The 144,179-nt window shown below is 41.6% G+C and overlaps 6 protein-coding genes, 1 long non-coding RNA gene, 3 other non-coding genes, 1 pseudogene and 1 gene segment (V, D, J or C); 6 read left to right on the forward strand and 6 right to left on the reverse strand.

Annotated features, from left to right (window-relative positions):
* Window positions 1-20,541: 20,541 nt before the first annotated feature.
* LOC142949420 (ribosomal protein S6 kinase beta-2-like) lies at window positions 20,542-31,407 on the reverse strand. Its single transcript, XM_076091052.1, has 16 exons — window positions 31,179-31,407; window positions 30,419-30,473; window positions 30,156-30,193; window positions 29,946-30,060; window positions 28,690-28,758; window positions 28,386-28,533; window positions 28,085-28,142; window positions 27,385-27,485; window positions 26,789-26,879; window positions 26,328-26,418; window positions 25,694-25,801; window positions 23,760-23,822; window positions 22,656-22,733; window positions 22,318-22,425; window positions 22,051-22,163; window positions 20,542-21,927 (listed from the first exon to the last, which is right to left on the reverse strand). The coding sequence occupies exons 2-16, from the start codon at window positions 30,470-30,472 to the stop codon at window positions 21,750-21,752; spliced, it is 1,413 nt and encodes a 470-aa protein (XP_075947167.1). The 5' UTR covers window position 30,473; window positions 31,179-31,407; the 3' UTR covers window positions 20,542-21,749.
* On the forward strand, window positions 31,145-38,891 carry LOC142949421 (Ig kappa chain V-V region T1-like). The segment is given in 5 exon segments: window positions 31,145-31,440; window positions 32,199-32,581; window positions 35,839-36,033; window positions 36,426-36,578; window positions 37,183-38,891. Coding segments are annotated over 4 exon segments (546 nt in total).
* Window positions 37,775-37,847, reverse strand: trnak-uuu (transfer RNA lysine (anticodon UUU)). The gene has a single exon. It is a non-coding gene; the product is annotated as a tRNA-Lys (tRNA).
* A 1,317-nt stretch (window positions 38,892-40,208) lies between the features above and the next one.
* trnat-ugu (transfer RNA threonine (anticodon UGU)) lies at window positions 40,209-40,281 on the reverse strand. The gene has a single exon. It is a non-coding gene; the product is annotated as a tRNA-Thr (tRNA).
* A 1,102-nt stretch (window positions 40,282-41,383) lies between these two features.
* On the forward strand, window positions 41,384-71,674 carry LOC142949419 (E3 ubiquitin-protein ligase DTX4-like). 2 transcript variants are annotated; one of them, XM_076091051.1, is made up of 12 exons: window positions 41,384-41,597; window positions 42,245-42,471; window positions 54,933-55,147; window positions 56,065-56,927; window positions 65,767-65,828; window positions 65,952-66,113; window positions 66,269-66,330; window positions 66,424-66,590; window positions 66,672-66,825; window positions 67,729-67,818; window positions 67,906-68,004; window positions 68,111-71,674. In XM_076091051.1, the coding sequence occupies exons 2-12, from the start codon at window positions 42,261-42,263 to the stop codon at window positions 68,240-68,242; spliced, it is 2,217 nt and encodes a 738-aa protein (XP_075947166.1). In that variant the 5' UTR covers window positions 41,384-41,597; window positions 42,245-42,260; the 3' UTR covers window positions 68,243-71,674. The 2 variants fall into 2 exon arrangements, with proteins under 2 accessions (XP_075947166.1, XP_075947165.1); XM_076091050.1 differs by having other exon boundaries at window positions 41,385-41,961.
* Window positions 71,675-71,805: 131 nt separating this feature from the next.
* On the forward strand, window positions 71,806-71,892 carry trnay-gua (transfer RNA tyrosine (anticodon GUA)). Its single transcript is given in 2 exon segments — window positions 71,806-71,842; window positions 71,857-71,892. It is a non-coding gene; the product is annotated as a tRNA-Tyr (tRNA).
* Window positions 71,893-74,634: 2,742 nt separating this feature from the next.
* Window positions 74,635-76,963, forward strand: LOC142949366 (rheacalcin-1-like). Its single transcript, XM_076090965.1, has 7 exons — window positions 74,635-74,698; window positions 75,377-75,433; window positions 75,803-75,835; window positions 76,008-76,099; window positions 76,184-76,309; window positions 76,660-76,752; window positions 76,892-76,963. Exons 1-7 carry the CDS (start codon window positions 74,635-74,637, stop codon window positions 76,961-76,963), a joined length of 537 nt encoding a protein of 178 aa, XP_075947080.1.
* A 5,398-nt stretch (window positions 76,964-82,361) lies between these two features.
* On the reverse strand, window positions 82,362-84,358 carry LOC142949422 (ladderlectin-like; annotated as a pseudogene).
* On the forward strand, window positions 83,084-85,284 carry LOC142949424 (uncharacterized). Its single transcript, XR_012954031.1, has 2 exons — window positions 83,084-83,363; window positions 84,233-85,284. It is a non-coding gene; the product is annotated as an uncharacterized LOC142949424 (long non-coding RNA).
* A 1,652-nt stretch (window positions 85,285-86,936) lies between these two features.
* Window positions 86,937-90,111, forward strand: LOC142950075 (ladderlectin-like). Its single transcript, XM_076091977.1, has 7 exons — window positions 86,937-86,985; window positions 87,160-87,189; window positions 87,280-87,324; window positions 88,888-88,979; window positions 89,175-89,300; window positions 89,440-89,539; window positions 89,818-90,111. The coding sequence occupies exons 1-7, from the start codon at window positions 86,937-86,939 to the stop codon at window positions 89,886-89,888; spliced, it is 513 nt and encodes a 170-aa protein (XP_075948092.1). The 3' UTR covers window positions 89,889-90,111.
* Window positions 90,112-95,595: 5,484 nt separating this feature from the next.
* On the reverse strand, window positions 95,596-122,681 carry slc43a1b (solute carrier family 43 member 1b). Of its 5 annotated transcripts, none has more exons than XM_076091057.1 (17): window positions 122,128-122,681; window positions 120,799-121,166; window positions 119,033-119,148; window positions 118,227-118,385; window positions 114,752-114,935; window positions 114,577-114,632; window positions 114,015-114,091; window positions 105,740-105,832; window positions 104,875-105,008; window positions 103,592-103,737; window positions 100,530-100,676; window positions 100,152-100,187; window positions 99,466-99,598; window positions 99,060-99,189; window positions 98,840-98,913; window positions 98,193-98,316; window positions 95,596-98,076 (listed from the first exon to the last, which is right to left on the reverse strand). In XM_076091057.1, the coding sequence occupies exons 4-17, from the start codon at window positions 118,378-118,380 to the stop codon at window positions 97,849-97,851; spliced, it is 1,716 nt and encodes a 571-aa protein (XP_075947172.1). In that variant the 5' UTR covers window positions 118,381-118,385; window positions 119,033-119,148; window positions 120,799-121,166; window positions 122,128-122,681; the 3' UTR covers window positions 95,596-97,848. The 5 variants fall into 5 exon arrangements, with proteins under 5 accessions (XP_075947172.1, XP_075947170.1, XP_075947173.1 ...); XM_076091055.1 differs by having other exon boundaries at window positions 120,622-121,166; XM_076091058.1 differs by lacking the exon at window positions 119,033-119,148.
* A 1,310-nt stretch (window positions 122,682-123,991) lies between these two features.
* Window positions 123,992-144,179, reverse strand: part of LOC142949426 (sarcoplasmic/endoplasmic reticulum calcium ATPase 2) — a 26,593-nt gene continuing 6,405 nt past the window's right edge. The window contains exons 7-24 of the mRNA XM_076091059.1: window positions 139,321-139,487; window positions 136,771-136,926; window positions 136,542-136,683; window positions 136,074-136,240; window positions 134,755-134,843; window positions 134,484-134,586; window positions 134,221-134,352; window positions 133,772-133,897; window positions 132,541-132,762; window positions 132,218-132,329; window positions 131,408-131,640; window positions 131,096-131,316; window positions 130,788-130,990; window positions 130,566-130,651; window positions 129,239-129,372; window positions 128,927-129,044; window positions 128,703-128,837; window positions 123,992-128,018 (exon numbers count right to left, since the gene is read on the reverse strand). Coding sequence (XP_075947174.1) covers window positions 127,836-128,018; window positions 128,703-128,837; window positions 128,927-129,044; window positions 129,239-129,372; window positions 130,566-130,651; window positions 130,788-130,990; window positions 131,096-131,316; window positions 131,408-131,640; window positions 132,218-132,329; window positions 132,541-132,762; window positions 133,772-133,897; window positions 134,221-134,352; window positions 134,484-134,586; window positions 134,755-134,843; window positions 136,074-136,240; window positions 136,542-136,683; window positions 136,771-136,926; window positions 139,321-139,487 — 2,729 coding nt within the window. The 3' untranslated portion in view covers window positions 123,992-127,835. The remainder of the gene's footprint in view (window positions 128,019-128,702; window positions 128,838-128,926; window positions 129,045-129,238; window positions 129,373-130,565; window positions 130,652-130,787; window positions 130,991-131,095; window positions 131,317-131,407; window positions 131,641-132,217; window positions 132,330-132,540; window positions 132,763-133,771; window positions 133,898-134,220; window positions 134,353-134,483; window positions 134,587-134,754; window positions 134,844-136,073; window positions 136,241-136,541; window positions 136,684-136,770; window positions 136,927-139,320; window positions 139,488-144,179) is intronic.

Raw genomic sequence — 144,179 nt, forward strand, 5'->3', positions numbered from 1 at the left:
GACAAAACTCAGGCGATTCCTGACAAGACCCAGCTGGAGACAATTTCCACATGGTCACAAAACTTCAGGGGAAAAGAAACTAAAAGTAGATGGTTTAACACAAAACACAGCCTCAAAAGATAATGAAGGCCAGCAGTGTTTAGAGTCTGCTGGGATGTTTACGCTTCAAGAAAGTCATTGTTGAAGCATAAGACATTTCATGATTTTCTCACGATTGTTTTATTTAACAGTTGAACAAAATGTCTTTAAAGATACAGAATTGGACAAAATTTTTGTACAGTACTGCAACACATTCTCACTCCCAACTCATCAAATACTGCCGATAGGTTCCAATCTAGCATCAGTTTTGGACGTATCAGGGACGGCGTGTCAGTTTCCACTCAGTCTGTTTGTTTTGGTCTACTTAAGCAACAAAACTACTTGGTTAGGTCCACGATTAAGATCATGGTTAGGGTTGAAATAAATATGCTTGTAGGATAAAATGAGAATGTTTGCCACATAACTGCTATTAGTAAAGTATGTAAGTTACATAACAAAAGGTGAAAAAAGTCAACGTTGACTTTGTTTCGTCTCCTGGGTGAAAGTCCTGTGTTTGTTTGACCCATTCACACACTTTCTCTCTCTTTATACTACATACACAGTGTCTCTTTAAATATTGAAATCAGGACCCAAAACCCAAAGGCAATTCACGTTTTCAGTTTGTTTGGGGCCCCCTGGTGGCTGAGGGGCCCTACGCAACCACTTAGTTTGCGCACTCCTCGGGCTGCTCATTTGTTTGTTCTGCCATTGATATTTTTCCCTTTTCATCTTTTGTTTCATGTGTTGCACTCATTTAGCACTTCAAAGGGAATGCATATCACGTTTGGAAAGTGGCTGCTCAGTTACTTCTTACACATAAATTAATCATGCAACGTGGAGCTGATGTCAAAGCACGCTGTAGGGGGGAACAGAGTAAATCCAGCGGTGAAGGTAATCTGTTCACCGCGTTAATCCTCCTTGTGGCTCACACCAGGCCTGCAAACAAGGATTTTGCAACCAAACTGTCCAGCAGGTTCTGGTTAAACCGCAGCGATGAGGCCCAGTTTGATTGGTCAGTTAAAGTAACTGATATATCTGATAGTTCTACAGGAATCCAGGGTGCGTAGGAATTCAAAGGTATAGATGGTGCCACAGGTGTTACCCCGGGGCATGTGCGCACCATCCAGCGGCGGTGACCTCTGAGGGGTCCGTGGAGAGGGTAGGCAGCCGGCTGGGAGAGCTCTTTGATAGAGTCCAAATACTCCTCGATGGTGTGTGAGGAACAATCCGGGTCTCCGTCCTCCGTGTCGCTCTCCTGCATCTCGTTGATGGTAGGAAGTCGGTCCACTAAAGTCAGGAGGCATCTGGGCTTCATCCTGTAAAACAACGCAGGTCCTTTACACTTCCTCAATGAGACTATAGCAGTAATGGCAGCCAGTTGGGTTTAATCAATCACTACCATTTTAATGCTTCAGATGGGCCAGACTGCACCCACCACATTGTGAAAGTGAACCTTAACGTTGTGAATTGAAACAAAACAACTTTAGGTTTATACTAAAAAACTATTTGCTGTCTCCTGGTTGAAAGTCTGTTGGTGTTTGACCCAGACCACCACCCCATGTGGACCTTTGTCTCTTTATATACTACGTCACATGACTTCCTCCTTTGCTCCGGTCATAGTTATTACAAGCACAAGAGATCGGCATCTTCTTCTTCTTGTATTCGTATTGGGTGATCAACTTCTTCTTCTCGTGTTCGTATGGGTGATCAACAATGTGAATAGATGATACCTGCCTTCTGGACCTGCTAGTTACTCAGTGTAGCAGGTCTAAAAGGACACTAGTCAAAACGGAGGACACAATAATCGGTAATGTAAAGTTCCATTTTACATAGATCAGTCCAGAAGCCTTTCTGAATAGAATATTAATACAGTCCTGCAATAAAAAGCATTGCCATGTTATTTCACCTAGATGAGGATCTCTATGTGTTTTTAGAGTCATCTTCATACTGTAAGGAACAACATTTTGGTGCAGAAACAGAATCCTGGTGGAGAATTATTGGATATAAAAATATCAGAATTAGCCTAACAGGGTGTACTTTTAAACTTTTTCAACGTAAACCCTTAGGTTGCTAAAACTCCCAAATCAGCCATAAAAAAAGTGTCCTCATAGCTCATTAGGAATACTGAATAAGAATTTCCATCCAAACAAAGACTCACCTGGAGACGTCTCTGTGATTCTTTCTGAAGAGTTTGTCTTGTGACAGCAATTCCTTCTCTCTCTCTTTCTGCCAGTGCTCCCTTTGCTCTCCTCTCTGTGTTCACCCAGGATGCCAGCAGTCTGTGGGTGTCGAATGTGCTTTTGCTAAGGCTCTCCGCATGTACAGAACATGTTGCGGCGACATGGAGGTGTGATTCTGTAAGCGCTGTCGGAGGATAAGCCAGGCCAGGGGAGCTTTTATAAAGCATTAGCCAGACAAGGCTAACAGCCAATTATAGCCGTGAGAGCACAGAGAGTCAGGCTGTCATGGTGGACGTGGGCCACGATGTACTGTACAGTTTAACAGGAGGGAATCAGCGTGGTCAGGAGGTGACGAGGTGATCGCTGAGTGATCGATGGAGAAATGTCATTATATCTCACATCCAGACAGGCTGGAACTCTATTCATTATATAGTTATACTTATTGCTTAGTTGAAGTTTGGTTCAATACTTCAAAGTATTAATTTCCTCTTAAGACAAATGTCTGCCTCTTCTGTAGAGACCTCAGCACAGCATGTTCTGTGTGTTTTTAAGATTTAATATCATAAAAAAGGGGATTATTCTCATGTCTATTGCAAAGTGTATTTTTTGAGTTTTCTTTTTTTAAATGCTTCAACTGCAAATTTGCATCACTGCCCATATGAATAGTTTTGATGCGAAATATTCTAAGTCTTTCGCATTTTCATGTTGTTTATTCGTGACTCCTCCCATATGTCAAGGCTTTAAGGACTAACATTATGCTGTGTGAAACTTAATGTGCATTATTTGAGGAAGTATTTTTGTAATTCAGGTCTCTCAAAATTAGAATTTTAAAAATAATTCCAAATACACACTTTGTCCTTTAGACACACCCTGTGCCAAAATATAGTATACAATTTAACAAGGACTCTACATGGCTGATTAAGCCCACAGGTTTCCAGTCACTGAACTTAGAAAGCAGGTTAACAGGTTACATTAAAGCTGGGGTAGGCAGTTTTCTGGAAAAAACTAAAAAAAGCCAGAATTTGAAAATACAACTGTCCTCCCACAGCTCTCTGTCCTAAGCCCCTCCCACTAAACGAGCACAAATACATGCATGCAGAAAAGTGCTAGCTTCGTAGATATTGTCAGACTCTGTTTTGGACAACATCTATTCATTTATTTGTTGGGTTGCTTTGCAGTGTAGGCAGTTGTTGCCAATGCTGGAATAGCGATTTTTCCTTCAGGATATACCACCGTTGAATTATCACCAATAGAAACACTCTCTCTCTGAAATGACCTGTGATTGGCCAAAGTCTCCCGTCACAAACGACATTTTCCAAAGCATGAAAAGAGACCCAAGAGGAGGAGCAGCAGTCTAGTTTTCTCTCAGACCACTTGAATTGTTGAATTGAATGTCAAAAGTTATTATATAATCAATGACGCTAAATATGCCTACCTTTTGATAATTTGATTCAAATTAACTATTATTTCTTGTTATTTATTTCACCTGAATAAGGAGTATTTTTATGATGTCTAAAGAGGTGTTTTTTTTAAGTCTTGATATGATATGACCAAAATATATTTCATGCCTTACAGACGGGACAAATTAAAGAAAAAACCTGAATAAGCGGTTGGAGAAACAACAAATGACGATGCGTCCACTTTCATGAGAGGTCTGATTAGTATGAAAATAATAGGAATCATACTGTGGCCTTCACAGTCACTATATCTCAATACCATTATTGAAACACTAAATGAGAGGATATCTTTTAAAATATTTTCATTTCAACACTTTATGTTGGTTTTGACATTAATTTGTCACCCATCTGTATTTCATCACCAGCCCTCTGAGAATGCTTTGTTACACTGAACTCATCTATTTAGATAAGTGATCTGCTAAAATATTAAGACCACTGTGCAGCCTGCCAACAGTCAGTCTCACACTCTTCACAGAAACTGAGAACAGCAGCTGTTGCAGTTCATTCATTTTAGTCCCTGTCCAGTAACGGAAGCCATCTGGTGACGCTAGTGAAAGTCACTCTTGTTTTTGAAACGTTCATATATTTCACAGTCCACAAGAAAGCACAAGAGCACCATGCATCAACTGCACACAGGTTCATACGATCACACACACACAGGGTCAAACGATCACACACACACACACACACTGCGAGCACAGGCTTCATTCACACACACATCCAGCTCACTGATCACACCTGTAACCACTCACTGAAAGAACGTGCGTCACAGTACACATGGAACACAAGCAAAACAACTACCACCAAGACAAGGTTGTGATTCAAAACAAAACTAGCAGACCTGTAACACTGTAAATGACTAAACCTCCAAAAAAACGTGTGTATGAAGAAATGTTTATTTTTATTATCTAGACAATTAACCAATGCTAAAGACTAAAGCACAAACAGCATATTTGATTCTGTCACTATCAGCAGACGAAGTAGCATTATTATTTGACGTATTTTATTTACTTTAATACTATACCGAGTTCTGGGATGAGAGTAGAGCTGTTTTCTTCCCTTAAGCAGTAAAATACAGTAAAATAAAATAAAATAAAATAAAACTTAATATCACAGCATATCACATTACAGGCTTTTGTTGATTGTAAAGACAACACACTCCAAAGAAAATAACTTGATTTACATCAATAAGAATTATGAATTATTTTTGTAAGGAGCATTTTACGTCCTCTCCACATTCAGCACACTCAGCTACATTTGATCGGCAGTGTCTTCTTCATCATAATTATAACATTATTTGATGAACCTAAACAGACTGTCCAGAAGATGAACGGTGCTTAAAAACAACAGTACTAAATTGAAGTACCTCTCCATATACCTCCCAAGTGTTTGTCCAAACATCCTTCACAACTCCTCCCTAGTTTCAACATCTCATCCGTGTCTCACTTTGCTGTTACAGTTCCAGGAAAAGACGCAACTCAGGAATTTCATTGGAATTGTTAGTAAACACTGGATGGGAATACGAGTTCAAAAACTGCACTGTAACGTTAAGTGTGTCCATTTGTTTACCATTAACTAGACACCACCCTCATTATGCAGGATTGGCCATTTCAGAATAATATGTAATAAACATCTTACAAAAAGTTCGGAAATTCGTGCTTGGTAGATTATTTCTCTGTTGTAACTATGCTTCTTGGCAATAAATGTTATACCGTTGGAAAGCCTGTTTATTTACCTTTCAAACGGTGCCCCATTTGTAAGGAACATGCATTTGTGGGATGAGCAGCACAGCTGAGTATGTGGGTTGCACCCATGAAAAATTTGCCAAATCTTCTCTGTCAATGCCAAACAGTGTATTCTGCCATCGACTCTTGTTTGGTGTTGTTTGGTGGATTGGATGATTGAAGTATATCAGTTACAAGGAAGAAACAAGACATATTGGCAATTTTACAATTTATTCATTTAACAAACAGGAGCCTCAGTAGCGTGTGAAAGAACCATACACAACCACAACAGCCTGGCACCTCCTCATGCTGGTCACCAGCCTGGTCACTGCTGTGGGATGGCATTCCACTCCTCAAGCAGGATATTTTCGCAAGTCAGCCAACGTGGTTGTGTTGGTCACTCTGGCACGAACAGCTGGTCCCACAAGTGTTCACTTGGGTTGAGGTCAGGACTGTTGGCAGGCCATTCCATCCTCTCTACTCCCAAATTCTGGAGGTATTCTCTGACAAACCCCACTCTGTGGGGGCGAGCGTCTTCATCTTAGAGGGTGGAGTTCGGTCCCAGACTCTGGAGAAATGGGATTGCCACTGGTTGCAGAATCTCATCTCGATATCTCTCTGCATTGAGATTGCCTCCAATGAAGACAAGCCTCGTTTTTCCAGTGATGGAGATGCCGCCCCACACCATCACACTGCCTCCACCAAAAGGTGTTACTCTATCGGTGCAGCAATCAGCATAGCGTTCTCCCCGTCTTCTCCACACTTTGACCCTATACGATCCAACTTCCTTAGGCAGAATCTGGACTCATCGCTGAACATAACGTTCCCCCACATGTTCAGGTTCCAGTGCACGTGTTGCCGACACCGGCAGAGAAGATTTGGCAAATTTTTCATGGGCGCAACCCACATACTCAGCTGTGCTGCTCATCCCAGAAATACATGATCCTTACAAATGGGGCACCGTTTGAAGGTAACTAAACAGGCTTTCCAACGGTATAAAATGCATTGCCAAGAAGCATAGTTACAACAGAAATAATCTACCAAACACTAATTTCCGAACTTTTTGTTAGATGTTTATGTGACTGGATTGTAATTATTGATGCATTAATGTGTTCATCACTTTCATGTTGCAACTGGGAAAACATTGACATTTCTATATATACTGCTGTTAATTTAAGTTATAATATAATAAATCATAATGTTTAAATTGATGTGTATTTTGTATTAATAATCTTAATTTGTAACTAGTAACTAAAGTTATCAACTAAAGGAGCAGAAGTATAAAGTCGCAAATGTAAATGCAAAAGTACAAGTACCTTAAGTACAGTACTTGATCAAATGTACTTACTTAGTTACATTCCACCACAGGAAATGAGCACACCTGAAGGTTCATCATACTACTACATTATTCCACTTTCTCTCCTACATAATTCCCACTTCATTCAAATGTAGTGTAGAAATGTCAGTCATTCATGCAATAAGGACAATGTGTTGAATAAGGCAATTAGTCCTCATTAAAATGTACTCTTTGTTATCAGGACACAAATAAATGGCAGAAATTTGCAATGACCCTTGATGTCTGCAGCAACACTGAGAGCTGATCTCGGGGACATACCGAACATTATAAAGGCGTACACTGAGCCTGCATGCTAATGCACTATTTGAGGCACATCACTTGAGATTAGGGTCAGAGCTGCAAATAGATGCTGCTGTGATTAAGAATAGACTGCAGGGCAATATGGAGGACTGAGATGATCTAATTGCACCATGTCACCTGATCTAATGGTAAGCCACCTTAACCCTTGTGTTGTCTTAACTTTCTGTATACACCACTTGTCCTAAGGGTCAAAAATGACCCGCCTTCACTAAACCCCTAAAATAAAACAGCTTGATTGCGTTTTAAACCCCAAATCTATTTTGCATAAAGAAACAACCTGTCATTCATCACAAACTTTGTGAATATCTAAGTTTTTCCTCTTCACAGTGCAGAAAGACTGTTTAATCTGGAATCCACTTCTCCCAGACATCCCTTATGGCCGCAAATGTGTCTGTCACATGCCTTGCAGGTCTTGACTCACGATTATCAAATCGTATAGTTTTTGAGAAAGTCTCAGCAGAGGATGTACTTCCTGAGGCAGCTGAAGAAACTCAACCTGCCAAAGACAATGATGGTGCACTTCTACACTGCCATCATTGAATCCATCCTCACCTCCTCCATCATGGTCTGGTACGCTGCAGCCACAGCCAAGGACAAGGGCAGGCTGCAGCGTATCATTCGCTCTGCTGAGAGGGTGATTGGCTGCCGTCCCTCCAGGACTTGTTCACTTCCAGAACCCTGAAGCGGGCAAGAAAGATTGTAGCCGACCCCTCTCACCCTGGACACAAGCTGTTCGAGCCCCTTCCATCTGGCAGGAGGCTGCGGTCCATCAGGACCAAGACCTCACGACACATGAACAGTTTCTTCCCATCTTCAGTCGGGCTCATCAACAAAGCCCGGGAGCCCCACTGACTGTCATCCCCGGGACAATTTCTTACCGGTCACTCCCCTGCACATCCCTTCTCGCTTTCTTTATTTAAACATACTTGACATGTTACATTACACTTCATCATACTTGTTTATAGTACTGTTATCTGTTTGTTGTGCACTTTATTTAATATTCTTTTATATTCTATTGTAAATTGTAATATGTTGATTGTTGTTGATTGTCTAATGTTATTGTTTAATGTTATGCACCACCCGCCATGACAAATTCCTTGTATGTGCAACATACATTGGCAATAAACGGTTTCTGATTCTGAATTAAATGATTACATTATTAAATGAAGGTAAGAATGCATGCATTCTGTAATAACTAACCAGAATGGATGTCTTCATTCATAAATATCGTTATGACATTAGCAATCTTTATTTGATTCCATCATGAATCATACTGACTCCAAATCCATTTAAAAAGTTACCATTAATTTAGTAAATGGTAGTATCTTCTATTGCAGTAGATCGACAAAGAGTCTGTCCACTACCTCTGGCAGTAGTGAATTCCTTCAACATGTCTTACGTACTTTGGTCCCACTCTGTGTATTGGTTTGTATAAACAAGCAGCATTGTCTTTTATACAAATCTTTGGCTGACAGGAAGCCAGTGTAGTGCCTTAAGAATCGGGATGATGTGGTCTAATCCTTTGGTCCCTGTAAGAGCTCCATCAGCTGCATTTTTAATAAGCTTGTGGATCTGACAATAAACTATTCATACCTGCTCAACATTTGCTACCCTCACTAGAAACTAGATTAGCTTTTTATTATAAAGTAATATAAGAATAAATAAACAACTATGTTGCCACAATCATATAAATGCAAGCAAAATAGCTGTCATTAAAATACCTGTTGCGATTTTAGTTAATTGGCTTCTTTGGCTCAGTGGGTGTGCTTTGTGCTACTGGGTTAGCCTTTGTGCTAACGTTACTGGGTGAGCCGTTGTGCTACTGGTTTAGCTAGCTTCCACTCATTTGTTGAGTCAGTGGGTTTATGCTCATAAACATATTATTTCTGGACTTCATTGCTGGTCCATTTGTCTGTGTCTAATAGGTTTTTAGAAATAGCATTTGTTGGCGGTGCATTGGCTCATAAGTTCGACCAATCACGGTACACCTGAGTCACTCGCAAGGGCTAAAAAAAAGTCCCTCAAATCATCATTCAGAAAAGTACAATTGTTGTTTGTTCTTGGGGTTCTTAGAGTCATGAAAAAGTTCCTTCGGTCTGAAAGTGCTTTTATAATACAAGTTCGGCTCAAATGGCACACAAGGAAATCAATCATTTGGTAGATTTTAGACTCTTAAGGAAGAGAGCAGCGGGAACATAATGAGTATATAACATTTTGAGCCAGGCAAGATACAGAATAGATAAAGCTATATCCCAGTATCACAAAGATGCAGTAAATGACATCTTGAACTAGCCCCACAAATTGTGGAAGATGTTAAAAGAGATGAGTTATTCTGCTAAGACCAAAGCAAACTCCTGTAACTATAGTATAAATATCGATGGTGTCCTTTGCCATGACAAAAGGTGACTAATCACTTCAAAAGTTTCTTTACTACTGTGGCATCTTCTTTGGTCTCAAAGTTACCATTACTAATAACAATAACTTTATCAAATGTGGATTAAAGGGATTTGCAGTATGGCATTAAAGACCATGCACATTAGAAATAAAATACAAAGAATAAATAAGTTCATGAAAATGGAATAAAAGATGCAATAAAAAAGCAGAGAAATAAATGCAGTAAAAGTAGTAGTAGAGAACGATGAAACTGCATTGACTTTGTGTCAACAGAGCTTGCATATCTAAAGTAGCTGGACAGGGTGTTACAGAGTCTTGGTTTCCCCACTTGTTTTGTGGGCTACCTTACACACAGTTAAAATACCAGCATCAGAGGGCCAAAGGGCTCGCGTTGGCTGATAAGGAGTTAAAAAGTCTCAAATGTAATGAGGTGCATTATGATTTAGAGCTTTGTATGCGAGTAAAATAACCTTAAAATAATTCTAAAAATAATTGAGGAGCCAGTGTAGGGTTGCTAAAACAGGAGTAATAAGTTCTCTTTTTCTAGTCTTTGTTAAAAGTCTCGAGGCAGAGTTCTTAACTAGCTGTAGTTTTTCTATCTGCTCTTTTGGTAGGCGAGTGAAGTGGGCATTACCACAGTCAATGATAATAATCAATTTCTATGCATTTCTCTTTGTTAAGAGCAGCCTTATTTTGGCAACATTTCTCAGGTGGAAGAACGCTGCCTTGGTTGCTACACTAATGTAGGCTTAATAGCTTGAATCAGAATCAAAAATGACACCAAGACTTTTAACCTCTGATAGATTCTGGGCACTTTGGCTTTTATTTCATTGAGAGATTTTATCAGGACACTAAAGAGGTTTGATTTGTGACTGACTGCAGAGGACAAGTTGCCACCTTATAGTCTTAAACAGCAACTGGCCTGGACAGCCTTTCTGCAAGATTCATCAGGGATATTGGTCACTGCTCAAAGCTTAACACACATTTCAATCTGTCCATCCTAAATGGTAAGATTTGAAAATGTCCAGAGTAGCAGAGTCCACTTCATAAAAAGGACAGTAAAACTGAAGTGTGTCAATCCCTGGATCTATTTCCAAGATATTTGAGGGATTGGCTTTAGTCCAACATGATAGTTACCATCTGAACCACAGACGATTTTATAAACCCCAGTCTGGGTTCAGAAAGACCATTCCACTGATACCAGTCTCAATCACCTTGTTGATCAGGTGAGGATGGAAAGTGAAACACAGGGATGGTTTTGTTAGATCTTGAAAATGAATGATGAAGCTATGATGCTTAGGATTGACTGAAGTTTTAGTTGGCCGGTTAAATCATATCTAGATTGATGTTACCGATGCGATGAGTATATGCATAATGATGTACAGTCTTAACACCGAGGTCCACACTGGAAATAAGTGTATCATTACGCTTTTAATGTGCTAACCTCTGGGTTAACTAAGCATCCTTAATGTTTTCATGGCTGTTGTTTTTAATACCAAGATAAAAATCAATCAATCAAACATTAATAGGAAGCATAATGTCATCTGATGTTACTGACAGAAACAGATGTATGGACTATATTCATCTACAAGCTGCAAACACAACAGCTGAGACAAACTACAAATACATGCAGACTAGCATGCTGACATTTTAAAAAGTTAAGCGTTAACGAACATCACCAATTGCTGTAAAGGTAACGCCAACATTACTTTCATTCAAATGTTTTTCATGTTGCTATCGGTAGGATTGGGTAAATTCCAGGATTCATCGTGATCATTTCAGGGAACAAGTAAATTAATCTTGTTTCTGAATGATCAGCTGCTCTGCAATGGAGAGGCACAGGTAGCTGTGGTAATGCTAACCCTAATGCTAGGTGAACAGGAACAACACAGAGTGAGAGGTTCCATGAAAACAGATAACTGGAAATAATAACATGAGAGTCTGTCAGTTGAATTATTGCAGGGCATAGTGAGATACAAATAAGAACCAGTCGTTAATGTGGAGAAAAATCCCTACGTGATATAATGAAAGGGTAACCAGTCGGAAACTCTGCGATGACAAATTCATCTTTAATTTGTTTGAAAAACATTTGCACAACACATTTGGGTAAAATGTGTACTTGATGTATTCAAATATTACGTTACTCTGTCTGTCCTGTGGGATTTGCAGATTTTAAGTGCATCCTTCAGACAACAGCATTCTTCACACAAACTGAGGGCCAGGTTTCATCACAGTTGTAATTGCTCCAGCCATCGAGCGAGCGAGCGCGAGAGATACGAAAATGTAACATGTCCGCATGTCCTAAATAGCAAAAATGGCTATAGCCATACTGCATCGACTGAAGAAAAAGAAAGATATAATTCATAGCTCTACTTCATGGTGGATTACAAAATAAGTCATTATTTTCCCTCAACACCATAAACCAACCATTACATTTACAACACTTAAAAGCTAAAGTTTGATTTAGAAAATGACCTGGAGCACATGTTTTGGTTGGATGAAACTGAAAAGTGTGTTCCTTATCAGCGTAGTATGTTGTAAGGCATGGAAAGGTGCTGACTGGGGACAGTGCAGTAAAAAAATCCCTGATAAAACCAGGAACCATCAAGCCACATCTACTGGTTCTGGAGTGAAAGTGAAACAGTATTGGTGACACCATCATTAGTATCTAAAGCCAGTGTGTGTGTTTTTCTAAAACGCTTATCTGTTTTCTTGCTGAGAGTGGATAGATACCACTGTCTGTGGTATCTATCTGTGGTATCTATCTGTGTGTGTGTGTGTGTGTGTGTGTGTGTGTGTGTGTGTCCGTCCAGCTGGGACCATGCTGCAGAGCTCACAGTGCATCCTGTCTGAATAGCTCAATTAGTTAACATGTGTACCAAAACATCCTGTCGGTGCTGAAGTATATTTGATTCTGTTAATACATTACACAAGAAATTGACCTATAGGGCAACATGCGTAACCAGTCAAAAATATTCTGTCAGTTGACAGATTAATGGTCGACATCCCTGATAATAAGTATGACACACAAGTGAGTCTGTAGTGCGTTCCAATAGTAGTATGTAGGCCGTGGATTTTGTGTACACGACAAATGGCTGGATGTAAACCACATTAGCAAGAATAATGAGACGTGAGCTTGCTGGACATACTCAACTGGATTAATTGGGAATGATGGCGAGTGACTTTAAAGTGTAACTTCCCCCTGAGGTCTGAGCTTAAGTCCCCCCCAATGCATCATTTAGAAAAATGCCAAAAAGTGGGCAAGGAGATGAAACCATGCACACTTCCAGATTATGAAAGCTTTGACGAAGCGTCGACAAAGATGACAGCTAGAGTAGCTTGGAAACAGACGTAGCGATGTGGCTCTGAATTTGATGTATTTACAGTTTATCAGACCACAAATGAAACAAGAATTACACCCTGCGGTCCCTCCACCTCACTATTCACCGCTGTTAGACGGCTTTGCCAATAGGAGAGTGGGCACACGCTTTGGAGATGGACCATCGCAGAGAAACAACTCAAATTCAGTTAGTTCAAACCCTAGAGCCTCTGTCTCTGTAGCGTCCGTTTGCTCTCCTCCCTGCTGTAGTCTCCTAGTGGCAGGGAACCAGTCATTCACAACCGATCACCTCTCATTCCCCTCACCTGGTCCTCCACACCCATCTCACCTGCAGCCCATTCCCTCATTAGCCCTCACTATTTAGGTCCCCTCACTTGCACTTGTTCCCTGCCAGATTGTCTTGCATGTTATTGCCAAGCTCTCCACCGCATCTTTATATTGTTCCTGATCTGCCTGTTTTCAACCTTGGAGTTTTGCCTGCCCCTTATTGGATTTGTTCCCCTGTTTGACTGACCTCCCGGTTTTGACCCTGCCTGAACTCAAGTAAAAGAACTAAACTTGTATTTTGTGCCCAGGCTGTGGCCCCACCTTGAGCCACACACAAACAAAATAAATAATAATAATAAATAATACAAATTGTCATATTTGTGTTTTTGAACGACGGAATGTACCCAGTTATATGTGTAAAATATGATATCTGCGCAAAATATCTGCTTTTCCTGCTCGTCCTCTCCGCCTGTCTGCTTGTCCTCTCTGCCTGTGTGCACGTCTCAGAAAGCGCAGCTTGGTGCCAAACGAATTTGGCCCAAAAGAGGCAGGTCTATGAAGCAGTTTAGCCAAATGCTGATTAAAGACTTAAATGAGTGGCATACAATTTAGTCAATCAGCATTCTCAAATAGATTCAGTTCGGGGCCAAAGTCGTTTGGCCCAAAGCTGCGCGTTCTCGTCAGGAGAAGTCTCGACAGGCGAGCGCGAGCGCCAGCGCCAGCATTAGCTACTCCTCCAAGACCCGTTTGAGAGGAGAACTTTGGCGGAGAAACTTCAGGCCAAAGAGCTGATCCCAGATCAGCCTGACCTCACAATTAGACAGCAGACTAGCAGGAAAGGGAAGCAGTACATGCGAAGAAAATGTTCCACCAGCTGCCACTGTTCTCTTTCATACAATATGTAAACATTCCACAACCCGTCTCTGCTTATTCTAATACATACTTGGTTGTGGAAACCATCATCTCCTCTTTTAGTGGATTTGTTGGTCAACTCCCAAACCACCAACATAAAAGTTCATTTGTGTTGCATTTTTTTCCTAAACACTGATCAGTTCAGTGGTTTAGTGAAGGTTTATGTATGTGTGTTCCAATAACCATACCTCCATTATATTAATATGCCAGAAAAATATCTAGTATGTCCTAATACATATATATCAAATACAGTTTGCCACAAATACCAGGATGTACTGCGTCCTCAAACAACTGGTGATGTCTGAGATAACACTCAGAGAGAAAACACTCACTGGACAGATGGTCCTGTGGTTCTAAAGTCATAATGTGAACAAGACTCATGAGACATTCTGTTTCTGTATTGGCCGGGGATAGAGTTAGAATTTATTTTGGACGTTAACACCACAGAAGAAGAAAAACAAAGGAAGGATGAGGGAGGGATCCCTCTTTCAGGACGCAGTGTGCAGGCATCAGATGTTGTGTGTACACACTCCTGGCTCTCCTGTCATTCCACATGTTTGGATCTCCATCCTCCAGGACATCCAGCCTCCTCTGGTCCGTCTCTCCATCCTCCAGGACATCCTGCCCCCTCTGGTTCGTCTCTCCATCCTCCAGGACATCCTGCCCCCTCTGGTCCATCTCTCCATCCTCCAGGACATCCAGCCCCCTCTGGTCCAGCTCTCCATCCTCCAGGACATCCAGCCTCCTCTGGTCCATCTCTCCATCCTCCAGGACATCCAGCCCCCTCTGGTCCGTCTCTCCATCCTCCAGGACATCCAGCCTCCTCTGGTCCGTCTCTCCATCCTCCAGGACATCCAGCCTCCTCTGGTCCGTCTCTCCATCCTCCAGGACATCCAGCCCCCTCTGGTCCGTCTCTCCATCCTCCAGGACATCCAGCCCCCTCTGGTCCGTCTCTCCATCCTCCAGGACATCCAGCCTCCTCTGGTCCATCTCTTCATCCTCCAGGACATCCAGCCCCCTCTGGTCCGTCTCTCCATCCTCCAGGACATCCAGCCCCCTCTGGTCCAGCTCTCCATCCTCTAGGACATCCAGCCCCCTCTGGTCCGTCTCTCCATCCTCCAGGACATCCAGCCCCCTCTGGTCCGTCTCTCCATCCTCCAGGACATCCAGCCCCCCTGGTCCGTCTCCAGGACATCCTGCCCTCTCTGGTCCGTCTCTCCATCCTCCAGGACATCCAGCCCCCTCTGGTCCAGCTCTCCATCCTCCAGGACATCCAGCCCCCTCTGGTCCAGCTCTCCATCCTCCAGGACATCCAGCCCCCTCTGGTCCGTCTCTCCATCCTCCAGGACATCCAGCCCCCTCTGGTCCAGCTCTCCATCCTCCAGGACATCCAGCCCCCTCTGGTCCGTCTCTCCACGGTTCTTAGTGAAGAGAAGGTTGTGTGGCTCAGGCTCTCACTGTTTTGCGACACCTGGAAGCTGCTTGACACCCTCGATCCATCTTTTTGATTTATTTTCACATTCTGTGTACCGTTTTCTCATATTGATTGTCTTTATTGTAATTTTTTTGTCCCTCCTCGGTTCTTCCTGAGAGTTCTTCCATTTTTTTTCACACAAAGGGGTTTTGTTTTTGTTATCTGCTGCGAGGCACGAAAAGAACACAGGGTGTCATATGCAGATGACAAAGCCCCCTAGGATAAGATTTGTGACATTGGGCTATATAAATGATCTCCCCGATCTTCTTTTCTCATGTGTTCTGTCATCCCCCTGTTTGTTGTTGTGTGCCGTCAGCAGCTATTTGCATCTGCTCAGAAGTCAAGAAGGAGACAGATGCATTTGTCACATAGAACACAGTATGTTCATGTAAACTGTATGTACTGTATGCATACTGTTTATTTACAGAGTAGCACAATACAAATAAATGTATGACAAACTTTCTAAATATGTCTGTATTGGAAACAATATGATATTTCTGATGTAATTCAAAAATCTGACAATGTATGACTATTAATATACAATAAATATCGTGCAAGTGATAATTTAATAACTTTTTGATTTTCATTTGACTCAAAGGCATTACTGTTAAGTATTGATAATCATAATATTACATGTTGATATAAATAAAATGGTGAAAGCTTTAGATTACGGCCGGCAACGTGCAGCATTATTCTTCCCAATTTAATTCAAACTAAACCATAAATAATTGAAATCTTAATGATAACGTAAAACGTAATGATACATACTTGTATAGCTCCAAGGGAACAAGATGTGACGTTAATGAATAAGGGGGAAACAATGTGGGAACTTAATGAATTATTATCATTATTATCATTTTTTATAACACTGCTGTAGTTTATTTCAAAATGATCAAATAGAATTGACCAACACTGGAGAGCCACAGATGATAACAAAATAAGGAACTATATAGAAAATGACTTCAAGGTACATTTGTGTTTTTGCAACAAACATAGATAGAGGGAGAAGAGTACTGTCAGGTACATACTGTTGGCCTCAATAGATCATTGAAACATTTGAGTCATTGCACAATATAAAAAATGATGATATGACACGGTCATCTTGTCATATCACAGTTACTGATAGGTCTGTCATTCAAATTTGTAGGCAGCCAAAAGAACACGTTCCCCATTACTCAAATTCTGAGAGAGTTCAGTGACAAAATTGATAACCTGCAAGTTCAACATCAATCGTTCTGTTGTCCTCGATGGAGCAGTTCGGGGGTTCAGACGGCTCTCCTATGACCCAAATAAAAAGATGTCCATAAAAGTTTCCGATGACTTTTATTTATCAAAAATAGCGTCTTTCACAAATTTTAATCAAACATCAAATACCAACATAACATGAAACAAATACTATAAAAATATATCTCAAAACCAAGTGTGTAATTTATCCTTTAACTGAAAATAAATTACTGTAACGTAATCCAAAATACCCATAGTCAAGAAAACAGAATTTAACAACAAAATCACAAATAAAAACAGCAAATTATGAGAAAATGTATCTGACCATAATTGATTGAATTTGAGTTTCTCTACTGTCTGCATGTTTTATTTATTATATTGTGTATTTACATCAGCTTCCGGCCAGTTCAGAGCTTCACCGTTTTCGTAGTAACAGCGGCCCTGGAACCCTGTCCAGCCTTCAGGACACAACATGTCTTGTGGTGTGAATGTCAAAGAGAAAAAAAAATGATACATGTCCTACAATTTACAGCGATGTAGGATAATGTAAGGCTCTGTCTTCTTCTGAATGCATCTTCTTAGACGTTGTAACTTCACTGTGAACCTCCCTGAAATGTTTTTCTGTCATGCAAAGAAGTTAATTGACTCACGGACGTTGGAGTTTCTCACACAGATGGAGGAATAGCCACCAGCGTTGCACGGAGAATTGCTCCATGCCTCTGTGAAAAGAGATTAGTAACAGGCCATGAGAATAATGGAACCGACTGTGCAGATAATAAATGCCTCAACTCACACAAGTGTCTGCAAGCTCTGATGATTCATTCTGAAAATGAAGTCCATCTGTGTGATGATCTCAATCATTCTCAATATTGGGCCATTCCCTCAGAAATCAATCACTTTCTGACTTTTCTCCCCTTTCAGTTTCAACAATTTTCTTCCTACATTTTATAGGTATAATATTCAGGACTTATATAAAATGCCGTCTGCCTTGATATTCTCTTTTCTTCTTATTTTTGGGAGGTTTTTGTGCATCAAAGACGAGTATCAAGGAGCCTTTGGGCCTCACGTGGGGGTGTAACCCCCAGGCAATAACACTGTGCATGATGTGCAGTGTGTCTCTTTGCCATGGCACACTCACTAACAGTCGACATGACGCCTGCCCTTCGGCTACATTCACGGTCTAACTCTCTCTCACAGGTTAACATGTAGGGAAATCTTTGTTCATATTTAAAGGGGTGAGGTCAGAGTCAGACAGTGATTGATTTCCGACCTATTGTATTCCGCTTTCTACTGGCTACAGGCCTTCAGGCAGCTTACTGCTGTGGTCTGTAAAACCTACTTAAACGCTGTATTATTAAGAGCTCGGGACCTTCATTTGTGTGTTTTCTTACCATCAGAATTGAGCAACAGGCAGCGGTTGCTGCTGTCCGGGGATTCGCTGCTCCAGGTGTTGTTGTAGAACCAGGAACCATCAAGCCATAACCACTGGTCCTGGAGGGAAAGCACAAGATTATCATAAATGGTTTGTTGCACAGTGGAGACTAATTTAAAATAACAATCAACAAACATGATGAAATAAAGATCTACTAGCAAGATGTTAAAACGAGAACAGTTGAAGAAATGACATCAAAGCAACTACACAGAGAGAAAACACTCTGATGTTCACCTTCACTTCCTCATGTTGAGCTTCTCTTTGTTTCCTTTGTTAGCAAATACCCATCATTTCAGATTCAGGGGAGGAGGGGGGGGGGGGGGGGGGTAATATTCAAAGAAAACACTCAGATATCCTCCGAGATTAAAGATGTAAATTTACGAGAAAACCCCCACAAATTTTTGAGTTTAGAAAGTCATACTTTTGTGACAAAAAACTCTGAGATTCAAAGTCATAAACAAAAAAAAAAAAAAAAAGGAAAGAAAGCAAAGAAAACACGTTGCTTCACTTTGTAAGGTTGGATTAATCTCATCACACCACAGAGGCCACCATTAAACACTGCGTGAGCCACAATGTGCAGAATATATCAAAGAATTATTATATATATATGTATTATATATTACATTAGCATGTATTTACATTCCTAAAAGAACATGAAAGATATGTATCTTTCAGGACCTTCACCTCACTCTGAGGCCATCCTTACCATGATAAGACTATTTTAGGAGCATGAAATGAATGACTTTAATCTCTTAAATTTGAATTTTTTCTCTAAATATTACCCCCCTCCCCCAGCTCCATCATTTCTTACCGTTGTACCAACAGGACTTTGCACCGTCTTCAAAGAAATAATGATAGAAAAGCAAAGCTCTTGGCAAATGATTAAAACAGTATTGTCGACCATGTCCAAAGCTACAATGAGGTCTGACTGAGGAACATTTATTAAAAATGTCTTTTGAGCAGAATGTGATTCAGGGTGTGCAGCGTGGCCCTGATAGAAAGCTCCACAGCTTTCATGGTGTTTCATCACCATGGTAGCTTCAGTGCTCCAAATGGGATTCAGGCTATCTCAATAAGTCATGCAGCAGTTAGCAAATCTCTCTGCAGGAACAATCTTAATGCTTGAAGGAGTTACAACACTTTTAAATACATGTGTTTATCCTTGTTGATGCATATTTATACAGTAAGGTGTTCCAAACTCTCAGGTCATCTAGAAACAAGTAGCCAAGTGTGAAGTTGGAAAACACACATCTCAAGTTATTTTATTAGCAGTTTAAATTTCAGAATGTGCTTCTTCCAAAGTCGCTTTTATTCCATGCCATTTCCTGTCTGAATGACACTGATGTGACATAACAGTCTCCAGCCAACACTAGCGGCTCAGTGAGGAGCAGTCTACTGAGCTAAATGCTAACATGCTGATGTTTAGCAGGTAGGCTATAGTGTTTATCATGCTCGTCATCCTCGTCCAGCATGTTATCATGCTACCATTCAGATAGTCCACTGCATAGGTGGAAAGTATGACCTGCTGCTGGCGCTTCAGGAGAAGTCAGAGGATCACGAAAATCCTAAAAGCTTATCTTCTGGGTACCATGCACATCTGTACGTTCATGATGTTTCATATCAATCCATCCACAAGTTGTCCCTTGAATCAGCCAAAAGTTGATTGTTACATATTTGGTCTGCATATGTTCAGACGATTCTTTATGCCACTATTTATTCTTCATGTATGTATTATTGAACCCTTTGGGTCTCTATAGTTTACACCTGGTAAAATAGATTGTTTAATCTCCAGTGAAGACCATAACCAGACAGAGGGCAATGATTGAAAGCCATACATCTCATAGATTGTTAAACTAATATTTTCATAATAATCATACTTAATGTCATATGTAAAATTATATTTGCATACAATCCCTGCTCAAGTTAATTCTCTCTGTTGCCTTGAAGAGCTGCCGGTGTGTAAGACTCATGCACGCTTACAGGTCCAGTCAGTGGTAGGATTTAGGGAGACTTTCAGTCAGAAATGATCTGTTGATTAGTGTATTATCACCTGAATGTAAGAATAGCTGTGTTTTCGTCCTTCATACCTACAGTCTCCCTTTCATCATCGTTCTTGTACACGTGATGAAAGGGATGAAATCCTACAAACTGGTCCTGTAACAAGATATACTGACAAGGGACAGGATTTTGTTTCTATTTACCTCAATCTACGAGTCATTTGTTCCAAGAAAAATCTAAATAAAAAAGCTGAAAGATTTTTGGCATCGAATGAACCTCATAACTTTCCATGATCCATCCAAGTGCTGAATTAGGTTTTGACTGTAAGCAGCCTGCAGTGACATAACCCAGCATCGGCCTTTACGGGTACGTCAGGCAATGACAATCAAACACTAGAAAGTATCTAGGAATTCATTCTTTTTTTAATAATAGTATTTGACGTATTACATTTGCAAAAATATGTTTGTTCAGTAACCCAAAATACTTTTTATCCAACATTATAATTTGTTTTCTGACCGCACATCTTTTACCAGCCTGCTTTGACTTTACATTGTAATAATTATATCGAGGTACTATGTGTTCATATGAGCACATATTTTGATTACTATACAGGAGCACAACCTGCCCAAATGAAATACAGTGCATTGTATTATCGTGCGATTGGTCCGGTGGTACACTGACACGATGTGTCTGAAGCTTTGGCAGTAGTCATTAAGATTCTGTTAAGACAGCTCAGACAAATGAGAAACACTGATTAACGTCTCCATATTTACTGAAGCTCATATATGACATTTGTGAATACATCACTTTCCATGTGCGATGGAGCATTTCATTCAGTAGATTTCGTTATGATATAGTCCCACTACTACCCGTGAACAAGTCGTACGACTTTAAGCTCGTGCGGTCAGGCTTTACTTGATAAACTCAAGTGATCCTTCATCAGTTCTCCAATTCATAGCTAACCTCTTCGCACAGACTTTGGTGATCTTATTAAAAGCTGATGAACTCATTAAAAGCAAAAAGCTTTAAATCAGTTTATCGAGCTAGCATGTACATACAAAATGAAACACTGTTACGATCAACCCATCATTTACCGGATTTAGACTCCTCACGGTAGATTGAGTGGAGAAGAAGAATCATTGGTAGTTCCCCTCTTTCCAGTGCTTCTTGTATAAAAGGTCGCTATTGATATTAAGTCATTGTTTCCCATACATCAGTGCCACAGTGCAACTCTTTAAGTGCAGACATATGGAAGCTGAAAATTTAAGCTCCAGGCAATAAAGTTACCATCTGAGACCAATGAAAGAAAAGCATGAGAATTCCATGTTGATCCAGTGGATGTGTGTAGAGGGATCTACCTGTTGGTAGGTATATGGCAAACAGCCCCAACACCACTGGATTCATTTTCCATGCTGAATGTGAGAGAAAAGAAAATGGAGAGCTCTCCACTCTTCTTTTAGGCTTTTCAGCGACCTCCAAGTTAAACCGCCTCAACAAAAGCATGACACCAGCAAAAACACTTGAGCTCGGCCCCTCAACACTTATTATATACTGTGAAAAACGTCAATCTGGCTGAGGTCTTGCAGCGCAGGCTGGCTCTTTGAAGATGTCCTCATCTCCGATGTCCCTTCTGCTTCTTGTTTCTTGCAGGCGTCCTGATCGGCTGACTGGCACCTCCATTTTCCAGGGACGCAGAAACCGGAGCCGCCGGTGGAGAGGTGGGACAGAAAAGGTATGGCTCTCCATCGATGCTGGACTTGAAAGGTCCCGCTGAGGAAAAGCTCAGAGGACTGAAAGAAATAGACACAAAAAAACAAGAGTTATAAGATGGTTTGTAAAAGGATTCATCATTGTATGCATCTTCTTTATGAGGACAAATGGAAAGGAGAAGTATCTCCATGCGTGTGCGGTACCTGATGGGTGTGCGGGGGCTGCTGTTGTGTCGGCGTACAGCTCGTGTGCGGGGCTCGAATGAGAAGCCTTCTTTTAGACTCTCTAGGACCGATGGAGCCACGTAGGTGAAACCCTGATAGAAAGTCACAGATGGATAATGTTACCATGTTACTGGCTTCCTCATTTAAAGAGAGGAATGCAGTGCATTGACCAATTATTAATAAAGTATTCGCTTCCAGTAAAGTGTGGTTTCTACTGGAGCCTAAATATAAAGAAGAGAATCTCACAGCAAAGGCGAGCTCTGCACTGTGGCTCAGTGTGCTATCGTCTGGACTGTCCACTGGTGTCTGTCTGGTGAACCGGGTGTCAAACTGGCTTACATCCTCGTCCGACTGCTACGGAGACAGATGGGAAAACGGAGGCAGCCAAAGAGTTAGAGAGGGATTGATTGGAAAAGAGGAGATGAAGATGTGAAGGTGTGGAAGAATGGAACGTGATCATGAAAGAGAAGGTGGTAGTTGAGAAGAAAAAACAGCAACGGAAGAGCCGAGAATAACTCTCATAATATTAACTTAAAAAGCCATTCAATAACATACTGGGCACAACATGACAGCTGATGACCTACCAGTTGTGGCTTGTACGGCGGCTCCACTGTCTTGTCCAGCAGCTCATCCCAGTCGATGTGCCTGAAGAACGGGTGTTTCTGCAGTGGAACAAAAGGGCAGATTTAGAGATTCTCTGTGGACCCCAACTTCTAGCTGACATGTACACCTGAATCCCTAAACACAAGGGAACTGTGAGTCCACGTCTCTTTTGTGTAAAAGTGCTGCTTATGCTTCGAATTGTGAAGCATCTAAATCATGTCATCGTCCTCTCTCTGCTGTCTATTGTAAATCTTTGCAGAACAACAGTTTGAGTTGCTGCATCGATCTATTAGTTTCTTTGTTATTGTGATTCATTGAAGTCACACAATAACACAAATGAACTGGAGAAACGTCTTCAGTTCCCCGTTAGAAAGGGCCGTCTGACCCTGCAAGCTAACCCTGTGAGAATATTCCAAATATAGTGTACACTTTAACTGATATGGATTCTTTTAGTATTGCTTTGTTCCCCACTGGTTCTCCTGTCTGTTTCTACAAACTCCATTTATTGTAGTAAACCACTGACTGTGGAGAAGAACCTCATACAACCACACTTCAAAAAGCACAACCATCCCTTTAACATCTGGGCGGTGCATCGATGACAAGCATGTTAGTGGCTGGCCTGCCTCTTTGGTTTGCTTGTGTAGCTCCTACTGTGTATGGTGAATGGACTGTACTTGTATTTCTATTTTCTAGTCTTCTGACCACTCAAAGCGCTGTAACACTATATGTCATCATTCATCCATTCACACCCATTCAGCCACTGACGAGAGTGGCTACCATGCAAGGTACCACCTGCCCATCAGGACCATCTAACATTCACACACACCGTAGGCACAGCTACGGGAGCAGTTTGGGGTTAAGTGTCTTGCCCTTAGACACATGGACATGGACTAGTGGAGCCGGGGATCGAACCGCCGATCCTCTGATTGAAGGACGACCACTGAGCCACACTGGTGGAGGGTGTTTTGAATCAACACATCTTCAATACATCTTTGGTGCCTTCACACGTGGATGTGGTGTATTTTAGCTTGTCCAGTTAACAGCAGGTATCAGGCTAACGGGGCACTGTGTGAGGGAAAAGATACCTGGATATCAGCACAGTCTGCTTTACTGGAGCCAAGTCTTTGGGCTGGATTCTTCTTTAACAGCTGAAAGAAAAAGGAAAAACAGAGTCGGGCATGTCACTATAAAGATTGATGATTGTGTGAAATGATCAATAACTTGTTTGAATTTAAAGAATATGCATTTCATGATATCGTTTCTAATGAGCAATCATACCAAGAACATAACAAAATGAAAGTAGAGAGGGATAGATGGATAAGTAATCTGCCCACACTGACTGTATTGTATTCAATGGTAACTTTAACTGGTTTTAATTAAACCAATATTTGCTTTAATATTAAAATGAAATAAGCGTAAAGGCTCCACATGCAGCCTGAACATGCTGTGCTGCTTGGACCAACTGATCCACATCTTTAGAAAGCCTGGCTTATTCAGTTTTCAGCTTCAATCCTGGCATTAAAGGTGGGACGTTTACCCCCATGTTAGTGCATGCATTGCTTTGAAGAGGGCCTGCAGGGTAAGGGGGGGGGGGCGGGGGTTGGGACTACATATAAAACAAAAGGCTGGCATATCATCGTTCTCCAAACAAACCAGAATAATGTTCCCAATCCAACAACACCATCGATGATTGTTTTTTCATTTATTGATCTAAAATGTATTTTGGTCACCAGCATGCAGCCGCTCTGCACTGAATATCAAAGAGGTACTTTCAGTACTTCAGCTCGCATTATGTACCGCAACTGACAGAATATTCAGAATTCTCATCTTTCATATTGCTTTGGCTTTGTGATAGATTATCAAAACATGGCACATTTGAGCTCCATAAAAAGGAGAAACTCATTAATGGTGGTTACGAAAAAGAGAAAGAAATTCAAACTAGCATATCAAACACTACTAGAGAGCCTGACAGACCATGATGAATGATACATAAATACCAATAGATGAAATGCTCCCATTCACTCCTGCAGCTTAGTGCTTTAAGCATCTCGTACTTTTGCATGGTGAGGAAACGTGTGCATCGAGCCACTTCATAGAGTAACGGCTCATCTGAGAATAAAAATGAATCAAGCGCATTTCCATCAGCAAAAAAAGAACACATTGCTATGTCCTCTGAATATTGCCTTTATGTAGGTCGATTGCCTGATCGCTATTATTTGAGCTGACAAATGTCCTTGAAGAAAGCGAACGCGGGAGACAGGAGAAGCTGTCCGGAAGGAGATGTCAGACAAATCTTTGGTGATTACGTTTGGATGCCTCAACCACGGGTCAGGTGATCTGAACTCCTGGTGTGTTTGACAGCTCTAGAGAAAGTTACGCTGGAGGATCGCTGTCATCCACATTTGCTCATCAGATAATTCACATAAAAGTGTTTGGATAGATCGATCCACGGCTCCGATAGTCCATGCTGATGTGTCACTCAAATGGCTATGAGTGGGTATGTATGTTAGATATTCCTGATGGGCAGGGGACACCTTGCAAGGTAGCCTCTGTCATCATTGAGTGAATGGGTGAATGTAGTGTTGAAGAGCTTTGAGTGGTCAAAGACTAGAAAAGAACTATACAAGTACAGTCCATTCACCATTTACAGTGCAACCCTGAAGTGAGCATCAGCTTTGCATGGAGGCAAAACTAAGCCCCCCCCCCCCCCCCCCCCCCTGTGCTTCCTGACCTCCGTCTGGAAGCTGAAGCAGGCCCTGGCTTTGTGTTTCGCTGTTGCATAATCACTTTTGAAAATAGAATCAAGCCTCCTTCGAACCACGGTTTTGTTACATTAGGACATACTTTATATTAGCGGTGCTGTGCGGCACAAAATGAACGGAAACAGACAAATCACTCATAATCTAAATAAATTCACAAAGATTGAGACAGTCCTACCTATGGGTGATGAAACAATGTACAAAATGTTTCTCAGAAAATGATCCAACTCTACGTTTGCTCTCAGTTCAGTGTGTTTCACCTTCTTGATGAGGTCCCTGGCATCGATGGTCAGGTATGGTGGCAGATTGATTTTACACTTCAAGATCTTATCAATGGTCTTCTTCCTGTTTTCAGCTGTGAATGGAGGCTGGTGGAGAATCACAGGAGGGAGTCAGTACTTACTCAAAGAGGTTTCTGTAGTTGGGAGAGAAATCCATCACAGCAGCAATAAACAGCATCGCATTGTTGGGTGGTACTAAATATTTCACTGTAATATTAGGCTAGGGAAACAGCTAAATGTACCCACCGACAGTGTACCACAACAATAAACAGAGTGGACTCTTATGTGGACACAGCTGAGTTACGATCTGGCAAAACCGATCACAAAAGTCACACTGAAAAGACAAGTGAAACCGGGGTGATGTGGACCACCACTGAGGATGCCTCCGTTTCAAGGTTCTGGGAGAGGAGATCTCGAGCATGTTCTAATTACACAAATATCAGTTCAAAAGAATAAAACTGAGACTATTAAAGCCCGTCATCAACTCCAGACACATCCATCTATTCATTACCTGTGACCGCTGTCCTAATCAGGGTCGCGGGGGGCTGTGGGAGGACGCCTACACTGATCTCTAGACACAGTTTCCTCGTAATGAATTACGACTCCAACTTACTGATCCGGTCATCATGTCGTACATCAGGGCCCCGAGGCTCCACCAGTCTACTGCTCTGTTGTGACCCGACCTGGTCAGGATCTCTGGAGCCCTGGTAGAGAAAAAGACACACACACACACACGCACACACACACACACACACACACAGGAAGTGAGGAAGTTATCGGAGTAAAAGAAATGTGGGAGTATGTGTGTGGGCAGAGCAAAATGGCAGAACACTTAATATTTCTATTGATGCAAACATACTGATTGAAACTCTTAATTATGAAACTTGAAGCTTACAAACTTTGCATTTGAAGTTTGTAAATGATGTTGCAATGTAGTTTCCTAAAACACCAGAGATACTCCTGGATCAATATGAGCATCACACATGGGTTAAACATCTAGGCAGTAAGAGAGTGGCACTGTGTGTGTGGTCTGTAGAGATGCGTTTATGTGGGAGTGAGGCAAGTGTTACCCACATGTACTCTATGGTGCCACAGAAGGTGTGTGTGACACTTCCATCATGAATGGATTCCTTACAGAGGCCAAAGTCGGTTAACTTGATGTGTCCTTCAAAAAGAGAAGAAAACATATAGAAGTAAAACTATCCATGTTAATGTGTAAGGAGGAAATTTCACTGTCACAAAATGATGATCAACAACGACGCAGAGGGGGAACAGGAAACAACCACACGGATTAGGGCACTTAAAGAAGCAGCGTGTAGGATTTAGTGGCATCTAACAGCAGAGGTGCTAATAGATGTCCCTGAAACCTACACACTGGTCCTTTAAGGTCTATATATAGTGCTATATAATGAGGGTTTGAGGTCACAGCTGAAACACACAAGCTTCAATCCATTATCATTCAGAGATAAAATCAGCAACATGATCACCATTTATTTATTGGATGTCAGATTGTGCCCAAAAACAATCAAAGACTACACATGAATTCTGACAGCCAAAAATGTCAACGCCCCCTTCCTACTGAGATATATGCACGACCATTCTGCATCTAAAGACAACCTGGAAGTGAATTGATTTGTATTGATCACATTTATTAACATACGGTGCGTTACCTTGGTGATTAAGCATGATGTTTTCAGGTTTGAGGTCTCGGTAAATAATCCCGTTAGAGTGGAGGTGACCGAGGGCCAATGTGATCTCTCCTAGATAGAAACTTCAAACAGAGAGAAATGATTTGAGTCCATGTGGTAACAGAGGGAGGATGATCGGACACCCGTAAAAACCAGCCAGTTGTCAGCTGATCGCCCATGACCATAAACTGGCCAATCATATTTGCCTGTATTTTTTGGGAGTCAAATTTGATGATGATGGTTTTAAGTCGCGCAGACAGCAGCACCGACAGTAACGTCAGAGCCGGTAACGTCACAGGCAAACCCTCGTCTCCGTTGCTTGAGTCAGAGCACACGAGGGGCTTGGGCCGATAGAGCTGGTTGGACCCTCCACAGACAGGACAGGCTGCAGGACAGGCGGCAGCCTCAAAGCGCCACCGTTTTGAAGGAGAGAACTTTGTGCACCGACCACACATGGCGTTAAAACAACACTCGTGGAGTTGGCATGAAACTGTTTTGTTCGAAAAATGATGTGTACAATTATGGTTGTGTATGCAGTCAATTACAGTTTAAAAAAAAAAAAATCTGAATCAGCAGGTCAGAAAAAAACGGAAATCGGCCAAGAAAATACAATTGGTGCATCTCTAATTGTATGCTGTAATTTGCAGATTGTGCTGGTTTACTCAGGAGTATGTATCCTTACCAAGCAGTGTCCTCCATGAAGATGCCTTCCTTCTCTAGCTGCATGAACAGCTCCCCTCCTGGTGATAAACAACAGTACAGATGGATCAGTGTCATTAGAGAACCTTCCTCCCATCCAATCCTTCATTCATCCCTCTTGTTCTTCCTCCACCTCTCCCATGTCTAACACTTCAAACCACCGCATGGCCATAAAATGAAGAGATCTCCTGAGGTATATATGTATTCACTAACTTTGGTCCACGGCATCTGTCTCTCCCCCCAATGTTTTTACCCTCCACATCCATCAGTTCAGCCTGTCTTACCACTCAGACACTCCAGTATGAGGTAGAGTTTTCCCCCAGTCTGGAAGGCGTAGAGCAGATCCACGATGAATGGGTGTCTCACCGTCTCCAGGATCTCCCGCTCTGCTCGTGTATGGGCCGTGTCTTTAGCATTACATACTATCTTCGCCTAAAGACAAACGAACAAGACAAGTGAGCATAGTACGGTGTCAAAAGAGGCAAGGTGGAGAGATAGAAAGGAGGACAAACAAGGGAAGGGAAGAGAGCAACAATTTCCTCAACCAATAGTTGTCTTAAGAAGGAACTGTGGGCTGGGACAAAATACCTTTTTCAGAACTTTCATGGCAAATATGTTTCCCATCTGAGCACCTTGAACCTTCCTCACCTGGAAAACCTGAAAAACAAGATATTTTTTCTTAATGTGAATATCAATCAATCAATTTTATTGTCTCACGTAGTGTGTGGAGAGAATTCTGGTGATCCATTCTCCTAGTCTGGTCTAAATAGTTTTCTGTACTATGTTTATGACTTAAGAACAGGTGAAGAAAGACGTTCTGCCAGGATCTCTCCCCATGTTCGAAATAGGACTTAAAGCATTCATGTGTTCTTCCTACAAAGTATTCATTTCTACATATACATATATAGTGTGTGTTAGCAAGTGTATAGTCTTATTTAGAACATGGGGTAGTGATGCTCTTCCGAAGGGCCGTATGAAATTCATTTCATTCCAGATTCTGTTTTTTTTCTCCACAAAATTCTGTGTCTTCTGTTTTAATTAACTGAATTCTGTTTTACAATTCAAGCATATTTTCTCATCAGAAAAAGTGTCTAATCAACAAATAAAGTAAAATAAAGTGCTTCAAATAGCTATTAGTGTCAAATTGCTGGTTTTTGGATGTCTAACAGCCGAGCCCTCCCCCAAGTTTCCCCTCAAGGGACGCTCCAATACCACTCTTTCCAGACCAAGTACAAGTACTTACATTTGAGTACTTGCCAATACCATTAAAGTTCTTAAAATACCTTAGAAAACATGTTTTATTTTCATTAGATGTTCCTCACTTTGTGAACGTTTTTAAATGATTTAATTTATTATTATTTAATTAAATATATAAAAGCTGTTGCTGACATTTTAACATTTAACTGTGTTTTCCTGATACAAACAGATGCTTGTGTCTCAAAACATCAGCATAGTTGTTTTCTGATCATTCGGCTTAGGTGTTGTGAAAAAACACTTATAATGGAAGAGAAAACACGGATTTTCATCAATTGCATACACATTTTGGCAAATTCTACGATATTCTGCCTTTTACAGCCCATTCCATTTTTATCATCAGATTCCGGGATCGCGTCCGTGTTTTCTACATCGTGAAAGTCATAGGGCCCTACACTTCAGCCAAAATCAATGTTACAACAAACAAGGATCAAGAAAAATGATCCTGACAAAAAAAAAGACACACACACACACACACACACACACACACACACACACACACACACACACACACACACACACACACACACACACACACACACACACACACACACACACACACACACACACACACACACACACACACACACCTTGCCATAGGCTCCTTTTCCCAGCACAGTAAGAAGCTCAAAGCAGTCCGGTCCCACCCTCTCACTGTCTCTGTTGACACTTTCACTGGTCAACTCCACCTCCTCTGTCTGCACACTGGGAGCAAAGGGACACAGGAAAATAGCAGTATTGGTATGAATACCTGCATACCAGAGCATTTTTCGCTTAATTTAACGGTAAACTAAACTTACTTCTCTGGTTCTATCACAGTGAAGTCACAGACATCATCCTACAGATGGGGAACAGCAAGTCAGTGAGGTTAAACAAAGTTATAAGTCAGTCCATTTCTTCCTTCTTAATTGTTGTAAACTGTCGCCAAATGTCCTTTAAAAACACAAGATGTATTCCACATTATATAATTCCTGTGTTTGGGGAAACAAACAACCTGTGATGAGGCAAAGGAATGGTTTTCTCAGGGAACTGATCAGCAGTAGTCTTATACAGGGATACAGACCTCTGTGTCACTGATGTCCTCAGTCTCCAAGTCTATGTCGAACATTCCTGCCATCCTGAAACAGAGATAGTTCAATCAATATCTGCTATACAATTCTAACTATGAAAAACTCCATTTCAGATATCTACGATCCAGTTGTTCCTAGTCATCATTTAAACTTCAGATATCCTCAAAAAAAAAACATAATGTAATTACAGATTGCTTGCCATATGGGCTCGTCAGCACTTTCATCCCAATGAGGAAAGCAGCATCTCTGTCCATGAAACGCGCACGTGACGTCTCCTGGGCTAAATAACAGACCCGTGACTCGTTGTACACGTACAGTTACGACAAAAGCTAGCTTTTACACTACAGGTCATAGGTCAGTAAGCGTGTAGCTTAGTATCATTTCTTATACTTGGCCCACCCAAAACCTGACGTTAGCCTAGCCACCACCACTTTAAGTGAGTGGTATTATTAGAAGCTGAAATAAGTTAAAGACGCCTCAGAATGCTTTACGAGGCAGCTTAACCTCTCACGTTAGCATGCTAATCAGGTGGCAAACAAAACAACATGTGAGTGAAACTTCCATCACAGCAAATGTTTCATTGGACTAAACTTACACACAATTAGACTGAGCATTTGTTAGGTCGCCTCTTTTTTATGCAAAATCAGCCACTGGTTAAAACTGTCTGACAACAGTAAAGATAAGCTAACATCACGTTGACAGCTGATTTGACAGCTAGCACGCTTACGAACATGCTAACACTAAGCTAGCCACCTGAGAACTCTCCTTCTTCATCCGGTGGTTCCTTATCTCAGTCCGCAGTTCGATAATTTAAACGCCAATTCCTTTCTATACAGAAACAGCTGTGACCGCCATTGCTCCTGTTATCCTTTCGACAACTAACCAGCAACAACACACAGAGCTGTTCGGGTTCCCTTCATTCTCCTCAGTGCAACGTGAACGGGATGTTGTTGCTGACTGAACCTTCACCCTGCTGCGTCATCAGCGGTACTGAAAGAACAGACTGGAACAGCTGGTGATAATCACAATAATGATGGCGATACCACGTCTGCTACATATAATATTACATTCATAATTAAAATACAATCAAACTACAATAATGATAATAATAATAATCACATTAATAATACAAATAATAAAACAGCAAAATATAATATTAAGATTAAACATATTTGTTGTCAAAATGTATTATTTAGTAGTACAAGTAATATAATGTATATTTTCCATATATGAAATTCTAACTGAAGTAGTGATCAAGAACCTAACATAAATTACTTTTTGGCACCAGCTTATACAATTTTTAAGGATTTGTTTAACCAAATTACAAAAATACACAGACTTTCTCTTTAAACTCTACCTCCACGTATTGGGGTAGAGGCAGACATCTGAGACACAATCAAACTGGGTGAATACTGTAACACTGCGGCTATAGATTTAAATGTCTGTAACTGCACTCACAGACACCTTAGCTTTCTCTATACGTTTACAATTTGAAGTTCACTTTGTCTTCAGTTAGTTTCCTTTGACTTTGTGCACAGAACACTCACATTGCACATGCATAAGGAAACAGATACATTATGACACATAGCTTTGGTTTCATACATCATACGTATAGTTTATTCAGTATTGTGGACAGTACATTAGTTTATATTTGTAATGTACACATTTAGTTAACTTCTGTACAGTCACACCTGAGTTTGTCCTGAGTTGCCAATTAAGAAGTTGGTCTTAATTTGTTCTAATTTCTTGTTCTGTTGACTTATCATTGCTCAGGGTTCTACTGCTCGTTGGGGAAAGACCATCTTGTCAGGCCTGAGCCTAAAGCAGAGCTGTTTCATACAGGAAGTGGTCAATCGGACTGTACCAAGTACCCTCCACATCCTGGGGGAATGGGATTTCTATTTAAAATATGTGTTTTATTTCTTTAGAGTATAGTTTATATAACACTATTATAGTTATAATTATATTATATATATATAGTTTTATTTATTTCTGGATCTAAGGTTCTGCAATTGATCAGAGCCTCCTTTCCAGCTGGCAAAAGCTTTCCCCTGGGAGGCTGAGCAGTTTGATACCCTGATAATTGGACCACATTCTCCAGTTCCCCTTTTTAAGAAATGGAAACCAACACCCACCTGCAAACTCTATGAAAAAAGGTGAAGTGATAGAAGACTCAAGTTGGGTACAGGGGTTATGTTTGTGTTTTAATACGCAAAGGAAGGCTTTTGGAGCCTTTTGAGAGTAGAATAAAACAAGAAAACAACATCTTGTTTTGATAAACATATCAGTTTTATGGCATTTCGATTCTTTTAATCACTAAATGATCCAACAACAGGCAAGATTTACCACAGGATAAGCTGGCACTTAAGTAAAAGTACAAAAGTATTAGAATCTAAATAAAGTTAAAGGACCAAAAGTAAATGTTGTCATCATGCAGAATGGCCAATTTCAGAATAATATATATTATATTATTATCTCTGCCAGGAGAATCGTGCGATCATTCACGTGTGTGCCTCTGAAAGTGAGTGAGTGAATGAGTCAGTGACTCAGTGAGGGAGTGAATGTGCACCTCCGGGTCTGTCCACAGCTAATCTCACATTCTGCAGCAGCAAACTGCATAATATTTTGGATGGCCAGTTATGGCTGCATGTTCATGGTTGCAGTTACTCTGTGGGTGCTTTTCAATATGCTAACATGTCTTTCAAGTCCTTTCCTCGGAGGAGAGGAAGAGACATGAGTCGAGGCAACAGGTGTGGATTTTATGGTCTCTTTGATATTTACGAAAAATTCAATTCACAATGTGGCATAAAGTGACATTTTTATTTAACACACAGACTATATATCTATACATATATTATATATATAACGTTATTATTTATATAATAATTTGACGTCAGCAGCTGTTTGCACTTGTAAGCATGTCGGGATTATAGCAGTTGAATTGTAACCTATTTAATATAAAAACATAAGTAATATCAGGTGAAATGTCATTAAGGAATGTGGATGTGTGATGAGGCGCTGCACAAACAGTGAGGGGCAGAAAGCTTGATCTCAATAACTACAACCTATGAATACAAATCTCAGCCACTCCACAAGCCTCCTCTCTCCTCACTCCTGTTCTCCAAAGGGTGCATGTAAGGGATCAGAAGATCCTCCATGATGCAGAGGGGGAACAATTTCAGGGGTCAAGAGAGTCTAGAGGACGAATGCAGGATTAATTAGCATATTGAAAATCATCCACACTTTCTCAAAACACCTTTAAATGACTGTTTTATACTGCCACTGACTCCTCACTCACTACTCGTAGAGGCCACTATTGATAACACAGCTGAGTGGAAAATAGTTTTCCCGACTGTTATGGTTTTGAACGGTGTTTGGCTAACAGCTAACGGAGTTACACACAGCTGACTGCAAGCCAAACTAAACGCTTCAAGTCCGTGAGATGGAGCTGAGATGCGTGCCTGCACAGAGTGGGTGCAGCCGTGACGTGCAAGGGGAAAAAAAACAACTCTATACTTGCAGTCTACATGGGAGGTTAACCAATTGTGGGTTGTATTCATTCAATCAAAGATTACAGCAGTGGTCACTGCAGACAAAGATCTACACTCTACTGAGTGCAGCTTTCTAGTTGGATTATTATGTTAGTTTATTTAAACATTTATATTAATAAAAAGTAATATTTACATATTACTTTAAAAACTGCTGCGTAGCTTGTGAACTTTTCCCTGGGGAGCAGTACATCCTTTCTGATATAATAATATCATAATTTATATACAGATTATATTTTATATTATATATTGAAACTGAAAATAAATAAAAGTGAAACAACATATAAGCAATTACATAGACAACACTAAAGATTATTTAAAAAATAAAACTATAAAACATCTTAAGCAAGAGATTGGCCAAAATATAGCATTTAACCGAACAGTTAGTTTAAAGATCTTCAGCTCCTCCTGGTCCGAATGCTTGAAGCTTGAAAAAAATGCTCTCACAACCAAACCGAAAGAGGATATATATAAAGAGAGTGGGCCTTCAGTGGAAACAGTGGTTTTGCAGCTAAAACGGAAGTCTGTGGTCTGTTAGACCATAATGTCACAGACATCAAGTTCAGGAGAAAATAGTGATGCATAAAGATACAAAGAGATGAAGTCCCATTGGATAACAACCATTCTTGTTGGTGAGTAATAAATGCACCCTAGAGTACCATCATTTTGGAAAGAAAGACAGAAAGTTACCTTTATTCATAGGGAAGGAGAATTCACTTTTCACTAGATGAAGGTCGAGTCAGACTCAGCGACTGATGAATACAATGACTGTCACACCTTGCTGTGTTTGTACTGTGGAGGTAGCAGAAGGATGGGGCTGTTTCATTTGCTTCTTGGATCATTTCAAATGTTAAATGGCAGCAAAGTGAGGATACATTAATAATAGTAATTGTAAAATAAAAGGCTAGGCGGCGAGTAACGTTAGCCGTTTACATTAGTGAAGGCATTACCTGCATACGTATCTCTGAACTGCTTTATGGGTTGTGGACTCGGTTGGAATGTGCTACTTTTTACATTCGTGATCTTGTTATGCTCGTTGACGTAGTTGGGCCAGTCCGCCGAATCGGTGCCATTTACAATAGCTAAACTTAAAAATCTTGATACAATACTGTAGATATTATAATAACACTGATAAATACATATAAAGGTTAATCTCAGGATCCAGGATCTCTAAAAGTATATCTGCTCCTTTTTTTTTTTGTGCAGATCCGATCCGCTATACGATCCGTGAGATATTATATTAAGGGTGAAACAAAACATGTGATTGTTTGACGCTTTACAGCTTCGCTGGAGCACTGACACCAGTTGAGACCACCTCAACTTTGACTTGGGGGCGTTAGTTTGAACCTTCATGTCACCAGCTTCTATTGAAAATGACTTGTAGTCTGTTGCCGTGTCGCTGGTTGTGTGAACACACGATAGATAGTTCTGTAACATCTTCCACTTAAACTGAGAGACATGACAAACAATAGGTAACAGGAGTTAATTTGTGACAATGACTGCATAACAGTGGAATTGCATGTTGTGCAAGGGATCCAAAACAGAATAAATGATAGATAGAGAAAAGAATGGGAACTAGGATTGATCCCAGAGGAACACCAGAAGAGAGGGGGCTATGAAGAAGGAAGTTCCATCAACTGCCAAAAAATAAAAAATCTGTCAAAATATCTGGCTAAGCATGGCCGTGGAAACAGGAGAGATGACCCCAGCGGCAGCCCTACTTTTGAATGTTGCCAAAAATGTGTTCGCTTTGAAATTTTGTTTTCATGTCAGTTGACAATGTTTTCATCAAAAGTTTGTTTAAGACTAAACTTTCACTAAACATTCATTGGTAAAGTTGGTAAAGTCCATTTGCTCCACTCTAGGGTCGATCACCATGGCTGGTTTTTGGATGCCGTTTGTGCCAGCTGCTGAGGTCCAACATGTCCAGTACGGTTCAACGGTCACTCTTGGCTGTAACCTCTCCTACATTTACGACACAACGTGGCTTAAGCACCATCCTGATCTCACCCCCACTGTGGTCCTCTGCGCCAGTCTCAGAGAGGGCAGACCAGTACAAGGTAGTACATGATCTAAATGCTGATTAGAACAAATATAGAACCATGAAAAACTGAGCTCTAAACACAACTGAATTGAGGCTGTAGAGCGCATGAAACTCAGAAGTTATAGGCACAGTACATAACACTGTTTAAGTGGCAAATGTGGTATGAAACAGAACAGAAAACTTTGAGTATTTGAGTGATAGCCTTGGATAAATAGTAGTTTATCAACTGACTCCTCATGAGATGCAGAGGTCGAGGTTGAGTATACCTGCTGCTGTCCTCAGCAGACACACAGGCATACTGTATTGTGGATGGTTGAGTTTGGAAGGAGGGACAACTTTGCAAGTTCTAATTATAGAAAATGGAGTATTATTTAAAAGACTTTCAACAGACTACAATTTTTTTCTCAGGGTGTCAGCTCAGCCCTCGATTCTCTGTGGGGTTGATGAACCGATCTCTGGCATTGAGCATCACTAGTGTTGAGGAAACAGACCTGGGGCTGTACTACTGTGTGGCCAATGTGAACTCACGTTTAACAGTTGGGAGAGGAACCATGCTTCAAGGTAAGAGAATGTGTTTTGCATTGTGGTAGCTAACTAGACAGGCCTAGATGCACAATTGCTTGTAGGAATTACAATGGCCTTCCCTCCATGCTGCAGATTTCCCTGCATGTTTCTGCACTCTTTATTACTAATCCAATGTCTTTCTACAAGGCTGGGAGTGATAGTAAACAGACTCAGGTTTTTGCCTCCACATTCTATGTGGGAACTTCAGGTTGAAATTTATTGGTCAAGTTCCCGAATTGCTGCACAGTCTAAAATAACAAATTGGCCTTTTTGGGATGGGATTGGCTCAACTCAACACAAGGGGGCCAAGGGACGTCCCCTTATTATATGAAATACAGAAATGTAATAATGCTAATGCAAATAGGAATGTGTGGTGTCAGAGCTCACCCTTCAATCTCGACCAAGTCTCAAAGACTTATCATAACATGCAGCATAATATGCAGAGTAAATACAGAGCCGCTGCTTTCAGGGAAAGTGTGATTATGTGAGAACACATGACGCTGTGATTTCATTTCGTACAGTTTTGACAATCGGCTCTCAAAAACATCTAGTAATTGTGATTTTAGCCTCAGCTTAATTTTCTCTCTCTGCATTTCTTCAGTTTCATCTCCAGGTTCCTCTTGGTTTCTCTTTCCCCACTGGTACTGTGTGGTTGTGGGTTTTGGGGTGCTGATTATGGTGCTGGCTGTTTGCATCACCCACTGCAAAGCAAAGTGGAACAACAACACCAGCAACAAGACCACCACTGCTAACAGCACCCAAAAGGACAACAACACGAACAGCAGCTAACATAGTAGACTTTTTTCACCAGTGACATTTGAACATGTTCGAGCAGGAAATGCTCAGCTGTCACTAACAACATTTATGAAGGCCCTGAAACAGCCACACATGATGGAATGCAGCTTTGCTTAATGATCTCAATCACACCTGTGCTTTCCAAGCTATGATGGCCAATAATAATCTGATCCGAAGGGGTGGGGAGAGTCTCTCTCTTCAACTATAGGAAATGCATTTCCAGGGGATTATTCCTTACTTAATGAGAACACAACAGCCAACAGCAATATCACCTAAATGTACAAGACATGACCTCTACTGTAATCAGGTGGTGAATCTCTCCAAGACTAGTTTTCAAAGTTTTATTGTCATTATGCATCGCTGTGGGGACGCAGTCTCTGGGATAAAAAGACTTCTTGCGCCCGAACAGGGACTTGAACCCTGGACCCTCAGATTAAAAGTCTGATGCTCTACCGACTGAGCTATCCGGGCCCAAACTTGTCATGAAATATGATAATTTCTTAATCCCGTGCTTCCTGTCAGTAATAGTTGTATATGGATTATGCACTGCAGTGACTGTGCATCTGGTCAGTCCATGTGCACATTTGCATTGATGTCAGGACCCGGTCCAAACTGACAAACCTCTGAGGAGGGTAATGTGTCAAAATAGATTTGTAGCTTTTACATTTAGGTTACTTCAGTACATAGCCAGAACAGAAATTCACACCCGATATAGAGGCTATATGAGTAAAATCATGCTATTGTGCCTGGATATTGTAAACTGAAAATCCAATGGACCATCATTTTGTTAAACACATTATATCTTCAGAAAAGGGACTTTATTTAAACGTTGTGTCCATCTGGGTGTACTGTTGCTCCTCACATAATGAGTGAAATACTACTTCAACTGCTGAACTGCTTCCATAATGTATTAGGACAAAGAACTAATCTTAATCAACTCCAATTCATGATCATCCACAAGGTTCAAAAGGTTACATGTTAGTATTTTTGAAAAACATGAATGTACAGAATCTATTGTCATTCTTAAAATAAAGGCAATTATTTTGAATATTTAGCAAAGAATATGTCTATACTGTATATGTCAAATAATGTAAGAGTTTTCTTTTATAAAGCTCTCTGGCATTCTGATGGTTTAATTAAAACATATTTTAAGTAAACATGAATTTATTATGAAAGGACACCTGGATGAGCTTGCAGAAGATTGAGAAAATGTAATAACTAAATGATGTCAGTAATCACAAAATTCTGCTTTTTGTCAAATTTGTTATTAAGGATGAGACTTGATCTTTTTTTTTAAATGTATACATATTGTTAATGTTGACTCAGATGTTTCAAATTTGGAGATTTGGTCAACTTTAAGCTTGATCAATGTATGAAGGCACACAATATGTATAGTGAGTCAGTAAGGTGAGATGAGTTTTGTATGACTACAGAACAAGATTAGAACAAATGCAAACACAGTTAAAAGAGACAATTTGTGAAGGGTTTACAAATAAAGTGAATTTGTTTCTCTGAGTCATTTAAAAAATATATGTAAGAAATACAAAGACGAACTAAGACGAGGGTCATTAATAAACCTTAGGGTCAGCCCTAACAGAGGTCTTATAGTTCATAAATCGGTCTCAGTGTCAAGATTGACCCCAAGTCCTATCTTGAGTCGGTCCAAGCACTAAATTGAGAGTTCAACCATTAAGTGACCTATAGGTTCCTGACAGCAGTCTCTGGACGAAGTTTATTAGTTCAGATTGTGTCATTGTTGTTATTATCACATTTCAGTTTTATCATCTTTAAGTGGACGTTCGCTACACTGCAATGGCCCGTTTATTGTTGTCAGAGCTCCAATGTAACGTAATCCATATACGTACTCAAGTACTGTACTTAAGTACAATTTTGAGACACTTGAACTTTAGTTGAGTAGAAGTAGAGGAATATTTGATGTATATAAATTGAAAAAATAATGAATCATTACATACAGACAGGTCCAGTTTTCGCGCAATGTATTTACTATCAGCTGTGGGAAAGTGGCTGAAATATGACTTTATAACCGTTATGAATTAAGTTCAATATTTTGTTTATTCATTTAATTTAGCTCTCCTTACATTGATCTCTGGAGCCAACACGTTTGAAAACCTGCAACATTTGAAGGCGAGCGCTTTCTGTTTCCGGTTCTAGACTTCCTTTACTCAATTTGTTATTAATAATAATAGATAATTGAACAAGCTGACGTTTTGGCACCTGTTCATTCATTGTGACAATAACAGGCAAAGCGTTAACCGCGTTTAGGCAGCATCGGCTGTCAAACAACGAACTCACACGTCAGAATACATTTGCATTAACACAAGTAGGCCAGTGGAGTTATGAAATACCAAGGTTACAAGTTTACAAGGTTTTTTATTTGTCAGGATTGCACAACGAAATGCAGATTGTAGTCCCATTTTGCTACATAAGAAAAATATTAAAACTATATTATATATGGAGGGTGGAGGAGGAGTTATGGAGTCTCACAGCCAGAGGAAAGAAGTATGGCGGTATAGGGCAGCTGACGGCAACAGGGTGAACAGGCTGTGAATGGGGTGAAAACTGACGTTTTTCAATATACAACGTGAGCAAAATGATAAATTATACTTCACACCTATGATGTTGAATGAATCATTTTCATGGAGTCATGTTATTTATGTTGCTTTATTTTCTACTACTCGTTTTGGCTAACTGATGCTCTGTACAATGTTCTTTAAAGATTTGATGTTTGGAAGTTGTTCAAATTTATGTTTTAAAACAGAAACCACAACGTACCACAGTAACTACGCAGTCAAAGAAAATAAAAAAGTTATTAGGCCCCAGCGAGATTTGAACTCGCGACCCCTGGTTTACAAGACCAGTGCTCTAACCCCTGAGCTATGGAGCCCGCGTCAAACACGTATGACGTCATACTCATTTAAATAGCTGTCTCGGTGAGTATAAAAGTAGGAAAATACGTAGAGTTTATTGAGCGGACAATAGTTACGGTAATAAAGTTAAATGCACACTTGTTATGTGACGACATTATATTCTCCTTATATTTAAGTTTCATGTTTTTTGACTGACCCGCTTCAGAAACATATTTGGAATATCCCATTTATCCACCAGGTGGCAGCATGTCACCACAAAGACAAGAGCCTGCAGACAACTCCTCAGACCTGACGATACTCTGCCAACTGCCTGTCAGGGAATTCCAAAGTGGCCAAAGAAAAAGTAAAACAAAAGTACCATGATCAGAGCATGACTTTAGTCATATTCACAATTGTACAGTGATGGTAGTTATCGATTACAGTGCAGAGACACATAGACAAACGACGAACAAAACTCTGTCAAATAGGTCAAACCAAGGCATCTTAATTAGACGTCGGTGTTTTGCATGAACGTTTTTGGCGACCGTCTTTCTATTGGTTGTCGGCCACCAATCACCATGAGGGTTACAATGTGTGGTGAGGGGCAGGAGCCGGCTGTTGTCCCCCCACTAGCCTTTGTAGCTTCATACCAAGTTTTCCCACAGTGAGGCGAAGATGGAAGCCAAAGGATAAACATGGCACCGTTCATTATTTCGACGCATCATGGACGCACCGTCTCCCTTCCACCAACCCACTAGAGGGAATCCAGTTCCTCGCTGATTGGACTTTATAAACATAATAAAATAAATATAGTATAGTATATTGGCTTTGTGGAGGGCGAGAAGGAAAGAGCCATGGTGGAGCCGAGAGGACTAAAGGGTCAATTTAATTCATGAAGAGGTCTGTGACGATCCGGGGTTTTTGTTCCAAGTGTCCTGGACTAGGAGAGTGGACCCAGAAGTTCATATCAACAGGTGAGTGTTTGATTCAGGTCCTATACCATTTCTGCGCAGTGGTGGAAGAGGCTGTGCATGATTGAACAGATGTATGAACGCGCGCGTGCGTGTACATATTTACATAAATATATATAAGCTGCAGAAGCCTCCAGAATAACTGCAACTACTAAAACTTGATTCCTAATAATAACACGTATAAACATGGCCTTGTAGTAGAAGCGTCCAGTGCACAGTGACCCGGTTGAACCTGTTCTGATATGACCCGGGTTCCTACTGAGGTTGCGCCGTTGGTTGCCACTACTTTCTCAACATTCAGTATGCTACGCCCCGAACTACCGGAGAAAAACACACGCGAGCTGGTGCTATCTACACCCTGCCGAGGCTACTTCTGTCGGGCTGTAAGTGTGGACCTATCTAGCTCCCGCTCCACACTAAATGACGAGCGATAGTTTTGAATCGTTTTTCCTCCACACCGAGGAGGTTTCTCCCACACAACATTAAAAGGCCGCCGCTGGAAATAACCGACTCGTCGGAGAAGCTATCGGTGCGTCTGGAGCGAGGACTAGCACATTTAAACGACAACACACAGGCCGCTTCACAGTCGGTGTACTGTGCTGCTGGCATAGCCTCCTATTACAGTGTTATAACAACAACAGCGGCGCGAGGACCGTGATTTCTTCTCCGCTTTGCCACGCGAGGAGCTCGGGTCTACGCAGAAGAATGTTTCGCCTTCTCCTGGCGTTAGCTCAGCTGCGGCTCCATGTAAGAAACAAACAAAAATGCCTTTGTTTTAGCTTACGGGAGCAGCCGGTCTGTATTAATTTATCACGAGGGATAAGGACTACCAGAAAGAGCTTGGTTAAAACTGATATCGCTATAAAGAAATGTGTTGTGTGCATATGCCGCCTTGTGTGCTGCGTGGTTGGCCTCTGCTTCGAGCGGACAGGCTTCGTTTTGGCAAACACATCTCCGAGGTGCTCAGCAATACTTCGAGCTAACAAATTAAACCATTTTCCTGCTATTTCCTCCTTAATTTCCTCTCCAGGGCCAGCAGTAACAACATGCTCCTGGCCTCCGCCGTGGTGGTGTGGGAATGGCTGAACGAACACGGACGCTGGCGGCCCTACAGCCCCGCTGTCTCCCACCAGATAGAGGCGGCCATCCGAAGCAGCGACCCCCGCGGAGGGAGCGTGGTCCTCGGCCAGGTGGACAGCCGGCTCTCGCAGTACATCATCGATCTTCAGTCCATGCACCAGTTCAGACAGGACACAGGTAAGACTGGGAGGGTGCTGGGAGCGATGTGGGGGGCGGGGGGAAGGATGCACACGGTGCAAGTGTGCACGTTTGGGCTTTGTATTGAGTGTTCAGAGCCATGACACTACGGGGTGCTAGGCTTTACATGCTATTGTGGCACCTTCGTCTACACTGTGCTTCTTTGGCATCTGTGTGCTGGTTGCTACCCATCATGGCCATGGCTTTTGAATTGAACAACCTGCATGCCTCAGGTCATCGTTGACCCCAAAACACACCACTGCGTAAATACTGTGTGGCTCCTTACATCATAAAGGCGTAATCAGTTCTGTGTGGACCCCTCATTTAAGAAATGCAGAATAGTCTGAGATTCAGTCAATGCCATCCTGCTGTGGAGAATTCTCATTTCTAAAGACATCAACTTTGTTTCCAAATAATAGCACTCTGCATTTCTGAGTGTAGGTCTAAGATATTAGGACAGCCTGCAAAGTAGCACATGTGAGTATTTTCAGTGTAGCTACATAGAAGTTATTGTTTCCAGCTCATAGACAGTATACAGAGCTAAATCTGGGGGCGATGAGAACAAAACCGTTCTGGATCCAATGGCATGAGACGGTGGTGAGATGCTTTGCACATATACGTGTCAAGTTTGAGTTATAGGAGGAGAAAAAAACAGCATCTGTCTGCTTTACAATTTGTCATAATTGCATTTATTGGCATGTTGTCCTGCTGTGCCAACAGTCAGCACTTATGGAAACAATGCCATGTTATAACCAGAAATCATTGCTGTGCTGTTTGATTGTTAGAGATGTGGGGGGCTCCTTTTATGCTCACTCTTGGAATAAATATTCGAGCCTTTAAGTAACATTTGAGTAAAAAGTCACCACAATAGACTCATGCAGATGTGTTATGGAGAAGAGGAATTGTGGGTGTTTCTCCTCTGCATGGTGGTTGGATAGTTTTCTCTGGGCAGGAGAACAATGCCTGTTTGATACTCTGCGTCCAGGTCAATGGGATTATAATTTAACGTGCTCTGTAATTCGTACCTTATGCGTTATGTGTCTGTGATTACGAGCCTATTGCATGCAGGGCCATGCTGATATGGTAGTATGAGAAAACAGTAGCACAATATCAGCCACAATGATAACCACAATCCTTTTGATTAACATTAACACCATCATTATGTATCACAGGTGTTCTTTAGTTTCAGGGCCAACATGTTTGGATTGCAGAGCGCTGCTTTCACTTCCATGTTGTGCTACATCCCTGCTGATGTGCAAACCTTTGTATCAACACTGGACACAGAGCATCTCTAAGAAGCAAAAAAGCTATTTTTTACCCACATCCAACAATATTATTACAGAATTTTTTGGATTCGAATAAATCTCTGATGCAGTTGAAATGCTCAAACATGCAGTTATTTAAACCCTTCTATCGATTTGCTCTGTGAACTCTTGTATTGATTCAGCTCCTTTTCAAAGTTAATAAGAGTGGGACTTCTGTCAGGCAGAAACAAAGAGAAAGTGTGTGTGTGTGTGTGTGTGTGTGTGTGCGTGTGTGTGTGTGTATTTGGTGGCTGTGTTGGGTTAAAATTCAACAATATGATGGTGTGGAGCAGCTGCAAATGACCATCGCACCACTGAGTTAGCTGCATTCTTTAGCTATTATCCACTAGCACTACACACACACACACACGCAGCAGCTGCACACTCCTGACACGAAGAAACAGAGAGAGACCTTGATTCCGTGGAAAGAATGGAATATTTCAAGGTCCAATGAGCAGAGAGTTCACTTGAGTTGTTCTCCCTCTGTACCCCCCCTCCTCTCTCCCCCTCACCCGTCTCCCTGGGGTCTGTCACCCTGTCCCCCTTCCTCTCCTTCTCTCTTGTGCAAGTGTTTAGTTTCGTCAATAGGCAAAAGTCCCAAGGGCCTTTGAGTTTTGGCGAGATAGACAGATAGGAGTGTGAGTGTGTGCAGTGGGGGATGGACACAGAGTGGGAGTGGTGGTTGCAGAAGGAGTGAGATAATTGGGGGAGTCTGTATTCTCTCTCTCTCTCTCCCCCTCACTCCGTCTTTCGCTCCTCCACCATTGTTGGATTTTGTGGAACAGATGTGAGTTATCCATCGCGGCTGTGAGACACACAGGAGGTGAAAGACTGAGGGGGGGGGGGGGGGGGGGTTCGCTTGTAGTTACAAGTTCAGTGAAGAGGGAGATGGAGGGAAGGAAGACAGATGGAGAAGAGAAAAGAGAGCAGTCAACGGTGGTCTCTGATAACCATGTGACTCCAGTTGTAGGTTGGCCAAATACTGAGGTTTGCTAAACTCGGACACTCCCATATCAAATCTTTTATTTTGTAGAGCTCTTTCTGATTCAAGAGGCACCGTGAACACAACGTTCAAGACCAAACAAGCAGTACATCTCACTGATCACATCAGTTTCAGTTCTGAAATGTCCCTATATAACATTTATGCACATGATCAAAATGTTTTCATTTGTTGGTCAGGGTGTTTTGTAGTGTCAAGTAAGTTGTTCACTCACACCTGCTGCTGTTCACTGTGTCACATACTTGTCATTTCATGTCTAAGCTCATCTCTTCAGGCTGCTCACAGGGCTTAGAGCTGTCAGACCTTTAAGATCCTTATCTTCTGCATTATCCAATGTCAACCAGCACTAAGTCATTCTATAGTATGACCAACACAACGCTGGATACGGTCAACATGTGTCGTATGATGCATTCTTTATTATGAATAACACATCTTAATGTAAACCTTCAATTACAGTAGAATATAATAACTTGTAACTTCTAGCCTTGTAAACATGTAATATAATAATCATATAAATTAACAACAAAAAATAAATTCAGAGAAAAGACAGCAGAAGGAATAAGGAATCACACAAGCTAATGTGTGCACTGACTATGGCTCTACCACTCTCAACATCCAGATCACTCAGCCTCGTGGTAAACATGAGGTAAACATGTAGTTTTCTACATGTGGTAAACATGAAGTAAACATGAAGTAAACATGTAGTTTACTACATGAGGTAAACATGTAGTAAACATGTTGTTAACATTCCTGCTTGAGCTGCTCACTTCAGGACAAACCTTCACTTGACCCAGCAGCTGCGACGAGGTGGGAACTTTAGTTTAGTCCTGAGGAGCTGATGTGTTTATTCATAGACACCCTGAAACCTACACTGTACCATTACATGACAACTTACTGATATTTACTCTCCACTCTCTCTCTCTGTCTCTCTCTCTCTCTCTCTCTCTCTCTCTCTGTCTCTCTCTCTGCCTCTCTTTCTCTCTGTCTCTCTCTCTGTCTGTGTCTCTCTCCCTCTCTGTCTCTCTCTCTGTCTGTGTCTCTCTCCCTCTCTGTCTCTCTCTCTCTCTCTCTGTCTCTCTCGCTCTCTGTCTCTCTCTCTGCCTCTCTCTCTCTCTGTCTCTCTCTCTGCCTCTCTCTGTCTGTGTCTCTCTCCCTCTCTGTCTCTCTCCCTCTCTCTCTCTCTCTCTGTCTCTCTCGCTCTCTGCCTCTCTCCCCCTCTGTCTCTCTCTCTGTCTGTGTCTCTCTCCCTCTCCCTCTCTCTCGTATATGTTACGTTATACATGACATGTTCTTCAATCAGAGGATCGGCGGTTCGATCCCCGGCTCCGCTAGTCCATGTCGATGTGTCCTTGGGCAAGACACTTAACCAGTGTGTGAATGTTGTATGAATGTTAGTTAGAGTCCTGATGGGCACCTTGCATGGTAGCCCTGTCATCAGTGTATGAATGAATGATGACATGTAGTGTTAAAGGGCTTTGAGTGGTCAGAAGACTAGAAAAGATAAATACAAGTACAGTCCATTCACCATACACAACAAACATGTGGATTGCACTGAACCGGCCATTTTCCCACAGTAGTACTGCCAACATCAAAGCTTGTAGTGGCTCTCATTCCATCTATTTTTCATGTGGAGTGTGTGGGGAGGCTGGGGGGGGGGGGGGCAATATGGCAGAAAAAAACATCACCATTTTTTTCAGGCAGAATCTACAATCTTATTGATATTCTTGAAACACTTCTTAAAACACTTTAAAGTTTCTTTAAATATTCATCAGTTACTTTTTTGAAATCCACATAAGCCGCTCACCAGTATCATACTGGTACGTGTAACACTACTCCGAACCGCATCCAATACTGCTGCGACAACGCGACACTAACAGGTTCACCATCAGAGAGAGCAAGCAGCCACTTTCCCTGTAAGTCATTCATTACCTGAGCGGAGCACACTCAGGGTTTACACTGGTGAAGCCCAGCCTAACGGTAGCGAGTGTCTGTTTGAGATGAGGAGTATGAAGTTATCAGTAACGCAGCACTGTGTGTGTGTGTGTGTACACTTTATTAGTCGGTCAATAAATGCTACAACTCCTCAAGCCCCCGAGGAGACACAAGCTAAGTCCCCCTCTCTGATTTGATGGCACTTTTAAAAACTGACTTGTCATCGGTTTCTTTGAGGGGCGTTGTTCAAACTTTTTCACTGCTCCTGCAGCCTGTTGCTCCTCTCGTTCCAGCTGGTCCTGCTGAAGGAGACACATTCCCAGACCCCCATAATGCCCAGGGGTGTTAGGGTCATGGGGGAGGAAGGGGGAGACAAGGGTTGGATGGGGGACTCCCCAGAGACGCAAGGGGGGGTGGGGTATTGTGGTGACAAGAGAGGGGGAAGGAGGGAGTGGAACCAAGCATGAACACTGACAACATTTACATGCACACAACAGCCCAGGTGAGTGGGAGGAGTCAGCTCACAACAGGTTTAGACCAACCACACCACCTGAGCTTCTATGACACTGTACAAGGTGCTCAATGCTCCACTGTGTCTGTCTGCAGGTAACTTACAGCAGCCGTGGGACTGATGCTGACAGTGACGTTGCCAGCTGCACCTTTCACATTGCAGATCATATTCATTAATGCAGCATTCAATCAGAATTTTGCCAGTTTTACACTCTTGAATTTAGGCAAAATCTCTCACAACCTCTTTTACCTCCACCACCCTCCTCTCTGCTTGTCTCTCTCCCACTCGATGGAGCTGAAAATTGACTCTGAACCCAGAAATCAGGGGATTGGACTCTTTCAAGGTGAGACAAAGTAGAGACAAAGACGCAGAGAAGGGAGGAGGCGGCCCGACAGAGTCAGAGGAGAGAGGGGTGAGAAAAAGTGTCAGAGAAAGGTAAACAGCAGGGAGGGGGATGGAAAAAGAAAAGATGAAGTGAGGAGCTGCAGTCAGGAGGAAGATTAAAGTGACCTGACAGAGAAAGTGAAAGGATCGTTCTAAGAACCACTAACCTATGTTTCCATACAGTTGTCAAGGCAGATACATGAAAACTAAAATAGGAATTATTATTATCTTTCACATCATTAATGGAACTCGCACTATTTCGTGATAGGAAGAACTAGCTTAGCTTCAAGCTAGCGGACTGGACTCTGCATGCTCAGACACATAAATCACAGGAAGGAAGAGGGAAGGAAACCAGAGCAGGGAAGAGGAAGAGGTGGAGGAAACTCTGCGTGTCGGGTTACTCTGACGGTGGACTCGGGGGGGACATCACTCACTGGCTGCTCTGCAACACACAGTGAGTGGACTTATATGAGAGCATGTGAAGACATCACATGTTCATGTCACTGCTGTGTTGTTGTATCATCCATCCCACAGTGGTTATGGACAACAAGACATCGCCTCAGAAGCCCTTTAAACACATCTTTATATATGGGAAACACTTACCAGGCACACACACACACACACAGAGGATTGCCTGTGGCTGATGACTCTCATGTGATGGGGTTTAGAGGGGCTCACAGGGAGGCGAAGAGATGAGATGGAACAAAAGAAAGACAGAAGTAGTGCCAGAGAATGTATGTGTCTAGATAGATTGATAGGTAGATATAGATATAGATAGATGGACGGACGGCAACTGACAGACAGATAACCTCTGCTGATTTGATTTTGGATCATTATTTAATATAAAATGTAAATCCCCCAACTTTATTAAAGTGCAATGATAAATAAATTTAAGTGGATTTACAAATTCCTGAATAGCTGTTCTATCCAAGCTTATCTCTATGTTACTGTCACTATTTACAACGGATGTAGCTCTGATCTGTCTGTCCAACCAACAGAGCATCATACGTATATGTGTATGAAGTATGAGCGGGGAATCAATCAGATGGAACACAGAAGGAGAAAAGAAGAGATGAATCAAAAGTGTGAAACAAGGAAGGACAGAGGGAGGAAATGATGATAGAAACTAAACAAAAGGAAGTGAAGTCTGAAAGAAGATAATTAAAAAGAAATGCATGCTGGGAGATCTCGGTGACTCCAGGTCCACTTGCTCTTCTCTTGTCTCACATCTCTCCCTCCTCACCCCGTCTTCTCTTTACCTTTGACACAACTGTCCCACGGCTCCTCTGACTTCCTGTTTCAGCCTTCGGTGTCAGTATCACGTCTCACCTTTCTGTTGTTGCTGTTTTCTGTCCTTTTCATTGTATTGTTATATTTGTGACCTTGACAACTTACATTACGTGAGTTTAGTCATTTCCTTAACCGTCCCTCAGCCCTTCGTCGTTCTGCTGCTCCGGGGTACTCACTTGTAAATGACATGATAACATGATATCAGATCAGATTTAGGCTGTATAACGATGTTGCATGTTTCATCGACACATGCAAGACTGTGAAGCAGCTGCTGTGAGGAGATGCAGGTAAACAGTGAGCTGAGGTCTACACACATGCAGCGCTTCAAAAATGACATAGTTGTGTCCAAAACACCTGTGTGAATGGCAGCCATGTCTAGAATTGGACAGACAGAGAGGAAGAGGAAGTGCTGGCTCACCATGGGAGCTGGATTTTCTCACAGAGTCACTGCTGTTGACGGTTTCATGAGGGAGAGGAGCACAAACACCCTCGTGCATAAAGCATGACCCGACCCTAACATGTGCTCGCTTGCTGGTCAGTCTGCAGTGGTGTGTGTGTGTGTGTGTGTGTGTGTGTGTGTGTGTGTGTGTGTGTGTGTGTGTGTGTGTGTGTGTGTATGTGCAGGGATGGGTCTTGCTAAAGAGAACAATGAGGACCAGATGGCCGGTCTCTTTCTCCACCTGCCTCAGGCCTCTTTGTCCTCTCTCCCCCTCTCATACATTTCACTCACTTCAATGTGTCTCACTGGTGCTCTTTAATTATTCACACATATATCCCATGTTTACTTTTGCTTTTAGCTCTTCGCCACACACAACAACAGATTAGTTCACCTTCCACAGTTCATTCAGCTCCATCGTTCATGTTCTTGGATTTTGTGAAATGACCTCCGGCTACTTTCTATGTTCTGTTCAGTAGGTGAAGGGTAGACCTTGGGTTCAGTAGATAAAACCCTGCGGCGCTCACATGCCATCAAACAGCCCGAGCAGGGCATGAATCTAGTGGCCACACCCAGACGTGACATGTGGAAGCAGCAGCAGGCCTTGAGTAGATGCAGCTCTGACAGACGAAACATTGAGAAGGGGTGTGGTGCTGTACTGCTGTGTACAACACACGGACAAACACGTGCACAGTATTTGTGCAGCCCCTCAGCTGTAGCTGTTATAGCCACTAACACATACTTTTACTATCTGCAGTCTTATTTACTTTGTGGGGCACACCTCGGGATGTCGGGACCAACCGGTTCTGCAGTAACCGCGGTTATATGAGTCACGCTTTCATAACCTCTTTTATCCAACAGAAAAGGTGCCTTATATCGGCAACGTGTGAGGATTTAGGATATAGAAAATGACCAGGAATTCATGTGAATAATTACACAGTTTAACCATCACAGTGTGAAAAAAAGTCAGCTGATATCCAGTAAAGATCTGCGATCTGGAGATCGGCCTTAAAGCTTTCTAGTGCTGGTCTTAGGCTGGCAGCTATCAGCTGCTGTTATAAAGTACATTGAGTTACATTATGATGCGTTCACGCTCCATTCAGTGAGTATTGGACAAAAGCAAATGATAACGTCATCATGATGTGTTCAAATGTAATATTGTACAACGTAGTTTTGGTGAGAAACTTGAATAAATCCAGTTGTTAGAAGATGTTTTCACAGAAACATAGAATAGATATTAGAGAGTTATGAGCTGTTTAACTTCCTGACACGAGCTCTGAGCAGCTTATAAAACTAACAATGACTACATTTATTAACAAAAAAAACTCTTGTTTTCTAATCATTTGAATTGTTTGTTTCTATGTAAATCACCACTATAGATGACTAATAACAAAGTACAGAGTATAGTTGATGATGATAATACATATTTAGGTCATTGACTTTTGGCCTATTATAAATATTCTGGTTAAAACCTCTTGCACACGACGCCCCCAAATGTGGGGGCTCTCGGGTTTAGGGGGGGTAGCAAATATCGTCCAAAAAAGGCCCATATTGATAGCGAATATTGTACATGTGTACATTTTATATACCGGATTAAACAGCAACGTATGGGCAACACTATCATATAAGTCACTTTTTACACACTCCAAACACAACTATACACTACTAATATAAGCAACTAGAAAATGTGGCATAAAACCACGAATTCCTGGCCAAAAATCTGCGTTATATTTACTGCGCTTCGATATTTGAACACCATGCTAACTGCTACACTGCTAATCAATACATCGCCTAGCATTAGCATTCGACGCAGAACGCATAAATGCCTTCGGTTTTTCTCTCCGTGAAACCACTACAAAGCTGTGAGCCAACAACGGCAACACAACAGTTCCCTTCACCGGAAAAAATCGTTGGTATTTGCTTACCTTTATGAAGAAATCACAAAAATAACGGCGAAAATTATCCGGTTCAAAGCTAGAATCATTGTTGGCAACTGCATCCTGTCTGTTTCTCATCTGTTTCCTGTAGAAGGGGGGTCAATCTAACTTGCTGGACCCATGGGTGTGTGGTCAGACTTTTGGCTAATGGAATTTTACGCTTGGGGATGCGCGGCACTCTTTGCATCTTTACTCGCTGAAAGTTCTGTCAATCAACACCCGGCTTCGACGCCCGCCTTCCTGAGACTCTGACGCGTCGAAGGCGGGCTCATTGACTGAAATCGACCGATGATAGGCTGAGCTAGAGCCCCATACACACACAGCAACTGGAATTCAGACGAGAAAATCCCATGGATGACAGCCAGAAACAGGCTCTGAGAGGACCCTGGCTCTCAAAATGATGCCAAACGGCTGTATTTGGATGTATTGAATAATATCAGTGATAAAAAAGTGAAATATATAGTTATATAGTATATAAAAGTACAATGTAAGAGCTGTAACAGCTGGTTCCAAAATGACGACCTCGCGTGACCTCTCTGTACTAAAAGGCATGGCAAGGCAAGGCAAGTTTATTTGTATAGCACATTTCAACAACAAGGTAATTCAAAGTGCTTCACATAAAACCATTAAAAGCATCAAAACATAAGGCAAAAGAAAAGGAGATCATTAAAACATTTTTAAAAAACAGTGTAAGAAATAAAATACAGTAGTAAAATGCAGAAATGCAGGAAATTGATTAATATATTAATTGAATGTAGTTCAATTAAAGGCAGCAGCAAACAGAAAAGCCTCTTATTCTTCACTTTATCCCAGCCAAACGTTATTCTAGGACTACTGATTGGTTGTGCTATGATTTGGGAGAGTTTTTAGGCTCTCAGCTGCGTTATTTCATTATTTCAAAAACATAATATCAATAAAAGTGCTTTTTTTTCAGGTGAACCTGAATATTTTCAATTTGAGCTGTGTAATATCTTCATGTACTATATTAACCAGCAACATATACACAATATTTACCCATCTGAACAATCTCACAAGTGTTATCTGATTATAGCATCAGAAATGATTAAAATAGACCTTGTAGTTACAGAATTGAAGTCTCTTTAGTATGGGTATGCCATTTTCGAGCAGAGGCCTAAAAATAGGGCTAGAGTTTAATTAATAATCGGGAAAACCGTGATATTTCCCCCGACAATAATTGTGAAAATTTCATATTGTGACATCCCTAGGCACACCCAAGCACACCGATACTCACATAAACACGTGATTGCACACACACACTCACACTCACACTCACACACACCAGTCTCCTGTGCCCACTAGCTTAAAGGGGATTAAAGTCTTCTGGTTGTGAAGTTGTATTCTGGTTCTCTTAATGGCTGCCAATGTTTCAAACTCAGTTCAAAGGTCCGGCCTTCTTTTGGAGAAATAACTGAGCCAATCAGTGCTCTAAATAAATAATAATGAATAGTTCTACATGCTCGTATGTCATATGTGCTGTACATGATTACTTAGGTAATGCACTGATCCAACTTTCCACTCCAAGGCCAACTGTGATACCTGAGCTGGTGTTATCTTCAGATGTATACCAGGACCTCACTGCATGGACTTCACTGAGCCGCTGTGTCGTTCATGTGGATCGGCCATGTCATGGCCAATACCCAATAACCGGCTTAATCAGAGCAGACACAGCACTACAAATCAGGGCCTCCATATGTGGGTTATGAATCACATATATGAAACGGATAGCTCCCGACAGGCCGTGTTACGTTGTGATGGGCTGTGTTCGGAGATGAGCAGCTAGCGTCTTCATCGTTTACATTGTTTGTTTGTTGCCATTGTTCAGCTACTGAGAAAGTGTCCAGCGTCAGCAGGATGACTGTGAGAACTGCGTGTACGAGGCTTGCCTTCGTTTGTGTTGCTGAGCTTTACACTGGTGACCACTTTGGTCCATAGTCTCTCTGGTGTTGAGCCCCAGCAGATGGGTTGTGAATGGTGGTTACTGTATTTCTATACAAGTGTGAGCCTGACAATGAGCATGATATGTCCCTTTAATTAGTAGGCCTGTTTCTTGTAGAATTACTGACTAAACAACCAACTAACTATGGGAGCAGCACAAACTGGACCAGCTAGTAGCCCCCTGTCTGGCTGTGAATGGACGTTGGCTCTGCAGGTTGAGATTTGACGTGGTAATCATCAGAGAGCGAGAGAGGAGGACGGGGGTCTCACTCTTTCACAAACACTCACTTTGTCTTTGTCTCACCCCTTCATATCATGTTTGTCTCCTGTGTAACATGTCCTCTGTCCTCTAAATAGATACATTGGTATCTTCTTGTGAGGGAACTATACACATAAACTATACAGTTATTCACCATCTGTCTCTCTGTCTCTCTCTCCCTCTGTCTTTCTGTCTCTCTGTCCCTCTGTCTTTCTCTCTCTCTGTCTCTCGGTCCCTCTGTCTCTCTGTCCCTCTGTCTCTCTGCCTCTCTGTCTTTCTGTCTCTGTCTCTCTGTCCCTCTGTCTCCGTGTCTTTCTGTCTTTCTGTCCTCACCAAACAAATGCAGCCTCCCTCCATTCAGCCCCATCCTTTTGATGTCTTTGTGCTGATGCCACTCTGCCAATATAACCTCTTTGTATTAGTTTCTCACACACACACACACACATATATGTCTTCGTCTCCTTGTCCTGGCATGGACTGAATAGCCTGTTACCCCTGGAGACTGAGGTAGTTTCTGATTGGTTGGTTTAGGGACCTTCCTCCCACTTCTCTCTTGGATGGTTTCTAAGACTATTTTTCAAGTTACTGAACAGTCCAACCAAACTAATCTCCTATTTAGAAACATATAGCTGTATAAGGCAACACAACAGCACACCCTTCAACGTTTCTTTAAATATGTATCAGTTACTTTTCCTAACATTTACCACTTAGAATTCCACATGACCCACAAGACGGAGAGAACGCAGACAGAAGGTTTTCTTCTGTCCGTTACTTTCGTTTTTACATTAGAACCTGACATTACCTACAACACTTTTAAAATGAAGACTCCAGAGACGGCTTTGTTTCCTGTAATTCATCCCCCGAGCTACAGGAGCCACAGAGCGTCTCGCTCATCATAACATTGACCCGTCTGATCAGAGATCCAGAGATAATCCAGAGATCACATGATCATAGTTACTGTGTTTCTAAATCTCTACCTCAATCTAACTCAAAGCTTTCTGAAAGGGGGACACTGTGAGTAGTTGAAGAAGATCAAGGGCTTTGTGATTTTAGCTGCTGTGTGTGCAGGTTATTTATCTGTGTGTGCAGAGCTCCTGGTGTACTCAGGATGGAGCTCCTAACCGCTGTCCTAAGCCTCGTTTACATGATATTATTATTAATAAGTGTATCCTTTTGTCCTCGCTCTCTGTCTCTTGGTCTTACTGGCATTCCTAAATGATAGATTTCCTTTTTTTTTTGTTTGATATTATGAAATTGTAATTGTTATGTTTGTCATGTTTCATTTGTGAAGATCTTACCAATCTGTTTGTATTGTACTTTTATTCCACTCCCACCTACCTTGCTCTGCTTTTAAAACCTCGTGTCTGATATCTGGTGGAGAGGCTCTTGGTGGACTATTGAAGAAGCTCATTGGGACAAAGTAATAACTATCACACATTTTGCTTATTTCAGGTACCATCCGTCCGGTGCGGAGGAGTTTCTATGATCCAGTCTCGGCCCCAGGTCACGGCTGGCAGTGGGAGTGGGAAAACGATGGGGGTACGTGGACGGCCTACGACATGGAGGTGGCCATTGCCATCGAGAACGCCCACAGCCGGCAGCAGCCCTGCCTCGACCTGACACCCCTCGGCTTCTGCTACCTCATTGATTTTCACAACATGACACAGGTGGGTTTGAATTCTTTACATGGACATCAATAACAAAATCAACTTGACACTCCTTCCGTACCTTTTCTTCTTTAAATAAATGAGTGATATTTAGTTTCAAGTGGCAGCTCCTCCGTACTGTGATGAGCTCATGATAAGGGCTAAAGGGTGACTTTGCTAGTAATCAACCTGGACCCTGTTTTCTCATGACTGGAACAACGTTTTTATAATTTTCTCCAGTATTTAGCGAATTTGCTGCAGCTGGCAGCTGCTAAATGAGCTGCGAGGGCATTGCACAGCGCCAATGTGACGTTAGGTCTACTAAAAGTGCATCCTGCTGCTGACAGGCTCAAATATTTATTATAGAAGTCTGACAAGATTCTGGAGAGGACCCGACAGAGAAATACAACCTCTTCTTCTCTTTACCTCTCGCTTGATCCCGTCTGTGAAGATGGGACAGCATCAGGTCTCTGTGGTCGGAGGGTCACAGCAGCCTCAGGAACACCACCAGTCTCTCTGTCTCTCTGTCTCTGTCTCTGTCTCTCTGTCTGTCTGTCTCTCTCTCTCTCTGTCTCTCTCTCTCTGTGTGTGTGTGTGTGTGTGTGTATGTGTCTCTCTAACAAACTCTGCCCGGCCCACACTCACGTTTCCAGCGTTGTCTTCCACTAACACGTCACATCGCAAGATTTCAGAAAGAGACGTCTCCTTGAGCGAGACTCTTTTCATAATGTTGTCAGACACTTCAGAATCAGGATTACATTGCACCCCTCTGGATCAGTACTGGACCCATTCAGAAATTGCCTGTAATTGTAATAGTTAGACAAAAATAGTTAGACACAAAAACAAAACTAAATAGGGTCCAGGTGGAAAAGTACCCCTGTACCCTTTAACTAGTAGTCAGAAATGTTGTAAAAGGACAGTTTCGTTGTGTCCTGCAGGTGAACAGACAGAGCCAGAGGTGTCGGAGGCTCCAGAGACGTGCTGACATGTCCTACCCTCTAGTGTCCGGCCCCCTCCCAATACCCAAAGGAGGAGGCCTAACAGGAGCCCTGCTTGGTGTTGGGGTGTCAGGGGCCAGCATGGGGATTGGAAGCTCTGTCTCCCCCAATGGACCAACTACTGGACTGGGCCAGCCTTGTTCCTGCCAGCAGTGCATGCTGGTCTTCAGTGTGAAGAACAATACAGGAGGAGCAGGGATACAGACTCTAGGTAGACGCTCACTAACCATGCAGCGGCCCAATAACTCAGCGCTGGTCTCCTCTAAACCTCTGAGTCCGTCTAAATCCGCCACTCTGGGGCGAGGACAGCAGCAGAACTCAAACTCAAACTCAAACTACTATCAGACGCTGCCGCACGGGCTCGCCATCTCCAGAAACACCGCCTCTCCGAGAAGGAACGCCCAGCTCTTCGCTCAGTCGCTGGCCGCCCTCACCGCGGGCACCTCCTCTCTGGGTATCTCCTTGTCTTCCAATAGGCCGCCTCCACCCTCCCTCCCGCCTCCTCAGCCTCCGTCATCCAAACCGAACCTGATCCCTCCGTCCATTCCCGCCAAGCACTCCTCATCTTCAGCCAACGAATCAGTGCCAACCGCCACATTGGTCTCCCCTGCCAACAGCGTGACCACGCCCCCCTCTCCTGTGCCATCTCCGTCGCCAATGGTGATGAAGCCGCAGCGCACGCTGTCATCTGCAGCGACAGTGTGCCATGCCCCGCTGCCACAGAGATCAAGCTTAGCCGGGCTGAGCAGACCAGCGTTACAGAGGATTGCGATGGCTCAGTCCAGAGCACTCATAGCATCAGGGTGAGTAAATCAAACAGACCCACCACAGGACCGCTGACTGTGGAAGTACACACACAACACCAGCAGCTTCATTAAAGGACGGGTCCGTTACATTCAGAGGTTTTTATATCACTCTGTAGCTTCCCGGTGGTGTTCCTAAAGTATTCAAATCAGAACATTCACGTTTTGATCGAAGCCCGTATGCTTTAGAGTCAAAATGCTTTTTTCCCACATCAGTGTATTACCTACAGTAACTTAGATGTCAGTCGTCATGCAGACAGGAGAAACAGCTCGGAGGCTAAGCGATGTCCTGCTGTGGACGCCACGTTAGTTTCACACTGCTTTTCTCAATGGAGTCTGGTGTCTTTGAAGAGAGCGATGTATCGGCTTCAGTTCCCCATCGCAGAGGGCAGATCAGAACACGACGCAAATAATAGCATACTGGATTGACTGAACGTTAGTATTATTATTAGGTGATACACTTTCAAATGATTTCATTAACATGCTCAAGGACTTCAGTTGCAGCGTACAAAATTGGCGACCCTGAAATTGAACATTAATTTGCACCTCATATTATCATATTAACATCCAAAATGAATCTCATCCAGGATGTTTTCCCATATCCTGCAGTCTTCCAAACAGTTATTAGCTCTCCACAGACATGCAGTGAGAAATGCAAGTTCAAACACGCAAAACCCCGCTAGATATGTAAACACATACATACTCCCACCTGAAGGTGTTGTGCTTGTTGGTGTTCTTATGAGTCACGTTTTCGTTACACTGCACTGACTGTGAGTGGAGAGATTTCAGAGAGTGACTCGTGTCACATTCTCATCCATTCCTGTTGGGAGTGTCTGTTGTGTTTGTTCTACTTTGGGGTTTCACACCTGTTTAGCGGTAAAATCCTAATTTCCTTTAAATCAAATACTTGGCGTGTTGAGCAGAAGGCACTAAACAGAAGTGAACGTGATAATGAATTCCTCATGAAGGTGACGGATTAACAGGCAGAAGACAGGGAAGAACAATTCAAAATACTGAGCCAAATGAGATTCATGTGTCTTGTGTCAGGTGACCCTAACATTTGAAACAATCAAATCCCTGTTATACGACCTATTAAGGTGTATGGAGGCCATTATAGGTATAAAGATAATAACTAGTACTGGGCAACGATTAAAATATTTAATCGCGATTAATGGCATGGATTTTTTGCGATTAATCGCATTGTTATGGCAAAGTTCAATAATGAATTCAAAAGTAGTGTATTGCGCACTTTTATTTTAAAAGTACTGCTATATGAACAAAAGGGCAATAACATTTGGTTCACGAGATGCAGGTAGCATGTTTTATACTTAATGTGAATATAATTCATACTTTGTTGGCATCTTATTCTGAAAACTGGATGTTCGTCTGAAGAAACCGGATGTTGTCTCACGTTAATCTTTCCGCTAACTTTCAAAGTCCTTCGCTCGCTCCCGATCTGTGCCGTTTAAATGCGTTTACCGTGAATTTCAGCATATAGGTGCACTAAAATTACTGACTATAGGATGTTTGCTGGCTTTTATCCCACTGTTCTTGTCATCCTCTTGTTGTTATGTATATGTATTGTCTCTTGTCTTTCAATTTAAAAAAAATAATAATTATTATAATAAATTTTAAAAATGCGTTAACGCGCGATAAAAGAATTGTCGCCGTTAATTAATGAATGCGTTAACGCGAAATTAACGCGTTAACTTGCCCAGCACTAATAATAAACCATGGGGGAGGGGTAAAATTCAGAGAAAACACTCTGAATTTCTGAGATTAAAGTAATTTGTTTTGATCAAACCCATCCACACCACTGAGCCATCTGAACTCAGCTGTGCCTGAAGTAATGCCATTCTGGTAATGATGGAAGGTCCTGAAAGATACATATATATGTTTTCTTTCACGTTCTTTCTGTGTTTTTATTATTGGTAATGCATTCTTCTTTTTCCTTATGTTAGACCTGATGTACGTTTTATTTTGCCAGAGTTATCAGATAAATCCCCTCTGCAGACGGCCTCTGAGTGAGGAGGACAAATGGAAGTTTGACCTTTAAACTATTTACTATTACCGAGCCTTCTGTGTGATTTCCATCTGTAAAGTGGCATCTGTAGAGCAGAGGGGGAGGGATGGGGGAGGGATTGTGTGAAAGACAGGCGAGTGAGTGTGAAGGTCATGGGTCAGCAGCTATTTCATACACAGGAGGGGAGCACGGTGCAGCGGTCTGAGCAGAGAGCTCTGTGGAGACCTCAGGAATCATGGGAACACACAAATGAAAACACAGCGTAAGATGTGGACGAACACAAGCTCTGCATGTACAACCCCTGTTCTGTGAAGCATGACGTTCTCACTAAGGGGAACTGTCACAGTGAGATGTCTTCCACACTTCTTCAGCTCCAGCAGCACAGTGCATTTACTAAGGCCGTCAGACTCTGTGAGGAACAGTGTGACGACTAAACCAGCATTTAACATTTGTCGCTGTTGACCGGTTGCAGGTGACAGTGAAGTGAGCCTTACCTGTTCTCCTCCCACTCGGCTCTCCTCTCAGCCTGAACAATAGTTCTCGAGCACCTTAAACTCAACATGTCTTTTAGATCACATCCCCGGTCATATTGTGTACTTAATGCAATAATATGTGCTATATAAATTACTTAAAGTGGATTTCCTTGTATTTTTATATTAAAAATCAATCATCTTTTCTTCTTAAAACAAAATATGACGTGCACTAACATGAGCTACAACCGACTGATTTCAACCAATGTGACATGACATCCACCAATCAATCTGCAACCTTTAGTGACGGAGGAGGTGTGTGTGGAGCCACAGTCCTCTGTAGCTCCTTATCATGCTACATGCTAAGCTCGCCCACTTTATAGCAGTCCAATCAAATGTGAAGGATATGTCTTGAATAACTCTTAAACTGTACACCGCTCAAATGCAGCGATAAAGCAACATGCTTCTGTCTTTAGAAGCAAGGTTGATTTTTCTGAGCTTCTGCAGTGTGAATAAAGGCATCAACCAATCACATTGTGCACAACGGGTTGAGTTGTGCCTACAGTGTATTTATGAAACATGAAGGCTCTGTCCGAACCAAGACGGCAGACTTCATTACAGGCAGCACATCCACATCTTCCGTTCTCACCTTTCACAATAAAAGCCCCAAACAATATTCGCAGGCGCCTATTTTGACGTTTGTAGTTTTGCGTGAACTGTCTCAACAACTACTGGATGTATTGCTATGACATTTGGTACAAACATCCATGTTCCTCTCAAGTGTAATCACTTTGCCGACCCCTTCATTTTTCCTCTGGCGCTATCATCAGATCAAAATGATTGATCATTATTATTATTACAAAATACTCTATGACCTAATATCTGCAAAACTAACGGCATGTCCCCCAGCTAGTGCAAATGTGCTAATACCGATCAGTGTGCTGACACGCTAAACTACGATGGTGGACATGGTCTACTGGAGACCCTAAGTCTTCAGTCAGACTCAGGGACTGCTGCCTCAATGCACTTGCGGTTGTTTCCAGCTCCACCATGCTCCCCGGTCATATGGAGGAGGGGGGGTGCTGCTCTTTTACCCACAGAGGCTGGCTTTAATCAGCTTCCAGTCACAACTCAACTCTTCTGCAAACTGATTATTCAGCACTGCAGCTGGAAAGAAAAAGTAACTTTCCATGATGTCATATGGCGGTGATTAAAGACGTTTCACCAGAGCTTTCCCATAAGTGTGTTCAAACAACAGGTGTGCGCTTCACCTTTCTGGTGAGAAAGCCTACCGCTGCACAGGAAGTGATGCTATTCAATTTTAGAGACCAGAACATGGGATTCTTGCTAAAAACCTGTGTCAAACTGAAAGTAAGGTCAGATGGTTTTGCGATGTAGATTTGTTTGGTGCTACCCCGTCCCCTCAACCCTGTCGCTATTGCCGGCCCCCTCCTCTCCTTCCCTGGCTCCTCTCCTCCCTCCTCTCCCGTGGCCTCACAGCCTCATTGTTGGTCTCCACAGTAACCTTTGTTGGATTAGCCAGGCCTGGGCCGCATTAGCAGCACAATGCTGAGCCTCTGCTACTTCTCTCTCTCTCTGCTCAGACCTTTCCATGTTCTTTTCCTACCATTTCTTCACTTTCCTCTCATTTGCTTCTCTGTCTTTCAAAGACTTTATTGGTATGAGTTCTCACTGTTTTCTCTTTCTGCTTCCTGTAGAGTTTGGGGCTGCTTTAAATACAACTCCCGGATTGTGAAGTTGCCTCATTACAAGCCTCACAGCATTTATTAGAGTAGGTGTATGTGGTGGAATCCCCCATCATAAAGAGGCCGGGGCTGTTAGCATATTCCTAATGACAATATGTGTCAGGTAGATGTGGGGGGGCAGACAATGACACCCGACCAGTCAACATTGTTTCTATCTCCAGACAATCACAATTCAGCAGAGGGGAGGGGTGTGTAGATGTGTGTGTGTGTGTGTGTGTGTGTGTGTGTGTGTGTGTGTGTGTGTGTGTGTGTGTGTGTGTGTAGACAGTCCCAGACTCAGACAGCGCCCAAGACAGAGGCTTATGGGAATGGGGTGGGGGGGGGGTTACAAAACAAAGAAACGAGTCAGCAAACTGTCAAAGATTGATCACGTAGTGGTGCAAGAAATCAGGCCAACACCAGAGAGAGAGGGGGAGGTGACACACTCACATACTCACACACACACACACACCGATGCCTGGCTGTGAAGGCATTTAACAAATGCACACATACACACGTTGTCCTTCTCTCTCTCACACAGTAAATATTGACAACCCTAACGGGAGATCCAGTGAAGAATGTGTGCTCTCCCTCCCTCTCTCTCGCTCTCTCCCCCCCCCTCTCTCCCCCCCAGTGGGGGGTTTATAGGAACGAGACAAAGGGAATGAATGAGTGGTGTTTAGGGGGGCAGCCCAGACGGCGTACTGAGGAAACACAAAATAAACAGGAAGAGGTGTGAGAAAGAGAGCCCTCCATAAAGTGCGACTGTAGAGATCAGAGGAGCAGAGATGTGCAGTGACGATGTGTTGCCTCATGTTTAGTTCACCAACAGGTCTGATTTGAATCTGGAGAGGCCCGTAGTGGGAGCTGAAAGTCTTACATTCACACAATCAAGGAAGATATGCAGACTGAAACCTCGGACTCAACGGGTGTCCTTGAATATAATAATGAGACATGAAGCAGTAGTTTCCAGAGTAACTGTCTGACAGAGTAGGTTGGTGAGGCGTGATGTTGTTGGAGTATTAAGTAACAACTTGTTTTATCACACGGGCCTCCATGCGGTCTTTGTCTTTAGCTGGTAGTTTAGTGGCTTTGTGAGTATGTTTATGTCTTTATTGGACAGCAGGTGTGAAGTGACATTGGGCTGCTGGATAACGGCAGGGTTAGGGTTATGCATTTTTGCATTCCAATTCCAATGTGTGAATATTCCTAAGAATTAAAATGTCATTGTATTCAATATAAGTATGGGATCAGACTTGTATCACTTGTATAGCCAGTATTAAAGTACTCGATTCAGGGCCAAAACAACTTGAGTTGGTTGAAGTGTATGTAATGATAATGAAAAGAAATATGTTGAATGTATGCATGCATGGTGCTAAATTCACATTTTAAAGAGGTCTTTGCTGTCAAGGCAGAATCACCACAAAGCTGACCGCTTCCTGTTTCTTTCACTCAGGTCAGTTCTAATGACATCCACTGCCACTTTGGATCTGTTGTATAATAGTTTTGAACATTATATTTGCCGGGTTCATTCAACAAATGTTAGTTGACAAGATAAACTCATTTCAAATGTAGTGTGATTCTAGGAAACGTCACACAGTCTCCCCACAATGGCAACCACGTCGACCACTTTCTGTCACATCCAATTATTTTTCACTTCAATTAAGCACAGGAAGTGTCCTAGAAACATCCTCAGCAAGTGTGTGTGTCCATAAGAATGTGTGAGGCTGTGGGTGCAGCTTTGTGTGTGTGTGACACTATGTGTGGGAGCGTGTTATTGTCTGGCGTCTGAATCAGTCCAGCTGATGTCCATCTGGACCTGGTAGAATAGGAGTAGCAGGGGGACGGAGGGACGGAGGGACGGAGGGAGTGTGTGAGACAAAGCTGAGGGAGTGTGTGATCTGGTGGGAAGCAGGCGGAGGGTAGGAGGGCGGGGCTTAGGGTGAAGGGGGTCAAGACACTGGAGTCCCATTCAGGCCCCTCCCCCCAGGCCTTTTTCTTCTACTTCTTCTTCTTCTTCTTCTTCTTCTCTGATTTCTTTGGGTAATATAACACGGAGGACCAAGTATTTGTAGATAATTTAACTGCTTCTATTTTTAATACGTGTGAAGTAGGTGTCGATGGTTTCCCCAATTCACATTTACAAGTTTTCCTTTTGTGAACAGACACACCGTCATAGTTTTCAAATGAACAGAGAACCCTACAGTAAACTGATTTATATTGCTGAATGTATGATCAAGTTTCGACAGCTTCCTCTTGCTGTTAGCGGTGCATGCAACTGAATTTTTAAATTTGCGATTGCATGTTACTAAATTTAAAAGGAGCACTGTGTGGGATTTAGTGGCATCTAGTGGTGAAGCTGAATACCCCTCCCTTCACAGTCATGTCAGAGAAAGGCCCTCTCTAGAGCCAGTGGTGGGTTTGTCCCAAAGAGAGGAGGTGATGGAGATGACCAATCACACCTGATCCAATTCAAAATCATAAACATAAAGTCATTATCACAGAGATATACTGGTGTTCTTTAGTAATTACAGTGCAGCCTACGGGCTCAATGGAACACAAACACCTAGTGTAATTATAGTGAAATAATATATAAGATTATTGTAGAAACGTATTATTGTACAACATACATTTTGCTTATGTGTGTATACTGTTTCTAAAATTCTAATACAAAATAACGCAAAACAAGTTTCATACTTTCTGCCAATAGATCCCCTGAACATTAGAAACTAGGTATCAAGCTAATTATTCCTTTGACAAATCAAATGTCACCGTGATAAGTGACACGTTTAGGAGCTGTGTGTATATATGTGTGTCATCATCAGTGGGCCAGCTGGGAAGTGTGTTAATGAGCTGCATGCAGCTGATCCAGGATCAGACTACCTCATAATATAAAGCCTTCCTTGCTAACGCAGCAACCTATTAAATATTAATAGAGCCGGTGACTGGCAACACGTGGTTAGTGTGTGTGTGTGTGTGTGTGTGTGTGTGTATCTCGATGTAATAGAGGTGTTTCCCATCCGTCATCAGCAGACAGCCGGTTTACAACAGAGGAGTCTGTAAGTCGTATGTTGTCATAAATACATTTAAGATCTTAAACTGCTCTGACTGCATACGGCAGCAGATCGCTGGTATTCAGAGCAAGGCTCAGACTAATCTGGTCAACGTAGATGGAAATTTGATGTGATTACCACGTGACGGTAGCCACATCCAGCCATGCGTTCTCACTACTTGGTTGTTGGATAGCTGGCTCCTGGCTGAGTGCTGGCGGGGTAGCAGTCTACACTGCTACAACAGCTACTACTGCTCATTAGGGTTCAAATATAAAGGTCACTTTGTTGTGCTGTTCTCCTGCACATCTGTGAGATGGTCTGACAGTCACATTGCATTGTCAGTCTCTTTAACGGCAGAGGGGAAATCAAACCACAGAAGTGGACAGGGGTCAGGAGCAGACATGTCTCATGTGTCCCGCACAATTTTACACTTCTCAACATGTTGATGTATACTTGGGTGGTCAGGGTCAGCTTGAAGGGTGAAGGTTGCTTGTGCACCAGGCCTTGCTGCTTGCCAGGGCCGTGGACTTAGTGCTCGCTGGGCCTTCTTTGTGTGAGAGGAGGGATGACTGTCCTCACTGCAAAGGTCTGAAACATGGAGCCTGTTTCGTGTACCTAGCTTGGTGGGTGGGATTTTCTTTTTTGCCGTATCGTCACCCTTCATATCTATACAATTTAGTATAAGTACTATCTTTCTACTCGTACTTTGTGTTTTTTTTGTGTTCCTCCCTGAAGCTTGTGCAATGATTCTCTCATACTCTCATCCACACACACACACACACACACACACACACAGTGAGTCATTCACTCGCCTGTCGTCATGTGTCACTAAGTGGGGTTAAGTGAAAGCAGCTTAGTGCACTGACAGAGAGCCTGTTAAAGCTAAACAGGAAACAACAGATCATCACCACACTCTGTCCCTCTGCCATGAAAACACACATTCACATAATTAGGGAATAAAAGATTTGCTTTTACTATAACATTACTAGTTCTCCTCTAGCTGATTTCAGTACAGATTTGTTTTTCACAATTTAGCATTATGAGGGAAAACAAAGTGCCTGAGAGCGTTTTAACTCTAGGTGTGTAGTACTAGTGTGCAGTACTGATCGGGCAGGATGTGCGGATCAGGTAGTGTTGTTGTTGTTGTCAAATATACGGTACAATTCTATAAACACTGTGGACATGTCCGTGTGTGATACGTGAGTTTGTCACTGAGAGATGATGATGATGATGATGATGGGCTTTGTGACGAGGCAGGTAATCCCTAGCAAGCAGCTGCATGACGTCCATCTCTTGGTGGATTAGCTCTAATAAACACACAGCGACGGTCGGGAGCAGTCATCCATGTGCTCTTTAGCAGCACACTGAGAGGGAGAGGACTCATTCAGACTAGCTGATTTCATTGGCTTGTTTTCTTTTTACACAATTGTGTTACCTGAGTGTAAAAATGACAGTCATCAGTTTTTCAAAGTAAGTGCAGATTCTTATGTCCTGATGCGTCGCTGTAGGAAATACACCGTACAGAACAGTTTGTGTCTTCTCTTGCAGTGTGCCCACCGTCCCCGTGAAGAACCTGAATGGATCCAGTCCTGTTCACCCTGCACTGGCCGGTAAACCACTCTCACTCACTAACCGTGGGCTGCATGACATTTTCACCAGGTTCTTTGGGGAATTTCAGAAGAAAGCGGAGAGCAAGATCTTTTTTTTCTCTTCTAACCAGACATATTTTTCAGGGATCACAGGTATCCTGATGAGTGCTGCCGCTCTGCCCGTGTGTCTGACGAGACCTCCAAAACTCGTGCTGCACCCTCCGCCTGTCAGCAAGAGCGACGTCAAACCCGTGCCCGGCTTTGGCCAATGCTGCAGGAAGACCACCAAGAAACAGGCTCGCAAGGGTAAGCACTCATGTAGAGACCAAAACAACATATTTATACCTCCACAGATGCTTTTGTTTTATGGTTTCTGCCTTTGAAATGTCTAATTAATTAAATTAATCAGTGGAGTTAACAACCTGGACTTTCCCTCTGTTCCCTCTCCTTCCTGTCTGCAGGTAAAACTCCAGAGGACGTGGTAAAGAAGTACCTGCAGAAAGTAAAAAGTCCACCAGAGGAGGTGTGAGCAGTATTTATATCTATTTGTTATAGTAGGGCTAACTCATATGAGGCATAATGTTGGCTTCACATGAAACGACCTCTTCTTTCCCAGGACTGTACCATCTGTATGGAGCCGTTGGGGGGTCCGTCTGGATACAAGGGTCCAGGGGTGGGGCCTGTGTCTCGGGCGGAGTCAGTTGGGCGACTAGCACAGTGTGGACACCAGTACCATTTCCAGTGTCTGGTGGCCATGTATAACAATGGCAACAAGGACGGCAGGTGGGTCAGAGACGGAGACCATGACTCTTCATTGTCTCTCAGCTGAGAAATGAGCTCATCAATTTTCTCCCCCCTACGCAGTCTTCAGTGTCCCACCTGTAAAACCATCTACGGCGTGAAGACAGGCAACCAACCGGCGGGGAAGATGGAGTACCACGTCATCCCTCACTCTCTACCGGGGCACCCTGACTGCAAGAGCATACGCATCATCTACAACATACCACCAGGCCTTCAGGTACTCGTTTAATTAGAATATATTGTCAATGTGATATGGATCACGTAAACAGCACACTCCGTTTGGATGTTCTCAGTTAGGCCTCATTCTGAATGCAGCACTTTGTAAGACATGAGGGATGTCTTGTTATTATTCAGGTTTTAGGAGCGTTCTTTGGACAAGTACGCAGAGCATTTAGAATGTGCGTCTCACTCAGGGTGTTCACTGCAGCTTGTGACACACACAGCCTCTTGCCTCTTTTTGTCGCTGGAGTATGTTCCCAAGCATAGTAGTAATAGTCAAATGAATACCTTGAGTTTTGCAAGACTTGCGGAGCGGTGATGAGGAGCAACATGACTGCAGCAGGAAAAGAAGTTATTTAAAGGGCGTAGCCATAGGACGTACGTCATGGAGGCGGTCTACATTCATTGGAGTATGCACGGCTGCATGTAAACATGAATATTAAAGGGACACTTCACCCCCATGTGAAATTGATTCCTGTCCCTTTAAGCCGCCTTTAGTTTGTAGCACATGAGAACGGTTATTTTTGCATCTCCATTCGCAAAGGTTGTGAATACTTCAACTAATGCCACCTCTGTTGAGGTTCCAAGCGAATGAGCTAATACTCTAATACTAAAAGGCGGAGTTCAAACACTGCAGTCACTATCGGCAGTGACAAAGGAACATTCAGAAGGAGCTGGGACCAATAAGCGAGTGGAGCAGAGCTAAGCCATGCAGTGGAAACACAGCTTTAGTGGGATATTCATCTTCATTAGCCATGAAAACAGCTTAGAGGGAATTTCGTCTATTTCTGAAATATGTTGTGTGTGGTATTGTAGTCGCTAGTGTTGGCTTATGAGGTATTCCATGGTCAGTGAGGTTGATTAGCATGAGTGCCTACTAATATCAACCCTCTCCTGGCAGGGACCGGAGCATCCGAACCCAGGGAAGCCCTTCACTGCCAGAGGCTTCCCCCGACACTGCTACCTCCCAGACAGCGAGAGAGGACGCAAGGTAAACACAGTCAGCCATCATTCGGAGTAGGTCCATTGTTAGTACAGATACATTTTAACGGTATGACCTTACCCTCCCTGTCGCCAGGTACTGAGACTGCTCCTGGTGGCGTGGGACCGCAGGTTGATCTTCTCAGTAGGGACTTCCAGCACTACCGGAGAGTCTGACACCGTCATCTGGAACGAGGTACATACACGATAACGTTAGCCTGATGGACTGTAGTTTGTGATCAATGCACAGCAGGTTTGTTGTCACCGAGACAAAAGAAAACATTTTTTTCCCTCTCTTCAAGGTCCACCATAAGACAGAGTTTGGCTCCAACCTGACGGGCCACGGGTTCCCCGACCCCGGACACCTGGACAACGTCCTGGAAGAGCTCCGAGCTCAGGGCATCACAGAGGAGGACGGACTGATGGAGAAGTGAAAGGACAAGGAGGAGCAGCGAAGAGCCGAAGGGAGAAGGAGGAGTAGGGGAAGAGACCATAACAATAACAGAAACAGGAGGAGCAGAAGAGGAGGTCCCGGACTGAAACACACTCTCTCTGCCAGCACTCAAGCTTATAGAAAACATTAATTTTGTTTTGCAGAGGGAACCACTTTTCAAGATGTGAAGTCTCTGCTGGGTTCGCCTATCAATGCAAGTCTGTCCAAACCTTTTTAAAGCAAGCACATCAGCAGAAGTGGGAGTGAGTTTGAGGAAGCAGCAGCACAGAAAGAGGAGGAGTATGTATGTGTATATATATACAGTATATATATATATATGGCACTCATGGTTTAGCTACTAGACAGAGCGGTACTAAATGTGAGGATGAATTGGTACTAATATTCAGGACAAAAACAAGTTCACTTTACTGAGAGAGAGGAACCAGGAGAAGGATGTCAAATGTTAGAGCAGTTCAATGAAAACTGGGAGAGAAAAGACAAAGAGAGACAGAAGTTGGAGCGGTGGGGGAGGGGACAGGAGGAGGGAGTGCAGGAATAACGTAGCAGGAAGAGATAAAGATGGCGTATGTAGCGTAGGGTAGGAGCAGAGTCAAATTAACTTGTATGGTACTTCACAGGTGTTTATTAAAAACACAATGGAACCATGAGTGATGGAGGGAAAGACAGAAGGACTGTGTGCTTGCTTTGTTCAAACCACCTGCTGGTCTGAGGAGGAAGCTCGGTGCTGTTGCTCCCCCCTGTGGTGGTACAGATGAACTACACCTCAGCTCGTTCCCTTGAGTACTACCTGTGTTACTTTTTATCATTGTTACTATAGTCTTCATTTAACGTCATTCCATACTTTACCTCCTGCTCTTGACTTTATGGGTTTTTATACGACCGTATGTTTATGATTGTGTGTGAAATGACAAAAGACCAAACTGAGGCCTGGTCATTTGGGCCTATATGGAGTCTTAGTATTGAGCCACTGTGGTACAAGTTAACCGTAGATACACAGGTACCGCTATTTACTTATATATCTTTATTTTTGTCCCTTTTGACGGTTCACATGGTCCAGTGGATGTAAATGCTGTGGCATCAGTGAGAAACGGTGAAGACAGGAATAAAAACCTGATGACGACGAGCATTTTGCTGGTTGCCTAGAAGTGCCCAGGTGTAGAGAAAAGAACCTGGGGCTGGTCTTAGTGCCAGAAAGCCCCTCAGATTGGGCAGAAGGTTGGAGAGGATGGAGAAGACAAGAGTTGGTACTAAAGCAGAGCTCCTAGTCAGAAACACAATTATATTTAAATACATGTAAACCTGTCAAGGAAAATACATCCAGCTCCCAATAGAAAAACACAGTTAAACAGGCATCTATTAACGGTCACACATGTAAGTCCTGTAAATTCCCCTCCTTTGTGTGGTCACAGATGAGGACTTTTTACTCAGTTTTACTTGAAATGTCCCCAAAAATAGTTTTAGATCAAAACACATCATCATCATGGAACATCCTTTTAAATTCTGCCCACATTGTGCTTCTTTCCAATGAACTCCTGGTCTGTCAGAGCTCCCCACCTGAAAGGACTGAGTTACATTCAGGATCACACTAACGTTCAATGCTGGTTTATGGATGATGTTTTTGGGCGACATTGTGGAAATGCTGTGAACACAACTCAAGTCCTGTCACGTGGTAGCACATGCAGGTTGGATGACATTACACCTCATAATGTTAGTTACATGAAACTATTACTCACTGCTGGCTGCTAGCTGGGCTCGATTTTATTATTCAGTTCAGAGAGGATTAATAGATAAGTGATATCCACAGACTGCACGTCTTTTTAATCCCACGTCCATATTCCACATATTAGTGAGTCATGGAAAGTGGCCTTCAGAGAAGAGTGGGAACCCTGTGGAATCAGATGAGCTGCTGTGTCAGTCCCTTCTGAGAGGATGTTACGATTCCCGTCAGAATTTTTCAATTCAATAAATATTCTTCGAGTTTCTTTTTAGGACAAAGTATCATGAGGAACATTATTTTGCAGTTGCACCAGAGGCGTTTGGGGAAAAGCCTAATTGTGCAGGAAACGCAGTATGAGACCTTTAATCTATGAACATCATTAGTATCTCAACAACAGAACAACTCAACTCTTCTTACCTCTACCGCTCCTGATGACGCACTGCCCAGTCCTTGAGTTGGGTCTGTAAATGACCCCTTATCACAATGTTACAAGACCTGTGTGAGTGAGTGAGTGTGAGTGTGTGTGAGTGAGTGAGAGACACAGAGAATCTGTGTACTGTGTATACTACCAACATGCTCCCAGTTAAGGGTATTATTTCGGTACTCCATGGTGAATCACGTCATCCGTTAGCTCTGATGACGACTGATGATGGTACTCCCTTCTTCTTTATTATTATCATATTTGGTTTTTTATATGACATGTAGTTACATCTTTGTTTGAAATAGCATTTCTCTTGACACTATCATAGAGTAAACTGCCTTTTTTAATTTTGTATGTTGTATTAATTATGCCCCTTTTCATTTGTTTAAATTGGTTTACAAAGACAGAATTGTTAAATAGTGTCTTTTCTTTGTGTACAGAAAGTTAAGCTGATTTGTGTCGTCTTTTCTTTGAAAAGGAGTTTGACAGTAGACTTTTATTTGAGTGTGAAATGTCGTGAATTTTAAAAGCAAGTCAAACCCGTATCCACTTGCTCGTCTGTGAGGTGAAGAATACTTGTATTCTCTACATATCATGTGTCCTGCTGCTGTTCTGCACCCAGCCTTCATCTGCCCAGCGGAGCCCTCAACATGTGTGGCCCTGGAAGGTTTGGTAGCAGACGTGTCGATGGACGTGTCGGTCTCCGTCTTACTCCATGTCCCTCTTTTAGCAGCAGAATGGTTCAAGTGCAGGTGGCAGGATGAAAATGATTATTCTAAACATTGTAAAGTAATAAAATCACAAATGGTTGCCGTTTTCTTGCTCTGTTGGTCCAAACACTGCACAACGACTTGGAAAAACACTGATGTGTGATCAGTAAGTCACTTGATTGCTGATTTTAATTTGTTATTACAAGTTCATCAGAAAAACCTTTCTAAGCAACGCACAAGAAGGCAGAGCATACTGATTGATTTCAATGTTTTGATCTGGTGTGCAGTGTCTGAAGCCATGAGAGCAATGTAGCAAACAGCTATGGACTAGTACCTCACTATTTCACTTCCCCATCACCAGTTCTCGTCCCTACTGAAGGCAACAGCTCCTCCTGACGTCTGTGGGGGAGAGCCTTCTGTGTCATTGTGTCCTTGTTTACGAGGGGTTGATCCGAGGTGCTGCGATGGAGGGAGAGCATCATCAACAGCAAAGTGTACATAGTGCAAAATAATTGCTGTACGGATGATTAATACAAGAACAAAATAAAGAAGGAATGAAACTTACTTGTGTTTGTGCTGATTATTAGTATTCGTAGAAAGAGATGTATGAAGTTAAAATCAGTTTGGCCGTAAATTAGGAAAACACGTACATATTCTGTTATCTTATGGAGTTGTTCCATCAGCAATGAATGTGCCCTTCGATAGCTCAGTTGGTAGAGCGGAGGACTGTAGGTGGTAACACAGAGATCCTTAGGTCGCTGGTTCAAATCCGGCTCGAAGGAGGTTCCTTTTCTTCAAATCGAGTTGAGCGCTACTGCGACTCTTTACCTCTGCTCTAATTTTGCTACAGCTATTTCACAGCTTCGCATTTCCATCTTTCTCTAGAATTCACAGCCAATCGCTGTGGCCCATCTCCCAAATTCTCCCCCTATTACCGAACAATCCGCGCAGAGCTTTTCCATCTATTGCCAGACTTCCAAGGAGGATTCTCCTCTCCCCCGAGCCGAACCGATACTTCCGCCGACGCCGTAAATCCACCGCTGAACTTCGCTGTGGATCTGGAATTTCATTCACTGTGTTTTCCGGTGTTTCACAGTTTTATTTATTTTATGTACATTTTTACCATATATGATATCATTTTTAATTTATTTCTTAGTGTATGTGTATGCCAAGTGAAAAAGAGTGTCTTATACTGTGTATTGTATAAGAAATGTGCACTATATTTCTACTGCTGTACTTTTGACTTATTTCTACCGAAAATATGTGTAAAAGCAGGAGTCAATCAAAGTTTAGCTTTAAGCCAACTTAAGCAACGAGGATACTATGTTCATCAACTGAACAATATCATGGTTCCACAATTAATCTAGCAAATTCATCACAGTCATATAGAGAAGACAATAACATTGTTGCAGTGCTTTAAATATTGCTACTTGTATTAATGAATATGGTATTTTTTGTCAAACAAATATATAAAATATATAAACAATAATTATTTAATATACATCGTTTTCCAAAATGCACACATTTAAAATGTGTGTTAATGTGACTGATGATTGGTATAAATGTTTCTTACATTAGCAACAATCACATTTCAACATTATGTAAGCACTGAACAACACAAACTATTCAAATTCAGCCTTCACAATAAGACACCATCCTATTTGTATGAGTTATTAAGTGATGTTTGCCACATTCTCAACACTCGGTAATCGTTTGGGTTAAGAGAGAAATGTTCCTGTCAGGTATCGGACCGGCGACCTTATACAGCTCGCAATGCCATACTCGAGTAAAGTGTCATATATGGACATATTTCTAAAACTGAAAGGATGGCAACTGTGTCTTATAACTTCAGACAGCAGCAGAGTTAATATTAGTTCTTAATTTCTTCTTTTCTTCCCTTTCTTCTCCCTTTTCCTCTCTTTTCCTTCTTTTCTCTCCTTCCCTTGTACATTTAATGCTTAACAACATGTCGTGTAAAACTTGTTTTGATGGGTGTTTTCCCTCCATAAACCCTTACTTACTTCCTGCATGGTGAACATTTACGCAGCTGGGAATTGTGTCTTGTTTTTCAGAAGGAAGTCTCAGTTCTTTAGTTCATCTCACATCTGTTTCCTTGACTGAGTCAGCCTCATCACACCCATCACGTAACTGCCTTTAATAGTCAGACTTATTTGAACAAGATATCTTCCTTGATGTTCCCTTGTTTGAGTCAGTCATTATTTCCTTTAGATGTCTATAAGTTAAGGTTAAATAGATAGTTAGCTGCATTGGAGTGAGAGTGAGCGAGTGCATATCATGAGATTGTATATTTCAGGTATTTTCATCGGTTATCTTTGAGATGCTTGAAACAAATGCATTATACTGACTGTTGTATTGAAGGAAAAGGCAAAGTGTTTGTAAAGAAATAAAGCTCAGGTTCAATGTGACATCGTTTAACAGTACACGCACAACAAGTCGTCACATTTGTAGTCATTGTTATGTAGACAGGTTGTTTCATTTGATAATAAGTGTTAGACTTGGCCATCTCAAACTGATACAAAGGAGTACATTTCTTAACTTTTTTAGTGGTGACCTCATCATTTCTCCTCTATTATTTCTGCTTGATTTAGTTCCTTCTTGTAAATAAATCTGAGTCATGGGTTAGTAGAGTCCGTGGGTTTTTAATAGTATCTAGTAGTAGTTTATTAACAATATCAGTGGTTACAATGAAACATTTATAAATCCACAGTATTGATTTAGCTAAGTTATATTTAGTCCAGGGAAGTAGCAACACCCTATCAGAGGTATGTAATAGCTTGAAGAGAACTTCTCACCATTTGTACTTTGGTTACTGGCTTACTATACTCTCTAATTATTGGCAAAAGTAGTTTTTTTTCTCTCTCCAAATGACACTCTTCGAGCTGGCTGGACTTCACTCTTCACTCATTAACTCCAAATGGCATTACAACTGGGCAAAAATGTGTGTTTTAGTTAGAAAATGGAGATTACCTTATCAAAATTCTCTTCCTATTGGTAAGAAACAAAAGTTTATAATGGTCAGTCACTGACAGAATTCTGTAACAGCTAATGAAATCTGATTCTTCATGTTCATGTGTAACACTACTGAATGGACACCTCTGTGTTCTTAATGTGTGTCTCCTTTTATGGTTATAGTCAATTCTTTTATTATTTTTTATTATTTTATTTCAGAAGATTGGAGACTTTTCTTTACTAAGGGCAGCATGGTAAAACAGTGGATATGTATACTCTGGGAAATGTCACCACTTTGTTGGCCCATAGGTGATATCATCTTTGTGGGAAGTGATGGGAAAACAGTTCCGTCTTCCTGCAACACAACTCGATACTGACGCAGGGGACAAGGTCCAAAGTTTTATCGTCCCCTCTGTTACAAGAAGGAAACGCCAGAATGTAATCCAGTGGGTATATAAAGATCACAGAGTCTCCTGTCATCACTTACCTGCCTGGTACCTGAAGGACACCTTACATTTAGCTGCTGGCCCTCCAGACGTTCTTTAGCTTTCGTCATGAAGATTCTACTGATCCTCGCTGCTATCCTCTGCGTTGCTCCGTCCATCAGGGCCGCAACAGGTGAGACTCAATACTGATCAAATGCTTTTTCATTTCAATAACACATTTTAAACAATTGTGAAATGTAGATGATGTATTGAAAACGTGGGACGAGGGATGGAATGAGGGTTTGGGACGTGTGTTAATGTTAGTCAGCTAATTTAGAATAATCTATTACTATGACTCATATTTTAGTAAACATGACTAAAACTAACACTTTTAATCACTTAGATCAAAAGTCCATGTTAGTTTTAGTCATACTTAGTCAGCAACAATCTTTTAAGTTTTAGTCAATTTTTAGTTGACTGTAAATTCATTTTAGTTTCATCTTGGTCCAAGATAACCATGAACATGTTCTTCTGTCTAATAGTCATAATAGTTTGCAGACTGCCATTTGTGCAATATCTTTGCATCCCTGCTGAATACTCGACAGCTGGCTACTACATGGTTTATTATATTCAAGCTCTTCTTTAGATGCTGAATGGAGATTTAGTCACAGTTATTGTCGAATGACAGTTGTGTTACTTACACCATTTGGTACAAATGAATGGGTGGGTGCAGATGTAGTTAGGACAGGAATATAGAATCTGTGAGACACGGTCTTTGTCCCTTAACTCAGTGGTACTTGTTTTGTACATAACTGTAACTGTAAAAAAACCAAAACTAGACATTCAGTATCTTTCCGTTCTCCTCCCTTAGTTGTTCCGGCTGAGGCTGCTGCAGTACAACAGGACAACAACCCCGCACCGACAGCAGGTCATTTGTTTAACTTTCCAGGTTGATCAGTCACAACACGGACCACCACGTATTTGTATATATTGTTGCTGTATGAAGCATCTTGTCCATATTGGACCATATTATTGGTTTGAGCTGAAGGAAAAGTGACACTCGGCGAATCAGCAAAGCGAACAGTTCTGCTGTACATCCTAACATAATTCATTGGTGCCTTTAATATATACAGCAATGAAGCAATATGCTGCTCTTTATTATGTATCAACTTATGCTGCCATATTTAGGGATTCTTACAAGCTGCACAGTAAACTGATATGGAAATGAGACAATCATGACAAAATAATGAATCCATGAATCCGTTAACCTTACAGACTTTGTCGTTGGCTTTTACAGGTTTGGATGCAGATGTTGCTGCTGTACCTAAAGGTAAGAAAATCACACGTTCACAGTAACACATGAGGCTGCTGGAGAGAGATGGGAAAAAAATCATTTCTGTCCTGAGACACTGAATTCATTCCCTAAAAAACTCACATGATGAGTAAAAAAAAGACACATTTTTGTAGTTGATTAAAAAAATGCATCTCTCTCTTTGTTCCAGCTCGTTTTGATTTCTGCCTTGACGGTTGGCTTAGTTTCCGTGGTAACTGCTACTTCTTAGCCAACCACGTTGACACCTGGAGCAACGCAGTGGTAATAGCATTCTTAAAGAAGGAGAATACAAAGTTTGGAGCTCTTTCTTAGAACTAGTTTAACAAATGTCATCTGGTCCTGCAGAGCTTCTGTGCTAGCTACGATGGCAGTCTGGCCTCAGTCCACAACATCTGGGAGTATAATTTCCTCCAGCGAGTGGTCAAGACCGGGGGTCACACTTTAGCCTGGATTGGAGGGTACTACTTTGAGGTTTGTTCACTAAAAAAGCTTTTATTTAAGAAAATATTTTGTTCCATCTCATTGGTTTCCAGACTGCAACGCATTTAAAGCTTTTTTTTACTGTTTAATCCTTAAATAGAAATAAAAGTAGATTAACATGGTTTGTGCACATTTTCGGTCCATTTTAGATTAAGATCCATTTTGTAGAACTTAATGATAGCTGGCATTACGTTTTGTTCGCTGAAATGTGGAAATCGATGGAGCCTTTTATTTTTTGTCTGAAATGATAAAATCCTTCACAAACATACTTCAAACTAAACGTGTACATGTAGAGACACTGAACACAAACTGACGGGGACTCTAATGCTGATTTCCTCCAGAGCGACTGGAGATGGGTAGATGGCTCAGTGTTTAACTATAACAACTGGGATTCAGCGAGCAACACTAACATTTACCAGTGCCTGCAGCTCAACGCGTACGGTAAGAAGAGAAGACCTTTGAACATACAGTAGGGCACAGAGACAGGAGCATCAGGCCTATTTCTACCATCAAACTTGATTCATGTCATTTTGTTGCCAAAGCTGATGATGCTGATGTTGATGTTTTGTAGAGTCCAAGGGCTGGTCCAATCATGGCTGCAGCATGTACTTCCCATTCGTCTGTCAGGTGAAACCAAGCTGCTAGTCTTCACAGTGTGGGCAGCGACTGGCTTCAACACATGATACTTAATGCTGCTGCTTGTTCTTCATAAGACTTCATATGTATGTATGACATATAGTTTTGGAGGTTGTGATTGTTGTTTGTATTCATTGCTTTATTTGATGTGCCTAAAGAGTGCAATAAACAGTATCTGTTCCTAAACAATAAAACAAAACTACAATATTGTAAGCGTCAGTGGGTGTATGATACGGAATGAATCAGTCCAACACGTTCTGGGTTTTCCTCATAACTTTAGTGACGATTCCACACTGACCCAGACAAAGTCAAACCACACTCTTCCGCTACTCTTCTTCTCCTCTCATCCCATGACATCAAACCCCCTAAACAGCGCTGACAAGTGGTCATATCTGATCATCAACTTAACATAACTATAGATATTAATAAATATGTGAACCTGTGTTTACGTAATTATGTTTACATCACACAATTTCACTCTTACACATCTTCCCCCCTTTACAAAATAGCTGAATTTATAAGCTACAGTACACTTACCAACTTACACAAAACACCAACTTACACTAAACACCAATATAAACAGATGAAGGTAATAAACAGGAGCAACCACAAGGACCATAACAAATAATAGAACAGCATACATATATATACATATTATTTTTTTTGTATGTCCATAACAGTCTTCCCCCGTCTATATGCTTACCACCAGCAAAAACAAGCAAAAGTTCATACAACAGTTCCATAACGTACTGGGGGACGCACACAGCGACCGAACTTGGTCCTTACTGTGGCTGTATTGTCTCCCACATCTGTTAAGGTAGTAGCAGCCCCTTGAGACGGAGGACAAACATTAGTCCGAGCCCTATCTGGAGGCACACAGCATCGTTGTGTGGCTGGACTCCAGTAAACATAAGGTCTGGAGCGTGCAGTAAGCAATGAGGGACCTGAGCTGTTTGCTGCTATTGCCCCTCCTGATGGTGAGGGTGGATTCTTTTCAGCTGACCAGGCAGAGCGATAAGGTTTCAGGCGGTTGTAGTGAATGACCTTAGTCTTAGCTCTCGGGTCTCGCTGGTCCAACAGTTGATAGTCCACTCCAATGTCACCACCGCCTGAGCCTAACATTCGTAGCACTCTGAAAGTGCCCGACCACTTTGGTGACAGCTTTTGTCTAGCAAGGGCTGACAGGTCAACCCACACCAAGTCACCTGGCTCATAGGCTGTGTGTTTCAACCGACGATCATAGTAATGCACCTGCTGCCTCAATGTTTAGTGCATCAGAGTGAAAAGCAGCGCACAGTCTCTTTAATACAGAATTGGCATATTCACTTGGAGTACCTGGAGTGGCATTTGAAACTCCGGGAGAGTCTCCAAGAAGGAGATCAGCAGGCAGACGGGCTTACCATGGGCCAGGGAGAAAGGTGTGTGTTTGGTGGACGAGTGAACAGTGGTGTTGTATGCAAATTCAACCTGTCGCAGGTGGTCGTCCCATTCACCTCCTCTGGTGTAAAGGTATTTTGCCAACTGGTCCTTGATGGTCCTGTTTGCTCCTTCCACCATGCCATCTGACATAGCATGATAGGGGGATGTCTGTGTTTTGTGTATTCTCAAGCGGGAACACATGTCTTTGGCAAGATCTGAGTCAAACTGACGGCCTTGGTCAGTGTGCAAATTTTGAGGGACACCGTGGTGACTGATGCAATCTTCAAACAAACATTTAGCCACAGTGGTTGCTCGTTGGTCAGGAAGTGCACACAAGTTGAGGTACTTAGTAAAATAGTCCATTACAACAAGTACATAACGATTACCACGGCGAGTCAGTGGCAACTCCGTCAAGTGTGCTGCAATCTTCTCAAAAGGCCTAGATGTGATTATGTTTTGCATAGGTGCCTGTTGGTGTGGTGTTTGTGGTCGCTGCGCTTCACAGGCTGCGCATTCAAGACACCATTGAGTTATGTCACGGGTTATGTGAGGCCAATAGCATCTGACTTGTGCCCCTCGCAAGGTCTTCTGCGCACTGAAATGTCCAGAGAGTGAATGTCCATGTAATGTTTGAAATACCTACTTCTGTAAACTACTGGGTACTACAGTCTGTAAAACAGGGTCACCTGGTGGAGGTCTGACCTTGCGACATAAGAGACCATCAACAAGGCATTATTTTATTATTTTCCATCAAAACTATAGTTGTTGCTCATAAACCTCTCCGTCTCTGTCGAGAAGTACCTACATTCAGGTGAGACCCAACTATGCTAGGGTTCTGTAGGGTTCTTTAGTTTTATGTACAACAATGAACATTTACAAATGTAGGAAACCTCCTTGGCTTATGTTACAACAGCAAGTTGTTTATCTCAGTTCCAGAGGTATAATTATCTAGCTGGTAACTAAAGGGTTGAAGTGACAGATGTTCCATCTTCTCCCTGGCGGTACACACACAACCACACACATACAAATATTGTGTTCATGTACTAACATCTAGAATCAATATTTTCACGTTAGTGAATACATGAATACGTGTCATGTCAAACTGTCTTGGTGGCAAATCAAAACCAAGCATCAAAACCTAATCCAAAGTGGTATGTAGTATCATTCTTTGTGTGTTAAAGTGAGCTGAAGCAAACAGACAAAAAGCTCCACCAGACTACCCACTTAATGCTGTAAACAGACTTTAAATGAACTAAATCAGCCTCAGTGATGGTATGTGGGTACAATCTACTGCTCTTATACACGAGGGAATCCTATAAGAATTACACCGCATGTCATATGCAGGCAATCTGCATACTACTGATAAATAATATAGTAAACTATTATTGTATGCTCCCTGTGATTTTATAGTGTCCAGAGAACACTACCAACATATTCAGTGGTTCAGTGAGAGGAAGAACAACCTGCTGCACAGTGTTCTTACTCAGATCTTCTGCGTTATCAACTGAATGCATATAGATTCCCATGGGGAACAAAATGCACACAGTTTACACTACCATAGTAACAACACATTAAATGTTCCACATCAGAGAGGGAAAACGTTAACTTGTACTGATGCTGGATTCTCGAGTTTTACAAGATAAAACAAGAATTGTGGGATCACATAACACACGAAGATCCATCTCGTCAGGCTTCAAGTAATGCGTGTCCTGTAAGCTCGGACCAATCCGCATTATGTGTGTGTGTGTGGGAGAGAGAGAAATGTACTTTATTAATCCCACATTGGGTTTGCTAATACCTGGATCAATCATTACCATCTCATAAAGGTTTTATTCAAACTAGGGATCTGAGACAAAAGAGGGGATACACATAGGTGTCGAGCACAGACTGTATATAAGAAGTGGACGTAGTCATCGTGACATGACCCATTGGTTTGTGGACTGACGTTTTGAAGACTCGAGATCTGCGATTTGGCCGTCGCCATCTTGGCTTTTAGCAACCAATGAACGGAAGTTTCCATATTTGGAATGCGGAGGAGTGACGTAGAGACGCTGTATACGTCTCTGGTAGAGAGACCTGTCAATCACAAGGTAGCCCCGCCCTAAAGCATACCCTGCTTTATTTGACTCTAAATGGACCATCATTTACTAGATGAACATCATGCTGTGTTGAAGAAGACTTGAAACTAGAGATTGAGACCATAAACTCATGTTTACAATGTTTACTGAGGTAATAAATCAAGAGAGAAGTAGAATCATTTTCTCATAGACTTCTATACAACCAGACTTCTTTTTGAAACCAGAGGAGTCGTCCCCTGCTGGTCAGTAGAGAGAATGCAAGTTCTAAGACACTTCTGTATTGGCTTCACTCGTCAGAAGCGCAGGTTGCCGCCCGATGTTGACACCACTCCAGAGGGTGCTTGCAGCGCCCCTCTGTGTCTGATACCAACATACTGAGTATGTTGCTGGATGGTACACAGAGCGTCATAGTTTGAGGTGTAGGGCCTCTGACTAAGCATATTTGTCGAGTTGGGAGTGAGAATGTGTTGGCCACTCTGAGCACTGAAGCCTTCACATCACCTTTTCTCAGGATTTCATAATCGGTCTCCAATGTGCCCAAACATACTAAAAGTAAAAAGGATTTCCTCAAAGAAATCGTTTTGTTTTGCACTGGAGTCGGATGAAAAGACAGATATCATATAGTGCAGAGTTGCAGTCGGGCAAGGACGTGTTTATCTTAGCTGACAGAGAGGAAACCTTGATGAGGAATAAAGAGAAGAGAGACACAACACATCTTACAGCCATGAAATACAGAGCTATGATTAAATTCATGACATGATGATTGGAAGTCTTCTCAGAAAGTTTGTGACTTTTATAGAAGCTTGTTTTTTTTTATTTCCTTTCCGTCACCATATCTGTGCATACAGTTTGGTGTGCAGCCTGTCAGTCATCATAGCTATAAAATGAAAGGATCAAATGTTTTACTGGAAGCTATGCACTGTTCTTAATAACAGGTACATCTTTAACTTCTATTTGCCTCCACGTGTTCTGTTATCTCCTCTTCCTTCAGCACTCTGCCCTGCTTTTCCTGACAGTCCACAACCTTTAACTAACTATCATAAATCTGAATCTGAACCAGGAAACATTATATTGTACCTTTTTCTTTTATCTCACTATTTACAAATTCCCCCCTGGGGATGAATAAAGTATACATCTATCTATCTATCTATCTCTCTCTCTCTCTGATAACTCCACTTAATTGTTAAAAATGTAACTTGATGAAATACATTCCTCTTTTCCTACTCCAAAAACTACTGCACCAAACTTCCCTTAAAAACCTTGCAATTTTAAGTATGAGACATTTGCCCAAGCTCAAGCTGAGCACGGCTCTCTGAGAAAAGGCGACCCTCACACTCGTTACAGACACCTGTAACACGCTCACAGAGAGCGAGTACGACTGTTCTTCATCCTCCTCGTCCTCACTAGAAATCTTCTGATGCCTGTGCATGCATTCTAATTAGTTTTCTCTTCTTTCAAAGTGTTCGTTTGTTGTTTTGTTTTTGTCTTAGAAGAGTACATTTATTTTTTGTTTAAATAGGGAACGTCTCTGAATAAGCCTTACAGGCTTCCTTCCTCTCCCGTAATGAAATCACTGCACTTCCTACTGTATGTTTTTTGTATCCAAATAATTGTGCAAATAAACTAAACTAAGCTTTAAGATTTCGGGGCAAGTATAATTTTAAATATGCTTTGCTTATTGGCAAACGTATGACACTTCTTTATTATTCATATGGACACTTATTTTTATTAGTTCTTTTTTATCTTTCTTTTTATTACTGCTATTTATCTTTCTTTTTATTATGTCTATTTATCTTTCTTTTTATTACGTCTATTTATCTGTAAGTCGTGTGTGTGAGCTTGCATGCATGTTTGGATTGTTAATGTGCTGTTTCAGGCGCTGCAAAGCAAATTATGTTGTACAATGTGCAATGATAAATGCATTCTATTCTACTTTGAATTGTTTAAAGGAAGATCACACATTGTCCCATTCTCACAAATCTTTATTATGGAAAATAACCAACTGTCACAATCTAAAACAGAAACAGTTTTACACCAAAGCTACTTAACACTTTACCATTTACGGCTTTGAAGAACACACAATAGAAATCAATCATCCAGTAAGACGCTCAACAGAACTCATGAGCTGACTTTAAACAGTAAGAAAACCACTGGCTGATCTGTTCCAAGGCCTCAGATGTTTAGGACGTAGGTTAACATCTGAAAGGGTTCTTGGAGCAGATGAAGCGTAAAGCGGAGCCACAATTGGTGTTACCCCAACCATCTGAAATTGAATTTAAAAAACAGAAAAAATGTTCAAGGTAATATCACTGATTTGCTTTGATCCACAAATTGAGTAAATCAGCAGTCAGACCAAAAGTAGGTTGACAAATGTGTGTGGTTGCCTTGTACTCCAGGCCCCTGAAGTACAGGTCAGTGACCCATATCAAGATCATAATCAATATATATATATACAGATTTCTGAGATCAAGACAGAAATCCAAGTAAAAGTATTGAAACGTTAAAAGCAAAGTGGACTTACGGGAGGTGCGTAAGTGGACGCAGGGGCAGCTGCTGGAGGAGGACTGGGCGTACCAGTTGGTGTAATAGAAACCCTGACGGTCAATCCACATCCACCGGCCCTAGGAGACAACGAGCATGAGAGTAAGGAAGTGCTGTCTTCGTCTCTTCATTTGCTCTTGTATGATTCTAGACCTCATTTGGACCAGGTCCTAGACTTGATCTGAACTGACTGCCAGGTATTTCTTTATAAATACAGACCTGCAGGATGAAGCCTCCCAGCCATGCATTGCTCTGACCGGTTAACTTTGTCATCTGCTGGAGGAAGCTGTACTCTCCGGCTTGGTGGCCGAGGCCAGGTGGGCACCCAGGCCGTTGCAGTGGTCCTGTTGGACAGAGGAAGCACGTAAATAGTTGAGTAAATACATTTCCTCATGTTCTTCCTCCGAATGGAATTGTTTGAACGGTGACAGACTGACCACCATCCAGTGGAACATTAAGATGAACTAAATGAACAAGTCTATCAGGTAACTTGTTGAGCTGCTCACGATAACAAGACAGAAGTGTAACAGTGGCAGTACCTCAGCGTTGTACCAGTTCATGGGAGTATTGATCAACGTAAAGCAGCGAGACCCATGGCTGAACCAGCCGCTTGGACAGAAGCTAAAACGAGCTACAGACAGACAGAAGAGAGAGAATGTTGCCTTTAACAGAGCAGTTTTACTGAAACACACTGATAATAGCTCCTTTCTAATCTCCCTTTATACAGCCTCCTGCAGCAGAAACAGCTGCTCTAATGACACCAACATCTGTCTGTATGTATCTGATATATTTTGGAGAATAGTTAGCAGAGGAGTCAAAACTAGACGACCGGTTGTACTTAACAGCCTAGGACCTGCAGAAATACTGCTACAGTCGTCAAAGCACATCATGTTTATACTTTCTACATGACATTTGTGATATTTGGAGAGAGGAGTTTGACTTTTATTCTATTTTCTCTCTCATTCTTGTTGCCACGAGAACCTCACTCACGAATGAACATAAAGGAAATATTAAAACAATGATGTGGCACTTACATTCAGGTGCTGCTGCCTCCTCAAGCACAGGTGCTGCATAAACAGAGAAACAGTCAACACAATGATTAGCAATATCTATATATACTGTATACTGTATAGTATTTATGTATATACTGCAGGATCAAAATGTGTCAATATGTTCCACAGAGTACAGTATATTGTTGAGAATGACATGTGTCCTTTCTCATTACCGTTTCTGGGAACAGGAACAGAATCTTCTGGCACAGATACTTCCCCATCTTCCATCATCTTCTCCTCCATCTCTGAAACACCAACAGCTTCATCAGACCTCATTTTAGTTGACAGTATTTGACTTTACAGTAAGCAACTATAAGAAGTCAAGGATGTCGGGTGTAAATCATTAGCGGCCGTAGTAACTTGAGTTCAGCCAGGACCAGGGGGTCTGATCCCGGACCGCCCTGACTCCCGGCCGGATCAGGTCTGGCCACAGTCCACTGTGACTCCCAGCACCGGGGTTCGCTGGCTGAATCAGAGTTGCTTGCTGAAAGTCTATGTTCCGGAGCAGCGCTCTCCTGCTGGTGAAGTAGTCTCCTGGTTCTCGTTTCTGCCTCTTTTGATTTAATCCAATAAACTATCAAAACGTACACAGCCCCGGTTAGAAGCACAGTAATCACACTGATGGCTAAAGCTCTTGGCAAGTGACTTTAGACTGGTAACATCTATTGTTGGCTATTTAGCAAATTTAGTGCAACTAATATAACACAAACATTCCAAATGGCGTCAATAAATGGTTTTGATGTAGCTGGTTCTTGCTATGGTCATGCAAAAGCTGAGCTAAGCCAGCTATAAACATAAATTAAATGAAGCTAGTTGGCTTTTTTTCATATAGCCGATGACTGTAAATGTAGATTGTATGGACCCAGTGGCAAAGGTGAAATGCTGACCACTACGTTTGGTGCAGGTAGCCAGGAATTACACATTAAGTACAAAAGTATGTGGAACACATGCATACTATTTACCTGCTGAGAAAAAGCTGTGCTAAATCTATTACAAACTTTAAATCTCTTCTCAAAATATTTTTAAAAATGCTTTTATTTTTTTATTTTATTGCAATAAATCTATATTGTGTTTTATCATTATTGTTTTATTGTATTTTTTTTCTTGCTGTGAAGGACCTTGTAACATCTTTAAGATAGTGTTACACACTATCTGCCTTTATCACATGAAATTCTTTAATCTTTGTATTCATAAATTCTGTAAACTCTTGAGAAACAGATAAAACATTGTTTTATTTCCTTGTAGGCGTCTTGTGTCCTTGATTTAGTCACTGATATAAAGGCAATAATAATCCACTGGAAATTTACAGGAACGCTAAACAAACATTATCTTGATGGGAAGGATGTTATGAGGTAGTGTAGTTGGTGGACCCAAACGCACGCACGCACACACACAGCAGGTTTACTCCAGCCAAGACTTTATTTAATGTTTATGTATTAAACAAAGACTAACTGTCCAGCAAATTAAAGTCACTCTTTCTCCACCGGAGTCGGGAGGGAAGCTCAACCGAGGCCGGGACAGATAGACTCCGGAGTGGGGAGGGAAACACGAACGCACTCAATACTGGAGGAACAGGACGGCGCGACTGTGTGGAGGCCCGAGGTCCGACACAGCAAACAGAAGGCACAGGTGATCTTCCAGGGATCGACGCTGAGCGGCAAAGGAACAGAAAAACAAACAGATAACGATCTTCACTGAATCGTGTTCAGACTTACGTGACCAGACTGGTAACCGGACAGACTGACGACGCGCCGGTGAAACGCCGAGGTATTTAAGCCAGCCAGCGGCGATCACTGGAATGAGCCACAGCTGAGCCTAAGGAGAGAGTGGAAGTGGACGGAACACGGGGGTGGAAACTGTAGGCTGACACAAAAACAAAACATAAGCACATGGCCCTCAATAACAAAACAGACAGGGGCAAAAACAGAGGAGAACACACTAGGAGCAGACAGGGATCCTAACAAAGGAGGGGCATGGCCTATAATGATGACCTTCATTCAAGACCTCAACATTATGAGGAAATAGTTTAAATTCTGCAAAGCTAATTTCAGTAACTGATCAATCACCATATGTGACTTTTTCCATGCATGAAGCTACTGTACGCATCATTCAAAAGTGAACATTTATGAAAATGGAACGGGTCGTCTTATTGTGCTCAGTCATTTTCTCGCTTGTTCCATCGTGGTGGGGCTAACACAATTCTTGGTGGTGCTGTGGCCCAACCAAGCCATACCCCATAACAGAGGCTGCAGCTCTAAAATACACAGTTCTACATTACATGACCAGCATAATGTACAATTGTTAAAAAAAACAACCTCCACCACAATCAACTGCAGGGTTAACATGTACGTGCATCAGTAAGAATAATGTATAGTAATGTAACACTGACAGAAGCATTTTTCCTGCATGGTGACTACCTCTACTTTTATACTTAAATACATTTTGCTCCACATACTTTTGTACTCTTACTTAATGTGTAATTCCTGGCTACCTGCACCAAACGTAGTGGTCAGCATTTCACCTTTGCCACTGGGTCCATACAATCTACATTTACAGTCATCGGCTGTAAAAAAGATTAGAGTTCATATCTTTATGTGCAATCATCTTCCTGTAGACGTAGACATAGACAAACATCAACACACTCTGGCACGTTCTGACAAACCACGCGCCCACATGAACCTCACTCAGTGTGTATATAAAGAGCAGGGAAACCTCCTCATCATCACTGCATCACTCAGCTGATACCTGAATATCTTCGTCTCACATTTACCTGACAGGTAAGACACCTGCTGTGTTTCTCTTCATTCAGTGGAGCTCGAGGTTCTGCTCTCCTCTGTGTATTTATTGTCTTATTTTTTCTTCTCCACACAGAACATTCCGTTGTTCATCACCATGAAGACTCTCCTGGTCCTCTCCCTTCTCCTCTGTGCTTCATTTGCAGGTGACATTCAACACAAACACAGATTATTTAGACAGAACACACACACACATCATCCGTGTGCTCATGAGTCAATCAGCAAGCCTCTGTCACAGTGATCTCTGTTGTAAAGCTGTGTGTAGTAGTGAACAGTGAGGGTCACTACTGTTACTGACAGTGTTGTGTTTTTGTCTGCAGCTCCGGCTGAAGACAAAGAGAAGGCTCCAGGTCAGTATTGAAGGTCTTTGCTTTAATCCTCAGAGAGTCAGACAGGAAGACCTTCGTCTATCTAACACCACCAATGTGATTCATCCACAGATGCAGCAGTGGAGGCCCTGAAGGAAGAGATGGTAGCTGTACCTGGTTAGTGTCCTCTTTAAATCTCATGTTTTATTCACCCTGCACTATGACAGCTACCAACCATGTGAGAACATTAGCTTAACAAATGATCAAAATAGCTCAACAGCACAGCCCTGACTACTCACGGCCTCGGGATTAGAGCTGGTGTTGCTCACTCGTGCTTGCTAAGATTTAAGACCAACATTCATTACCTTTTCCTTTAGGTTCTGTTAAGTCATATGGAGTGACCTTTGCACACTAAAAGGAAAAAGTAACCATCACAGTTTGAAATGAGATAACAAACTGTGGCATATGGGAAACTTGGAAGTGTAGCTGTATCACTCTCGTCAGAACTTATATGTATTTTTTGGTCACGCTTGTGGCATGAGTGGAGCGACCTGATGACATTCTATCAGCCTCAGCTGTACTTTGTGTTAGTGCTACTTAGCTAATGTTAGCATGATCCTGTAACAGCAACTGCAAAACAAACGGTGATCGAGCCTCTGCTGTTTTAGCCCCAACATCTGGGATCATCTTCCCCAATCGATCAGATCTGCTGAGACAGTTTTAAGCAGCTTCTAAAAATCCATCTTTATAAGCAAGTCTTTCCGTCTCATCCCTGTTGTATTTGTCTCTCCCTGTTCTGTGCTTTATGTTGTCATGTCTTTTTGGTCTGTCTTTCATCGTCCTGTGGTTTGTGAACTTAGTAACCATAGAACATGGGTTTATACTCTTTTAACAGTTTGTGTGGCAAGCACTTTGCAACCACATGTTATACAAAGTGCTATATAAATAAATCTTTACTTACTTCCTTACTTACTAATGATTTACACCTGACATCCTTGACTTCTTATAGTTGCTTACTGTAAAATCAAATACTGTCAACTAAAATGAGGTCTGATGAAGCTGTTGGTGTTTCAGAGATGGAGGAGAAGATGATGGAAGATGGGGAAGTATCTGTGCCAGAAGATTCTGTTCCTGTTCCCAGAAACGGTAATGAGAAAGGACACATGTCATTCTCAACAATATACTGTACTCTGCCGAACATATTGACACATTTTGATCCTGCAGTATATACATAAATACTATACAGTATACAGTATATATAGATATTACTAATCATTGTGTTGACTGTTTCTCTGTTTATGCAGCACCTGTGCTTGAGGAGGCAGCAGCATCTGAATGTAAGTGCCACATCATTGTTTTAATATTTCCTTTATGTTCATTCGTGAGTGAGGTTCTTGTGGCAACAAGAATGAGAGAGAAAATAGAATAAAAGTCAAACTCCTCTCTCCAAATATCACAAATGTCATGTAGAAAGTATAAACATGACGTGCTTTGACGACTGTAGCAGTATTTCTGCAGGTCCTAGGCTGTTAACTACAACCGGTCGTCTAGTTTTGACCCCTCTGCTAACTATTCCCCAAAATATATCAGATACATACAGACAGATGTTGGTGTCATTAGAGCAGCTGTTTCTGCTGCAGGAGGCTGTATAAAGGGAGATTAGAAAGGAGCTATTATCAGTGTGTTTCAGTAAAACTGCTCTGTTAAAGACAACATTCTCTCTCTTCTGTCTGTCTGTAGCTCGTCTTAGCTTCTGTCCAAGCGGCTGGTTCAACCATGGGTCTCGCTGCTTTACGTTGATCAATACTCCCATGAACTGGTACAGCGCTGAGGTACTGCCACTGTTACACTTCTGTCTTGTTATCGTGAGCAGCTCAACAAGTTACCTGATAGACTTGTTCATTTAGTTCATCTTAATGTTCCACTGGATGGTGGTCAGTCTGTCACCATTCAAACAATTCCATTCGGAGGAAGAACATGAGGAAATGTATTTACTCAACTATTTACGTGCTTTCTCTGTCCAACAGGACCACTGCAACGGCCTGGGTGGCCACCTGGCCTCGGCCACCAAGCCCGGAGAGTACAGCTTCCTCCAGCAGATAACAAAGTTAACCGGTCAGAGCACTGCATGGCTGGGAGGCTTCAGCCTGCAGGTCTGTATTTATAAAGAAATACCTGGCAGTCAGTTCAGATCAAGTCTAGGACCTGGTCCAAAGGAGGGCTAGAATCACACAAGAGCAAATGAAGAGACAAAGACAGCACTTCCTTACTCTCATGCTTGTCGTCTCCTAGGGCCGGTGGATGTGGATTGACCGTGAGGGTTTCTATTACACCAACTGGTACGCCCAGTCCTCCTCCAGCAGCTCCCCCTGCGTCTACTTACGCACCTCCCGTAAGTCCACTTTGCTTTGGCTGGCTAGCTTTACTAGTTCAACGTTTCAATTTTTCGATTTCTGTCTTGATCTCAGAAATCTGTATATATTGATTATGATCTCACTGACCTGTACAAGGCAACCACACACATTTGTCACCCTACTTTTGGTCTGACTGCTGATTTACTCAATTTGTGGATGAAAGCAAATCAGTGATATTACCTTGAACATAATGGTGTGTTATTTGTTATTTACAAACATGTTACTTATTTTTTCTGTTTTTTAAATTCAATTTCAGATGGTTGGAGTAACACCAATTGTGGCTCCGCTTTACGCTTCATCTGCTCCAAGAACCCTTTCAGCTGTTAACCTACGTCCTAAACATCTGAGGCCTTGGAACAGATCAGCCAGTGGTTTTCTTACTGTTTAAAGTCAGCTCATGAGTTCTGTTGAGCGTCTTACTGGATGATTGATTTCTATTGTGTGTTCTTCAAAGCCGTAAATGGTAAAGTGTTAAGTAGCTTTGGTGTAAAACTGTTTCTGTTTTAGATTGTGACAGTTGGTTCTTTTCCATAATAAAGATTTGTGAGAATGGGACAATGTGTGATCTTCCTTTAAACAATTCAAAGTAGAATAGAATGCATTTATCATTGCACATTGTACAACATAATTTGCTTTGCAGCGCCTGAAACAGCACATTAACAATCCACACATGCATGCAAGCTCACACACACGACTTACAGATAAATAGACGTAATAAAAAGAAAGATAAAAAAGAACTAATAAAAATAAGTGTCCATATGAATAATAAAGAAGTGTCATACATTTGCCAATAAGCAAAGCATATTTAAAATTATACTTGCCCCGAAATCTTAAAGCTTAGTTTAGTTTATTTGCACAATTATTTGGATACAAAAAACATACAGTAGGAAGTGCAGTGATTTCAGTACGGGAGAGGAAGGAAGCCTGTAAGGCTTATTCAGAGACGTTCCCTATTTAAACAAAAAATAAATGTACTCTTCTAAGACAAAAACAAAACAACAAACGAACACTTTGAAAGAAGAGAAAAACAATTAGAATGCATGCACAGGCATCAGAAGATTTCTAGTGAGGACGAGGAGGATGAAGAACAGTACTCGTACTACTTTACAACAACAGCTTGAGTTTGTACGGGTTTACGAGGTACACCTCAAGGTGCACCGTGAAGTCCCTGTTGGCACTTACATGTTTTGCGGTACAATGCCGAGTAGACAAGCGGCCAAACAGTTCCTGAGTGCTGTTTTCTTTGCTGGGGGAGCTGCACTGGTTGCTGCAGTTTCTAAATCTTACACAGCCAACAAAGTGTAGTGACTTCAGGGAAGCAGGAGGATTTTACAGTTCTGATGTTCTCGTGTTTTCTCAGACGTCAGTGATCATGTCGTCTCTGAAAGTGCAGCTGAAAGGCAGGCTACCGCTAAGCTACACTGTGTTTTCTATGGAGTTGAAGTTTTTCTTTTTCTTTTTTCTCATAAGGAGGGGTGGAGAGAAAGAAATACTGGAAATCAATAGCTCAACTCGATCGATTTTCAATTTAGAATTGAAATCGTGACGATCCCTATGAGATGGTGTTCAGAAGTCCTTCTCTAATATCTATTTAATATAGTTGTGAAAAGATTTCTTTCAAACACCTGCAGGTAACTCACGAAAATGAAATTATATAAGATAAAATTTGAACATGCTAACCATTAATCTTCGCCTAATGCTCACTTTCACTGAATCAAGTTTGAACGCATCATATTGAAACTCCATTAAACCTCAGTTAACGTCAATCGTTAGCGCTGCACGTTTACGAGCTTTCTTTCTGCCCATGTCAGCATGGATTTGCTGTTCAAAGTGTTGTATTATCAGGAAAAAAAACAGGGTTTGTCTGGCTGAATCGATCTTAAGTTTCCTGCTTTCTTTTGGATTTTAGATGCTATTAGTTTATGGTAGAGATAAATAATAAGTGAAGGTACCCACACTGTCCCAGCTGTGTAAATTACGCATATTGAAGAGGTCTGACTGTGTACCCATGCCTAAATTAAAAAAACAAACAAAAAACTCTCGGAACAAAATCCCATCCACTCGTCTCCAATAGGATCTTCTACAACTCAAATTAATACTTCTAGATTCATGGCTGATACATTTAATTATTCCACTACTGTATCTGGCATGAACATAGTTTGAAATAAGTGGTGTGTTTGTGTCTTTCTTCTTGAAGCTACAACTATTGTCTCTGTCTATGACTTTGTTTTGTTTCATCATAACCAGGCCTTTAAGACTGCCGACTAAAATCCCATTTTGGCATATCCACATTGTATCCAGATTGATTTTAGGAAGTCTGACCACTAAAAACCTACATGAAATGTGATCAGATTCAAACCACATTTGGAGGGGATTTGTAATGTGACTCAAACCAGATTTCAAAGTGGGAAGTGCCTCGTGTCAAAACTAGATCAAGTGTGCTGCGATGCTGATGAGAGGGCCACGTGACACAAAGAATCTATAAGATTCATGAATTCCATACCAAGTGAATTTTGTGAGCAGACTTGATCTCCACAATTTAGTACTCATATTTTGGCATTATCTAACTATAAAACGAGGAATCTGTTTATTTGTCTTTCTGTCTGTGTGTTCCTTGAGGACCGTTCCTCCAATCTACTTCACTGCTGGGGACCCAAGGGAGTGCTTTGTGGAATGTGGTGGATTTGGCCAGATGGTGGCGCTATACCAGCGAACATTTGCAATTAAATAAATATACTCAAATATTAATAATTATATTTAGTGTGAGAAAAAGAACAGTAAAAAGTCTGCAATAGGCTGGATGAATGACCACATAGTGCTTTATAACCACAGCGATTATGTCAGAGCAAGTAATATGCTAATTTGGAAAGTAATACTTCTGATAAGTGTACGCTCGCTTACTTAACCTTTCACCCTTTCTCGATCTGGGAATGCTGGTATTGGCAGTACAAGAAGATGTACTCAAAACGTTCTTTCGAGTGAAAGAGAGGCATTATCTACACAATGTACTTAGAATTGTTTAATGTCTGTTTAAGGTGGAGTTTTCAGTTATAATATGATGCTGGATAGTTTAATAAATAATATTTTGAGACTCAAATCTGAAATGTAATCACTAAAATGTATCTGTCAGGTAAATGTAGTACTACAGTGTACACAGTAAGTAGCATATAGCTGAGTTGCATATTTACCAAGTACTTTGGGGCCTTTTGTAAGTTATTTCGGGGTATACAGTGACTAAGAATAGTAACATAATTCAATATTTTTCATATCTAAACATCACAATGGATCTTTAGCAGGCCCATTGCCCACCTTGACTAAAGGTAAAGTCTGCTCCTGGTGTTTTTTCCTGTGAACCAGAGTGTATTTCTGAGTGGATGTGACTTGGACGTGTAAAACAACCATGTCATGGCAGTCGTGTTTCTGGGAAGCTCAGAACAGAAACAGTTTAATTTACCTTTTTAATGATTTTTAATTCTTTACATTTCCCCACAACAAAACAAAGCAACATTGCATATCAAGTCAGAAATCCCCCAAAATGGAACAAAGTTATTTACGCTGGACAATTATTCTTTATTATATTCTGCCTTGGTCTAAAGATGATAAACATCTTTTAATTCATTCGTTTGATTTTGATAATATTTTTTTTAAATAATAAAGCTCCCTCTTTATCATTAAAATAAGTAATGATTCTGCTGTGACCAGAATCAACTTGGTTACCACTGATAAACAATGAAATAACACTCAGTAGGTGGACACAATACAAGCAGCACCTGTACATTGTGTTGCAATACAATAAATACGACCTCTCTGAAGCATACAATGTCAATTCCCTGCAGAATAATTTGAGAGGCCAATGTGTCTGGATTGGATTGCATTCGATTTTAAGGTGCTGTATATTCTGTCTAGTCTGCTATAGACAGCTTTCAGATGAGCAGCATGTTATTTTTCAACAAGGCACTTTCTTTATTTGTGTGTGTGCTCCTTTAAATGAAGGCCCTTCAACATCAGCTCTTCCAAAGCATATGCAGTATGTCACACATAGAAACTTGAACTATTTTACATATCATTATGTAATCACTCATTAAAGTTCATCATTAAACAATTGTCACATTTCTTGTGTCAACACTGTACAAGCGTTCTATTCACAGATTTTACTGGAAGCCATGTTGTGCTCTCAGCCTGAAGGCATTCACAGCAAAACAGTTTCAAATCCTCTTTCTTCACGGTTTGCTGGCTTTGTAACATTCAAGAGCTTCTTTAAAGCAACAGTATATTTATTCTCTCTATCACACTTAACTCTTCTTATATGAACTCCTTAACTGTGCCTGCACAGGCAAGGAGAAGGTGGGTGTTGGGAGGAGGGGGGACCATAATCCTTTAGCTGTCTGAGTCTGTCATTTTATACTGAGGTTTAAAACTTAAAAAAGATGAAATGAGTTTTTTTTTTTTTTTCTCAAATAGAGTCAACTCATTAAAGAATGGCCCCCAAAATGACAATTTTTCTCACATGCCTCCATGGTTCCTCATAAACATGGTGTTTGTGAGGTAGTGACACATGTCTGGATAAATTAGACTTTCATTTCACTGCACCAGTGGTGTTGTTTTTTTACATTCACTTCAATTCATCAAGACTTTTCTCCGTTTTTTGAATCTCTGTTCACCGTTAAGACGTGAGAGGAAAAACAAAGTTTCTTCAAGAATCCAAGGTAACGCGGGGTGAGTCATTGATATACAGATGATTATAATAGGGGTGAAGTATTCCTTTAAGTCACATTCATAGAATCCAATCCAAATATCACAGACAGGTGTGTGCTACGTGACAAATGTAACAACCTGCCAAAGACTGTTCTAATGGCACCATGTACTCAAATTGACAATATGTCAGGTGGCACACAGAAATAATGATGCTTTTCAAAGAACTCATTATTTACTTATTAATTGCAATACTACCTGCATGTTATGTGTGCTACATTCAGCACACATAGTAGCTACTTTAAGAGTAGAAACTACCTATTAAAATGTTGAATATATTGCCATATATAAAGGCTATGTGAGATCCTATGTCCCGCCCCCCTTAGTTACTGTTGCGAGATCAGAAAGGCTTAAAAAAAGGAACATGGAGACGGCGGCAAAGAGTCCAGGAGCAGAGACAAGACCCTGGTGCTTTTTTGACAACCACTGCTAGATGGCACTGTGGTAGGGCGCTGCCATTTTGGACTGAAAACGCTATTGAGTCTGCGGTCATCAATGTATACAAATATGTCTGTAAATCCGGGGATAATTCTTTTTAAGGTACATCAACTTCTCAGTGCGAACACTTAAATGGCCTCTGTGCACGCTCATATGACTTATTCGGTCCTGCCGGCTCCTTGCTAGCTGTATGTGGCTGTAATAATGGATATATTGGCTGAATTATAAAGTCTGTACCGTGGTGGATGTATGAACGTCAGCCATGTAACTAGTAGCCGAGTAGCACAACGTAAACTGAATTTAACGCAGTATTTGTTTTAGGTAACTTATTAACACACAGGCCAAAGCAAGGCCAAAACCTGTTATGTACATCCATGGTCTGTGGTCTATTGTACATGTATGTTGGAGGTCCTTGACATGAAAAAGTTTGAGCTTGTTCTTAAATATCCCAGGAGTGCTGGATTTTTCCTTTATGCTTCTCTGGGAGGCGAGGCAAAGTTAAATAAATAAATAGTATGCATATTTATAATATTTATACTTTTCACCACAGACCGTTTAAGTAGATACATTAAATATATGACAAAGAATACTCTGTAGGTGGACGTCTAACTGTTCTTCGATATATGGTAGTCGCCTTCAGTCCAAAATGGTGGAGTCGTAGCTTTGCTGCTCCGCGCTGATGTTGCAATGAAACAATTAGATTTCATTTCTCATCAATATCAGTTATTTGATGCTAGTTCAGTATGACCGGGTGCCGCAGTGTGCACTCGATTTCTGGGCGCCAGGCAATATAGAAGTCGACAGCAACACCTACAGTATGCAATGAAAGCCATTATCATGATGATACATTTTACACGGGTGACTTTTACCGTTGGGATGTAAGACGTCATGTATATCACAATAAATAACAACAAAAAATGACTTTGGGGTGGCACACAGCAGAGTATAGTACAAAGAAAGAAACCAAATCAGACCAAATCATGCAGGTTGAACAGAGAGGTTTTCTAAAGGGCCGCTGGCGCTCGGACACACTACGGCTTTTGTCCTTCACCAAATTCAACACAAAATGAAATTTCCTCGTAGTAATCAATGTAATGTGTCCGTGAAGAATGTGGCACCAACGAACAGATGTAGCATCGTGAAGTATAACAGGAAAGTTGACAGAGGTTCTGCCGGATTCAAAGCTCACTCAACTGTTACCGGAGTACAGAGCGAAAAGGGGTGGGACTTAAGAAGCCCCAATTACAGGATCATTGTCACTTAGAGAAGAGTCATCCAGTCAGCAAAGTGGCTTTGTGATGGCAGAACAATATCTAGCTAACATTTGTAACAGTAGCTAACATTGAGCGAGCAAAGCTACTGTTCTTACCGGATCAAGTAACGTGGTAGAAACAAAACCCCTGAGTGTGTAGAATTTAGCAAAAGTGTGTTTCAATATTTCTGAATTCAACTTTCCATCTATGTATTTCTTACATCGTCACATTTTAAACATCTCGGTATCTTGAGATAAACATTTCTTGTAGTGACCATAATTGTCTCATTTCTTTCAGGATTACAAATTACGTTTTGTCATTTACAGCTAATTAACCTTGAAGGGCAGGTTCACAATTATAATAGTGAGGTGCCCATACACTGATTACTGTGACCATTCCTCCTGTTCACACTGGTCATGAAGAGATCTCTTACTGATGCACCTTTAATGTATGTCCACAGCCCTCTTTCTATGCAACACTGAGTGTATTAAAAAGTTTATTTGAAGCTAATGTGAAGTTTCAACAATCCAAGTCATGTGAATATTGTCCAAATTTACAATCTGTTTAGTAATTAATTCCCTCCCTTTGTTACTCTCCCTCCACTGCAGCACAACAGGAAACAGCTCAGGACAACACAAAGTGGGAATTTTACAATAAAACAAGTGTACAAATATCCACTTGATTGGTCTCAGCCTGCTGAAGCCTCATTTTTACTAAATAAACTCTTTTCCTCAGAGCAAGGAATGTGGATTTTGTCCCCCATAACTTCCATAGAAAAAGTATTAGGAAGAGATCTTTCAATAGCCAGTATGAACATGAAGATTGATTACAGCACGCAAAACCTAAGTCAGTGTACACATGTTCACCGGACTATTGTTTGAAGACAGACTTCAATCAGTTGTGAAGCTATTCTTTAAGTAGACATTAAAAATATGTCCAAATTATCTTACTATGTCAAGATGACAGATAGTGCTCATAACTGTAACATACAGTATGTGTACGCCTGCTTTATTGAATTCTATATTAATAATGTTTATTAAGGGAACACCACCTGAATAAAGAATTGCTCTCAGTGTCATCTAAAACGTCTCTCTCAGTTCATTGTCACAATTCATGGAGCAGTTTCACTCTTTATACACGGTGACGCACACATTTGAGTTTTAGCATTCTGGCTTTTGGGAGAGAGTTGCTCATATTTGCTAATGTCTTGACTGTCTTAGAAAATAACTTGTATAAATTATGAAAATTGGGTGTTGTTCCCCTTTAACGCAAGCAAGTTTCAAGCACATTCAACAATTAAAAAAGTTAAGTTCCACTTTGAAAAATGACTGGAAACTCTTATTAATAGAGCTACTGTGTGTGACAGGATAAAATGTGCAGAAACAGGTTATGGTCCTTGCATTTTTATGTTCTTTTGTCACTTAATGCTTGGGTCAAGGGTTAGGGGACTGGAAACTTACTCAGCATGCAAATCCCCAGTCCATCACAAGTCCACTTAGTGCTAACCACTGAGCCACCTTTACATATCATTATTAAATGATATGATGGCATCTAGTGAAAAGTCAAAGAGCATTTTCTAAATGAGAAGCCTGACGGTAGGGTTACACATGTAACTTCCTGTTCTATCCTAAACTTTATGAAAATGTGTCACTATTGCTGGATATAATCTTGTGTTTTGTTTGTTTTAAAGAAGGATAGAAGAGGACTTTGCTCAATATGTTATTTGTCTTGTTTTGATTTTGCAAGATGTCATAGTTTTCAGCCCAGAGAGAGGTTACATCCTCAGAGTATTAAACTGCTGAACGTTGTAATTTCAATCGATCGTTTCACTCCTGTCAGTCATCTTAAACAGTATGCCCATTTGATGAGTATCCATTAGCCGCATGCCCTTTGGCTTGGCTTTTAGCAGTCCCACTATCTGATTGGGTTAGAGGAGCAATCTCTTTGATTGATTGGCTGGCAGCCAACCTATCCCGCTCAGCCTTTGCCCTGATCAGGTTTCTACGGTGATAGAACAGATAGCCTGGCAACAGGAAGCCAGCCAGCGAGAAGATGAGAAGGACCAAATTGATCTGTTGTAAGGAGAGACATGTCAGTGCATGTTATAAAACCTGTTGTATGTATTCACATCCTGATGGTGTGTGTGTGTGTGTGTGTGTGCGCATGCGTGCGTGTGTGTGCTCCCTACCCAGTAAGGATCTCCACTCAGGTGTCCCAACATCAGAATGAACAGTGGTTGTTGAAGCAAGGCGAAAGCAGCACTGACCATTGACTGCATGCCTGTCAGTGTTCCAAAGTGGTTGGCTGGGTACCTAAAGCAAGGTGGGAGATAAAAATCATCACAATCAAAGAGAAATGTCTTTTCATTGTCTTAATTCACAGTTAAAACAGTCTAACCCTAGCAATATAGGAGGATCAAGTACCAATTCTGAGTGGTGGAATGTAACTAAGTACATTTACTCAAGTACTGTATTCAAGCGAACATACTTCCATTTATTTGCTATTGCATACTTCTACTCCTCTACACCTCAGGGAGAGGGAAATATTGTACGTTTCGCTCCAATACATTTATAGTTGGTTCTGAGAGGATTACCGAATATGTAAGCAGCAGGACAACGCGGTAAAATTTGGCAAAAATAGCTGCTCAAACTGACAGCACATACAGACTCAGGCAGTTTAACGGGAACTCAAATTGTGTTTGCATCTGTCCAGAGTAGGTTTTGTTTCACCACACCAGCGTTTATGGCTGAGGGGGATTGCAGATTCAGGTGGTAATTCTTTGTGGGTTTCTTCACATTTCATTTTTAATAGAAAGATGCCAGTGGTGGTACTCACACAGCAGCATAGAGTCCTCCACAGCAGGAGTGGATGAATCCTCTCACTATGGTATGCAGAACAAACGACACCAACTAATAGAGGAAACACAAAGAGCAGATTAATAAATGATCATCAAAAGTGACACTTTATGTTTGTTTATCTGTGTGTCTGTAGGCATTGCTTCTGTATTAGTATAATATGTGAAATAGGTTGTATTCCTGAACAGTATTTTTCTAACCTGTAAAGGCAGGTTGTCAAACATGGAAATTATTCCGAAGGTGACCAACAGGAGGTTGGTGAAGGTGAAAGCTCTCATGGCATTCGTCAGTTTCTGGATCTTTCTGTCTCTCTTTGCGGGGTCTGATTGGCTGAACGGGACAAATGTCAAAAGAGGCGGAGGGGTGGATGCAGAGTATGAAACTGTTTCTTTGGTCTTTTACAATGTGACCAAGGAGAGGATCACTTCAGGGCCAGTATGGGCAGCAACCCAAAGCTATTTCAATGTACATACAACATTTGAGAGAAACCTTCTAAGACTAATGCATTAAAACAATCCTCTGTGTTGCTGACTGCTGTACAGCAATGTATAAATGTAGCAACACGCTGTCTAAACCTAAAGAGAACCCACTGCACTCTCTTCATACCTCTTCTCTGTTTGTGTGTTGGCATTTTCCTCTTCACACTCCTTCAACCTCCAGTCCATGATGTAGCCAATCAAAGGACAAGTCAGTAGACACAGCAGCTGCATCGTACCGAAGATAGATGAGTAGAAACCAACTGAGGAGGACACGCCGAGATATAGTGAAGTCCAGAGGAACACGTGGAGAGAAGACAGATTGAAGCCGCGACACACAGAAGGCTACTTATTGTCTTATTTAAGAAATTCTGAGGTCATAACACACAAATGTTTGAAGGTTTCTTTTCCCGATACGAAGGTCTAAATGATGTTTCAACAGTTCAGATGGTGAAACACTGGGTCTAAACATACTGGGATCAGTGTAACACAAGGCCCAAGTATGCAGAGGGCATGACCTCAGTCACATGTTGCTTATCGTCCACCTGATGAATACAGTATCATAACAACAATAAGGTTGTAATATTTTTATTGGATCCCACACTGGTAAACTTAAAATACTTTATTGTAAATTCTAATACTATCATTGCCATGTGTTTCAATAATAATGTATTTTTTCCAATATTGTAACTGCTCCCTCAAAGGCCTGATATGAATACATTTCTGGACATTTAAAGACGTCAAGTAGTCACAAAATACAACTAGAAACATCAGTCTAAACATTGTAGGAACTCCAGTGAGCCTCTAAACTCTTACCTTGTTCCTCCCCCTCCTTCTGCAGCTCTTCTGAGTCTGAAACAACAACAGCGTCTGGTCAGCGTTCAGCCCTGTTTGTGTGACTCAGCCTCTTCTCAATCACTATTCATACTCATACCTATGAATTGTAAATCACTGTATTTTGAATATACTCCATGTAATAGTGAGCTAGGGTGTGCAGGGCTGCCGCTAAGGAAGTCAGGTGATGTGGTATAAAGATATGATTGAGTCAGTGTGTAATGATTCTTCACCTATAACGTTCTTCATTGTTGACAAGTGATACCAGACAATGTCCATGTTCTTGTCATTGTTTTGTTCAATGATAACAAAGTAGTATTCCAATTATTTTAAAATATTCAGGTAGGTTAGCATTCTTACGGTCAGGGTTGCCGTGGGTGACCAGGAACTCCAGCATCTTGTTCATGGCACCCATGAAGAAGATCAGCCTCAGCTGGGTCATTGCCATGGTGATGATACTCCACAGGAAGATGGGAGAGCACACAGAATGACAGAGTGGCAGCGAGCCTGAAGAAGAAGAGAGAGAGATAATGTGTATAGAGGACCACTCATGGAGTCACTCAGTTTCCAGTTAAATTGTAACTATTCACTGAGAGTTCAGTTCCATGGAAAATTCCCAGAATACACTGTTTCTCTTTTAATTCTCATGGCACTGATTAGCCTAACCATGGAGTTGGCATTACATGACATGCTCAACTTCAGAGGTTCATGAAGCTTAAGCGGATGTTCAGTCAGGAAGACTCTTTACTCTTCTTTTCATTCATAATCTCTCTATCAGCTGATTGTGGGCGTTCACTTTTAAGTAACCAACCAGATTCTGCACACAGTTTCCTTAAGCCAATCACATCGTTGCTGTCAAACTTTAGAAGTGTTCTCCTCTCTGCTGCTGTCAGTTGTCATTTCAGCACAATCGGATGCGACCCTCCTCCACCCCAGTCCCCTCCCCCTCCAGTCAGCATCACAGTCATGCTCCTCATTCATCATCGGGTTGTAGCAACTCCCTTCATCATCACCACCACCACCAGTGGACTACAGGGGGATTCTGCCTTCTGTGACCTCAGCATCACTACCACTCTATAATCCTACTTCAGGATGGAGTCCAATCGCCACAGACGTTGCACATTTCAAATTATAAATTACCGTTAAATTCTAATGAAGTCTCTCCTGATTGAAATGGAGATAACTGATAGCTGTTCAGTGTCCTAATGTTCATTGAATCAGTATCCAAATTCACTGACTTCACTACCAGCGGAGCAAGGAACAAGTTTGAAACACTCCCATGCAATGGATGAGACTAATAAAGCACGTTGAAGCCTCAGGGAGTTTGACACTATTAAAAGAACCAGTTTCAATGTGAAACAAGAGTAGTTCCAAAGTATACTGTCTATCCATGTTGGCAAAAGTTGAATCCACTAGCACAGTAAGCCTACTTGGTATGTAGTTAAGAGAGAGTACCTGTGTTTTTGTGATGTTCAATTTATAGCCCGACATCCGACCGTAGTCAGCCAAAATTGTCATAAGTTTGGGAATTGTTGAGTTGGGATTTTGGAGATAGGTAATAATGTAATCTTCAAAAAGTCCTAATATGTTCCTCCTTTGCTATATTGATCCCTTTCAGCTCTTTGTTTTGTCTGATCGCTTGAGCCAGAGGCTCTATGAATATTGCAAAAAGGGAGGGGCTAAGGCAGCAGCCCTGGCGAGTGCCTCTAAACAGCTTAAAACTACCTGTCAGATGGCCATTGATCTTTATTCTAGCGGTTGGGTCTCTATATAAAGATTGTATACACCTAATGAATTGGTTATTAAAACCCAGCCTCTCTAGCACTCTGTACAGGCCAGCTGACTCTATCAAATGCCTTTTCCGCATCGAGACTGACCAGAGCTGCACTTAGATGTTGTTTATTAGCCTGTTCTATAATGTGTAGGGTTCGTCTGATGTTATCCTGTGTTTGTCAACCTTTTATAAACTCTGTCTGATCTTCATTTATTAATTCGGGCAGAAAGTGTTGAATTATTTTTGAGATTATAGATCTAAACAGTTTATAATCTACATTCAATATAGAAATTGGACGATAACATTCACAACATTCTTTATTTTTATCTTCTTTTGGGATGACTGATATCACGGCCTCTTTCCATGATGGTGGTGCCACGGCTTTGCTGAGTGTCCAATTTAAGGATTCTAGCAATACAGGCGCGAGGTCTTCTTTAAAGATTTTATACCATTCATTCGGAAAACCGTCACTCCCTGGGCATTTATTTGTTTTCAATTTACTAATCGCTATGTCCAGTTCTTTTTTGTGATGGGGGCAGTTCATTTGTCATTTTATATTTTTCCTATGGAAGAAAGAGCAAATGATAACAAGTATTGTTTAATGTTATCTTCATTGACAGTCTTGGGCTGTAAGTAAGGTTATAGTAATCTTTAAATGTTTTATGAATTTCTTCTGGTTCGTAGGTTATTGGATTACTAGGCTTCTTGAATATATATATGGCTCCGACTGCAGGTTAAAGGCGGCTGTCCGCAGTGGGCTGGTTGCTGCTGGAGGCTCCACTGGAGTCAGAGCTGAAGGAGTTGCTGGTGAACCTGCTTTATTCTTAATGCTTGTCATCAGTAAACAAGCATTAAGAATAATTATAGAAAAAGCCAATCTTCTCTATGATGGTCTCGTTTACTTATGTAGGTCATATGGAGGCATCAGTATTACATTATTTTACATTGAGACTGTTTCACAACCAACTGAAAGCTCCCAGCTCGTTTTCAAACTCAGGGCGTCAAATACCGACGCTTTGCCACGTCTGTCGGCGTATGATACTGAGGCACAAGGCTCCCTTTAGCATCTGTATGAAACACAACGGACTTTAAAGCAACTACAATGTAACCCAATCTGGGAAGGGTAGGTGGGTCAAACAAACACAGGACTTTCACCCAGGAGACTGCTGTTTGTGTCTTCTGTAAAACCAACAATTTGTTTTTTGTCTTTGTGTTCATAGGGAAATGTTTCATTTTCACTTTACAAATGTAGTATTTTTAATCCAAACCACAATCTTTTTTTCCTAAACCCAACTAAGTGGTTTTGTTGCCCAAATCGAAGCAAATTTTTTTGTCTGAATTCACAACATGAACCCTGTGTTTACGGCGAGTGGAGCGTCTTAGTTTGACGCGTTGGGCTACCCAGGGTTTTAGAAAGGGACGCCAAGGGGTCTGACCAAGGGATCGGGTTGAAGCCTTTAAACATGTTTAGCATTATATGACATTCTTTCTGTGAAGGCAATTAGCTTAGCTTAGCATAAAGAAAGGCTCACAACACATTATACGTTGTTTGTATAATCCTTATGCAGAGCCTTGTAAGCTGTTTAGCTCTTTTGCCAGTCTGTATGGGTTAACATATCCTGGTAAGATGGATGAGAATGTTCCATACCCTGGGTTGTGCTTTGAGCATCTGTCTGCTCGGGTTCTGGCTGCTTAGGTCCCATCATGTCTTCCATGACAGCAACATGAGTGACGTACCTGTCCCCAGTCATCTTGTCCTCGGTCACAAGCCCACTCAGCTTCACCTTTTTACTGCTGAGAAAAGAGAAGGTGATTGAATGTATGATAGAGAATCTAAAATAACTCCAGCCCTTACCTAATGGTGATCCAATGAGAAGTAATTTACACCTGTCACCATCTCAAAAACATTTGAACCTGCTGAGTGATATATCCAGGATTTCTTTCCTGGACATCTGCTTTCAAGTCGTGGAGTGTCCAACATGTAGATGGCTCAGCATTTAAGTGTTCCGTACATTTAAAGACAGTCTTTAAATGGAAATAAATATGGAAAATGTGTGGAAAGTGGAAAATCTGACCTGATTGATGGTGTCAGAGGAAAGGGGTTACCAAAATCTTAAGAGTAGTGAGTTTGGAGTCAGCAGTCAGTAAATGCCAGACTGAAACAATAAAAAGGGTGCTTTGAGAACGTGTGAGTCCCTGCAACCACCAGAGAGGTCCTTGAGCACGCAGACATAAATGAGCACCCCAAATAATGTGCAGTTTGGTGCAGCAGTGTGCAAGATTATCTGTGGACAGATATAGCTCACACTCACGCACACACAACGGCTCTCATTATCTCCTGGTGTAGATAATAATGATCCTGCGATGACTGGGAATGGTCATATCAGTTTTCATGGCAATCTATCCAGTAGTTGACTAGTTATCTTGCTCTAGTGTTGGACTGTTTTCCCATTGGCCTGACAGACCAGCTGAATCTGTTCAAGTCTTCAGTCTCTGTTCTGCACTCTCCCTGCAATCTGCCAGACTGGTCACTATGCAAGGAGCCAATTCATTACTGCATAATATAGTAAGGAGATTAACTAAGCCGAAGTAGTACCTGGGGGGAAATTGAAATATATATCTAGAGATATTCATTTGAAACACGTCAGCCACGTTTCTCTGATCACTCAGCATAATAGGATATGAATGGATTTCACATGCTCACATATTGAGCTGTTTGCTACGCTTCCCCCAAGTGGTCAAAAATAATAGTTATAATGCAGCTTAAAAATCTAGTTTTAATCATAATTGAATGTGTCTTCCCATAAAGAACCTAAAATAACGGCGGTTATGGAGTGGCACGGTGAAACTCCTAACTGGATTTTCCGGTGAAGGTTGTGATTGTGTGTGTTTTCACAAGTACAATAATGTTACTACAGGATGTGCACTGACGTGTATCTGATGTCTTCAGGTGCAGGGAAGGATTCAGCAGGCCAGTTGAGGAAGCAGTTTATGAAGACTGTGCAGGCCATACCTGACCAAACCCACATGATGACGCGGAACGACACGCCAAGGTCATAAATCAACTGGAGCGGTAAGAGGAGGGTTTGGGAGGAAGACAAGTAAAGAGAGAGACAGGCAGAAGAGGAATGAGGGAGAAGGAAAATATGTTGAAGTCGAGATTTTTTGAAGCTATATAGATCACATCTCCGGTCATATTGTGCACGTAGAGCAACAATGTGTGCTCAACAAATTTACAAAATAACAATTTCTCCATATTTTTACAACACAATCCAATGACCTTTTCTTCCTGTAAAACAAAATATGCCGAGTGCGTACGTAAGCCAGTACCAAACTATTTCAACCAGTAACATCATGACATCCAATCATCAATCAGTCTGCAACTTTTTTTTTTATCGCTACATTCTTTGCCCGCCTACGTTTTAGTAATCTATTCATCATCCTTTGGTTCTCATCTTTTTCATTCTTCCTCCCATCCTCTCTCTCTTTCTCCATCTTTCTTCTCTCTTTTCTTTCTGTCTTTGTTTCTGTTCCCGTAACTCTTCTTGTACTTTTCCTACAGCTTTCAGCAATCACATGTATTTTCTACAAAAATCATATTCTTCACTATAGAACACTGTAATAGACACAATTGGCAAATATGTTGCTGACTGAATATTTTATGATAAAACTGCGCAAGCAAGTTCACAACAACAATCCTAAATAAGTATTTTTTGTGACGATTATGTTGGATAAAAAGGATGTGTGTGTGTGCGTTTGCGTGTGTGCATTTGTGTGCGTGTGTGTGTGTGTGTACCTTTACACCAGGGAAGGTGACGGCTGAAGAAGCATAGGAGCCGATCATCAGGGAGAGGATGGTTGATCGTAGATTGCCGAACATGTTAGGCAGCTAGATGACAGAGAGAGAGAGATGAAAGACAAAGGAGACTTCTATAATATCAGACAAAGATATTACTGGTCAGCAGTACATATGATCTTAATGTGTTCTTAATCTAGTAATCAGCTACTGTATGACCTTTGATCTCTTTCAGACATTGCTGTAGTCAACATACAACGTAAAACAGACAAAAATGAATGAACAAAAATCACTAACTAAATCACTGTTATGAGTAAACTAATGTACATTCTCAGTGATCCAGATGCACTTTCCACCACCAGGCGGTGCCACTGCATTGTCACGCAAGCTTTTCATGAAGGGTGGACATTGAGCTGATTAACACAAACACAACTAGCAGAACCAACATGGCAAAGCAGCAACATGTTCAGTCAGTAACTACAGCTCAAACTTTGCCACTGCCGCCAGTACCCCCCCCCCCCCCCACACCCCACACACACACACACACACACACACACACACACACACACACACACACACACACACACACACACACACACACACAACCAATATAGTATAATTCATGATATATATATATATATATAGTCACTATTTGATATGAAAACTACCATAACAGCTTTTTGCACGGAAACTCCCTGTGAAAGCTGTGCAGCTTGCTTATAAACACATTGATTTGCACTGGCTGTATTCTCACACATATTACACAATAAAAACAACATTTACCTGCAATTATTAATAACAAACAGACACACACACCTGCCTCTATAAATGTTCTGTCGCGTCAGGTGTGGAGACATATTGATTCTAACCTGTTGGCATCAGCTTCACTCAGCCCTGCACTAATGCAACCAAATGAAAGATGTGCATGACGCCTGTGTTACCATTGTAAGTCTATGGAAAATGAAGGTGTAATGTCAGCGGTCGGTCAGATGGCAGAGGTCTCGTCAGGTGCTAGTGAGGCGTTCGAGGAACTGGTGCCTCGAGGAACTGGTGTCATCCATCCTTTTGTCACGAAAACCTTGTGTGTGTTCGCATGTGAACATTCTCTGGCCATGCAGATGGTAAGTTCGGCGTGTGTGTCTACAGACTTTCACTCTAACTATAGACACAGCTGGAGTGCTGCCAATCACACAGCTGTTCACACTACAGGCCTTTCATGTTCCGTTTAAACGTATTGCTCAAATCAGATTTTATGGATTGGAAAGCCCAATTGGCTTTTTGTGGAGGGAACCAGGGCGATGATAACTTCCTGTTGGCCTACAAAATGACGTCATCCCTGCACGACTTTATGGTGTACGTAACTGAGGTCATGTCAAAAACACAAACACTGAAAAAAACTTGTCTCCCTGAAGTGTCCCTAACTCTGATATTCATTCCTGCTAGCTGCTTCATTGCGATGTGAGGCACTGGGCCCAAACACAGGGCTGTTCCACTTCTGTCAACACTATGGACTGATACCCTTCTCTAGGCTGCAGGCAAAAAAATAAAAGGTTCAGACTTGGCTCTTTGACAATCAAGTAGTTTGTTGTGTACTCTGCTTGTGTGTTTTCACCTCTGTGTTATCTCAAACTCTCTAATTTAACTTATTCTGCATTCAGTGAATACAAGCTTTCCGAAATGAAATGAAAACTACTGTACATGAAGTGGTTTGGTGTATAGGCACACTAGCATATTTCTATATAAAATCTTTGAACAAAAATAGCTCTAATACATCTGTATAACATTGGACTAAGTGATGTATAAAGCATATTGCTTCAACAAGGAGACAAGAAACCTAATACTGAGCCATGATTTGTATTATCTGAAGACCATATGATGCTTTCAGCTGATGGTGCAGATGTATTTATGTGATTCCTCTCCACTCGTAAGGCAACAAATTAACTCTTCCTTTCCTATTAATGTGTTACTGCCCAGTCTGTCTGTGTACCTATTTCATTGAGCTCATGTTAGAATTAACATATCGGATCTATCCAGTCAGTAATGATTAATTACATAGTCATTGTGGAATTAATTAGTGCTTTTCCAGGATATTCGTTTGTAGTAGTGATAGTAACAGCATGTACCCTGTAGCCTTCAAGGGGTTTCCATCAAGTCCAGTGCTCTTCAACTTGATTTAGGAAGTATGCGAGCACAATAAACTAAAATAACGAAGGTTAAAACATGGCTTGACTCTCTAATAGACAGGGCTACAACAATGTAGAACAATGCATGACCCACATTAGTTAATGTTTAACTTTAGTGGTGCAAATGCATTGTTATCTGCCCTCCCTCTTTTCCACGGTTCTCCCCCTGTCTTTCCATTCACTTTACCATCTGTTCTGGCCTTCAGTTCCCTCTTCTCTCTTTCATTATTTTGCACTGCTGTAGTGCACACGTAGTTAAGAGATCAAACAAATATGAGGCAAAAAACGTATCAACATGAAGTTATCTCCACAGGTGATCAATTCCCCGATATACATTGTCAACTCCAGAGGTGGATCACACTGAAGGGCCATATCCATGTTTTACTGCACAGTGGCCGGTGCCCTAGCGATGGCAGTGTCCAGCCCAAACACCAGACTAGATTGGTGATATTGCACAATTCTACAAAAAAACAGAATTATGTTGATGTCAAGTAGTGCTATCCGGTATACCGGTTTTAATTTCCCGTATGATATTCATTTTTCACACACAGTCATACCGGTGCATAGCCGAAGCAACTGCTGTAACTCTTTAACAAGTAGCAAAATATATTGTTCGCCGCTAAGGGCGCTACAGTCGGAGCTACTTCAGTAGAGTGTATTGAGCGGGACCCCTAATCATGGTTATAACACAACAATTAATAAGTCACAACTAACGCTCTTTAACAGGGCAAAACAGGGCACGACACAACAGTTTGTGACACATAAACAATTTGTAACACTAATAATTGTACATTTATAAAATTACACCGCCGAACGGCATGCTGGGTACAGCTCGCTAGCTAGCCCGGTAGCACAACATTTTGCTTTGACCGCAAAAATGGAAGATTCTATATCTAAGCTTAAAAAAATTCTCAAAAGGGAAATCAACAGCAATTCAACGTCGGACAGGTAAAAGTAACCTTTTATGTGTTTGTTGTTCTCTTTCTACATCCGTGCTTGTTACACAGATTAACACGGGATTTCACAATTTTTGCGGGTGGCGCCCGCAAAAATCGGTGGAATCAAATATGTACCTTACCTATGTGTGTGTGTAAAGAATGCTGATATGAAAGATGAAGAATAACCAGTAGTCAATGTGCAAGCTGCCAATTGAATGGTGATTTGAGATACTCTATTGGGTTCATATATTTATAAATCTGACTCTGAAAGAGTCAGTGCCTCACCAGCCACGAACCTCACCGCACGTCACTGATGCTGACGTACTTGTAGGCCAGCTAGAAGGCTCTGGCAAGTCAAAGAATACACCCAACATGTCAAACTAAAGATCTGATTGGTTGAAGACTATGACAATCAACAATAAAAGTCCCCATTCACTTATTGCAAAGAGATTCAGTTCTAATTCTGCAGGCCTTGGGCAGATTTTTTTACCTAGAGACACAGAGGTGAAATCTGATTGGATAAAAGCTCTACGTAAAACAAGCTGCACTGGAAGCAGAGCAACTGAGGAAGACAGTAGCTCTGCAATGAGATAATAAGCTAATGGGAAAAACATTTTAGAATACATGTAGTGTATTTATGAAAAATGATTAAATTGTAAAATAGCTATAACTTTGTGATTCTGTCTTGGCCAGCAGAGAAGGCCTTGCTGGCCCTGGCGGCCCACCACTGGACAGAACACACTCATCAATATCAGAGAAGGACTCACAGGAATTTACCCAATTCCTGGGGTTTGACCTTGAGACGATCACCGCACACACCCAGACCTGCTGGTAAGTGGAGTCAACTGCCCCAGGAAGGAGAGCTGGGATGGAAGCTAAGCTAACCCAGCTAGGACCTAAGGCTATTCCTCCACCCAGTCTGCTCCTGGCTAATGGTCAGTTGCATGAAAATTCAGGCAAACCCAGCAACAGCAGATCGGTGACTATTGTGCCAACGGAGACCAGGCTCCAACGTGGCATCCCACATCAAGCATCACTTGACAGGTGGAGCGCAGGACAGAGAGCAGGACTCCAGTGGGACGAGGCATACTCTGTGTGAACATCAATGATGCCTGGTGCTCAAACATACTTAAAGTTGATGAACGTTTCCGTGATGGTGAATTTTTAATGTTTAGTTGTTATCTGCCCAGATGCAAATTCAAACTACAGGAAAGCACCATTGTTTTTGTTTTCAGGAGAACCAGGAAGACCACACCTCCTCCTCTCCACATAAACGGTGAGGAGGTGGAGAGTGTAAGTGACATAAAATTCCTGGGAATCCACATCACAAAGGATCTGACATGGGCCCTTAACACCTCCCACTTGGTGAAGAAAGCCCAACAGAGGGTCTTCTTCTTGAGGAAACTCCAAAAAAGCCAAACTCCCCTCTCAGCTCCTAGTCAACTTCTACAGGAGCACCATAGAGACAATTATCTACCACTGCGCCACCGTGTGGTACACCAGCTGCACAGCAGAGAACCGGAGAGACCTGGCCCGGGTAGTTAAAACAGAGCAGAGGATCGTAGGAACCAAGTAGGAACTTACTTATTGTATTCCTTTAGTAACGTTCTTATCCCTTTCGTGTACTTTTATTTTGTATATTGTTTGTTATCGTTGTTCGCTGCTGCTGGCTGGCTGAGGGCTACCAAACGGAATTTCGTTGTATCACTACAATGACAATAAAAACCTCTTTATCTGTATCTTAGCGTAGCAATGGGGCTACTAGCTCAATCTGAACTAGAAACCTCGATGCTTCGATAAAGGTAGAGTAAAACACCTCTGTGTTTGAGTTATAAACATTTCCTTTTCCTGGCAGACATGGTGAGGAGACAGAATTGCGGAGTGAAAGCGACACTTAAAATGAAGCAATCTAAAGCAGATGGTGTCATTATTCTATAGCAATTACATTTTACAATCAACATTTACTTCATAATGAGAAGTTAAAGGGACATTTGCCACTTTAAAATAACACTGCTGGCTCTGGTCAGTCAGTTTATTATAGTACAAACTGCCTTGCAAAGTTCACAGGGCATGTGTTTGCAGCTAGTTAGGTTAGCTGGGAATGTACACTGTTCACCTCAAGTAGTTATGTAAGAGCTTATCATCAAGATAATACACAGCAGACACAAACAGACACTAGACCAGAAATGACAGCAGTCAGGCCAGAATGACCATGTCAAGTCCAGGTCTAGGTCAGAGAGAGACTTGACAGAAGGAGTGGGCTGACGGAGGGTGTGTTGTCCGCCCACGCTTTGGATTGGCTGAGAGGCCGCATCAGAATTTAGAACAACTGGGACAGCATGTGCTGCTTGGCAAAATGTGCACACACACACACACACACAGATGAACATGTGTTTATAATCCCATGTACGCACAAAGCAGTCCAAACCACACACGCGCTGTTTGGACCATGACCATTGTACTTTATGCTTGTAGATATTTGTTCTGGACTCAAAAGAGTAAATCCACGGTGAATCAAAGGGCTCAGAGAATACTGCTGCTCTCCTCATAGGTTACATTACATTACAGTCATTTAGTAGACGCTTTTATCCAAAGCGACTTACAATTCAGATGCTATTACACCATAGGCACAGCTACGGGAGCAGGTTTTTGGGGTCAAGTGTCTTGCTCAAGGACACATCGACATGTGCCTACCAGATCCGGAGCCGGGGATCGAACCACTGATTGAAGGACGGCCCTGCTCTTCACTTAGCCACAGTCGCCCCTAGGTTGAAACCTTCAACATTTACATCTCTGGCCACAATCCAGTCTGTGACGTCACTGCAGAGGTTTTGATGTTGACAGAGAGAGAGATATGGAAAGTGCGTATATGGGGCATCCTGGTGACCTAGCATTAGTCTATCTATGCAATGTACCATACTGTGATGTGATGTCCAAGGTGCAAGTCCAGACAGCAGAGACCTTTGTTGTCCCTGTCCCCTTTCTACTTCATGACTGCCACACTGGTTGGCTTCTGCTGCACTGATGATGCACACAGACTGATGAGAAGGCCTCATTTAGACGTTGAGACGCTAATTATCTTTAATTTCATCAGCACAATTATAAAATGTCAAAGAGGACTGAAAATGAATGTAGGCAGTCATCATCAATTCAAAATAGGAAAACTCAAAGAAGCAGTATACGTTGCTAATGCTCCATGCAGGCTTTTAGCTCTATTTTGTCTCAACCAACTACTAAGAAAAATGTCACTTTAGATGCTGAATGCTCCGCTTTGATCACCAGCTAGTCTCTAACATTGTTGATGTTTGGTGATGGGCAGATAGTGTAAAGTGGATGAACTGAAATCAGTGGGAATTAAGTTCATGAGATGGAACAGCTGCAGGTCGTAAAACCAAAACAATGAGCTTAAAAATGCTAAGCTGCTTTGTAGAGCTGAGGGGAACTGCAGAGCGAGGTGAGGATTGTCTGTGGGTTTGTCACTAGAAATCGTTCCCATTATGCATAATTCATTTGATGTGACTTGGGCGACTGTGGCTCAGTGGTAGAGCAGGGTCGTCCTTCAATCAGAGGATCTGCGGTTCCATCCCCGGCTCCACTAGTCCATGTCGATGTGTCCTTGGGCAAGACACTTAACCCCAAACTGCTCCCGTAGCTGTGCCTACGGTGTCTGAATGTTGTATGAACGTTAGATAGTCCTGGTGGGCAGGTGACACCTTGCATGGTAGCCCCTGTCATCAGTGTATGAATGAATCATGACATGTAGTGTTAAAGAGCTTCGAGTGGTCAGAAGACTAGAGCTAAACAAGTACAGTCCATTTACCATTTGATTAAAAGTATTGATTAGTGCTGCTTTCAATTGATGAAGTGATCAGTGTCTTTAGTGTCTATGTGTTGGTATTTGATTTTTTTATCATGTATTATAGTAATATGATATCATAACAGAATTAGTTTTGAGCAGCCGTTCAAAACGTGTGTTACAATATTTCATCGTTAAGATTCAGTGCACTGTGGTCCACTCAGTCCAGTTTTACACGACATGGGCTAGTTGTATGCTAGTTATTGCCAAACATAACTTTGTACCATATATCATCTTTTTAATTTAATTAATTTGTGTCAATATCCATGAAAAAAGGATCCTAATTGACTTTCCATCTTCATTTTGTATTTTCAATTTATGTCCATGGACACAAAACCAATAGATTGCATTTGGTGACTATTTCCCGACCTGGCATGATACCGGGCATGAAAACACAACAAGGTAGAGGAGAGGAATGCCAACACACATACACAGCATTTGTGACATTTTCTCTGGCATTTATCAAGACACCTTCTTGTATGTTAGGCTACAAAACATGGTATATTCATTTACCAAAGAAAACAACGTGTTGACATTTTCATGCATTGTGTTTGTAGTCAGTTTAAGTTGCTTTTCAGTAGGAATTATTATCTCGTAACTCAGCATTAAAGATATAGAGGTATTGTATTATTTTCAGGTTCAAACACATGTTTTGGGTATTTACTGGAACATGTTTACATGCTTTAATATTAAAAATAAACACATAATTTTCCTTATACTGTCTGTCTGTACATACCTTGAGTCTGAAACGCTCTGTTTTAGCACCTGTCTCTTTAAGTCCCTCTCTCTGCTCTGATTGGTCTGCGCTCTCGCTGTCTTCATAACGTCACTGGTCGTTTTGATACTTTTACAGTACTTATATAGCACCTAGACCTGTTTTTTGTTTTTTAAAGCATGGAAATCTTACTTTCTACAATATGGGACCTTTAAGTTTTACAAAAAGTGCTTTGGTAGAACTGCTGCTCCTTCGTCAAGAAGGTGGTTTAGCATCTGATCTAGATGTCTCCTGGATGCTTCCCAGGCATGTCCAACTGAGAGGAGGGATTATAAATCCCAGATGGGCTGGGAACACCTCAGGAGTCCTCAGGAGGATATGGAGGAAGTAGCTATGCATAGGGACATCTGGGATACTTTACCTAGCCTGGTGCCACGGCTACAAACAGGAATTTTATAATAGAAGTATTTTTCCATGTGAGGAACCATTTCTTAAGTTCCGTTTTTAATACATTTTGACACTTCTTCTCAGCTAGTTTTTCAAATTGAGTGTGCAGGCGCCTGTGTGTGAGTGGGAATCATACTGTGAGTGAAGTGAAGGTCAGGCAAATTCCTCCGAAGCCATTGAAGGACACAGCGAGGAAGATGAGGCCAGACAGCACTAAGAGGACACATGGAAATGAAGGTTAAAAACTTTACTGGTACATTCAGCATTATTTACAATGTGGGTGTCAATGGTTGTACCTTTAACCATTCCCAACTGAAAGACTTAACATGTCCTTTATAATCACTGATAGCATAGATAAACTATGCAGGTGACAAAATGTAATTTTTGTTTACAACACACAGTTTGTGTATTAATTGTTCTTTCTTTTCCAAGTTACTTAAACTGTTTATAGCCTGTCTTTATGTGACTGCTCACTTTCCTTGTCTTGTTTAAGTCTGTTGTAAAGATGCTGCAGTGTTTCCAGACCTCACAGTGAAGCTGCAGAGTAAAGTGTTACCATAACGGATAATTGCAAAACTACAACTATTTCCTTTAAGTACCGTATTGTCTGTATTAAGTACTGTATCTCTATTGTGTTGTTGCAGTAGCAGGATTGAATGGAAGCAAGCATATGACGATTCAAGGTTGAAGTGTCTTACCTTCGGGGTCATATGCAGCGGCAGCTATCATTGCACAGGAGGCTGCGAAACATGAACTGAAATGTACACAGGATGTCAGAGCACACATGGGGTGTGGTTTCAATGTCATTTTCATTTTACACGTTAAACTCATCTTTAGATGAAAAGCAGACAATAAACGGACTGTCTGTCTCACCTGCCAACGAGCCTCAGTGGGCGAGGTCCATATCTGTCCATCAAGATTCCCAGGGGCAAAGTGGCTGCACTCAAGAGGAACGAGCCAATGGTGAAGCCGAGGTTGAGTACCTCTTCCTGCTCCACACAACTCCGCCAGTTACCATTCTCCATAGAAGTCACGTTGGTGTCGACAGTTTCATTTTCTGGATCGGGTCGTTGAGAGAAAAAGTCAGGAGAGAATAAACTGTTGAAAGTAGAGGACCAAACACAAGACTAGACGTGACAATGAATGGAACAAAATGAACACAAAACACCACTGATAAAAGGCCCTGATAACTTAGTCAGTGTTAGAAGTCAGGGGCAAAGGGGCAACCTCAGGGTCTGAAAAATGAAGCCAATGCGGAGGTGCAATAAACCTGCCTTCTCTTTAATGGCCATCAGGGGGCGACTCCTCTGGTTGTATAAAAGTCTATGAGAAAATGACTACTCAGTAAACATTGTAAACATAAGTTTATGGTCTCAATCTCTAGTTTCAAGTCTTCTAACTGATCTCAGTTTGTATATGTAAATGATGAAACCTCCATGCACACCAAAGTTAGTAACGGAGTTCCACAAGGTTCTATGCTTGGACCAATTCTATTCACCTTACATATGCTTCCTTTAGGCCATTTAATCAGAAAACACTCCATAAACCTTCATTGTTATGCAGATGATACTCAATTATATATATCGATCAAACCAGATAAAACCAACCAGCTCACTGAACTTCAAGCATGTCTTAAGGACATAAAAACCTGGATGACCTGCAACTTCCTGATGTTAAACTCAGACAAAACTGAAGTTATTCTACTAGTCCCAGAACACCTCCGAAACCAATTATCTAATGATAGTTATTGTAGACGGCATTGCGCTGGCATCCAGCACCACTGTAAAGAATCTCAGAGTTATCTTTGGATTTGTCCTTTAACTCCCACATAAAACACATTTCAAGGACTGCCTTTTTTCACCGACATAACTTTGCAAAAATCAGGCACATCCTGTCTCAAAGCGATGGAGAAAAATTATGTATTTGTTACCTCTACACTAGATTACAGTAATTCCTTATTACCAGGCTGCTCTAATAAATCTCTTAAATCTCTCCAGCTGATTCAGAATGCTGCAGCTCGTGTACTAACAAAAACTAAGAAAAGATAGTTTTTTGTAATAGCTTCTCTGCACTGGCTCCCTGTAAAATCACAAATTTAATTTAAAATTCTTCTCTTCATCTACAAAGCTCTACTTGGTCAGGCACCGTCATATCTTAAGGAGCCTATAGTACCCTACTAGAGAGCTGCGCTCCCTAAATTCAGGGTTAGTTGTGGTTCCTAGAGTTTAAAAAAAGTAGAATGGGAGCCAGAGCCTTCAGTTATCAAGCTCATCTTCTGTGGAACCGGCGTGACGTTTATTTGTAAATAATGGTCCCATTTAGAGTCAAATAGACCATAAAGCTGGGTTTGCTTTAGGGGTCGTACCTTGTGATTGTTAAGTTGTTGTCAGGTCTGTCATTGAAATCAGTCCTTGAATAAAGACTTCAAAAATCCACCACACCCATGGTCACCTCAAAGAACCAGAAACACCACTCATAACATGGTCAGAGTGTTTCTTCACCAAGTCATAGGCACCACAGCATTCAGCATCCTGCCTGTGACACATTTATTGTGTCACCAGAAAAGCTGTCAAAATGCACAGTAATGTAAACATCTGTATGTTGGTAAAACTGCATATTTGAAACTATCCAAGAGAGGTATGTGTCTGATACTGTATATCCAGTGGTGTATAAAGTACTCAAAAGCCATACTTGAGTAAAAGTAAAGATACCTTACTGGAAAATTACTCCAGTAAAAGTCACCTATTAGAATACTACTTGAGTAAAAGTCTTAAAGTATCTGATATGTATTGTACTTAAGTATCAAAAGTAATTTTCTGACATTAAATGTACTTAAGTATTGGAAGTAAAAGTACAAGTAAATGCTGTTAATAAAAAAGCAAAGGGTCAGAATTTTGAGAATTATGAAGTTTATTCTTTTAAGTGCTGTGGCACCATGACCAAGGACATGGAGCTGTGTTGAACATAATTGGGTTGGCTGTGATCCATCCAGGAGCAACAATGTTCAACATAATATATTGTACATAAGTATACTTTTGCATCTGCTATGAACTTATCATCATAATTCTCCTAAAAGCAATATGACACTATGAAGGAGTTGTAACAGTGCGTTTATAAGTATGCTCATTCCGACTAGAGGATGTAGAGGGCAAATGCATAATATTGTGTTCAGCAAAAAATATCCACTTGATGCAAAGGACACCTGCCTTGTAAACTGCTATGGGCCTGATTTGAACACAATAGGCAAAGGTTTTGCTCAAGCTGAATCTGCAATTGGGCGACTGCTACCATCATAACTCCATCTGATCATCCACAAAATGACTCAAATATCAAAACATGATCAATACTAAAGCAGCACCGAAAGTAACAACCCAGTCATTACTGGAAACTGAAAAATGTCCTGTTCATCTTCAAAAGACAATTCTAATACAATGTAGCTTCTTTACATTCATAGAATGTAAAGAAGCTACATTGTATTAGAATGATTCTATTGAAGTTATTCCTTTTTTAAATGTTTTAGACGAGTCACTAATCACTTTAAAAGAGTGATTATAGCTGATTTAACTTACAGACATGAGATTGATCTTCGTCTTTTCAAAATAAACTTCCATCTTCACAGGAAACAACTAAGGTTTAGGCGATGAAACTACTTGGTTAGGTTTAGGAAAAGATCGTGGTTTGCGTTAAAATGTCTACGGAAGTGGCGTTGCTTAAGTACGGAAGTCACGTCACAAATAAATCAACATTGGCTTCTCGTTTCACACACGGCACAAACTGCGGCCTCCTGGAGGAAACACCAGTGTTTGTTTGACCCATCCACCTCTCCTCATCCCACCCGTCCTGTGTGGAATTCTACTCGTGTTGTCGCTCGCTAGCTATAGCATATAGCATATAGCATCCTGGGCATCACTGGGAATCAAAACACCGCGGCTTTGAGAGCACTTGTTTTGCGCATTAACGTGATTAACCAATGATTTAACTTGCAAGCTAGGACCACTGATTCGCCAAACCTGCTTGCTTGCAGTCTCTGTTCCACCACAGTCCCCGGCGCTGGTCTCATGATTCATTTTGTTTCTAAAGATAGATTTGATTTTGTAGCGAGTAACGAAGGTTTCAGAGGAATTGTATCGGAGTAAAAGTATCAGTTTTCTTTGCAAAATGTAGTGAAGTAAAAGTAAAAGTCAACAGAAATATAAATAGTAAAGTAAAGTACAGATATCCAAAAAAACGACTTAAGTACAGTAACGAAGTATTTCTACTTCGTTACTATACACCACTGTGTATATCTGGCTGTGGACGATTACTGCACTACAGACAACCAGAGGAGCTGATTGGAGGGTGGTCTTACCAATACAAAGGTGGGAATAGAAGCCTTCATTCTTCAGCATGATGAGCAGTGAGCCCCAGCCCAGCAGAACAGCAGAGAAGAGCAGGTTCTCTATAATGGCTGTGATAGCCATCCACCACCTCCTCCTGTATGCTTGGGCCAAGCTGGGAGCCATGACAGCTGTAGACACACAGGAAAACATTAGACCACCAAATAGTCGGAAAACAAACTCACTTTGCACCACCCTGTATTACTACCTTATGCCCCTTTCAAACATGCACTGCAACCCTGAACTCATGGAGACATTACCCAGAGGAGCTGTATATGAGAAGGCAAATGTCCGAATCAGTTGACATTAAACAGACTTTATCCTGCCGGCTGCCTTGTACAAAGTCTGAGTAATGTTCAATTGAGACCATGTGTGAATAGAGCTGCTCATTGTCCAGAGAATTCAGAGAGTGGGTGTGGTTATGATGTTTGTGTCGTACAGCTGGCGCTAAACCAGAACAATACAAACATCCAGGGTAAAGAAGAAGGGTCATTTACATGAAGACGGAAATGAAAAGTCTAACTTCAAGGGACTCTGTTGTTTATGACCAAATTGTGCACTGGCTATGTGACCGCGGAGTAATCTACGTCATGTCCTTTCTCCTGCATGCTCTGCCTACTGCATGCTCTGCCCAGGCGCCACCCATTATCGATTTCCACATCGGACACAAACAATCTTCTGCATCAGTGTCACATAACATTCTGCATTTCACCTCAGCTCAAAGGTGCTAGGGCAAAATGTCCCTAAGCAAGGCACTAAAACTAAACAGTAACCTTACATCAGAGGTGCAGTTCTCTTCAATTGAACCTTTTCTGTGGCTTTTCTGGCCACTTGTTTTCTCTCTATCTTGTGTTCTGCTAACATGGGCACGGGCAAGCGGGTGGTTCCATATTTCTGCAGATGGAAGAGGGTAATAATGCAAATGTGTAGATCGCAGGGTCCACAGTGCTAAAATACTTTATTATGCCTGTGGGGAGAAAATGCATTTAGTCATGTGTGTGCGTATCTAACTGTCCACTGCTCATCTCTCATACTACTGATTGATTCACTGAAGTTAGGGAGGGACAACTGAGTGAAATTCAATTCTTCTTTGTTTGGGGGGGGGGAAGAGGGAGACACACCTGGCGGACGACTGTTGCTTGTTGTCCTGTCAGACTAATTTGTAGCAATACCGTGTGTAGCTCTCTGGTGGGTACAATATTATCATAACCACTAGAACTGATGGCTAGGGCAACAACATGGAAACCCAAGTTGTAATAAATCATAGTTCCTTCAAGTTAGTATGTCAAAGTTAGCTAACATGTATTGCACATCTTTCTGCTGTTCTAAATCTGGAAGATTTCATCAGTTAGGAACGTCCATGTTGTGAGCTACTTTTAGGCCATAAGGATCAACACGGTTGGTTTTGCTGAGGAACAGTGAATGGAAACTTTCGGGAGAACCCCAAGTACCCTTCATTCTGTCACCATTAAACACTATCACTGTTGCATCAGTAAAACTCTGTGGAGCTGCACATGGTGTCAGCTGTGAGCTGTCATGAAACCTGAAAGGAAGCATGGGGAGGGGGAAGACGAGACCAAACAGGAAGGAGTTTGACCCCACTTCACCTTCTACGGTAGCTGGATGCAGTCTATGAGCTGGAGCTATCAAGTGTCCTGCACTGATGTAGTCCATGTGCACACACACAAACATTCCTGTTGAATTACAAATCAGTGGACCCGGTGTTCTACCCAGCTATGAGTGTGCAAATATTTGATGGACTGGCTCTGGTGGGTGTGGGTGTGAAGAAAGCAGTGACTCAATCTGAATAAGGCACATGTTTGCACACCAGAAGTCCAATAGACCACGGAAATAGTCTCTCTCTCTCTCCTGACAGTTGGTCAATGGCCCTATGCTACAAACTACGATGCTCCAGGTTCACATTTAGTGCCCTTTCATGACGTGTCAGGGACAGCGGGTCAGTTTCCCATTGAAAGTGTTTTCAAAATGTAAGTTTACTTAGTTTTTAAGTTAACTTGGTCATGTTTAGGTAACAAAACTACCTGGTTAGGTTTAGGAAAAGGTTGTAGTCTAGGTTAAAATACCTACATTACGTAAAATATGTTTATTACATACCTGACACACACACACACACACACACACATATATTAGGAATTGTAGGGAAAACGCTATTGTGATTTGTGTGTTGTCTTTTCTTTCCAGATACTTCTGTATCTGACGGCAGCAGGGTGGGTATTGTCTTTTGATATAATTTGAGCTTTTCGCAGGCACCTCTTGTCACCAATATCACTGATGGTAAATGTACTTGTATAGCACCTTTCTAGTCTTCTGACAACTCAAAGCGTTTTAAAGCTACATGTCACGCACCCATGCATGTCCAAGGACACATCAACATGGACTGGAGGAGCCGGGGATCTTCTGACTGAGGGGATCATCAGCCCTCACTACTGATGTCACTGATGCTCAGTAGATGGGTACCAATTACCTTCTAGGTGGTTTTTAATCACCCACTGTAGAGCCCTCCTGTCCTGGCCGTTCACATACCATGCCAGTTTGTAATGTTTCAGCCAGGATGCACAGCCTTTCTTCACCAGGGTGGCGATGTGGCTGGATGAACATGTCCAGCTCTCTGTGATCTTGAGTCCCTGGAACCTAGAACGATTCACCTGCTCCACCTCAGCCCCACTGTAGACTTGAGCAGGCTGGGTAGTGGAAGAGCCTCAGGTCTTAGCTGCATTAGCTCAACTCATACCCCAGCTCTCTTAGTTATTTTCCCAGGGCGCTCAATCAGCTTTCACTGGCGTTTGGTCTGGCTGGATGGTTGGAAGATGTTATCGGCATTGATCGTCTCGAGGTCTGCTGCACTTCATTCAATCATCGCGCTCCCTTTTCCCATGTTGATGAGTGTATTTCTGTCATAGATGGATCAAAGTTTATGGGAGCTACTGGCTAATGTTCACCATGGTAACCCTAACTGTTACAGCTTTGGTCTTCACTTTGTGATTTCTGTGTGTAGTTGGCAGTTAATATAATTTGCAGCAGTCTGATAGGCTGGATATGTTTGCAGCAGCAGACCATCCCAGACAGGTTTTTGCTTTCTTTGTTAAATCATTGTGATCATTAACTCATCAGCTAATGAAATATATAAGAAATATATAAATATATATATAATATGTTGCCTATTCTTCCTGTCTAAAGTGAGTGCACACGTGTGCACACTTATGTACGTCATCATTGTTTACAAACTGTAAAGGGGATTTTTTTTAAATCCCAGTCCATCATGTAACACGTACAGTATGAGGGGCCCTCAAGGACATGCTGGCTGTAAATGTCTAAAAGTCTGTGTAAATGTCCATCAATATTACTTCAAAAAGTACTTCCTACAAATATAATTTATGCTTAGAGATATTAGAAATGTCCCCTAACAAGGTCATGAATACCACTTGAGTTGGAATGGACTCTTCCAATGAGCACAGTAAGGTTAAAGACGTCATATCCTTCCGCCTTTCTCTGTCTACATAACATGTTACAGTAATACCTGTTCTCAGTTGGGTTCATAAATGGCCATTTCCAAGTGAAAGTGACCCTCACACGTCAACAAATATGTAAAGTTAAATTATACAAAAGCTATGAGCTCCCTTTCATGTTGGACAATTAGACTCAGCCGAGTCAAAACAATGAAGACAAAAGGGTGGTGGTAGACAGAAGAGGGAACTACCGGATCCTAATGCAGTGGTGACAACATGCTGCTACCTCAGAAGTGCCTTCAGAGCACATTGCCATTCAGCAGCAGAACAGAGCAGCTATGTTATGAGGGGACACCCGTCCCTTTGTCTACAATCCAAACTATGCAACATGTTGAAAGTCACTTACTTTATGAGGTGAGCTCCTCCACAGTAGATGATCTATGTACGGTGAAGATTCAACACGTTATCTTTGCTGCTGCTGCTTCGGTTTCCTGACGGGAGAGATTGATTGTGTTGTGGAGTTTAATCTTTTCTTTCTTTCTCTTATATTTAAAGTGTGCTATCTCTCCCCAGTGGTAGCTGTATTCACTGGCACATGTGCACTCACATTAACTCTCTCTCTCTAAGTACAGTAGGTCTATAAATGGAGCTCAAGACTCGCCCACCCACTGACCTTAACACACACACACACACACTTTGACCAGGACAGAGGCTTTGCTAAATTTGTCCACACCTAATGTGTCTTACAGTCTGGACCGATCCATAGTTTGCCGTGAGTTGATATCTCCAGTGATTTTTAATACTGAAGTGAAGGATGTACACGTCATTAAACCATTAAAACTCTTTGGTTCCTGAAAGTTTCTCAGCTGACACCAGTGACAGCGATACACTGTCCACCTGCTCCCTAACCCCATCATGTGGTCAGCTGCAGTATGTCTCCAAGCATTGGTTGCACACTGAAAATATATATATATATATATATATATATATATATATATATATATATATATATATATATATATATATATATATATATATATATATATATATATATATATATATATATATATATATATATATATATATATATATATATATATATATATATATATATATATATATATATATATATATATATATATATATATATATATATATATATATATATATATATATATATATATATATATATATATATATATATATATATATATATATATATATATATATATATATATATATATATATATATATATATATATATATATATATATATATATATATATATATATATATATATATATATATATATATATATATATATATATATATATATATATATATATATATATCTCCAAGCTTTGAAAAACAAATAAAAGAATATTAATATAATTTCTGTACTTCACTGGTAGCAGGTGAAGAGAGGCCAGCACAGGGAGGTATGGTGGGTCTTTCTGGTGCTGGTGAGGCAGCCAACCAGGAACCAGAGGAGGTCGGGCTGACTGACTGACTATACAGAGAGAACGGCAGCAGTCGAGGCGGAAGGGAAAAACTCAAAACTCTGTAAATCTTTAACAAGTAGGAATGATTTTAATTTTGCAGGTGATCTAAAATGGTGGATAAAATGGTGATTTGTTTATCAAATTTCAAACCACAACCAAAGACTAACAGATATTTTTGGGGTGGGACTTACGTTAGATGTCAGAGGGCATTAATTGTGGTTGCAGAGTAGTCAGCTGGCTGAAGATAGGACCTCAGGTTTATTCTGGTCTAGCTGAAGGAAGCTTTTTGACATCCAGGATTTACAATCCTCCATGCAATTGTATAGAGTGTTGACACAGCAGGGGGTACAGCTGGGTGTCATCAGCATAACAATGGTAGGAGATATTGTTAGGAGATACTCAAAATAAACCCCAGGGGAAGCAAATGTAAGGAAAGTAGAATATGGAGCCTTTCACTTCGCTGTCATGTCATCCCATCCTCTGAGATTCACTGATCTGGCCTGCTTCCACCAGGACACATGACCCAAACAGCTGTAGTCATCACATCACTGCAGCAACAAGCATTCACCTATCCTGCAATCATTGACATCCAAGCTGGTAATTCTCTGGCTACTGCTGATGTTCTCAATGCCTGTAATGACAGAATGATCAAAGTTCTGATCTCAGTACACAGGACATCAACTACAAACATACATCTAAAATGTCAATGTGAATGAAAACTGCAATGGAGTTTTTGTATTGTGTCAAACAAGCGGAGCACACTTCAAATTCTGACCCATTTAATTTATTCTTGTTTTCATCCTTCAACATCATTTCCATGACAACAAACCCTTCAGAAGTGGAATGAATAAGAACAAACGTTACAAATAGAATCTACTAAATGGTGCTCCCTTGTTTGGCTCCAGTGGAAATGTTTGTTGGAGGCGAGGGAACAGAGTGTGGAATCTCTTGAATCGATTCAACCTTTTTCTAAACAGGTGAGTCAGTCAACTATTCATTTACTGTGACAGTCTGGAACCATATCAACCCTCCCTTCCACTCACAAGTGTGAGCCAACAACAGCAATAATAATTATAATAATAACAGAACAAATGGTGTCAACAAAGTTGGTACATTGGGGACTTGTCATGGTATAATACACCCTTGCAGAAAAATTAAATATGAATAAATAATGAAAAAAGGAAGTAAATACTCGCTAAGTAAGTCCATCTACATGCGTTTCTTCTGCCATAACTGTGCCAAACCCCAAATTATCATATGAACAATTGAGCATAAGCAAACAAAACAAAAAGAGGCAGAATTTTGGGCAACAAAGAAGCAAGAACATCCTCCATTGGTTTGAATACTTAGCAAGTAGTAAAAGAACTACATTTCAAATAAAAGAAAACACAAAACTGCCCGAGGTCTAACACCTCTGAAAATGACAAAAAAGTCACATTTTTATGAGAAAAAGTAATTATATTATGAGTAAAGTAATAATTCTGAAATGTTTTTTTTACAAGAATAAAGTGGCAACTTTACCAGTAAAAGTACAAAAATTACCAGAATAAAATTGCAAATTTACAAGAATATGCCACAATATTATGAGTGAAGTTGTAATTTAGAAACATTACAAGAATAAAGTCACAATTCTTTGTCATAAGCTCAGTCTGACAAACATCTGTGGTCTGCTCTACAGCTGTTCGCCGCTCAGAGGAAGGAAGGCTGGTAGTAGTACAAACAGTATTGTGACTTTACGCGCATAATGATATTTCTCTCATAAAAGTATGACATCATGTGAAAGGATTTTGTTTCTTGTAAAAATAATGACCGCTTTCAGAACATGACTTTAGTCTTCAAATCTCAGATTTTTCTAACAGTGGCCCTAACACTAAATGTGATATACAACAAAAGTTATTGTAACAACATGAATCAAAAACCCTTTGAGGACAAATAATAATAAAAAAAAAAAAAATCCTTCAATGGCAAACAGAGTGAGATGTCACAATGGCATCACTGGAGAAAATGGCTGATTCGCACAATAAGCACATTTAAATGGAGCACGACTCAGTGTCAGGCCTGCTGTGAGACTCTTTGTGACGTTACAGAATGACTGTGTGTGTGTGTGTGTGTGTGTGTGTAATCATCTCCACTCTGTAGTCCACAGGAGCATCAACGCAGCAGACAGAGTATAACAAGGAACCATATTAATACGTTTACATACATGTCGCAGTGTAAACGTGAATATAGATAACAGAATCAACGAGTGTTACATTTAAAACTTTCTGAGCTTTTCAGTGTCAGTAACAATCAACAGAAAGACAGGATACCGAACTGTAGATGTATCAGAATGATGCTATGAGGAGCTGCACTCACACTTGTGGACATGAACCCTTTTACAACCTGTAGACACCCAGCTGTACATGTACACACACACGTTAAGGAGAGACTCTACAGGCAACAACATTGTTTTCATGCACACTCAATTTTGAGAATTTGGTCTAGTTTTAGAAATTCTATAACTAAAAACATGGTGAAATTAGGTTTTATTAATGGCTATCGACAGTATCTTCAGATTTATACAAAAGATATCTAATATTCCATCTGTAAAAACCTTTGACTCGAAAACAAGCGCTGTGAACTTGGCTTTATCCAGTGTTCACATTTATGTTCTGGAAATTAGCAAGTTTATGCCTCACTCGCATATCCAAACATTGACTTTCAAAAAACCTTTAATACAAAAAGTAACTGTCTTAATGCGAGTAATCAACTGGGGAAGATTCATGGTGATATTTATTGGTTCAATGTTTTACCCTATTCACCTGTAGTGTCTCCTCTTACGCCCACATTCTGCAGGAAATGATGTGTTCCTGCAGAATCCAACAGTCACAGTTTAGACTCGTGTTATAAATGTGTGTGACGTGCGCCGACATGCATTCTGTAATGGTCTGCTAACAGTCTTCCCTCTCAGGTAAATGCTTCTCTTAGTCTCAGGTACAGTATCTACAAGGAAGGTCCAACAATAATGTGGCTGGATATCTTTGCATCGCAGCATAAAGACTGTTGCAGTGGCCGGTTGGGGGATTCTATTGTACATCTAGTCGTCTGGCCTGATCGCCTGTTACGAACAACAAATTATTACTGGTGAATTACAGTGTGGCCGTAAAGCTGGAGAGTGTGAGTGTGTGTGTGTTTGATTTGAGACCAATCAGCACTGCTCTCTTTCTTCTATCTGATGCACTCATTTTTCAAGCAGACATCTAAAAGGTGCAACATGTAGCATTCAACCAGTGTATGGCCTCAAACAGAAACGTATTGGGAGTCACGGGTCCAAAAGGAGTTGATACGTAGTAAAGCCTGTGTGTCATAGGAAATGTATTTTCTATCAAAATCATTTCTAAACTACACTTCGACACGCTTGACATGACAGTAGCTTACTGGTGTGCACACGTATTGCTGAAAGTTGTTTCTGTATCTGCTGCTCTTCAATTTGATTTAAATGAATTCAATAGTTTTAAACACAGTGCATGGCTTTAGTGTCCACTTCAAATATTATGATGCAAATATAAGTCTAATATTAAGAATTAAATGCAGAAATGGTCAAATATTGGTTCGGCTGGTCTGGCCACAACAAACTTTAGTCCACCGCAATGAGGGCATGTATTTGCAGTTTTCTTAAACACATGAAAACAAGCTAAAAATAGATGACTCCTTCCCACTGTGTTTTCTGGTCAGTCAAGTTCAATGTCATGAACACAAATAATAAAGCAGCATAGCTTTTATGGCTGAGAAGACAAAGACAGAAAGGAGTGTAAATTAGCGAGCGTGTCCACTCGGGTGTCATGTTTCCATCACTGCCGATTGGAGCTGGAGCTTATAAATATCTTTGAGTACTGCAGAGACATTTGTCCTGGGGCTGAAGGCCGATTGTAACCTTTCCTACCGAGGACAAAAGCCAGATGTTGGTCTTTTGTCCAGTGGGAAAGGGGCTATTGACATTTCTTAACTTTTATTGGTGTATTCTGATTTAGTGAAGGGACTAGTTGGAAGCTAGCAAGTCAAAATTGATAAAGGTTGTATAAATAGCTGGTGCAACCATAGAAATAGATGCAACCTGTGACAGGCCAGTGCTGCTGGGAACCATTAATGATTACATTGAGTGTCCCTAACACAAAAACGGGTTATAGCATGCTAACATGCTAATGTTTATCATGTAAACCGTAGTATTTTAGAATCCAAAGGTTAGCATTAAAGTACAGCTGAAGCGATCTCATGTCAGAGACATATTTCACTCTTGGCCCAGGTGTTGGACAGACAAACTGGGCCTAGGCCCTCCTAACTCATTGCAGTACAGTAAGTGAGCTATGGGGTTCAGATGAAATGATACACATAGCACCTTTTAGCATTGAGGAGGAGGTGGTCTTTCCTTCTTGGTGTTATCTGATTGTCTGTTGGCTTAATATTTCACTCTTTATCTCTTACATTCTTGTATCCCAGCAGAGTATTTATCATCTCTGCTTGTTTCTTTCTCCCCTCACCTCACCCAATCCTCTGCATCCTATTCCAACAGTCCTTCTTTAGATGGTCTCTTTCTTCTCTCCCCCCACAGTCCGCCCATCCTCTCGTTCTTCCATCACTCCCAGAAGATGTTGGTGATGTCAGAGTCCAGGCTGAAGATCCAGATCAGTAGCGGAGCAGAGATCAGAACGAACGACCAGGACACGCCCTTCAGTGACTGGTGCAGCCTTCTCATCATGGCTCCGACCAATCCCGTGCTAGCCCCCATCCGCCGCTGCTCCTCTTCCTCTTCCAGAGTCTTTTGAGAGATGGATTGGAACAGAGGAAAGAGTTAGGCACAGACCACTTTGAGATACTAATACCACGGCTGCACATCAAAGGGTAACTTTGGTATTGTTCACGTGGACAATTATTATGTTTTTGTGTCTCAGTGACTGATGATGACAACAGCTCTTGAAACTGTTCCAGTATTGAGCAACAGTGCTGCAGTCACCGGGCTGCAAAGGCACTTACATACTGTCAATGTAAGATTACGTCTACTATACGTTCTGGTCTTTGCCACTGACAGACTCAGGTCGTTATTAGAAGTGTCAACATTATAGAAGAGAGCATACAGAGGAGGAGACGGGAAGTCTCGTTCTGAAGTCTCCTGAGAGGTAACTTGTTGCCGGAAGATGTCAGTGAGAGCTGGAGAGAGGAGAGCCAGTGTTGTCAGAGTTTGATATGTTTGAGTACAGAAAGCGTAGCTTAGTGATCTGAGCCTGTCAGCGGCAACAACAAGCACTTTTAGTAAACGTAGCGTTACATTGTCGCTGCGCAATTGCCCTCAAAGTTACAACTCTCTCGCTCGATACTGGACCAGTTACACAAACTCTTGTCTTCATCAGTCAGTTAGAGACAAAAACATGAAAGAATAGGGTCCAGGTTAAATACTACCGAAGTTCCCCTTTAACTGAAGCACTGTCAGGGCATGTCTTCTGACCTGGATCTGGCTTCCTGGCTCAATGAAGTTGCGGGCCAGGAACTTCAGAGCCTCGTCCATGAAGATGACAGGAAGTGACATCTTCAACACCACCACCCATTGAGGCCACGACAGAGGGCGTATCTGGAAAACCATCTGCAGACGGAGAGAATGGAGGATATTTCAGCCCTGGGTCGATAAGAGGTGTCAGCGAACAGATGTATGACTCGTGCATGCACACTTACCGGCAGGGGGTCGACATATAGAATGAGGAAGTGTAGAGCCATGGACAGACAGATGGCCCCCACCAGCCAGGGGTTTGACCAGGGAGGCATTTTCACCAGGGACTGGTTCTCTGACAGACTGGACAGCAACAGAAGAAAGACATTCTGTTTGCTCTGTGACTTTTCACATTACAAACATCTGTATCCTGGATCTACGGCCTTCAAACACCAAACCAGAGCATACAGGGGGAATATATCACAATGACACGGGGTTGTTTCATAACATGACAGGACATGAGCTTTAGTGTGTGGGTGTGTTTGGTTTATTCTTACCTGTTCAAGGCGTTGCACATCTCTATGGTAACCAGGACAGACAGGGCCATAGTCATTGGATAAGGAGACTCAAAGACTGAACACTGCACACCAGCAAACTCAACGTGGCCATCCCTGCACTGAAGGTAGTGGGACTGTGGAAGAAACAAACGTGGAAATGACATTCTTCCTACTTACCTGGCATCCTTTTGTTCAGTGATGCATATCTCCTAAACAGAGTCTGACCAATACATGGCCAATATGATCAGATCTATCACAATCACTATAGTAACAAGAAATTACAAAAGTATGTTTGAGGTGATTCTCCATCAGAGAGATACTTCTTTAATGCTCTGCACGTATCTTGGTCACACGCTCTTCAAACCACATTTCAGCATTGGCCTCCCCCAACTGTTGTGTAGCCTTTAAAGGGATAATTCAAACCCAAAAGGACCATTTGTACATCAATGACTCACCTCTTTTACATTGAATTCTTTCAAGAACACTTAGCTTTTCTCTCATGCCTCAACGGTAAACGAAGAATAAAATATTTCTTTAAGCCCGAATTTGTTGGCCTCTTGACATAGTATTACCGTGTTAAGTTGATTTGGTGAAGATGTTAGAAAAACAATGATGTATTAACACATCTGGCCTCCTGATGAATGTCAGTCCAGTATTTATTCTCCTTTTAGCTCCGTTATGGTCTCCACCAACTTCTGAGAGAAATGTCTCGGTCTCTTTAGCTGCTAAATGCTGCACTATGTTCACCAGCTGGTCTGTAACTGTGTGTGGTGCTGAGCAGGCAGTTATCAGAGCTTCCTGCTGGAAACATCCCTGATCAGAGTGGTGACAGCCAAACAAAGACCTGAAAGACACTAACACGCTCCATAGAGCTGAGGGCAGACTTTTACATTTTATACTCTTATATGAATTTATTCTGTTTTTTTTTAAATAATTTTACTTTATTACTACTTACTATACTTTATTCTCCTCGTGCCTGACTACTCAGGTATTGAAGCAACACAGGAATTGAAAATATTACACACAGAGCAGCTGAACTCGGGTCATACAGCTCCATTAGCTCTGTAGTTTTTAACCTATTCTAAATAAGCAGTTGTCAATATTATCAATAACAAATATAAGCTGTTTTTAATTGTTTGTATCTTCTACCTACAGTTGATAGTTGGAGATCATGGAGCTACACTCTTTTTGACCGTGTAATGTGATGGTTTTGATTACCATATAATAACATGTTCATGGTCACAAGAAGGTTTCAACTGCTCAGCCCTTTTGTGTTATCACCACAGAGGACCCATTCAACTACACTATGTCTGAAAGAAGTGTTTACCAGTTGATAGAAGGAAAGCTTCGGTCCGTCGTGGGCTGCCATGAACCACCAGGCAGCAGCTCCGACAGTCGCAGCGCCCACATAACCTGCACAGAAGGGTGGTAAGTAGCGGTTTAGTTTGTAACCTGTAGGTAAGATGCTGTGATGATGATATCTGCAGATAGATTTTTGTGTATGTGGTGGTGATTGATGAGGCCATTCTGTTCCAGGCTCACGACTCACATCCGACGATGAGGTAGCGGCAGAACAACCAGCTGGAGATCAAAGGCTCTTTGGGGGAGCGTGGGGGGCGGGACATGATGTCCAGATCTGGAGGGTTGAAGCCCAGAGCCGTTGCTGGGAAACCGTCGGTGACGAGGTTGACCCATAGCAGCTGGACTGGGATCAGTGCTTCAGGCATGCCCAGTGCGGCTGTCAGGAAAATACTGAGGAGGGAAGGACAGATGGAAGCGAAGGTAACAGTGAGAGGCCCACATGATCCATAAACTGAATGTTAGTACACCACGTTTTCTGCATCCACTTATACTAACCAGACCACCTCTCCTATGTTGGATGAGATCAGGTATCTGATGAACTGTTTCATGTTGTTGTAAATGGCCCTGCCCTCCTCCACTGCAGCCACGATGGTGGAGAAGTTGTCATCAGCCAGGATCATCTCAGAGGCTGACTTTGCCACCGCTGTGCCGCTGCCCATAGCGATGCCGATCTCCGCCTTCTTTAATGCAGGCGCGTCGTTCACCCCGTCACCTGTCTGAGTCATGAGAGGGGGGATGAAGGAGGGCTGTTATACTGTTTATCAACGCGTCTATGATTCTACTTCAGGTACGAGAAGGTGCTCTCACCATGGCAGTGATGTCATCGAGGCTCTGCAGGTACTCCACAATACGACTCTTGTGTGCCGGTTCCACCCGGGCGAAGCATCTTGCCGTCCTGCAGGCCTGACGCTGCAGGTGAGGAGGCAGCTCATCAAACTCCCGCCCCGTCAGGCCCCCGATAACGCCCTCCTGCTCCTCTTCCTGCTCCGTGATGATGCCCACCCTCCGACAGATAGACAGGGCTGTCCCTTTGTTGTCACCTGGAGAGAAAAACGGAAAGTTACGAAGTGTTCGATTGGCGCTCGTGAGGTGTGATTTATGACAAACTTTACGAAAGGTTAAAGACATCACATTTCAGTCTTGTAAATATAGTTTGGTGTATACCCAATGAAAACAGGAAGTTGGATGAGAGGTAATAGATCATTCTTAAAACTGCAAATGCTCCCCTGAAAGCTTACCCCAGAAGTAACAAAGTTTTGAGTGTCTCTAAAACAGATAAATAACCATCAGCATTTCTAATGCTGCAATGAATGATAAAATAAACATCAAATCTACAAAGACCTGTCATCAGTCATTTGAAATGTGTGTGCTCTGCCCCGGTTAGTGCGGCTGACTTGATCTTTTGTCTATAATGTGCGTAACATGATTGATCTGTATGGTGAGTGTTTATTGTGTATGGCTAGTGATAGCAACAGTTAACCATTAATACCGAGAACATTTTGTGTACAGATTTTAGGGATACAAAGCACTTGAAGATACTCCAAGAAATGACATCACAAAAGGTAAAAAGCTGTGTTTTTGCACACATAACGTGTACATCTAGATGTGTGGTGATACCTGTGATCATGATGACTCTTATGCCAGCCTGCCGACACATTCGGACGGCGCTAAGCACCTCTTTCCTGGGGGGGTCCAACATGCCCACACAGCCCACAAAGGTCAGGTCGGTCTAGGCAGAGGAGACATGGAGGGAAGGCGTGGGGGACAAAAGTTCACTCATTTAGTTAGAGCCACTGGTGAAGACAAGAGGACAGTCGCTTGCTCCCATTCAGCAGACAAATAATGATTCTGTATCTTAACTTCCTTCTTTTAAAAGTGATACAGATACAGTGTTTAGTTTCTTAAGAACATTTCATCATCATCATCATCATCATCATCACCTCATAGTCACCAAAGACAGCTGAGTTCTCCAGGTTGAGGCTTTTGATGTCAGGGGGCGTGTCCCTGGTTGCCATGGCGAGGCAACGCAGCATGTCTCGGCCCGATCCCCATTCCCTCACAGTGGACAGGATCTGCTCTCGAACCGCCGGGCTCAAAGGCACACGAGAAGAACCGCTGACCCGGATGTAATTACAGCGCTCCAACACGCTCTCTGGAGCACCCTGAGAGAGACGGGGAGGAAGAAGACACGTCTCTTTACTCCCCTAAATAGGCTGGAACAATACATCCTGAACACCAGCTTGGTGTTAAAGTAAACACGGTGCGTATCTTTGCCCAAAAGGAGTATTTAGATAAACACAATAGGAATAATTCACACATTTTTCATGTTTTATTGATGCCTCTGAGACTTTTAATTGTATTAATCATGAAAAATTATGTATCAAATCATATCAAAGAGGGGTTCCTATGGGATTTTCTGGTATGCTCACCAGACGATGCGAGTTCAATGGGGAAACGCTGCTCCGCTCCATGTGAACAATGGAGTTTATATTTCATATCTTTTTAACATTTACATGGATTATCTATCATGCAGCTATGGATGTGGAACAGGGTGCATGGCTGGCAACTCTCTCATTAACCACCTTATTTATGCAGGTAATAGTGATATGTTCCTAATATGGTATAGATCAGGGGTCACTAATAGGCGGACCCAGACGCTGTCCTATCCGGAACCGGACGTATAACTGATGGATAATTGAGAATTATACATTTTGGCGGAGCGCTTCATTTTAACCTGTGCAGCTTTTCTAGCCTTTACAGCACTCGGTCAGCAGTCCAGGAAATACACCGACCAATTAAATGCATTGTAAACCATCTCACGTGACGCTACTCAGCCAATCAAATACGTGTATTCTGAAATGCATCATGAGCCAAGTGATATTTGCATACAGACAGGGGAGAGACGAGACGGGAAGGGAGAGGGGAGAGAGAACATACCCACTCTAATCTGAACTGAGGGTTAGGATGTAGAGATTGTTTATTATAAAGTTGACTGAGACCGTTATGATGTGAAATAGATTGACTGAAATATTCAATATAATCTAATGAAAGAGGACATCTGACACATGACTAAAATGTTTGAGTTGTGGTCAAATAAAACTATATCAAAATTACTAAAATGTGACTGGAAATTGAATGCAGGCACTGGATAACTAGTGGTGTGGAACACACCTTGACAAACATCTTGGCTCCAGAGGAAGACCTGGTGAGTTTATTGGATGAACAGAAGACAGACATAGACTTCCTGTCTCTGGAAAACTCCAACGTCAACTCCTTCCTCATCAGCTGCTTAATCACCTGAAAACAAGCAGTAAAAAACAAATAGCACAATTCAGTGAGCTTTTTTGCCAGAACATACAGAAATAAAAAGACGTTGCTGTAGTCACTTTGAAACACTCAGAATGTGAAACCACTCAGTACAATCGCTCGGTCTCTTAGGTAGCAGGACGTAAGAGAGAAGACGATGGAAAAGGTTGCAACATAAAGGATGCAGAGGTCAGAGGGAAGAATCAATGAGTCATTAGCACCAGCAATTTCTTTAACTTTACAGAAGTCTCTCTCTCTCTCTCTCTCTCGCGCTCTCTCTCCTCTCTCTCGCACACACGCACGCACACACTTACGGAGCAGCACGCTGTAGCTCTCTCAGCGGGGCTAATTCCTATCAGGTCAGTGTCGAACACGTTCATTTTCTCCACCAGACAGCAGAGAGCGGTCTCTGTTGCCTCCCCAACCTTCTCATACACACCCTTGGCCTGGAACACACAAACACACACAGAAGGGACAGAGGTTAAAGTATGCTGCTGATGGCATTTGTGGGAACACACATTCAGTTGGGAATGTTCCAGCACCATATACGGTAATCTATCGAGCAGTCGTGTCTTACCTCATTGTAGTCCAGTGATGAGTCATTGCACAGTGCACAGATGGAGGCCATCTCCACCAGGCCTTCATACAGACTGGGCTTCACCACTGAGTCGTCCTTATAACTGCAAAGACAGAAGGAAATGCCACAGAGGACATAGGGATAAAGAGGGGAAAAGTTGAGGCAATGTATACAAATTTTAAGAAAAAGGAAGGAGAGATAAATTGTGGGCTCTCATAATCCATAAACTGTCAGGGTTAAGGGTTAAGTGTTAAAGGTTAAAGACACTCACACTTCCCCTTCAGGGGCGTAAGTAGATCCAGTCACTGTGAACTCGTTCAGGCTGCAGCGCTCCCCTGACACACTGTCTACGACAAACAGCTACACACACACACACACAGACGGATAATGCAGTAGTTGATTAGTTCAATCATATTAGGAGATCACATCTGAGGTTAGGTCCACATTCCAACAGGCCATTCCACCTCATGAGCCGTAGGTTTTTAAATCAAAACAGACACTTCATCCAGGAAGACTTACTGTGATCAAACAGGACATTCTAAAATGTATGTACCAGCGTTTCAACAAGTTCAATCTTAGACTTGTTATGTCCACATGAAATGTAATACCCATTTGTGTTAGTTTTAACATCGTACGCACTGTCCCGGTACGCACTGTCCTGGTACACACTGTCCCGGTACGCTCTGTCCCCCTACGCTCTGCCCTCATTGGGAACAACTGAAAAAAGACGCTGGCACTCAGAAAAAGGCTCTACTTGGACACAGGCCCTTACACCTTTTTAGGCCTAAATTTCAGACAATTAAGTTCAAGATTTCTAAAGACCCACACAAACCCTGTGTATCTTATTGTTTAACACCAATGCTACTTTTCACCACTGCAAAGGAAGTTTTTTTAAATAGTGAAAATGTCTCAAATAGAAGCCTGCTTTCAATTAACATCTGTGGCCAGCAAATAAAGACAGAGAAGAAAATATTGAAGGGAGTTAGTGACATCTTCATTGGTGTAACAGCAGTCTGTAGCTTCTCTTTTTAACACTAACTTGACTAATTATTTCCTGTTGCCTTTAATTGGCAGATTTTTCATTTGATGTTAAGATGCTGTCGATGAAACTAAACACTTCCTGTACATGTTTTATGTTAAAAGCAATCCAGCTGTTGTCTGTAGGCTTTCAATGTGAAACATTCTAGTAGGCTTTCAGTTATACAATACTCCTTAATGTTTATTTTTACCCGGCCTGTATTAGCTACCCGCCTTTATTTGACTGCTGAACACTGCCATAACTATAATACTGGCTTTTATAAAATCATTTACAGTATATCTATTTGTTAAACAGGATGTAAGTGAGCTTTCCTTTGTTAATCCAATGTTAGTATGACAAGCCATTAGATGTTCTTTTGGAAAAGCAAACTACTTTTAATGGATTTCCAAGTTGCCTGCTTTTGGATGCTCCCCTCCTTATCAGTATGATGTAATCAGTACACTGTATCTTATCAATCGTATGAGAGCTAAATGAGGCTGACTGGCCCACAAAGTGATTTTGACACACGGTGGCTATATCAGTGTGATGTTACATTCCTTCTTCCATCTTACCCTGCAGACTGACATCTGGTTGGTTGTCAGTGTTCCTGTCTTGTCAGAGCAGATAACAGATGTGCAACCTAGCGTCTCCACTGATGGCAGGCTGCGGACGATGGCGTTCTTCCTGGCCATCCTCCTGGTGCCCAGAGCCAGGCAGGTCGTGATGACTGCTGGGAGGCCTGTGAGGAAACACAACAGGTGAGACGATGGTGATGAGAAAGCTTCTCCATTCATAAAAGATATTGATGCTGTTTGATTAGCTGTGCAGTTAGGGATGCATTTCAACCTGCTTTGAGAATTACACGCTTTCTTTTTCTCGTAGTTGCACAGGTTTAGTAGCTGCAAAAGCTGCAGAATCCTTTTGTGAAATTGCCCCTCAGTGTCTTTAAAAATGACACTTGTAGTTTTTGTAGTAACAAAAGAATTACACATGTTCAAGAAGTGACTTTTCAGCATGGATAGATAGATAAGATGTTCGACCTTCTGGTATGGCAGCTACAGCCAGCGCAACAGCGATCTTGAAATAGTAAACAGCTCCTCTCAGCCAGCTGCCTCCATGGACCGGGTCATTGAAGTGTCCCACATTAATGGCCCACACTGCCACACAGATCACAGTGATGACCTGCAGGTTAAAACAAGACAAGTGTAAGGTTGTAACACAGATGATAAAGTTTGAGTCCAAAGTGACCATAAAAACACAGGTCCTTGCCTTAGAAAGCTGTTCTCCAAACTGGTCTAGCTTCTTTTGTAGTGGGGTCCTTTCAGGGTCGGTGGCGGCCATCTCATCTCGGATTTTCCCAATCTCTGTCTGCACCCCAGTTGCCACGGCAACCCCGATGGCACGGCCCGCTGCGATGTTGGTACCCTGGACAAAGTTGTGAACTTTAATGTGAAACTCGTTTCCATCATAACAAACTGAGACATAGTAACACACAGTTTCTGTAGTTCAGCAGTGTGAGTGTCATCTGTATGCGTCTATTCTATATGCTGCCAAAGCAGACAAAGGGAAATGTGATAAGTGTGCTGATTTCTTTCCCTCCCATGACAGCAGATTTCCTCCACATCAGTGTGAAGCAGCACTCAGAGAAGCACAGCAACAAAGACAAGCTGCAGATCTGCAGCTTGTCAGAGTTATGCTGCTAAATAAAACATCACTGGCTGCTGTTCTTTGACCACAGACCACCTGGTGACTCGGCCACACACACACACACACGTCTGCGTTGTCCCTCTATGGTCATGTCATACTTTCAATTTGATATTTTAATATATTTATCTTGTTTATTCCAACATTTTAGAACAAAAAACGTACTAATCAGCAAGGCTGTGACTATACTGGACACGTGATTAGCATTTTGGTGAGTTTTCTAGTTCATTCCAACAGGTCTGAAGTGTTTTAGAAGAGCTCCGAGTAGAAAAAAACAGGAAGGGATGTCCATTATTAATCGATTACGGTTAATTGCCATTGATAATTTAACCGACCAAAGATATATTACCGATATTGCAGACGAGTACTAAGCATATTAAGGGGAAAAAATTAAATATGGATGCACCTTTGTATAAAAAAAAAGGTTAATGTACGTCTGGGTCAGCGCCTAAAATAATGATGCTAATTCTGATGTACCACCTCGTACATAGTCACATCATTTAGTAATTCATGTTACACAACAGTTTGCACAGCTATGCGTTTCAAGGATATAACAAGAGACTCTCCCTTTGCTAAGAAATCAAATTAAAAAAGAATCTCTGTTGCGTTCTGATAACCGGGCGTCTCCTTAGTGCAAAAGCAGAATACAGAGAAATCTGTACACATCTGTCCGATGTGTGTGGAGGTCTGTATGGTTATACTGGTGTTATACGATTTAATGAAGGTGAACACAGTAAACGACCGTGCTTAACGCCACTGTGGTCTGACCTTCAACCTTCAGCTGCTGTAGGGATTTCCTTTTCATACAGTAGCCTATAAAGCAGATACTGTAAGAATCACCCCATTTATTCATAGATTCAAAGCAGACTGATTTAGGCCCACTGACTTTTCTACTTTAACCACAGTGCTGAATTGAAATAAATTAATCTGTTGTTGCAGCAAGTTATTAGTAGCACTTGTCTTTATATTTGAGACAAATCTCAAAATAACATTCTTTGAACCTCTCCCACGGGTGTGTGCGCTCCATTGTTGTGGTTGTTTCCATGGTGCCCAACTGATACAGAGGAACTTTTTACCAGACATCTTTTGTGAGATGTCCTTTCCCGCACTCCGTAGACGAGGGACGTGTGGTGTAGCTGTCAGAAAATGTGGCAGTTGCGCCACTCGGTGGAGCCTCTTACTTTTGAATGAGATTGAGTTACAGCGATGTTTGGTGACCGCCCGAAAGGGCCGCACAAACCGTAAAACAAACGCACCTCCTGCCCTCCAAGGAAGAAAGGAGTCGCAGCGTGCTCCGCTCTGCTCACTCAGGCGGTCCTGTTGATGAACTCTGAAGCAATAAGTTATTGTTTGGTGACTGTGCAGTCCATCTGTCTGAGGCTCATGCTAATGCTAAACTAGCATCTTGAACAGAAGCAGCTGCAGACAGCAGGACTCTAATTACACACGCTTCCAACAAAATCAACACCCTGATGAACTGAATAAGCACCACTGTCCTGCTCTGAAGGCATTACCGGTTGGAAGAAGTTATTCATTATTAACAGATAACCGATTTTTAAGGCAGCCGACTATCGGTTCAAGAAATTGCTTTCAATTTGCATCCCAACTCTGAGCCGATTAAAGCTCTACATCACTGCAACTCGTTTTTCTTAGAGCTGCAGAGCTCATTTTTTAGGTGTTCAGTGACCGCTGCCTCAGTAAGTAAACAATTAATATATTCTACTGAACACTGAGATAATTATTTAAGTAGAGAGGTCATGTACATTTGTACTTTAAGGATAACAAATCCTATGAAGATCAATGAAATAGTGAATTTGTTTCGAACTATTTTCAGCGGCAGATTAATCCACATTTGGTCCTCTAGTGAGTTTTTGTGGCAGCAGGTCGGTGTATGTCCAAATAAACTACAGTATGTGTTTTCATGGTAATGAAAGAAAATGTCATCAAGAGCAACAGTGTGGCTCATTGATATTGACAATAAAAATATATATAGAATAATTCTATCCTTCAAGTATAAATACTTAAACAATTGGTAGTCCCATGTCTGTCTTTCTCCTGCTTTTATGTTGATTGTATGTGAATTAGGAAAAGACAGATATGGCTGTTGAGACTCACAGAGAAGAGCATGTTCTTCTTGTCCTGGTTGACGGCTCGGGGATCCGGTACAGGGTCTGTGTGTTTGAGCACCGAAACAGACTCCCCCGTCAGAATGGACTGGTCCACCCTCAGAGTGGTGGAACAGATGGACGTCAGCCTGATGTCAGCTGGGACCTTATCACCAACTGCAGGGTGTTGGGAACAGAAACAGCAAAATAATCTTAATTTCACTTTTGTAATTAGTTCACATAAGGACAAATGTGGTCTTTGTATTCAATCCTGTCTATGAACTTTGCTTCCCTCACTTAAATAAGCCACAAGTAGTGGGCAAGAGGTGAGCCTCTAGAAATGTAAAAGGTAGCATGACAAACTCTACAGTTAGACATCATCTAATACTTTTATACGATGTAGATAATGAAGCTTAGAGCTGCCTTCCCTCTCCCTCTCCTACTTCCACACCATAAAAGAACAAGCAAGGTACTAATCATCAGCTATGGTTAAATAGCACTCCCTCTGGATGACAAGCATTAAAACCACTCAAAATGTCCCAGACTTCAGACACTGTTGCTTAAACAAGCAAAGCACTTCACTTCTCCCCTTCCCGTCAAAGCTGCAGGTTGTGAACTTGCTCCTCCACGTGCTGCAGCTTCTCTAATAAACAACAGCATGGCTTTCTTAACTAGAGCTGCTGTGTGCCAAAGCCAGCTGAAATGAGCAGTGTGGTTGGTAAACTAAAAGCCACCACTGCTCACTGTATCAGTCACATATTGTGGTATGGTATGACATCTTCATTAAAATGGATATACCAGACTCCTGAAGTGTCTTTAACATGCAGCGGTGACATTAAGCTTACTTACTTGTCCAAAATGGAAAATGAAGGCCTATTGATGAATAAATAAAATTAACAAAGATTTGGACAATTTGACAAACAAAACTTCTAAAAGTTATCCTTTTACTTTGTTATAGTCATCTATAGTGGTTATTTGCATAAAAACACACAGTTCGAATGATTAGGAAATAGTTTTTTTTTGGCATTAGTAGTTTTACAAGATTACATTTGAACACATCATGATAACGTTTTGACGATTTAAACAAATTTGTTGTTTACTATATGGGATCATCAGGGATTGGTGACTAGAAAACATTATTGACAATCTCCCGGTCACATATTTTGAATGAATATTGGCCCCTAATAGGGATCACATTTATTTTTCACTTGCTCAATCGCCACAGAGTTTACTTGTCTCAGGTAAACGTTAATGGTGAGTCCTGTCCTGCATCCTCTGGTTGCAAAAAGAAGTCTGATTGTATGTAAGTCTATGAGAAAATGACTCTACTTCTCTCTTGATTTATTACCTCAGTAAACATTGTAAACATGAGTTTATGGTCTCAATCTCTAGTTTCAAGTCTTCTTCAATACAGCATGATGTTCATTTAGTAAATGATGGTCCATTTAGAGTCAAATAGACCATAAAGCAGGGGACGCTTTAGGGCGGGGCTACAGGTTGCTACCAATGCGTTGTCCGGTATGAGAGTTCTTCTTGTTATACACAGTCTATGGTATATGGCATAACACTGTTGTAAGACATTTTCACTTCCTAAATGCTTTTGCCAAAAAATGTGTCCACGAAACCCTGCAGAACCATTTACATGTTGAAAATATTGTCATCAAATGTCGTTAGAATGAAAGTTCTGATACACAAAACAAAACACGCCTCAACGTCTTTTCTGGGCTGGTATCAGCTGCTCCAACATTTATTTCTTCTGTAATAAAAAGTTCTACGGGCCCTGAAGCTGACCTCAATGGCCTATCTGTTATATATGTGTGTGAACATCAAGAATTGTACAAATAAATAAGAATTGTGTGTTAATAGTTTTCTTTTTCAAATACATTGTCCCACAGTCACTCTAAGCAGTAAATAAATGAATTAACGTGGATAAGTACAGTATGAGGATACTTCCTTGTAATCCAGTATACTGACGCTTGTGTCCATTCTTATCTGGTTTGCTAGTTTTTACAGTCAGAAGAGGAAGTTCTGAAACACTTTCATGTATGTTTCCATCATGAAGAGCTTAATATTATGACTTGCACATATCAGTCCTATAGTCATTTTTGTATTGAAATAATTTTTTTGCTTTTGATTTGGTGGAACATCTTAAAATGTATTCATATTACAGGTACAGAAATGTTCTGTTAATTCATGAGCACATGGACATGTGACAGCATTCCTTAATAAGATCTTCACTAGGATACGAGCCAAAACCTGGCCTATGTGTAACAGAAGTGAAATAAAAATGTTTCACTTGTTTCCAAAGAGTTTTCAAGTGGACATCATGTGTTCATGATATTAGGAAACATGTCTGCATCACGCATAAATTAGGACAGATTGCTACACATCAAAGGTTAGCATTCTTTCTCTTGGAAGAGCCTAGCCTTTCATAAACTGTTTACATATGTGAGTGAGTCAGAAGAAGCCAGAGAGAAATGAAGAAAGACACCTGAGCCTTTTGCTTTCTTTCTACATTGACTAGTTAAAGAAAGTTATTACGAGATCTATCAAAGAACTACAAGGAAACGTTTGTAGATGTTGGAGAGAGAGAGCACTGAAACATTTTCACTAGAGCAGAAATATTTGTTTTTCACTTGCCCAATTGCCACAGAGTTTACTGGTTACGGGTAAGCAGGCAAGCGTTAATGGTGAGCCCTCAACCAGGACAAAACCGAGCTACTGTTCCTCCCGGAGAAGGGTTGCACGCACCGAGAGCTGTCCATCACCATTGATGATACCGTGGTGACGCCAACTCAGACTGCAAGGAATCTGGATGTGACCCTGGATGACCAACTGTCATTCTCAGCAAATATTGCATCGTTTACACGCTCCTGCAGATTCCTGCTCTACAACATCAGGAGGATTTGCCCCTTCCTCACTGACGAGACGGCACAGGTGCTCATCCAGGCTCTTGTCATCTCCCGCCTGGACTACTGCAACTCACTACTTGCCCGAGCACCGGCGTCGGCCATCAGACCTCTGGAGCTTGTCCAGAAAGCTGCAGCTCGTCTGGTGTTCAATCGCCCCACATTCTCCCACACAACTTCCCTTCTCCGTTCTCTACACTGGCTACCTGTAAGAGCTCACATCCAGTTTAAGACAGGCCATGGTCAATCGCTAAGTCCTGCCCCTCAAGCCCAGACTGACCAATCATAGCATCAGCCAGCTCAGACAGCTATCCAGCTCAATTCCATCGACTCTCGCGCAATCATTTCAGATGTTTGGATTTGGAGCTGGTCATGGTTAAACGTTGTGTAATAGGGATACTATTGGTTGGAAGGAGATGTTTCTAAAACTTGATGTTTCTACGTAAATACCAGTGGAGATAACATTAGCATAGTATCTTAGCACATTATTGACTAACGTTAGCACTTCTGCTGTTAAAATGCCATCAATAAGCACAACGCCACTTAATATGTTGGCAGCTATTTTAGATTTAGTGTGCCTTACTCTTTAGACAAAACTTCTTAATGGTTTAGTCAGATTTTAGTCATTTTTATAGTTTTTGTTTTCATAGTTTTAGTTGAGTCAACAACAACTCAAAGCCTTTTAGTCGACAAAGTTTACATTACGTTTAGTAAAAATGTATTCTCTCTTAATTTGTCTGCTACTTTTTAATTTAGTCCTAGTCCTGTGTCCATTTTTTTAGTCATCATTGGACATTTCAGTAACTGTAGCCAAACTGAATTATCTGATGAAGAACACAGGTTGAATGATTAGGAATACAGTCCTCCTGACTGTGCTCATTAGTGATGCCTGGGTCAGTGTAGTGCCTAACATGCAAAAATATGCATTAATCCACCACCAGAACCCGACCAGAACATTTTATGCATTATAGTAGCACAATTGTCAGGACTGAGACAAGGACAGAGAGGTGTGTGTGAGTGTTTAGAAGAGAGAGAGTAGGGGGAAGAAAATAAAAAGTTTTTTAGTTTTTGTTTAACGACGTAGGTGCCGTCTCTTCATAGTCTCATCTTGCTCGTGGAAAACAAGGTCGACGAACATTTTTAGTCACAGTTTTCATTAATTAAATTTGCAAAAAAATCTGACCAATTTCATTTGCTGTGGAAATCAGAGATGTGGGCAGTGACTCAGAGGTGTGGAGACAGACTACCTCAACAGGTAAGTGACTCAGAAATAAAACATCACAGCTGGTACAAACACAAAGGTTATACTGTTTAGATGTGCTGCTCTGCAGAGAAACCTTTAAGTTGACAAGAATACATTGTAAAATCAGCCCATATTACTAACACAAACTACTAGCAGCTTCATTCCAAAAATGTGCGTCTCTACACATTAAGTTATATTGTTCACTACATTATGTTTGGCCAAAAAAAATTGGAAAAAGAATAGAACTGTGAGTCACATTAAACAGAGCCTCCAGCTCTGATTAGTGTCACTGAGTTCCCATGCTCTGGAAGCCGAATACTTTTACTATAGACAGGACATCACACACACACTTGTAACCCTGCTTCCTCTCTCTGAACAGCCTGAAATAGCAATGGTATCTGGAGGATTCAACACTTTTCTGACTGGGTCAAGATAAAATCAGTCTGTTACTACAGCTGACTGTGTTCATTCAACCCAGCTGGACTGAGGTTATCTGTCGATACAACCAACCTCAACGTGCTGATTCAAATAAAAAACTCAAAATAAATTCAAAAAGCCAGTGCACCCATAGGACAAGGCCCCATCTTACCAATGGCCTTCTTTGACGACAGAAGAGCAAAGACAGATGTTTTAGGAACAACACCTGGAAGATGCTCAGAGGCACTTAGAGATGTTGATGGTTAGATTTTCCACCACCTCCATTTTCACTGGTCATAT

This window comes from Anarhichas minor, unplaced genomic scaffold, assembly GCF_050575085.1.
Source record: "Anarhichas minor isolate MPS153535 unplaced genomic scaffold, ASM5057508v1 ptg000014l, whole genome shotgun sequence".
Lineage (NCBI taxonomy): Eukaryota > Metazoa > Chordata > Actinopteri > Perciformes > Anarhichadidae > Anarhichas > Anarhichas minor.

Excerpts from the sequence above, each read along its gene's own strand:
- LOC142949420 (XM_076091052.1), bottom strand. The coding sequence starts at position 30,472 with ATGGCAGGAATGTTCGACATAGACTTGGAGACTGAGGACATCAGTGAC. Across the intron at positions 28,534-28,689 it reads CCATGAAAGTTCTGAAAAAG|GCGAAGATAGTATGTAATGC; the intron begins GTATTTTGTCCC and ends GTTTGTCTTTAG. Across the intron at positions 28,143-28,385 it reads CATACTGGAGTGTCTGAGTG|GAGGGGAGCTGTTCATGCAG; the intron begins GTAAGACAGGCT and ends GTTTATCACCAG.
- LOC142949419 (XM_076091050.1), top strand. Across the intron at positions 56,928-65,766 it reads AGAGCACTCATAGCATCAGG|TGTGCCCACCGTCCCCGTGA; the intron begins GTGAGTAAATCA and ends CTTCTCTTGCAG. Across the intron at positions 66,591-66,671 it reads AATGGCAACAAGGACGGCAG|TCTTCAGTGTCCCACCTGTA; the intron begins GTGGGTCAGAGA and ends CCCCCTACGCAG.
- LOC142949366 (XM_076090965.1), top strand. The coding sequence starts at position 74,635 with ATGAAGATTCTACTGATCCTCGCTGCTATCCTCTGCGTTGCTCCGTCC. Across the intron at positions 74,699-75,376 it reads GTCCATCAGGGCCGCAACAG|TTGTTCCGGCTGAGGCTGCT; the intron begins GTGAGACTCAAT and ends CTCCTCCCTTAG. Across the intron at positions 75,836-76,007 it reads TGTTGCTGCTGTACCTAAAG|CTCGTTTTGATTTCTGCCTT; the intron begins GTAAGAAAATCA and ends TCTTTGTTCCAG.
- LOC142950075 (XM_076091977.1), top strand. The coding sequence starts at position 86,937 with ATGAAGACTCTCCTGGTCCTCTCCCTTCTCCTCTGTGCTTCATTTGCA. Across the intron at positions 88,980-89,174 it reads TGAACTGGTACAGCGCTGAG|GACCACTGCAACGGCCTGGG; the intron begins GTACTGCCACTG and ends TCTGTCCAACAG. Across the intron at positions 89,540-89,817 it reads CGTCTACTTACGCACCTCCC|ATGGTTGGAGTAACACCAAT; the intron begins GTAAGTCCACTT and ends ATTCAATTTCAG.
- slc43a1b (XM_076091053.1), bottom strand. The coding sequence starts at position 120,649 with ATGTTGATGTGTCCTTGGACATGCATGG. Across the intron at positions 103,738-104,874 it reads CCTGAAGACATCAGATACAC|CAGTAAAAAGGTGAAGCTGA; the intron begins GTCAGTGCACAT and ends CTCTTTTCTCAG. Across the intron at positions 100,188-100,529 it reads CACCCACGGCAACCCTGACC|ACTCAGAAGAGCTGCAGAAG; the intron begins GTAAGAATGCTA and ends TTGTTGTTTCAG.